The 123,940-nt window shown below is 36.1% G+C and overlaps 3 protein-coding genes across 8 annotated transcripts; 2 read left to right on the forward strand and 1 right to left on the reverse strand.

Annotated features, from left to right (window-relative positions):
- Positions 1–7,153: 7,153 nt before the first annotated feature.
- On the forward strand, positions 7,154–16,560 carry LOC128236484 (uncharacterized). 4 transcript variants are annotated; one of them, XM_052951362.1, is made up of 2 exons: positions 7,154–7,189; positions 13,520–16,560. In XM_052951362.1, exon 2 carries the CDS (start codon positions 13,532–13,534, stop codon positions 15,737–15,739), a length of 2,208 nt encoding a protein of 735 aa, XP_052807322.1. In that variant the 5' UTR covers positions 7,154–7,189; positions 13,520–13,531; the 3' UTR covers positions 15,740–16,560. The 4 variants fall into 4 exon arrangements, with proteins under 4 accessions (XP_052807322.1, XP_052807320.1, XP_052807321.1 ...); XM_052951360.1 differs by having other exon boundaries at positions 7,159–7,479; XM_052951361.1 differs by having other exon boundaries at positions 7,159–7,372.
- A 1,006-nt stretch (positions 16,561–17,566) lies between these two features.
- LOC128238564 (origin recognition complex subunit 3-like) lies at positions 17,567–70,729 on the reverse strand. 3 transcript variants are annotated; one of them, XM_052954614.1, is made up of 20 exons: positions 70,678–70,729; positions 63,052–63,094; positions 61,771–61,862; positions 58,537–58,672; positions 53,758–53,918; positions 52,903–52,998; positions 52,524–52,666; positions 51,465–51,624; positions 50,483–50,596; positions 50,151–50,284; positions 47,518–47,581; positions 46,990–47,106; positions 42,174–42,253; positions 38,541–38,668; positions 35,483–35,568; positions 30,212–30,303; positions 29,640–29,781; positions 23,410–23,526; positions 22,687–22,754; positions 17,567–18,869 (listed from the first exon to the last, which is right to left on the reverse strand). In XM_052954614.1, exons 1-20 carry the CDS (start codon positions 70,702–70,704, stop codon positions 18,764–18,766), a joined length of 2,106 nt encoding a protein of 701 aa, XP_052810574.1. In that variant the 5' UTR covers positions 70,705–70,729; the 3' UTR covers positions 17,567–18,763. The 3 variants fall into 3 exon arrangements, with proteins under 3 accessions (XP_052810574.1, XP_052810573.1, XP_052810575.1); XM_052954613.1 differs by having other exon boundaries at positions 29,631–29,781; XM_052954615.1 differs by lacking the exon at positions 70,678–70,729 and having other exon boundaries at positions 29,631–29,781; positions 63,056–63,094.
- Positions 70,730–81,619: 10,890 nt separating this feature from the next.
- Positions 81,620–99,986, forward strand: LOC128238567 (zinc finger protein 2-like). Its single transcript, XM_052954620.1, has 3 exons — positions 81,620–81,663; positions 95,671–95,771; positions 96,483–99,986. The coding sequence occupies exons 2-3, from the start codon at positions 95,685–95,687 to the stop codon at positions 98,019–98,021; spliced, it is 1,626 nt and encodes a 541-aa protein (XP_052810580.1). The 5' UTR covers positions 81,620–81,663; positions 95,671–95,684; the 3' UTR covers positions 98,022–99,986.
- Positions 99,987–123,940: the final 23,954 nt, after the last annotated feature.

Genomic DNA, 123,940 nt, shown 5'->3' on the forward strand with positions numbered 1-123,940 from the left:
CCGTACGAACACTTCGTACGTGATTAAAGGACGAGCAAACAGACAAATACGAAATATAACATAACGTAGATGTGAGTACGGTTGGTGGAATTACCAGACAACAGAATAACCGAAAGACCGGAAAACACATTAATTTGCATAAGCATATAGAGTGTACGAGGCGGGGTGGTGTGGCTGGTTGAGTATTTGTTGGTTGATATGCTTTGCTATTCGAAAAATCAAAGGTCATATTTACTATTTATTAAAATTGATATAGAGACGGCACGGTTTGATCATTTAAACAGCTGTTCCTGTGTCACGTTGCACTTAAATGTTATGTTTCATTTTGACAGTGTTCAGCTATTCTTTGTAATAAGACTTGTACTGCGTTTACAGATTAAATAATCACACCCAAAAAGATAAACATACATGTCAGTACGTTTTTAATACGTTCGTTAATACTTCGATATCTTTGACTGAAAAACCCAGTAAGTAAAAGTAACAGTTTAGAGAGCGCATATTTTTGTATAATTGTGATATGACAAATTATGTATTTCATTTCAGGCAATGTTTTGAAAGAAAAGCCCATTCTTCCATACCGGATGTGTACGTGTTTCCAGTAATGTGTCCAGTGCTAGAAAAACCCGTCTTACACCCACCATGGAAGATGAGTCACGCAAAACAACGCGCCAGTTCTTATTTCGTTTATTGTATGGTTTATGAAAAATGTATTATGTCATTTGGATAAAGCACATTCAATTTTATAAGTATATGCAAAACTTTTAACTAAAATTGAAAATTAATAATCGTAAAAACGAGATTTTTAGAGGAACTATATTGACGTTAATAATGATATAAAACTATTTGCTCAAACTTTTTGGTTGTTCATGGCTTGGAATTACATTACCACAATTTCGCGAAAAAACTCCTATTCAAACACTGGTACAGAACTAACCATGGGCAGGGCCATACACATGTGCAATGCACACAATATTGAGTATAGACATACAAAACTGAAGTCATTGTCTGCGATTCCACCGGAAGTCTCAGTGCACGGTGTCATACAGAAGGGATCCAAGCGGAGGGAGTCCAAGGGAGCAAATCCGTAAGAAAACTGATTCAAGTGTAAAGGCCCTAGTTCGACCAAATCCGGAAGCCAATTTAGAAAGTGTACGAAGAGTAGTGATATTAACATTCTCGTAGTGAGTCATGTCCAACAAAAGACAGAAAAACATAATTTATATTTCAAAGGAACTATACATTTATTTGTATTGCGCACTAGTATATTTTGATATCGGTCATGGACAGGCTGAGAGGCAAAGCAGCGTTTGGTTCTGTACACACATTGCCAATTGAGAAATCCACTGTAGCGAAAGTGCATATAGAGTTATATAGGGAAATAGGGTTAAACAGTTGTCCCGAATTATAGTCTTTCAACATATCAACTTACTTCCTACATATATATGCTAGGTTAATTCTTGCCCTTTAAGATGATGTTTTGTTTTAATTTTATGATTTTTACGTCGAAGTTAGATTGAATAACAAAGGAGATAAAATTTGTGTTGCTGTTTAAAGTTATTTATAAACATCCGATCCCTTAGCTCCCAGCGGTTTACGATGCAGATTGTTTTCTCTTTCAACTGCACTTTTCAAAAAAAATGAATTTAAAAATATAATTATTTTGGTCCTATTGAAGATTTATTTAAAAATTATAGAAAATCGATGCGCATGAACTGTGTTCAACTGTACGATAAAGGTTTTATTGCCCCTCCCATGGTGTAATCTCATTCGGGTAGAAATAATCCATCGGCAAGGCTATGGCACTTTGGATATGGTAGGTGCAACGAAGTTTCTCATTTATAGTAATAAAATTATTTCATAACTATTCCGCTCCTTTTTCGATCTGAAAATAATTTGTGATTTATGCTTAACTGCATTTTTTCTTAATATCATTATTATTTACTTCAAATAATGATACAGTCGATGTTAGACTGTTAAAATGATTTTTACAGGTGTTATTGCTTATTAGATGTTCATAAGTTGAATAGTACCGAAGTATAGCGTTCATATAAAGTTTTGAATTGAAATTTGTATTATAAATTGTTAATGTTTCAAGTTTAATCGGCAGTATTGGCAATAAATATGGGCCAGGAAACGTAATAAATAAGGGATGGAACGATTATCATTTGCATATCTGCATCTAGTCAACATGCTCATTATATAGTAATGCATAAGTTCTTATTTTTAATGTTATACACTTTTGTCTAACATTTTTGCACCCAACCCATCATCGATTGTTTTCGGTTTGTCATATGGAAGAAATCCTCCTTCATGCATTCTTTTGTAAATAATGTTCTTACGTTGTATCAACATTCATGACATTTTATAACTTGTTGTCGTAAAAGACCGGTACTAAATGATAGCAACAGCAGATTATACTTCGTTTTATCTGTCCCTTTCCGAAATTTCTCACCCAATTTTGTTTCACACTGTTATGAGAAAAGGTGTATGTACAGGTACAAGATACAAGATACAAGAATCTTTATTTAAAGTCGAGTATGTGTTAACAAGAAACATTAACTCAATGAGCAATTTTCCGACATGAATAACGGACATACATAACATATCAAATAAAAATAAAAATGAGCTTGTGACCTGGAAATAAAAGTATACTAGTATATATATGTTAAAATAAACACATATTGGAGCATAAATACAAATAGGAACACTGGATTAGAGCATTGAGAATAGTGATAACATCAACAAGTTTTCCCGGCTGTACGGCCAGTCCACACGCGCACGGTTCCACTAGTTGATATACCACTGTAAAATGGTTAGTTGTTTCAAAAGTATAACATTAAGGGTAATCATATACATTGAAATAGCATAATTGTAAGTAGCAAAATATACAAGGGAATAAGAGCTTTGTACATCGATGTGTAGTTCGTAATTTTTTTTTATAATTAATCTAGCATGATAGGAAAAATCTTTAGAAAGTATTGCTTAGAGGAGGTATGATATGTATCATGTTATTTTGATATTACACCTATCACTGTAAAAGAATGTTTATTGAAAAATAAAGTCGTAACACCTAAACAAAATACTTGCCGAAAGAAAAACACAAGCAATTGTATGTGTTCGACAGATATGTTAAATGAATTTGAAACAATCATAATTAGATACTAGCCCATGCAATTTGATTTAATAAGTTTTTATTTTAGTCAAAAAAGTCCTCTGAAATCTTTTCTGGTACACATGTATTCGAATGCCATATTTTGTCCAGTGGATGTAAGCAATCCCACTGAAAACAAAACTCCTTTTCCGTTAAGACAAAGGATAAAATATATTCAGTGAAACATCTTATAGTTCTCAATTTCTCCTATTTTTTTAAAGCAAAAGGTATCATTTACACATTGAACATTTACAAAAGGGGCCTGTCCAGGTGCGGGTCAGCCTTCTAAATTCCAGGTAGTTTTGGGAGCACTTTATTTCCTTTGGGAGGCTGTTCCATACATACCTGACTGGTCTCAAAGCGGAAAGAGTTTTTACCATATTTAGTTTTTCTTACTGATGGAACTTCTCAGTTTTCGTATCTCAGATTAAAATTGTCTTAAAAGTTACAAGGTTTTGAACATATTCTGGTGAGATACAATACAGACATTTGTAAGTTTCAATAGCAATGTATCTTACCCTGCTCAAATGTAATGTTGGCAATTGAACTCTATGAAGAGTTTCGTAGGTTGAGGTGTAATCATTAAAAACAATTTTTAAAGCTCTGTATTGAGTCTTTTCCAATTTTTCTGTGTTGGTCTTGCTACAAAAATGCCCAACGACAGGACAGTAGTTGAAATTGGATCTTATAAAAGATTTTGTAATAAGCTTAGTAACTTGTATTAGCTTATGACTATTTGGAAATGATCCTTGGCTAATAATTTCATTGGCCATGTTTCGGATGGGAACCTGTAAAGTATCTTCCAGCAATGATGATTTTTGGAGGAATCAGATCTATACCAGTTTTTTTTTTTTGGGGGGGGGGGATTTAACAAGTCAATGCATTTTCCAATATCATTATCGGTGACCGGGATGAAGTGAAAGTCAGATGACAATTGGCAGCTTTTCTTTATTTTGTCAAGACTAGGGTGTTCATCTTTAACCTGAGTTCCAGATATTCCAATATTTTCGTCTATATAAATGTAAAATGAGTTCATTTTTTTGGCAACCAGATTTTGATCAGAAACCAAATTCCCTATGTTATTTTATAGTAGTTTTGGGTAATCTGATTTATTTTTAGGTTTCTGTGAGAGAAAATGTTTAATTGTCGGCCAGAAGTCCTTAGATTTGGGTCCTCCACTACACCGTTATTGGAACTAAACAGCTATAGATTCTCTTTTCACCTTGGTTTGGAGATTTCTGAACTTAGTGTTGATTAACCAGTTGGCCATGTTCTGATTTATGTTACTGTATAGGTGTTTCTTGCTTGACGAGCCTTGTAAATTAGTTTACGGTACCTAGAGATCATATAAGGTGGTGGATTCCTTTTTGGGGGTTTTCTGTTTTACTGGGGCATGCTCGTCAATAACTTGTTTCAATAGGTGTTCGTGAGCCCAATAAATATCGTCCATGTCATACCGATATGGAACGGTACATGAGAAAAATGTTCATTAAATGATGTGTTGTCAAAGTTCTTGTATGATCTGAAAGTGACCTTCTTTTTCATAAATGGCTCACATTGTTTTCTTAAACTGGTAGCTATATGAGGTTGTGACAGTCGCTTAGGCCGCAATTAAAGTTTACAGTTTTACACATGAAAGACTTTGCATTGGTGAGGATGACATCAATAAGTGTGGGCCTGCAAGTTTTAATAAAACATGTAGTTTCAGAGATAATATTTTCCAGACTGAAGTTATATTACAAAGGTTATGGAGAGGTTTACATTTTTCTCTTTTCAGTAAGTCATAATTCAAATCCCCTATGCAGATAATATGTTCAAAAGTTATTAACATCTTGTCCTCGATACAAGCAAAGAATATCCCATTTCCGCCTCTGGAGTTACAGCTCGTAGCACAGGCACTCAAGTTGATCATTTTCCAGGTCTCTGTGGCGTTTGAAGGGGAGATCAGCACGGGTGAACGCCATCAGTCCTCCACCATAGCAGTTGCGATCGATCTTGTCTTTCTAACTTATATCTGGTGCAGTGAAGAGGTTATTGTTGAAACTCTCATCCAGTTTATTTATTTATTTATTTTAGTTTTAGTTTATTACAGGTGTAATAAATGGCTTTAATCAAGTCAAAATCAAGTCAACCAACATTTCCCCTGCAAAACAGCTCTACTCAAAAAGAAAAACGTGTCAATTTTATGACCCTCATAAATTCTGTATTTCTTATATTCTCTTTTATTCCACTTTTCAGTGATTTAACATATAATATAAGTGACATGGCATACAATGTAGTTAATAATATAAATAATACATGTTCAAAAAGTACATTACTTATACATATTATATAGTTGTATGATTATTTACAAATGATTGGTTATAATGATTGAACCAACCTTTCAAATTTTGCATTCAATATGTACACGCATGCATACTGTATATTTACCCGTCATATAACTAAGAGCTTACCGAAAACGAAAAATAAGCATTCAGTGGCAGGTTTAAGATGTGTATGTTAGGGTACTTATGCAACAAAATGCAAGCAATATTTTATCACACTTATACACTATTATTTTTATTGTACAGACTGATAGTGTCGTGAACAAATTTGCATGCTTTTTTAAGAAACATCTTAAGTTTTCTCCGGGAGACTGAAAGCAGTGATGAAGTTTGGCTGGAAGAGTGAGCGCATTAGATATTCATTATCCGAATTTACGAGCAATGTATATATGTGCTGACCGCATAATGTTTTAGTTTCGTGTAGAAAAGTTTTTCTGAGGCTGCCAGTTTTTGAGCAGATGATAATGGTATGCATTATAATATCACTTGTTTCAGTTTTGCAGAGTTTACACGTGTATTCGAGTTGAAATTGTCTGTAAACTAAGGCCTTGTTTGCACTTATGGCGCGAATGATTTCCGTGCGTGACTGTGCATTCAACCAAAGAATGGATGGGGCAATAGACTCATGGACGCTTTGGAATCTCCTTTAACGCTACTATTGCAATGAGAGGAGAAATCGATAGAGATCGCAGTTAGCCTGATAATTCCCGGTTCATGACTTATGGCCTCGGGCTTCCTTTGATATGTGACAAAATGGAATAAAATTTATAAACATTACGTCTTAGTTTATGCAATTTGTTATAGGTTTAACTATCCATGCAATTTGTTAAAGGTGTAGAGTAAGATGCGATTCCAATAAAAATGCTCATGTTTTTTAAATAAAATATTGAGGACGGATATAGTATGAAATAACTTAAAATTGCACCTTTTAAATTATTTCATGTTTAGAGTTATGCCTGTTGTTCTTCCTATTATAACACAACTTTAACAGAATATATTTTATTTGTCAACTGGAACTTTGCAATGAATCTCTTAACTGTTTAAGAAATATGATGCTGATTATATTATTTATTTATTTTTATATTTGGTTATATGTTACTATCGTGTTATTTCTAAGCTTTATTAGAGCCTTTGCACAACAATTATTTATTCTATAACATTGCCTTAATAATAAACTACAATATTTTCATGCTGGATATGAATTTGAGAAAAGGTTTATGTACATAACTTAACGTTTGAACCGAACAGTAGCCGTGCACGTGTAATAAAACTGGCTAATCCGTGTAACAAACAGGCGCTAATCTCTGATCTTGGATTTTGCCAATTTTCCCTTCTTCCTGTGTGTACGTTACTATTTGTTTGCCACACACTGTGGTAACATGCAGTATTCCAATTTATGGATCCTGTGACACACCAAGGGCAAATAAACATAGTTGAAGAGGACAAGGTCATTTAGTGGACATATTGGTATATTTTGATAAACCCTCCCTCTCCAGCACCTATTTTAAAGTCCAGGCGTATAAATTCCATTGGTCCCAACCTAAGATCTATAGTAATAGTCCCGGCTTTTCCGAAAATAATGCCCGGGTCCAACTGCCCCAAAAATAGTGGAAGATGACCTCATTTAAATTATCAAAACTGTTGTCTGTTTCTTTTCTGCATTCGGAGCTCCTTGGCCTTCTGCGTAGATCTTTTGGAGGATCCACTAGCTTTAGTTAGTTATTATTTACATCCTTTGAAAATTATCAAAGGTGTTGTCGGAGTTCATTTAAACACTCTCACACTTGCACGGCTCTAAATAATGCGCCAAATAATTGTGAACAACTTAATGCCATAGACACGCTTTCCTTTCAAAAGTAGGCCGAAAAGGACTAGGCCGATTTGGACCAGGCCCAAGGTAATTGGGCCGATTTGACCCAACACCCATTGGCCATCAAAATGGCCGAGGAGTTACGGATGCAATGAAATGTGTTTCGATATTTAATTTCGTAAGAATTCAAACAGGTAATAGACGGTATTACCTTAAAATACATTTAGGGTACCAAAATAAACATTTTATGGCGGATAACCTAGGCCAAATAATTGTATGTTGACGGATTTTTTTTAGATTTTTGATATATGGAAAATCCTTCACGTACAAATTGTTTTGTATCAAAAGTGGGTAGTTGTTCCGATCAGGATTCCGGGTTAAAGCATATAGCGTCTATAAAATATCATAAAAACAAGAAATAGTACCAGATAATGTTATTTTATATTAGTTCCGTACACAAAACATAAATATCCAACTTATAATTATGAGTTTGACGGCTTTTCTTCATTTCATTCTGTCAAAACATAACGATATACACATGAAGGGCACCTGCAAGGCTTCAGGGCACAGTTTTAAATCGCTTGGAACATTTCGGCCATGGCCGAGTTGTTACGATTGTATAACGAGGTCTATCTCGAAGCTTTGTCGGAGGAGGCCGAGTTATTACGATTGTATAGAGTTGTTCCCCTTCGCATAATTGTTTTCTGTGTCAAGTCAACTTTCGTTTCATTGGAAAGGTAAACAACTTGTTTTAATGCATTAAATGCTTGTTTAGTGCAAAATAGCATTTCTCTTACATGGTAAAATACGAATATAACTCTTTATGATCAATTTCAACCATAAAATACTTCACTTAAAACAATTTCAATATTTTTAAAACACCCCTGTTTTTTGCACATTCCTGTTTAGACGTTAGGGATTGGAAGAATCCCGTATAACTCGTCTAATATTTTAGACTAGCGGATAACCATGGGTTGATATTAGTCATTCTAAAATGCCGTGCAGGCTTTTTTTTAATGATGGTTAGCCTGGATACCATAGACACGCTTTCCTTTCAAAACTAGGCCAAAAAGGACAGTAGGCCGATTTGGACCAGGCCGAAACGATAATTGGGCCGAGTTGACCCAACTACCCCATGGCCATAAAAATGGCCGAGGAGTTCCGATGCCAGGCTAACCATCATTAAAAAAAAAAGCCTGGACAGCATTTTAGAATGACTAGGGTTGATATCAATTATGTAAACATGTTATCCGAAAGTCTGGTTTTATTGCAAGATGTAAGGTCAAAGACCACTAAATATAACCTGTTGCCCAATATTAGTCAAAATAATTGTACGTTGACAGATTTTATTACGATTTTTGATATGGCAAAAGAATCCCGTATAACACAGTCATCGTCCTAACTGGGTTGCCCAAAGCCTGGGACAAGTAAATACTGTTTCAGGCAATTCAAAGTTCCCAGGTGGTTGCCCTAACGGGCAAGTGCACTTAGCCGAAATTTAGATCCCCGTTTTCATAATTTTTTCAGCAACAATTCACAAATCCTGATTGAATGTTATTATTATATTGAAAATTGGGTTTCGTACATTTACGCATTATTTGGTTATTTTTGGCAAGTAAAACTGTTTTTGGGCAAGTGGTTTTCCTCAATTACTTGCCCGAAAGGACAAGTGCTGAATTTTTTTTAAGGCAAAGACTGATTACACATATATTATTTTAGACTACAAAAGTGGAAGTTATTCCAATCAGGATTCGGGGTTAAATCATACTGCATCAGTAAAAAAAAATTGACCAGATAAATGTTATTTTATAAATACAGTACATTCCACTCCACACTTTCTGTTTTCCTCGACGGATTTTGGTCATCGCGGACACGACATCCAATTGATCATAATCCTCTTTCCTCGGCGTTTTTACTCGTTCACCCACCGAGGCTAATCAGTGGACCGCATAATTACAATCGCCGCGTTACTCGGAGGAAAACCGATAAGAATCTCCCACTGTATCTTTTTGTTTAATTTTGTTTAATTTATTTGATAATTTTTGCTACACCCGTAATTGTTCATAAAAATAATTTATTTCGCATACCTAATTTTCGGACACCCAAAGGACAGAAAGCCGGGCGGGCAGGCGGACATTCACAATTCTGCCTTGAAGTTCTCATTTATGTAATAAAATCAAGAGTTTTTATCCAATGGTTATCAAACGTGGTAAGAATATTTGTCGGCATGTTATCTTGGATATATATTAATATGGGTCATCTCGGTCAAAAACTACGTCCCTAGGTCAAATCTTTAGAAGAAATATTTTGTGGTAATAAATTCAACATTTTTTATCAAATCTTGATGAAACATGGTCAGAATGCTTGTCTGTATTTAACTATTATATCTTGCATATTTTTAAAAATGGGTCAGTCTGGGTCAAAATCTAGGTCACTAGGTCAGATCTTAGGAAAAATATTTCCACGTCATAAATTCAACATTTTTTTTCATATCTTGATGAAACTTGGTCAGAATATTTGTCTGCATAATATCTTGCTTATTTTTTATATTGGTCATCCCGGGTCAAATTCTAGGTCACTAGGTCAAATCTTAGGAGAAAGAATTCCACGGCCATAATTTTTTATTATTTTTTTCAAATCTTTATAAAACTTGGTCAGAATATTTGTCTACATGTTGTCTTAAACATCTGTGAATATGGGTCACCTCAGATTAAAAACTAGGTCACTAGGTCAAATCTTAGAAAATATTTTCCCGATGTCATAAAAAATATTCTATATGCTTACCAAACCTATCAATATCAGTCAACAACTAAATTCAATTGCTATTTTATAAGCACACATTACAATCATGAATTTCATAAAATTATCTACCCATATTTTTCAAAATTTTTAATTTTAATTTACTGTAAAATATTTGTGTACATGAAATCTTAGATGAAATATTGTGTCATCTAGGGTCAAGTTTCTGTTGATCAGGTTATTTGTATGCACAATATCTCTAATAAGTATAAATATGGGTCTTTTTGGTTAAAAATACTAGGTCACTAGCTCAAATCCTAGGTTTGCAAAATTGCATCGTCAGATAAAAATTCCGGCTTTAATGCGGCGTTGCCGCATTGGCGTCTTGTTAATTTTAACATTAATATACATTGATTGATTGATTGATACACTATTAAAATATAAAACCATAGCATCACTGTGTTTGTTTATCATTGGTACCTCATACTCTTACTTGTTGAGAACTTAATTGGATTGGAGTAATGAAGGTGTTGAGAACGGTGTAAAAGTAAATATTTTTCCTTTTATTTCTGAAATTGTGATATATATCATTTGTATTATTTCTGCTTCAAGATAAAAGTTTAATTGCATTGTTAATTATAATGTTATACAAGTTTGAAGGTAACTCTTGTTCAGGGGTTTAAAAATCACCGATTTATCTGTGAAGAAATTGTGGTAATACCTTCCCTGTCTTAAAATGAATATGATTTAGCTTTCAATTAAAATATTTTATGAAAGTAACTGTGTACAAAATATTTAAACCATTATTTCTTAGTTAATAAATGGAGGAAATGGAAAACTGCATAAAACATCAATTTTTGAACTTAGATATAAAAATCTGAAATCTAATATTTTGTCAGCAGTCTTACCGGTATATAACTGGTTTACATGAATTTTGCATAAATTGCCTCGTTCCAAGACAAAAAAAGTGATAACTTGACAATGCCTGAACCCATGACCATCAAACTTGACATTTAGGTTTTTAGCTCTACTGGCCAAAGGCCAGAAGAGCTTATGCGATTCCAATGTGTACGTAGTATGTGCATCCGTGAGTCTGTAAACAATTACTTGTGAACACGATACAGTCTTCAGTTTTGACTGTATCTCGCTGAAACTTGTACAGTATCTAGATATCCATTAGAGCTCAGTTCCTTTCGAAAACCAGCCAGATCTGCCCATGCATGCCTAGATTATGGCCCTTGATAGTATAAAAAAATGCTATTGTGTAAACAATTGCTTGTGAACACGATACAGTCTTCAGTTTTGATTTTATCTCGATGAAACTTGTACAGTATCTAGATATCCATTAGAGCTAGGTTCCTTTCGAAAACCAGCCAGATCTGCCCATACATGCCTAGATTATGGCCCTTGATAGTATAAAAAAATTCTATTGTGTAAACACTAGCTTGTGAACAAGATACAGTCTTCAGTTTTGATTGTATCTCGATAAAACTTGTACAGTATTTAGATATCCGTTAGAGCTCGGTTCCTTTCGAAAACCAGCCAGATCTGCCCATGCATGCCTAGATTATGGCCCTTGATAGTATAAAAAAATGCTATTGTGTAAACACTAGCATGTGAACACGGTACAGTCTTCAGTTTGATTGTATCTCGATGAAACTTGTACAGTATTTAGATATCCATTAGAGCTCGGTTCCTTTCGTAAACCAGCCAGATCTGACTATGCATGCCTAGATTATGGCCCTTGATAGTATAAAAAAATGCAATTGTGTAAACAATTGGTTGTGAACATGATACAGTCTTCATTTTTGATTGTATCTCGATGAAACTTGTACAGTATTTAGATATCAAGTAGAGCTAGGTTCTTTTCGAAAACCAGCCAGATCTGCCCATGCATGCCTAGATTATGGCCCTTAATAGTATAAAAAAATGCTATTGTGTAAACACTAGCTTGTGAACACGATACAATCTTCATTTTTGATTTTATCTCGATGAAACTTGTACAGTATTTAGATATCCATTAGAGCTCGGTTCCTTTCGAAAACCAGCCAGATCCGACCATGCATGCCTAGATTACGGTCCTTGATAGTACAAAAAAAATGCTATTGTGTAAACACTAGCATGTGAACACGATACAGTCTTCAGTTTTGATTGTATCTCGATGAAACTTGTACAGTATTTAGATATCCATTAGAGATCGGTTCCCTTCGAAAACCAGCCAGATCCGCCCATGCATGCCTAGATTATGGCCCTTGATAGTATTAAAAAAATGCTATGGTGTAAACACTAGCTTGTGAACACGATACAGTCTTCAGTTTTGATTGTATCTCGATGAAACTCGTACTTGGTTACTTTTGAAAACCAGCCAGATCTGCCCATGCATGCCTAGATTATGGGCCTTGAAAGTATTAAAAAATAAGTTCGTCTGTAAACAATTGCTTGTGAACATGATACAGTCTTCAATTTTGATTGGATCTCGATGAAACTTGTACAGTATTTAGATATCCATTAGAACTTGGTTACTTTTGAAAACCAGCCAGATCTGCCCATGCATGCCTGGATTATGGGTCTTGAAAGTATAAAAATGCTATTTTAAGCTAAGTCTATTTAATATCATTGTTTAGTTAATAAGTGAATAAAATGTGAACAAAAGTGAGTGAAATGACTATATATATTTGTTCGCTCTTCGCTCGCTCCTCTTTTTTGCCAAATGCAAAACAAATATTTTTATTATTATTTCGCTCGCTCGCCACATTATTATTTGGAAAAAATCTGGTGAACAAGTTATCAATTTGGCGGGCCTAACCATAAATTTATAAAACAATTTTATTGTACCATATTTTGACACATACTTTTAAACATATTGTATGTTATTGATCATGTCTCCTTTAGAATAATGTACACAAACGAGTTGTTTATAAATAAATACAAACAATACGATATTTACTTTGAAAATGCCTTCAAATTGCACCCCCTGTTTTACTGTATGCTACATTTGAATAATCCGACACAAATCCCCCCCTAAAATTGGCCAAGTTTACTTTTTATTTCAATAAAGGGGAAAAAAGTAATGAAATACGCTCAAAATGCACCATTTTGGACCATAAATTGATAACATATTCATGGGGGAGTTCCCATTGATTTGTATGATTTGACTGATATATATGCATTAGATACCTAAATAATTATTATTTTGCATGCCGGAAATGTTTCATTTTCTATGTTTTTGTTTAAATTATGTATAACTCATGGACTGTAACCTTATAGTGTATAAGAAAATATTTGTGTATCTATCTATTTTTTATATGTGTGTAATGATAAACAAACATTTTATTTAACTATCATTATACTTGACAAAATGAGAACAGAATAGGGTATGGCATACTGGTTTTAATACTAGTAATAGCCATGAATGGCCATTACAAGATTATGGTAGAAGTTGATGTATTTTCATGGCATTTAAGCATCCTACTATCAATGTTTATTTATTTTCAGAATGAGGCAAGCATGGCTGGACTTCTCAACACTGTATTCGCATTTCTGCACTATTACTTTGACTACTCCAAAGGGATTTGGCCCCTGTCATGGTTGGGAAGGTTGAGAGTTCTGCCTATCACAGATGAAGGCATGTCAAATGTGGTTGACATTATTCATCGCATGTATCCACATGGTGGTGAGCCTGCCTTTCCAACAGAACAGTTGTGTGCTGAAATTAGCAAACTTAACTTCCGAGGGAACATTCTTAGTATCAAAGATGACATGTATGGTTTAAACCTACTTCAGCATTCTATTATTGTCAATAATATCAACCTTGTAGAACTTGTTGCAAGCAAAACTTCTAGCTTCTTTGAAATAGGATGCAATGCCCCAATTCATATGGCAGCCGCACTAGGACATAGGGACATTATACAGTGTTTAGTTAAGAAAAGACCATTTGATTTGTACAAGAAAGCTGGCATATGTTACCCTGACCTGCATGAACCAGTCTCCAACTACAGGAAAATGGGGTTCATGTTCAAAGATGTATATCGGTGTGAAGAAGAGAAGATGCTGCCAATAGAATGGGCCATTGTTGGAGACTATCTTGAATGTGTTAAATGGATTTTCGAGCGAATGGAAATCATGGGAGGTAGAAGGTTTAGTCTTTCCAAATGTTTACACTTCTCTGCTCAAAGGGGTGCAGCTTTATGTCTGGAATTTTTCATTAAGCAAAGTCCCAAGGATGTAGATCATGTTAGCAAGAGTGGCGATGTTCCATTACTTGAAGCAGTGGTTTGGGGAAGGAAATGTGCAAGAGTATTGATTGAAAATGGTGCTGATGTCAACAAAGTAGCTAGAAATGGAGATACCGCTCTTCACCGTCTGTATAGAAACGATATTGATGGCATATTTGCAATTTACGATACCACAAAATATCTACTAACTACCGGTATTGAACAGCTTGTCAACACCATTAACCATCGTGGCGAAACAGCTTTACATCTTTTGGTAACCCATGTGTCATATATTGGCGGAAACTATTATCACCCTGAAAAGCGCAGTTTGCCCCGCTGGCAGATACAACCTGACTATCAGGAGCAGGTTATCCAAACCCTGAAGCTACTGCTTAGTTTTAATGCAGACCCACACATATACGACGCCTTGCATCTCCAACCACTCAACAAGTTGCTGCATGTAACAAGAAAGGCAAGTTCACGCAATGATACTTTTGAATGTGTTCAGGGGTGCATCAATTCCAAATACATTTACCGAAATGACTTCGGCACTCTTGCCAAAGCAATAAGTGTTCTCATTGAAAATGGTGCTGGGGTCAATACTCAGTGTTCTGTTGGACATACTCCTTTGATTTTACTGGTTCAGACACTTATCAACACGGATGTTGTTTACCTTGTTCAAGCTAGTGATGATATCATAGAAGCTGTGGTATTACTGCTGAAAAATGAGGCTAGGTGCAATTTCATTTCTGAAGATCAGAAAACATGTTGCTCGCTATTGGCCGAGTTAGCAAAAAAAATATTGCTGAACGGATCTGAATGGAGACACTTTGTTCAGCCAGACTCAAATCTAGGAAAGCTTTATCAACACCAATATGCTGAGCTAGTCAATAAAATGCTGATTACATTTCTAGAGCATGGACTCAATCCAAACTACACAACAACCAAGAAAAGCCCCCATCTCTGTGGTGGAAGTGGAAATGGTTTGATTGAATTTGTTCGTATCACAATCCTCGCCCGAAACAGCGACGATTTTGAGATGGTATTTATGTGGCTTCGAACACTGCTACAGTGGGGGGCAGACCCAGATATTGAGCCATATCCGTCAGATCCAATCATCTGCCATTCGCAAAGCTCCATCTTCCTGAAGAAACAAGGTACACAGGCTGTCAGCCAATACATCCATGAGAGCAGAGAACTACACACAATTTTCGAGAATGGCTATGCAGAAAAGCTGTTGCTCCTGTTCTATAATTCAATGGACCACAAAGTGTTATATGAAAGTCTAATGACTGCATGTTTTATGGCTCGTGTTCATCCACCAGGTGCCACCGGTCAGAAATTTATTGCAATTCTAAATGAGATGGCAGAGCAGCCACGAACCCTCCAACAGATGGCACGAGTTGCCATCTACAAGGCTGTGGGCCGCAGGTTGCAACCTAGTGTGCCCCAGTTGCCTTTGCCCAATGTGATGAAGAAATATCTGCTCGATATAGAATAAGTTCTTCCTTTGATAAGAAATAATTGTATCATGGCAAGAGTAAAATTTGTTGTTGTTTTTTAATTTTGGTAACATGGTGCATTTCTGTTTTACTCCAGTTAAATCTGACTTTGACATGAATTAAATGAAAAAAGCAAATTATTTTATTTCTTTGCCCTGACTTTAGAATCAAAAGTATTTAGAATATACAAAATATTAAACAGCATGTTTTTTCTAAAACAGTCATGTTCAAGTTCATTTCAGAGGCATTTCTAGGAAATTTAATTTGAATATGTCTGTGTGAAAATGATTCATTTTCAAAAAGTTCATTGTTTCGTCTTGAAAATAGCATGCATATTACGCCTTGTGTGAGATTTAAATTGCTAAAAATTATCAGTAAAAAACAACAAGAAGAACAGAAAAACAGGGACAATGAGAAATGGCCTCTTTCAGTATTATTACATGTATGCCTGTTTCAACTTGCCATTTTTATTAGAACACCGAAATTTACAAATCTCATATGTTCAAAAGGTTTTGTCAATAAAAGATAACGCTATTTACTTAAGATATTTTCAAATTTTCTTTAATGAAATTATTGACAAAGTGTTTAGAAAGATCACACTTAATTATAGAGAATGCTGCTTATTTTTACAGAGTTTAGTTAGTTGTGTCTGGGCTGCAACTATGTCATGCAAGGGTGGATTTTAAAATTACTTTGCACATGTGTTCGGTACATGAAGACGTTGTGAAGCGTGCACTTTAACATACCTCAAAGTTGAACTTTGTCATGCGAGGGGGGGATTTTAAGGTCCATTGGCACATGTATAATTGGTACATCAAGGTAATGTGTCACGTGCAAGACCCTATTAAATTTCAAGTCACACTTCGAGATTCTTGTTTATGCATTTAGATTAATACGCAGAGTATCCCTGACCGGGCTTAAATGTTTGTCATGCACATTGGGACTTTAATCTATATTGGCACATGTGATCGGCACATACAGGTGGTATGTGGCGTGCAAGACCCACAACCATACCTCAAAGTTAAGGACCCACTTATAATTTAATATATATATTGGTATACTGCATTTAAGCAATTAGAAAGAGTAAAGATGGTTGTGTTTGGGCTGTAATTTTGGAATCATGAATGGAGGCATTATAAAATGAATTGGCACATGTTTGCTGCAGAAGAGTTCAAGACACGAAGTTTAAATTTATATTAAATCAAAATGGATTGCTGAATATTAGCACGTAGAGTATCTGTGTACGGCCTTACAAATAAATGTCATGCTCGGGAAAGATTTCATAATTAATTGGCACACATGTTCGGTACAAAAAGGTGAAAAACTACATGCCTACAAAATTAAAGGTCAACCTAGTTGAATCATTATGGAAAACTGTGTGCATGTTGGTCGTGTCGGGCTGAAACTTGGTAATGCACAGATACTTTAATTTATTTTGCATATGTTGGATACATAAAGACAACTTGTAAAGTGGCAAGATACATGTCCGTACCTCTTACTGAATCGCTCCATACCACATGCCATGGGGACCTGCAATTGCTTTAAGTTAATAGTAGCTCTTTCTGAATGTAATAATTAAAGTGTATTCAGTGAAATGGATAGCACTTCGGGGGAATTCATCCTTTACTCCCACAGCTCTTGTTTTATAGAAATGTAAGAACTTTTTTTAAACTTATTTCTATTTCTTCCCATACCATCCTCATTTCATGCTACGACACTGGAGATATTGCTTGAGCTATGCCTGACATATACCAGTACTTTCAAGTGCATATGGCGCCTCCACTTTGTAGGACAAACAACACTTCAACAGACTAGTGTAAAAAAAATATAGTTTCACATGTTTATTCAATATACTTATATTTGCAATTAAGGTCATCATCAGCAAAGTCTTCATCATTCACAAACTATTTTTTACACCATTTCAAAAAATCACAATAAATGCCATTTCACTTAAAAATGAATGATGAACACAGACATGTCCCAATGATTTCTGCAACACAATGTTTCAATATTGTACACTCATGATCACAGAAACCTTTTTTATACCTCATATAAGTGACATATTAAAGCTGCACAGATTGAACGTTTTGACAACTTTTTTTTATTTTTTGTCTGGGAACTAGCCAATTTTTGCAAAAATCCATGGTAAACCAGTTAGTAAAGTCTGCTGACAAAAAAATAGATCACAGATTTTTATATTTAAGTACAAAAATAGATATTTTTTGCATTCTTCTTAAACCGTTAGTAACGGTTTAAGCCATAAAACATAAATTTTCGAATGGAAATATGAAAATCTGCAATCTGATCTTTTGTCAGCAATCTTATAACATTGGTTTGCAAATATTTATGGAAAAATTTGCTCTTTCCAAGACAAAAAATAAAAAAGTTTTAAAAATGGTAAATCTGTGAGAGTGCAGCTTTGAGACACAAATTCCCCTGAATACACAATTCATTTTCGTTGATTAAACAGTAAACATGTGTTTATTATTATTATGTGTTGAATATATCTTTAACCATATTAATGTAATTATTTTGTGTATTAATTTTAACAATAATTGCAACAAGAAAGCATTGATGAAGTAGGTAACACTGTAATTTGATCCTATTTGTAACTTTATAGGTATTTCTGTTCATACAAAGTTTCAACTTAAAAGCAAATATTCTCTTCAATAATTGTAAATGCTCTCTGCGCTTTATGACATGTACATTGATTTTACCAAACTTACTCAGGTGAAAGGTGAAAACCAATGGCAAACAAACAGTTAATTTACCAAACAAAGTGCGTTGTTTTCCACATAGGTCGAAATCATTCAAAAACAAAGTCAATCTCAACTGATTGTTGAAGGCCATTTCACATCAAGGTTGAAGATCATTCACAACAAAGATTGAAGGATATTCTACATAAAGAACAATCTATCCAATACAATGAATCTTAGTAGAGAGTGGCCATTTACTTTGGTGACTCAACCACAGTCAAGAGATACACTACTCTCTGGTCGAAGGTCAACCACGAACGTTGCAGGTCAACATCCTCCCCAAGTAAGCCGGGCCACGTGGTCAGTTTTCCGCTTCGTTGGCTTGATGAATCCAAGAAACTGGAGCTGTGACACGGCCTGGATAAACCGAGCTCTAAAAACTTGTCAAGGTTTTCAACAAATAGAACAGAAAATAAACTATGAAGATTATAAAATAGCTAAAATATAAGGGAATAATGTTTCAATAACAAAATGATTCACCAAGCAAGCCAGAAAAGAGAAGCCTGTTGTTCGTAAGAAAATGTCTTGAAATTGTACACTGATTTTTTTTTTAAGTGTTGTTGTTTTCTTATATATGCTTTAAATTACAAGAGATGTTTTTCATGCCCCCTGAGTGCTGCTTTGTCCAAAAAGGTTCAATAAAGGTGTTTTCAAAAAGTTTGCATTATTAAAAAGCTGTTGAGCTCAAAAACATAAATAGTTGTCTTCTGGTTAAAGGCAACTTACAACTGAAATTTTGTAGAAAATGGATAACTTTTCTCAAGTTATTGTGCTGACAAACTTTTCATAAGGCTGTGAACTTTGACCTACATGTAATGACCTTCAAACCAATTAATATGGATTATATACTGGTCAAAAGCAAGTTAACCAGTGTGGGAAAGGTGGCCATAAAAGTAGAACCCTGAGACCTGCGTGGTATAAATTCTGTAGTTTATGGAAATGGTGGCATAAATTGCCAATGAGTGGTGTGGACTGAGAATTCCAAGATGGTGTTCAAGATGGCCACAATAAATGGTCAGTTAAGTAAAAGTGCTGTTTAAATATTAAGAGTGATAATTCACATAAATAATACTTTTCTCATAACTATCTCTTATAGCTGCAAATGGGTTTGTTTGACTCAGTAGTTTCAGAGTAGAAGATTTTGAAAGTTTTCCATATAGTAAAAACAAGCCCCACCCCGTTGGCAATTTTTTTTTACCAACCAACATGGCTAATAAGTATTTGATAAAATGGCCACCTTAGGAACTTTCAGGGAAATCATTTTGAAAATGGCCAGCGGTTTCTGAGGATATGATTTAAGATGTTTTCCATATACATGTAGTCATATAGTGGAAACTAGAAATATCACTAAATGTAATGTAATACCGTTTATATCATTTTATGAAGTTTAATTTAATTCCATCCAGTGGTTATTCTCAGGAGAAGGAAAATTGCAACAGAGTGAACAGACAGGCAACAAAAAATGAAACAAAGGCAATTACTAATGTACTCTAAAATTCGCTAAAAAAGATTTATGGTTTTTGTACCCTGCAATTCCTCTCACTGTGCTTTAGCATTGTATGAAGTTTAAATACATGTAGATTCCATCATTTAGTTTTTAAGTTATGATGCCGACTAGAAAAAGTTAGCAAGAGGGCCATGGTGGCCCTAAATCGCTCACCTTAGTAAAAGTTTTTGACCTTTGTAACCACTATACAATGTTACACAACAAATATCCTAGTGTGTTTTTTTATGCTGTAAACTCTTGAACACATGGGTTCTTCTGCCATCACATCAACATTCAGAGTTTGAAAGATGAATGTTCTATAACATGATATTGCTGAAGACCCTTTTGAACTCTTGAAAATATTGAAAATTACCAAACTGCTTAAGTCCCTTATAATAGGATTAAGCTTAGCTCTCTATTTTTGTTTTCTCAATAATTTGCATAATATTTACTTCTTCAAGAGTTTTTATACTTAAGATAAGAATTATTTTTATGAAAATCACAAAAACAATTTATTTATATATATTTATCAAAATTCCATTTAAGCATGTATTTTGGCTCATTGAAATAAGCTACTTAAATATTTTAAGCTTAAGAAGTTTGGAGAAATTGGGGCCTGATCATGAAAATAATCTGAAACCACAGATTTCAAGCTTAAGATCACCATAATCTTGACCTTTGACTCACTGACCTCAAAATCAATAGGGTTTACCTGCTGGTCATGACCAACCTGCCTACCAAGGTTGAGGTCCCAGAAATTGAGTATTCTTCTGCCATTTATCAGATTTTCGGCTTAAGGTCACCGGGACCTTGACATTTGACCCAATGACCTCAAAATCAATAGGATTTATCTGCTGGTCATGACCAACCTGCCTACCAAGTTTGAGGTCCTTATCCCTAAGCGTTCTTTAGTTATTGATCGTGAACAAATGTTCAGCTTGATGTCATCATGAACTTGACCTTTGACCCACTGACCTCAAAATCAAAACAATTCATCTGCTGTTCATTACCAACCTGTCCACCAAGTTTGAGGTCCCTGGGCCTAAGAGTTCTTAAGGTACTGACCGGAAACAAACTTTCAGCTTAAGGTCATGAACTGAGAGTCCCATTACTGTATGCTTTCCATAAGGAGCATAAAAATGACTTATGTGAAGACTTAAAATATATAATTCCTTCATCTGTCCCAATGTTTTTTTAAGACTTTCGACCATCACTTCGACCAGTGATCTACTGACCCCCAAAAAATTAAGGTCATCTTCTAGTCAAAGGCAATATACCTCAAAAGATTTATGGACCTAGGTCAAACTATGGACCAGACATACTTTACTGACCAACCGACATACAGACCATCTGACCTACCGACATGTGCAAATCTATACGCCCAATATATTAATACTTTCAAAAGAAATATTTCTTTTAAATAGCTGAATGACGATGCTTTTTGCCAATGAGTACAGTATTTCCCTGACTATAAGGCGATCCGCTTATAAGATGACCCCCCTAACTTTGCCCATGAAATCTGGTGTTTTTGTCTAGACTCGTTTATAAGACTGGGTCATTCTTTAAAGCAAATCCAGCTATTGAATTTCTCCAAGTCTGTGGTAATGTTCAAGCTAAACAGTCAATTATCAACTAATAGGTAAATTTGCTTGGAAGAAAATCGCCGATTTAAAATCAACTGTGATCTGTGATCTCCCTTCTAATGTGGAGGTACTTTAATTATAGAACAACGTTACGCGGTTAAGGATTTATTATATTTTTTCGTACAACCAAAGGTTCATTCATATTTGTAGTAAACTCAAATATATTAGCCATGATTTCGTCACCTTAGTGCAATAACTCAATATCTGCTTCTATTTCTATATGCAGTTATTGAGTTATTGCACTAAGGTGACGATTTGAAGGTTCTCAGACGAGGATTATTGATTATTACTTTTCAGATCTTATAGTATATTCTAACCAGCCTAGACGCAATTTTGGGAGTAAATAGGGTTAAACGGCTGGCCTAATTAAATACAAACCATTGCCATGCACCTTTTATGTTTCCACAGCTCGTGCTGTGACGTCACAAATTGTACCGTTTGATCTGCAGCCGACAAACACAACACATTCCATTACATGTGTTAAAAAGTTAAATTTTCGCAGGTGTTTGTTTGGATTGCAGTTGATTGGACTTGAATAAGGAGAAATAAATTAAATAACCATTGATGATTGCGAATAAATTATTGTATATTGAGCGATTAATGAAATGTGTATTGAAGCATGCCAGTAAGTCTGCATGATATAAGCATAGCCTAATAGTAAGGAAAAGGTAAGTATTATATCTGACATGGAAAAAATAACACAATGATTTTATTTCTAAATATTTTAATTATAAAGTCAGTAAAATGTGTCTCCTGTGATAAACAATGTGTTTGGACCGATAACAAGCGTTTGTCAATAAGAAGACATCGAGTGTTCATCGTAGCGAAACAAAGCAGATGGTCGTCTTAATCCGATGGGTGTGATCTTGTCACTTTTATTGGGGTGTCATCAGCAGACAATAAATCAGTCGGTAAAATACCATATGTTGAATAACACTGATTTTGACTCTATTCTTTCTGAATTTTTATAGACTCGCCTATAAGACTTTGAGGTTAAAAATCGGGACCCAATTTCCCCGTCTTATAGTCGAGAAATACGGTATATTAGTATGGAAGGATACTGTAGTTTATGGTCTGCTTGTTTGAGGCTGTCATTCTCATCTTCCTGCTGAACCACAGTCACAAACGCCTGAACACACAACGTATCATATATTAGAGAAGCATTAACGCGATGTTATCAATTGCATGAAACAATGTTTTTATACAGTCGTATCATTTTGCCAGCAGTCCTTTCTAAAAGCCACCAATAGCTACTAAGAAAGTAGTTCTTAGTAACCCTTAGACCATGAAACCTTAGTGGATTTGAGAACTAAAGGAGCTACTAAGAGATACTAAGAACTATAGGAGATACTAGTAAAAGCACTATGAGCTTCCTAGTAGAAATTATGTTTTATTGAGACTTCAATACTTCTCTTTATTAACGAAACAATATTAAATTACAAGAATACATTTTAATACAAAAGTCAATTATTTAATATAAAATTTTTGCTCTTAAACATTTTGCCTCATAAAAACTGGATCATCTGAGGTGTTACAATTCTGATTAAACATTCTGCAGTAAATTTCAAGATTAAAGTAAAATTTTATTTTACAAAATCTTTTTCCTGAATTTCTTTATATTTATTGATTATCTATTATGCTTTAAAATAAAAAATCTTATTAGCTTTGATCGGCTTTTGGCATGACCGCTTGGCGAATTACTGCATTTACACAATGCTTTAAAAATAAAATAAAATTGTACATGGCTTGTCATGAAGTATACATGCAGCAAGCGGGTTACATACTTGCATCCAGTCATAAAGGTTAATAAGTTGTCCACACTCGAGATGTAGTTTGTACACCACACACGTGTCTGGCATTCTGCTGCCTATGTGGTTACCCTCCACGTCGCAACACACACACTGAAAGAGAATAAAGGTTGATATTAACTTTTAAAACATGTTAATACCTTGTTTCCGGTTTAATATAAATATCATGGATTTTTCTGTGTTACACACGTGTAAAAAAATAATATCAGTGTAAAAATGTATATATCTGTTAAAATTTTAATAGGAAACAATGATTGATGAATTGGTTATATTCCAGCAAGACAGACAAAAAATTCAAACTTTGTTTTCATTAAAAAGATTATTTAAAGAAAAAAGTTCATTTTTCATTTAAATAATTGGCTGAAACGTATTATTTCATCTTAAATTAATGAAAAAACAATCATAAAACGTTATCCATTTTTTTTTTTTTATATCTAAATCAGATATCAAGTCAACATGTCATATTGTGATGTCATCATCTATAACAAAGCAAATTTTGTTTTAAAAGTCTAGAGGTCATGTTGTGATTCTTACTAGATGACATCTATTCATTTTACTTATAAACAGAATTGACATGATTGATAAATATATATTTATATATATATATATTGTTTGAAATAACTTCATTTCTGCAATGCATGTAGCACAGGAATTGGCATTGTTTTGTCAGTTAGTGGAATTCATCATCACTGAGAGTGAAACAGGTAGGTTTAAAAATTTTCTTTGTTTTTTTTTGTTTTTACCGGAAAAAGCATGATAAGATGAGTCTCACACTCATCATCATATGATAGGCAATTCAACTCATCCAAGAAATATTTGGAAGGCTCGCTTATTTAGTCATTTCCTGACCTTTGTGGAAAAAATTTAGTATAATATGATGACTGGTGACAGATCTTATATGTAAGTTATTGCACAATAGCATGATTGTGTCTAAGGTTGATACCTGTGTATCCTTTGAGTGTTTTTGTGAATACTGGCATATCCACATATCAATTAATGGAATTCATGTCTAGATCCTTTAGCCAAAACAGCAAGGCCAATATGCACTATACACAAAGGATGTGTAAAGCCTGAACAGCAAGGCCCAAATGCACATTACACAAAGGATTTGTAATGCTAGAACAGCAAGGCCCAAATTCACATTACACAAAGGATGTGTAAAGCCAGAACAGCAAGGCCCAAATGCACATTACACAAAGGTTGTGTAAAGCCAGAACATCAAGGCCCAAATGCACATTACACAAAGGATGTGTAAAGCCAGCACAGCAAGGCCCAATTGCACATTACACAAAGGATTTGTAAAGCCATAACCGCAAGGCCCAAATGCACATTACACAAAGGATGTGTAAAGCCAGAACAGCAAGGCCCAAATGCACATTACACAAAGGTTGTGTGAAGCCAGAACATCAAGGCCCAAATGCACATTAGTAATTACATAAAGGTTGTGTAAAGCCAGAACATCAAGGCCCAATTGCACATTACACAAAGGATGTGTAAAGCCAGAACATCAAGGCCCAAATGCACATTACACAAAGGATGTGTAAAGCCAGAACAGCAAGGCCCAATTGCACATTACACAAAGGATGTGTAAAGCCAGAACAGCAAGGCCAAAATGCACATTACACAAAGGTTGTGTAAAGCCAGAACAGCAAGGCCCAAATGCACATTACACAAAGGATGTGTAAAGCCAGCACAGCAAGGCCCAATTGCACATTAAAAAAAGGATTTGTAAAGCCATAACAGCAAGGCCCAAATGCACATTACACAAAGGATGTGTAAAGCCAGAACAGCAAGGCCCAAATGCACATTACACAAAGGTTGTGTGAAACCAGAACATCAAGGCCCAAATGCACATTAGTAATTACATAAAGGTTGTGTAAAGCCAGAACATCAAGGCCCAATTGCACATTACACAAAGGATTTGTAAAGCGTGAACATCAAGGCTCAATTGCACATTACACAAAGGTTGTGTTAAGCCAGAACAGCAAGGCCCAAATGCACATTACACAAAGGTTGTTTTAAGCCAGAACAGCAAGGCCCAAATGCACACTACACAAAGGTTGTATTAAGCCAGAACAGCAAGGCCCAAATGCACATTACACAAAGGTTGTGTAAAGCCAGAACATCAAGGCCCAAATGCACATTACATAAGGGTTGTGTAAAGCCTGAACAGCAAGGCCCATATGCACATTAGTAATTACATAAAGGTTGTGTAAAGCCAGAACATCAAGGCCCAAATGCACATTACACAAAGGTTGTGTAAAGCCAGAACATCAAGGCCCAAATGCACACTACACAAAGGTTGTATTAAGCCAGAACAGCAATGCCCAAATGCACATTACACAAAGGTTGTGTAAAGCCAGAACATCAGGGCCCAAATGCACATTACATAAGGGTTGTGTAAATCCAGAACAGCAAGGCCCAAATGCACATTAGTAATTACATAAAGGTTGTGTAAAGCCAGAACATCAAGGCCCAAATGCACATTACACAAAGGATGTGAAATGCTAGAACAGCAAGGCCCAAATGCACATTACACAAAGGATGTGTAAAGCCAGAACAGCAAGGCCCGAATTCACATTACACAAAGGATGTGCAAAGCCAAAACAGCAAGGCCCAAATTCACATTACACAAAGGATGTGTAATGCTAGAACAGCAAGGCCCAATTGCACATTACACAAAGGATGTGTAAAGCCAGAATAGCAAGGCCCAAATGCACATTACACAAAGGATGTGTAAAGCCAAAACAGCAAGGCCCAAATGCACATTACACAAAGGTTGTGTAAAGACAGAACAGCAAGGCCCAAATGCACATTACACAAAGGTTGTGTAAAGCCAGAACATCAAGGCCCAATTGCACATTAAATAAAGGATTTGTAAAGCCAGAATAGCAAGGCCCAAATGCACATTACACAAAGGATGTGTAAAGCCAGAACAGCAAGGCCCAAATGCACATTACACAAAGGTTGTGTGAAGCAAGAACATCAAGGCCCAAATGCACATTAGTAATTACATAAAGGTTGTGTAAAGCCAGAACATCAAGGCCCAAATGCACATTACACAAAGGATGTGTAAAGCCAGAACAGCAAGGCCCAATTGCACATTACACAAAGGATGTGTAAAGCCAGAACAGCAAGGCCCAAATGCACATTACATAAAGGTTGTGTAAAGCCAGAACATCAAGGCCCAAATGCACATTACACAAAGGATGTGTAAAGCCAGCACAGCAAGGCCCAATTGCACATTACACAAAGGATTTGTAAAGCGTAACAGCAAGGCCCAAACGCACATTACACAAAGGATGTGTAAAGCCAGAACAGCAAGGCCCAAATGCACATTACACAAAGGTTGTGTGAAGCCAGAACATCAAGGCCCAAATGCACATTAGTAATTACATAAAGGTTGTGTAAAGCCAGAACATCAAGGCCCAATTGCACATTACAAAGGATTTGTAAAGCGTGAACATCAAGGCCCAATTGCACATTACACAAAGGTTGTGTAAAGCCAGAACAGCAAGGCCCAAATGCACATTACACAAAGGTTGTATTAAGCCAGAACATCAAGGCCCAAATGCACACTACACAAAGGTTGTATTAAGCCAGAACAGCAAGGCCCAAATGCACATTACACAAAGGTTGTGTGAAGCCAGAACATCAAGGCCCAAATGCACATTAGTAATTACATAAAGGTTGTGTAAAGCCAGAACATCAAGGCCCAATTGCACATTACAAAGGATTTGTAAAGCGTGAACATCAAGGCCCAATTGCACATTACACAAAGGTTGTGTAAAGCCAGAACAGCAAGGCCCAAATGCACATTACACAAAGGTTGTATTAAGCCAGAACATCAAGGCCCAAATGCACACTACACAAAGGTTGTATTAAGCCAGAACAGCAAGGCCCAAATGCACATTACACAAAGGTTGTGTAAAGTCAGAACAGCAATGCCCAAATGCACATTACATAAGGGTTGTGTAAATCCAGAACAGCAAGGCCCAAATGCACATTAGTAATTACATAAAGGTCGTGTAAAGCCAGAACATCAAGGCCCAAATGCACATTACATAAATGTTGTGTAAAGCCAGAACAGCAAGGCCCAAATGCACATTACACAAAGGTTGTATTAAGCCCGAACAGCAATGCCCAAATGCACATTACACAAAGGTTGTGTAAAGCCAGAACATCAGGGCCCAAATGCACATTACATAAGGGTTGTGTAAATCCAGAACAGCAAGGCCCAAATGCACATTAGTAATTACATAAAGGTTGTGTAAAGCCAGAACATCAAGGCCCAAATGCACATTACACAAAGGATGTGAAATGCTAGAACAGCAAGGCCCAAATGCACATTACACAAAGGATGTGTAAAGCCAGAACAGCAAGGCCCAAATTCACATTACACAAAGGATGTGCAAAGCTTAAACAGCAAGGCCCAAATTCACATTACACAAAGGATGTGTAATGCTAGAACAGCAAGGCCCAATTGCACATTACACAAAGGATGTGTAAAGCCAGAATAGCAAGGCCCAAATGCGCATTACACAAATGATGTGTAAAGCCAAAACAGCAAGGCCCAAATGCACATTACACAAAGGTTGTGTAAAGCCAGAACAGCAAGGCCCAAATGCACATTACACAAAGGTTGTGTAAAGCCAGAACATCAAGGCCCAATTGCACATTACATAAAGGATGTGTAAAGCCAGAACAGCAAGGCCCAAATGCACATTACACAAAGGATGTGTAAAGCCAGAACAGCAAGGCCCAAATGCACATTACACAAAGGTTGTGTGAAGCCAGAACATCGAGGCCCAAATGCACATTAGTAATTACATAAAGGTTGTGTAAAGCCAGAACATCAAGGCCCAAATGCACATTACACAAAGGTTGTGTAAAGCCAGAACAGCAAGGCCCAAATGCACATTACACAAAGGATGTGTAAAGCCAGAACATCAAGGCCCAAATGCACATTACATAAAGGTTGTGTAAAGCCAGAACATCAAGGCCCAAATGCACATTACACAAAGGTTGTGTAAAGCCAGAACATCAAGGCCCAAATGCACATTACATAAGGGTTGTGTAAATCCAGAACAGCAAGGCCCAAATGCACATTAGTAATTACATAAAGGATGTGTAAAGCCAGAACATCAAGGCCCAAATGCACATTACATAAAGGATGTGTAAAGCCAGAACATCAAGGCCCAAATGCACATTACACAAAGGTTGTATTAAGCCAGAACAGCAATGCCCAAATGCACATTACACAAAGGTTGTGTAAAGCCAGAACATCAAGGCCCAAATGCACATTACATAAGGGTTGTGTAAATCCAGAACAGCAAGGCCCAAATGCACATTAGTAATTACATAAAGGTTGTGTAAAGCCAGAACATCAAGGCCCAAATGCACATTACACAAAGGATGTGTAAAGCCAGAACAGCAAGGCCCAAATGCACATTACACAAAGGATGTGTAAAGCCAGAACAGCAAGGCCCAAATTCACATTACACAAAGGATGTGCAAAGCCAAAACTTGCAGCAAGGCCCAAATTCACATTACACAAAGGATGTGTAATGCTAAAACAGCAAGGCCCAAATGACATTACACAAAGGTTGTGTAAAGCCAGAACAGCAATGCCCAAATGCACATTACATAAAGGGTTGTGTAAAGCCAGAACATCAAGGCCCAAATGCACATTAGTAATTACATAAAGGTTGTGTAAAGCCAGAACATCAAGGCCCAAATGCACATTACATAAGGATGTGTAAAGCATAATTGAGGACATTTCAGGTTTCATCTGTTGAAGGCAAGGACAAAGAAAATGCATCTATGTCAAAGGACAGTCTTCAACATAACTGGGTTGCCTGAAGCCTGGGACAAGTAAATACTGTTTCGGGCAAGTCAAAATTCCCAGGTGGTTGCCTAAGTGCATTTTTTAGAAATTTAGATCTCTCTGTTTTCATAATTCCTTCAGCAACAATTCACAAATCCTGATAAAACATTACTATTATATTAAAATATTTGCTTTATATTTACGCATGAATTGGTTATTTTGGGCAAGTAAAACTGTTTTGGGGCAAGTGGTTTTTTTTTTCAATTACTTACCCAAAAAGACAAGTGCTAAAAAAAAATTATTTCAAAGACTGAAAGGATATAAAGTAATTTTTTATTATAACTGACCATGAGTACATGACAACATTTACTATTGTGACCTGAAGGTAGTAGCCTGGGTTGCTAAGCGCCTTCTGTAATGCAGATCTGGGGGAGGCATTCAGGCGCTGCTTGATCACTCTTGTTGAAGTGTAGTAGAAAATCTCGTATAGTGGTAGGCTACTTGGCGCAATCAAATACTTCCTGAAATCATCCGACAAATTGCATGTTCAAACTGTTTCTAATGTTTTTGTTTAAAGTGTTTCATTTTTCCAGCTTATGATAAAAAATACACAATTGACTATTTGAGATTATTAACAAAATTGGGAAATATATTAAACCAGGTAGACACAAACTTGTCTCCTAAGAACAATAGTTACAATAATAATATCATATCCATTTGTGCTTAACAATGCAATAAAATAAAGTAATTAACAAGCTTATGTTTTTCTAACATTTTAAGTATTCTTATTTAGCAAAAAAATGGATATAAGTTAGACTGGTGTGTGTTCATCAGAATATCTGATCAGACAGCAACTAAGCAATTTAATACCACCAATACAGGAAACTGGATACAGTTCAGGTATTGGAGATACCAACTAGTCATCAATGTATTGTCTGTGTTAAAGCAAACCTGAATAAGGCATGACAATAATCCACAATCTCCTCTCGTAGTTTCTCAAACGGGCTCTGCTTTTTCTGTTTCTTACTGATATCCTGTAGTCTCTGAAATGAACACACTACTTTCATAATGGTCTTCTTCCTAATGTGATTCCCAAGGGAGCTCCAGTTAAGCCCTACCAGGGACACTCAACATGACCAAACAACAGTCCAGCAGGACTAAACAACAGTCCAGTAGGACTAAACAACAGTCCAGTAGCAGACGTTTAGAACCTTACATGGTGGTGTATAGAGAATGCTTTTGCATACTTTGATAGCCTAGAACCTTACATGGTGGTGTAAAGAGAATGCTTTTGCATACTTTGATAGCCTAGAACCTTACATGGTGGTGTATAGAGAATGCTTTTGCATACTTTGGTAACCTAGAACCTTACATGGTGGTGTATAGAGAATGCTTTTGCATACTTTGATAGCCTAGAAACTTACATGGTGGTGTATAGAGAATGATTTTGCATACTTTGATAGCCTAGAAACTTACATGGTGGTGTATAGAGAATGCTTTTGCATACTTTGGTAGCCTAGAACCTTACATGGTGGTGTATAGAGAATGCTTTTGCATACTTTGATAGCCTAGAACCTTACATGGTGGTGTATAGAGAATGCTTTTGCATACTTTGATAGCCTAGAACCTTACATGGTGGTGTATAGAGAATGCTTTTGCATACTTTGGTAGCCTAGAACCTTGCATGGTGGTGTATAAAGAATGCTTTTGCATACTTTGGTAGCCTAGAACCTTACATGGTGGTGTATAGAGAATGCTTTGCATACTTTGGTAACCTAGAACCTTACATGGTGGTGTATAGTGAATGCTTTTGCACACTTTGGTAGCCTTAGAACCTTTTAAACATGAATCTGATTGACTTTTTGAGTTATCAAGGTTGAGCCAATATGGCTGCCAGAATAAAGCAATTTGATAATATATGAATAAATATGCATCTTAAAGGGACTGTACTACAGATTGGCACCAAAAAATTGTTTTTTTTCTGTAACGAATCTCAGGACAATTATTTAATAATATGATTTACTCTTTGATATCATAATTGTAAAAAAAATACCACAATGTAAAAATAAAAAATCGAGTCAGAGACCGGGTTCGAACTGGTGTCGCCAAAATTGCAGCCCAGTGTTGTATCCACTGTGCTACGAAAGCTTATTCTGAGCAGTTGGAATATTTAAGCTATATACCTAACTTGGTAATATCACGTGATAACATTGACTAGCCAATCACACATAAGGAATGAATTCTACTAGGTAGACATACCTAGAAATCTTTTTTAATGGAAAAATACAAAAAAAAACTGCGAAAAATAAATTAATTGTAAACTATGTGGTACTTCAGAAAGTAAGTTTCAATGCATTGTACACATCGATACCAAGTTTTTGTCAGTTTTTGACAATTTTCTTTCTTTTTTTCGCTTTTTCATCATACGCAGTACAGCCCCTTTAAGGCATAATTGTAATATATCATTAATGCTATAAATATAATTTATCATATATGAAAAGGTTAAGAAAAAGAATATTGAGCAAATCGTAGTCCAATGTATTGTAAAATGTTTCTAAAATAATTGACAATTTGTTTTGTTTATAGACAGAAGTCCATTTATTCAAAATACTAGGATTGACTGATGTTTCCTAATAGACTTAACTGATTTAAATTACTTTCATACCGATGTAGCAAACATCGTCAGACAGCAATCTATAACAGACACCGAATGGTGATTTGTTGAGCCTGTTGAGTGAGTCTTTGACACAGACAAAGTTCTTCAGTGGAATTGCAAAAGAGAATAACATGGAGTTGAACAAAAAGTGGAACCTGCAACACTGCCTCATCATGGTGAACCTCTACGCCATTTATTTTTTTAAATCCTATAATGCACTTTCTACAAGAGGCAATGTGAAATGCCACATTATAGCTTGATTTTTCATTTTGAAAATGGTGTTGTTTTTTCTCAATAGGATATATATAGGCGATATTGTTAGTGGGCAGTAATTAAAAAGTTTTTTTTTACTACCATTTATTGTATAGTTTGGAGTAGTTTTTTACGTGAGGTGACCCATATTTATAAATAATCAAGACAGCATCCAGACAAGTATTTAGACCAAGTTTCATAACAATTGGATAAAAACCATTGAATTTATGACAGGGATTGTTTCTCTCTAAGAGTTTACCAGTTTACGACCTGAGGTGACCCATATCAGTTATTGTTCAAGACAATGATCATGCAAAAAAGTATTCTGACCAACTTTAATAACAAGTGAAAAAAAAAAAATTGCATCTAAATAACCCAAATTAAGTTTGATGACATGTGACATTTTGAGTCCTGATCTGGATTTTCTGAATATATTTGACAATTGCCAAATCAACCCATAGATTAAATGTTGAATTTTATTGTGGAACGAATACAACTTTAACCACAAACAAAGTAAACTAGTAATTGCAAATAATACGATGTCATATCCTAACCCACCACTATTCAATCCATAAGTAAAATAGAGAATATGTATTCGAAAAGGGAACAAAACATCATACAAATAATATTACCTAACAAGAGTGACACTCACAAAATACACCCATCAATAATTTCTTGGATTCTAAGACAACTTACTGTCACATTGGCCCTTTGAGAAGCAAGCTTTTCAAGAAGAAAATGATTTGGCACAATATGGCATTAACAGTAGAAAAAAATTATTTTAATTCCAGGGTTTCGAGTCAAAAGGTGCTAAAATGTCTATAATTTTCATAGGCACTTAGAACCTTTGGGGACCAAGCCCTTGATATTTACTGAGGGTTTCATGCAAAATTGTATTTACCAAGTACTTCTGTATTTCAGGGAACTACTTGACCGATTTATTTTACCAACAAATATTTTCAGCAAGTTTTGTGAAGATCAGATGATAACTGTTCAAATTAGACAATGGACAAAGCAAAAATGGCAAATTTTGACCAATTCAAGGGCCATAATCCTGAAGAGCCTGGCTGGTTATAGAACTTTGCCAAGAATATATACCAACAAACATTTATAGTAGCAAGTTTGGTGAAATTCGGATAAAAACTGTTCAAGTTTAAGAGTAGACAAAGCTAAAATGGCCAATTTTGATAAATTCAGGGGGCCATAACTCTGGAGTGCCTAAAGCGATTAGGCTGGTTATCGAACTTGATCTAGATATTTCACCAACAAACACTTTCATGAAGTTTGGTGGAAATTGGATGAGAAATGTTCAAGTTAGAGAGCGGACAAAGCTAAAATGGACAATTTTGACAAATTCAGGGGTCCATAACTCTGGAGTGCCTAAAGCGATTTGGCTGGTTATTGAACTTGACCGAGATATTTCACCAACAAACACTTTCATGACGTTTGGTGGAAATTGGATGAGAAATGATCAAGTTAGAGAGGGGACAAAGCTAAAATGGCCAATTTTGACAAATTCAGGGGGCCATAACTCTGGAGTGCCTAAAGCGATTTGGCTGGTTATCGAACTTGACCTAGATATTTCACCAACAAACACTTTCATGAAGTTTGGTGGAAATTGGATGAGAAATGTTCAAGTTAGAGAGCGGACAACATTGTGGAGCCGCCCGCCCGCCATGGGTGTTCCCATAATACGGCCATCGTAAGATGGGCGTATAAAAAGTCACTAAAAAATTCATTTCAAATCTTAATGGTTATTCAGCTCGATTTTCATTAATTATGAGTGTGGAAAACCTTAAAAGGAATTATGGTGTGAAACATTGATCTCAGACTAGTGAAGGGCTCACATTTTTGAAAGATGCAATCTCATTGGTTAGTGTTGGGGTTTGTTTGGCCAACCAGCAATTTGCTTCCAGTCAGGGGATGCAACTCAAGAAGACTGAAGACACATATTAAAGTTTGGTAACAAATCAAAGGGGCCAAAATGGTCTTTTGCATCACATTATTTTTTTTTAAGTAATACATCATAGGAAAAATATATTACTTAAAATGTACAAATGACAGTGGTATAGGTAAACTGCAATAAACTTTGGTTTCTTTTTATGAATTTTATCCAAATTTCATAGAATGGATGTTCTTGCAATAGGCTCTAAAACTGTACCTCAAATTTTCTTTAAAACACTCGGTAAGAAAAATATTCAGTTTTCCCCATGGTATTCACTATTCTGGTCAATCAAACACCTTGTTTCAACCTATCTAAGTCATTTTTTATTTGACATGATAAATGAAATTTTATGCAAACATAAAATTAATTATGGAATTGTTCAAGCATTAATTTAGTGGTATTTAACCATGTCAGCATCCTGCATAAATTATTGCCTCAGCCAATCACCTTTGAGTTTTATCTCATGTGGCTCTGAACAGCCAACCGTGATACGTTGTAGCCATTACTGATATATTTTTAGTGTGGGCGTAAGTTTCAGTATTTTATTTTAGTTTTCATATAATACATGCCCGGCAGTTTTTCCACCCAGATATGTATTTCGGGAAATGTTATTATACACATGCTATTGACACTTATGTTTTATTTTATGATATTTCGTAAAAACACTTTTATGGCATTAATAAATGCCCTATTTTCATTCAAAGCTTGTGTTACGCTTTCCCTTCATCCATACGAGTTCGACCCGGCCTGTCACTTAGTACCTTGACGTTGAACAACAAATAAATGAGATACTGTTTTCAAAAACAGGTATCAAAGAGTCCATGACAAATTTGATTAAATTTGGTCCAAAAATAAATAAGTTGAATGGCTATAAATCTTTTCAAAAACTGAAATGCTACTACCTAGAAAATGAGCTTTTGATTAATTTTTTCTTTTTAACACGCATTTCACTTTGGACCAAGCTCAATTTCAATATTTGCTATTGAAATAAAACTTTTGTATCCAAAAGTTAAAGATTGAATGGAATTGAACTTCAACTCAATTAACCATTTAGTTACTGACTAACAGTATCTGATTTGTGACGGGCCATAAAAAACATTTATTGCTGGAGAACTACAGATGTGTCATTATCAATCATAGCAATGGCCATAGTAAATAATTGAAAGGTCATGACCACAGAATTTTCCTTTCAACCATCTTAGTGGTGAGAGAAGCCCTCTGACCATCAATAATAATCAGGGCTTCTGAAAGTTTGAAACCTCAATCGGTCTTCGAGGGCGTCAAACTTCCAATCTTGAAATAATGTATCAGAACTTGTTTATGATTTTTTGCAAGACTATGCCCTTTATGTGGGTATGTGTCATCTCACCTGTCGTAGCTGATGTAGGGATGTGCGGGATGGCAGGCTAGTGTCAACCATTTCCATATCACCAGCTGGCTCCTCCTCTGCCTCCTCTGGTAAATGATCAAATAAAATGGAAATAAAGTGTAAAAAGACTAATGTATCACAATAGTTTGTAGGGCAAAGAGATTTATCTGTATATAAAGTTTGAAGTCAATACCTCAAAAATTTCCCGGTGGAGAGAAGTGAAACAAACGAGAGATGTTTGTCAAACAATATGCCGAGGCATTGTTGAGTTATCACTCGGAAAAGCTTTGTCAAACATTTTTCGTGTTAAAAGTTACCGTGACCTTTAACCCATTGACCCCTAAATCAGGGGTTATCTACCGGTCAGGCCCAACCTCCAATTCAAGTATGAGGGCCATAGGTGCAGGCATTGTTCAGTTATCAGCCTCAATTTCAAGTTTGATGACCATAGGTCCAAGCATTGTTGAGTTATCACTCGACCAAGCTATGACAACCGTTTCCCGTTAAAGGTTTTTGTGACCTTGACCCCCAAAATCAAAAAGGGTCATCTCCTGGTCAGGCCCAACCTTCATGTCAAGTTTGATGACAATAAGTCCAGGTATAAACAAGAGCGCCAACTGTCACAAAATATGTCCATCCTAATATAAGGACACCAAGTTTGGTGGTTAGTGGTAGTACGTTAAGCCAAATTCAGAAGATTGACATTGAAAATACAGTTTTTGCCAATTCAAGAGTCATAACTCTGGAGTGACTATGGCAACATGGCAGGTAATCAAGCCTGACCAAGATATTTTGCATATCCTAACCAAATTGTGATGATTTAAAAAGGCATTTTAGTAATAAATAGAACAAGACTGATTTTAGGTAAATTATATAATTAAAGGATGATTTCTCTTGAGTGACTCAAGCCATATGGGTGGTTTAAAAACTTGTCCAAAATATTTACCCATACACATTCTGACCAAATTTGATGGTGATTGGACAGAACCGTCTTCAGTTATTGATCAGACAACACCAATTGTAGGTAATTTCTATTGAAGGGCAATAACTCTAAAATGACTCAAGCAATATGGCTGGTTATCAATCTTATACGAGATATTATGCCCATAGACATTTTGACCAAATTTGGTGATGATTGGACAAAGGCTTCTAAAATTATTGATCAGACAAGACCTAAAGCGATAATGCCGTTTATCAAACTTGTCCAAGAGAATGTGCCTAAACATCCTAACAAATATGCTTATGACTGGACAAAGGCCTTATAAGTTATTGATTGGACAAGACTGATTTGAGGTAATTTGTATGATTAAAGGGTGACCGTAAACAAAGTAATGATTTTTTTGCAAAGCAATTCTCCTTAACACAGTTAATATGTGTATGAAGTATGGAGCTTAGAGTAATGGAGAAACGTAAACTTGTCCCCATGTCCCAAACCAGATGGACAAACAGACGGACAGACAGACGGGACGAGGTGATTCCTACATAGCCCACAACACTTCATGATTCCGGTATAATAATCAACAATGATCAAAATTATATTTAAATCAGTTATGAGCGTATTGCACCAAAACATTGGGTAACTAATATATGAAGGGCAATTTGAAATCAGAAAAATTATTTGCTGCTGTTTTTCTAAAAGTGAGCTATGTTCATAACTACTTAGTGTATTAAATTATGAAGCATCATTTAAATAGTATAAACGCAATATAAACCATACTTAAATAAAATGTCATTTAGAACAGTTTCGTAGTGAAAAAAGATTTTAGTTTTAGTCAATTTTGACTGCGAAACTGTTCTAAGTAACATATTGTAATAAATACATATTTTAAAATGGTGTTGGATAAAGTTTGAGTCATACCTTTATTTCTGACATCATTTTGAACTTTATTTCTGAATTTAGTAACAAGAAAAGCCTAAATAAGCAAAATAAACAGTTTTTAGCTTCTACGGAACAATTTACAAAAACGCAGATGGAACAGTTTCGCGCTCAGCCCTCGATGTGTACCAAGTTCCATTTCAATATCTTGAGTTACCTACACTAAAAGTCTACACTAAATGTGGGTTCTGCATGTTGTCTCAGTGGAATAAAATTGACTACAGTTACATGATAATCCTTCCAGGGGTTTAGGGTTACAGTCCTGACACGAAATCTATGACTCAAACCTTTGACCTTGAGCTGGTGCCCTGCATAGTGGGTTCTGCATGTTGTCTTAATGTGGAATTGCGCTTCCTTGCCCAAAAGTTCTTCATTTATTAATCAGAAATTATAGCAACATCCTTCAGGGCATAAAATATACCCAGCCCTTGCCAATTTTTAAAGCAAATTTTTGTCAATTAGGACAAAGATAAGAATTAAAACACAGAAAATCATGTGAAAAAATCTGTCATGGTGTTTTCCATTGTAGCTAAATATATATTGTATAGAAATCTGTTATTTAAGTCGTATAAGTCTTACATGTGCCAGATTATATGCATATTCCAAAAAAGTATATCCAGGGAAGTATGCAAAGGCAATTAAACTATTCACAGATGGAAAAATATGGTTGTAAAATAATAGGGTGAAATCATCTTGTGCTCTACCTGGTGTGAGTGTTGATTAAAATGTATAGCGCTGTGGAAGATTTTTTAATTGTTCAATGAAAAACAACAGATATCATGTTAGAAACTAAGAAATAAGTGAAATAATTAGACCTTGGAGAGAACATTCAATTTTATGCAATTAGTGTTAGGTACCATAAAAATTGGAAATGCAATATGATTTAGGATTTGCAATGAAAATAAATAAGCCACAATTTTGCTTAATACTCGGCTGAATTAAAAAACAAATGGGTTAATTTTTTTCAAAGAGTTGCTCCATTTTTCATAGATAATGCAACTAAGCAAACAGGACAAAATCAATTCATTTTTAAAATTTGTTCACCATGTAAATTACAGTGTTCAAATGACAAAAGGGTCTATATTTCCAGGTAATATTACACTCTTAATTATGCTCTATCTAATTGTTGTTTTCTTTAATCAGAGCTGCATAAAATACTGCAACTTCAAATAGCACCTTTACCATCAATATGGTCCATCCTGTATCCAAACCTCTCTAGGTCAGCTTTAACACTGGCAAGTTGAGCTTCAGTGGCCAACTTGTTCACACACTGGGTGACTAGGGTCTTAAGCTCATCTTTCGCCAACATCCTACAATACAAAACAACTAGTAAAAAACTCATTATTCTCTATGAAAGTCTATTGAAACAAAATGAAGCAAGAGTTGTCGTAAGACAGCGAGCTCGGCTACGCCGCTTTGACTTAGAAGTGAATACAATAACGATGTAATATGTGCCTGTCTATGGAACTTTTGCTTGCCTAAAACTTTAACCTAAGTCAATCAGGGGCTATAACTTGTATTAAGGATATGGAGTTATGTAACCTCATTTGGTGATGGTCCTGAACACTTGTGTTAAGTATTAAGTCAATTGAATGAAGGGTATAGAAGTTATTAAACAATATCCCAACCTGCCCTAAAACTTTAACCTAAGTTCCATAGTCAATCAGGGGCCATAACCTGTGTAAAGAATGATATGGAGTTATCTAACCTCATTATGTGATGGCTCTGAACATCTGTGTGAAGTATTTAGTCAATTGAATGAAGGGTATTGGACTTATAAGTGAAAATCCCAACTTGCCCTAAAACTTAAACCGGATGCCGACGCTGACACTGGGGCGAGTAGTATAGCCATCCTTATTCTTCGAATAGTCGAGCTAAAAATGACTAACAGTAAATCTGTGTGAACTCCAGGACTTTATTTTTTCCATTTTCATATAAAATATACTGAGGATAACTCAAAACCTTAATAAGTTGAGCACAATTGCTAGATTCAGACATAAAAATCTTACTTAAAAGCTTTTGAATAACTGGAGGTCATTATTTTACACATTTTCATGAAAGCTTGTTCCGAAATTAACAAAAAAATGATGGATGTTTGATAGAATTTTTGCAAGTTTGAAAAACTGAAATGACAGACGAAAGTAAAGTAAATGAGAAGTGAAAACCAATAATCCCTGTATACGTATCACCAGTATTAATTGATATTAGGGATGGCAACGAGTACTCGATCGAACGTCTGAGTACTCGAGTACCAAATCACTACTCGAGTACTCGGATTTTTTTTTTAAATCTATAAAAAACACCAAATACACGATTTTCAGACAAAATATCAGATCTGGTTAGTTGCCAAGAGGACAATTTACGGTCCCACTAATCCCCGCTGTGTACACAATTGACCTTAATCAATTAGTTGACAGTTGTTGTAATAGTTGCAATCGGTCAACAAAGGACCCCTATTTCAAATTAGCACTGATATCAATTAGCGAAGTTTTGATAGCGGTACTTTCACCTACACATTCTATTGTATATTAATTAGAAACCTTTCACCAAACAATGGACGCTAACGAGCAAAAGAGTATCGACCGACGAGAATTGATTTCTTAATGGGCGTATTTTTGCAATGATTATCACAATTGATTGGTTGATATTTTAAATCAAGAATTATGAATATTAATGAGGTAAACAACAGTTACACAGTACGAAAAACTACCATTTAAAAAAAAAAATGTAGAGTAAACAACTTAACTTCGTATTGAATTTCGTTCACTATTTTTATGTATGCTATTAATTTTCGTTCATTGTAATTTTGATTGTTGTTCATTTCTGCAGTGCATACTTGTATAAGATGAAACGAATAAGACAAATTAAAAGCCTGAAACAACATTTGTTTTCTTTTTATATTATTTTTTGTTAAAATACGCAATGAAAGTTTACTTTTAAGGTGAAAATGACCAATAATACGACCAACGCACAATATACGTCATTAACGATACATGTATACACAATCTTGTCTTCATGAACACATTCAATTTTTCCGAGTAATCGAGTCCCCGAGTACTCGATCGAAAGATCGTCTGAGTACTCGAGAATTAATGTTACTACTCGTTGCCATCCCTAATTGATATGGATGGTTCAGAAGATAATTATGAGAATTTAATTGTGAGAAGCATAAAAGAGTAATTAACATATGAACAAGGCAGTCCAAAGGACAGCTATATCCCCCGCCGTTGTTTTTTAGTATATTTCGTTTTTCTCGCAACCTGACTGGTACGTCGAATCTGACTAAAATTGTACACAATCACTGGTCAAGAGTGGGAATATAGGAAATACAAGTTGTTTAGTCAGTAACCTAAATATTCTTGGATATTTGAACATATTATAAAAGGATATTTGTTAAAGTTATTCATGTTGTGTGTAGTGTAGGTAAGATCAATGTCAAGGTTATATTTGCTAATAAAAAGAAGGCAAATGAGTCCTTGATTTATAACATCGATGAAAAAGCAAGCCTTAAGTACTTTCTATAAAGTGATACATATATATTGTGGTAACATCATAACATTGTTTTACTGCTTTTGAAGAGAAAACAAATGTTATAAACATATTATCACATTTGTGTCCATTGTTTTTTTAAATATTAAACTTGTTGCACATAATGATAATGCTTGGTAGAGTGTGCTAAATATCAATCTGTGCAACTTGTTTAACACTTTCATTTAACATCTATATCTTATCTTCTTTTTAGCATTGTCATAATATGGACCTGAAACTTCATGATGGATTACTGGCACAAATTGCAATTGGTTCGAGTTCTTGGATTAAATTAAGTTATTGTTGCTAAAAGTACATAAAATGTATAAGGTCAATAAATCCAGTAAGAATTGACATGTCTACACTGCTAAATGTAAAAAATCCGGACACAAGCATGTGTATTATGATCTTTAAATAACTTGTGTGACCTTGACCTTTGAGGTATGGACCCGGGTCAAGGTCAGTGCACATTGTCTTAATAAGGACAACATTTATACCAAATAATATGGTAATCCATTAATGCATAAGTAAGTTTAAGCGCGGACACGAGCATTTGTACTCTGACCTTTAAATGTCTCATGTGACCTTGACCTTTGAGGTATGGACCCAGGTCAAGGTCACTGCACATCGTCTCAATAAGGACAACATTTGTACCAAGTAATATGGTAATCCATCAATGCATAAGTAAGCTATAGCCCGGACACGAAATGTTACAGCTGTATGGACGGACGGATGGTGGAACAGACAAAGTGCATTCCTATAATCCTCTCCCCACTCTGTGGCGGGGAATTAATAAAACCGTACCATAATGGTCCAACATCGGAATCTCTGAAAGTAATTCCTTTTTGTCTCTGCTTTGCAATATGGCAAATAAGAAAGAACTTACAAATTGTCAAACACCTAAGCAATGTTATATAGGACTCATTATGTGGGGATAGCTAAAATGGGTGCATTTCTATCAAATTGACTTAAAACTTTAAAAATAAGGCATTTTATAAAGGACTAAAACTGAAACTCATGCAAACTCGAAACATGTGATAACTTTAGGATTTAGGTTGGTGCCCCGCTTCCTCAACTTATCGCAGTTTTACTGTACATGATAGCAGTTCCCCATGATGGCATTTGAACTGGAAAGGGAGCAAGGTAAAGCCATATTAAGTGGGAACAATTAAGCAAAAAGCTGCAGGCACTTTATATCAATTTATTTTCAAATTAAGCATAATAGACCTGGTTTTGTTTCCAGTACCATTTTAAGTATTAGTTGACTTCTGTCAGTGTGTAACTTACCTCAAGAGGTCTGTTGCATGTTTATAGTCCTCTCTCTCCCACACACTCTCCTCCAGACATGCTGAGTACACCTCACGAACCTACACCAGCAGAAAAATGGACATGCTTGGGTGTATGGAGGCTATTCGTTGCCAAAAGTCCAGACGTGTATGTGTGTATTTCAGGTTTGTAACATTGATGATTTTTACATTCGCCAACTCATTGGTTGTATGTTTACATTTTACACTGCACATTTTCATTTTTCATTGTACCAATTGGAGTTTTATTCTCGTTGCATCTATTCAACAGAAGATTCAGTCGTGTTTATAAAGTCATTCCGTGAAAGTCACATGCCGAGATTTACATTGCGGTGTGTAGAAGACAGATTTTAATTCGTAGTTCTACAAAGTACATTGTATGGTGGTGACTTTACATTCGCAACGAGATGAATTTAATTTTATTTATAGATAGCTCCGCCTTAACCATGTCTTAACTCCGCCTTAACCATGTCTTAACTCCTCCTTACCTCTTTCTATTTAAACCAATTATGGATACTTTGGACCATGGACATTGCAAACGTTATTATGGACATTACGAATCATCTATATTATGACATTTTGGACTATGATTTGGAAACAGGATGGATTATAAATTATTTCATGTCGAATAAAATAATATATGATATTACAACATGTTTTTGTCTATATAATAGTAACAGGCGCATAGTAGCTGGGGCCGCAGGGGCCGCGGTCACAGCCCCAATATTCTGGCTAGTAACGGCAATGGGGCCCCAAATATTTAATACCGATTTTCTTAATAATCGCAATTTAAACAAGAGCTGTCACAGTATGTGACGAATGCCCCCGAATGTGACATTGACCTACGAACAAGGTCAGTACATGAAAAGTTGATCTTGCCTTTACGTGTCAAATACATATGGCAATGTATTTTAAATTGCCTCTGAACATAAAAAAATACCACCCATACTTTACAACCTACACTGTTATGTCCTTATATTCAGAATTCCCTTGTGAATAAACACTGTATCTTTCACCTTAGAGGAAGGGACATGGGTCTTGCACAAGACACGTCGTTTTCGTATGTGGAACACATGTAGCAAGTGATTTTAAAATCTGTCCATACAAGGGAAAGTTACAGCCCGGACACGACAACCTATACTCTATGTCCTGATATGCAGCACTCCATTGTGAATAAACACTAAGTGTGACCTTGACCTTTGAGGTAGGGACACGGGTATTGCACGTGACACGTCGTCTTGGTATGTGGAACACATGTGGCAAGTTATTTTAAAATCTGTCCATACAAGGGAAAGTTACAGCCCGGACACGACAACCTATACTCTATGTCCTTATATGCAGCACTCCATTGTGAATAAACACTAAGTGTGACCTTGACTTTTGAGGTAGGGACACGGGTCTTGCACGTGACACGTCGTCTTGGTATGTGGTACACATGTGGCAAGTTATTTTAAAATCTGTCCATACAAGAGAAAGTTACAGCCCGGACACGACAACCTATACTCTATATCCTTATATGCAGCACTTCATTGTGAATAAACACTAAGTGTGACCTTGACCTTTGAGGTAGGGACATGAGTCTTGCACGCCACAAGTCGTCTTGGTATGTGGAACACATGTGGCAAGTTATTTTAAAATCTGTCCATACAAGGGAAAGTTACAGAGCCGGACGGACGGACGGACGGAAGGACGGACGGTGCGATTTTAATATGCCCACCTTCGGGGGCATAATAAAGCTACGCGCATATAGATCAATACCAGTCTGACACGATATTGAATAAACAGGTCATCATGTCATAATTAAACATGTCACCATCTAGCTAATTGGCGTGTGAATGGCGTGAAAACATTCCGGGCGGATTATTAAAGTGGAAGAAGAGGCAATAAGACAATACCGGTAATTATTTGTATCGTTTTTGGTCTTTCAAAAACTGTAGTTTATTGTGATAATTGCAATTACTCGTTAAAAATGAATTGTCATTAAATAGCCAGCAATATGTATTATTTCAAACTGGTCACATAAAAGTTTGACATTAAAATGAACGTTCCAAATCAGCCTATAAGTTTTAAATTTCTGAAGAGATGTTTGGCACTAAGAAAACTGAACACATGGCACTCAACTCGCAATGGTTCCGAAGTCACTGGTGGCTTTACTATGAAGAAGACTGCGCTAATTTGTTATTAAACATACATTGTGAGACTGCGCAAATAGGAATACATGCTACTAAACGATAATAGTTTTATATCTTTCAACTATTTTAACCGAAAAAGGTTTAGATAAAAACATGAAAATAAAACCTGAACTCACTGGAAATTGAGTCTTTCAATGCCTAAAATTGAAAAAAAAATATCGACGGTAGGGGACACCCCTCCCGTGCCCACCCGTTCCGCGGTCCCAATGTCAATTTCTTTCCTACGCATCTGAGTAATTAATACGCACATATGACATGAAATGAGATGTACGCAAAATGATACTTGACTCAAACACAACAAAATGTTAGTCATTAGCATTAAATTATACTTCAAGAATGAAAAGTCCCATTGTCTTATTTTTCTTTTAAAGCTGCACTCTCACAGATTGACCGTGTTGACAACTATTTTTATTTTTTGTTTTGGAATTAGCCCATTTTTGCGTAAATGCCTGGATACCAGTGGTATAAGACTGCTGACAGATCAGATACAGTTTTTCAGTTTTACATTTTGATGTTTTATGGCTAAAAGTGATACTACAGTAACGTTTTAAGAAAAATGAAAAATATCGGCAGTTTTCCAAACAATTTAGATCTGTTTTAGTGTGAGTAATCTTATAATTTGTATAGAAAGCATTGCTGCCAAAATCAGCCGAGTCTGGGACAAAAAAAAGGTTGTCAAAACTGTCAATCTGTGAGAGTGCAGCTTTAAATTACTCGAAACACTATTTTAAATTCTACCATTAGAGGACACTTTCTTGCCTTTTTCCAACAGTCAGGGCTTTTTTTCACATTTAGGTGAAGCAGACCTAGCCCTTTTGGAGGGGAAAAATCGAGCGTTTGTTTTTCTAATCTAAGACTCACGATATCTATTTTTTCATGTTCTTGAAATCCCCCACTTGATTGTTATGGTTCACAGTGGCAGATCCCGTAATTCATAACTGGGGGACACAAGTAGGTTGGAGGGCTGTTCTTCCATCCACATGTATATTTTGTTTCAATGATGTATTGAAATTACACGTTTACACCATACATGCTTATTAAGATAGTAAATGTATAACATCAGAAAAAACTAGGTGGATGTCATTATGATGTCCATCAAAAGTTTCGTGGGTTTGCTGGAGCAGGTTTTGAACAGGGACTTGCGTTAGAGGGGCGTTACTTAGGGGCAAAACTTTTTGGACATGATCCCTCGAGTGGGCATGACATTAATATGTTTAAAATATGGGAAGTGGGGTTTACGGGTACTCCCCCTAGAATATTTTTAGTCTGAATTGGTGCATTATGGCGTAATTAAGTATTTTTTTCTGAGAAATATTGACAAAAAAATTAACCTTTAAGTTCACTTGCGGGCCAACTGGGGGGACACAGGCCCTACAGCTCCCCCCCCCCCCCCACACACACACTGAACGATCCGCCCATGGTTCACTTGTAAATAAAATAAATGAACAATTTTTGCTTGCTTGGGTATATAAGTAAAAAAACAACTGACAGTGGCAGTATAAATCTGGGTCCGTGAGCCCAGCTCAGATACACCCAACTGCAATTGACTAAATAATATGGTGATTTATAACCCATTTAGGAACATTGATCGTCAAAATAAAATAAAAGATGAAGTTAATTTTAGTTTTTATTGTGAAATAAAGAGAGAGTACTCGGACTTACAACCGGGAATTTACAGGAGGTAGGCGAAGATGTTATCTCCCTTGCTTGATTCGACGGAAATAAACGAAAGAAAATCTGATTCGTTAGCTCCGCCCATTCACCTTCGTTTCTTCCGGTGACATTTACCATATAAAGTATAGGCGAAATCGTCTATCCCTGTAATTCTGAACTTGTCAATTGACTTTTGTAAACCTGGACTTGTTGGACTGCAAATGCGAGTGTCGACGGTAGGATTGCAGTTTTACATATGCATGATTCGGCTTTCTAAATTACATCATCATATTGTTAAAGGCAAGTTATACAATCTATGTTTTAGTGAGTTTATACAGGGTCGATCTGACAAATATACATTTTGACTACTATAATGACAAATGACAAATCAATACGGAAAAACTGACGAATAGAAACAACAAATAGCACGTCTACATTGACAAATGTAAGAGATATTTAGTACGATTAAGAAGCACATTGTGGGAATTACACGTCTGGACTTTTGGCAATGAATAGCCTCCATATGGGTGAAGGGAAGGGAGAAATAAGTTAAGATTCTGGACTTTATGAAATAAAGCTGCTCAAGTTCTGGAGCAAAGTCATATTAAACTTAGCAAAATGTCACTGCATCCATTTATCACAATATTAGCTAAGTATGTCTTTGTCTTTACTAGGTAATTCATGTTAACCAAATGCTTTTAGGATAGAAGCCTACGTAACATTACCTCCCGCACATCATGAAAACAACCTAATTTTGCACATGTATTTGTTAATAAGATGTTCGAATTAAATGTCTTAGACACCATTCCAGTGAATAGTTGTCCCTAAAAGATTACACAGCATTGTCAACATGTCACACACCTGTTATCAAATGAGCCAGATGAGGCTTAAAAGTATGGGCCTAAAAATAAACTGTCCAAAGAAAATTGAGGTTTTGATCTCTCAATCTTGTACCTGTTTTCCGAGTGGATAGCCGGGTAGTTTTGACACGAGTGTGTGTAGACAGTTGAGTATGGGGAAGAAGTTGATATGGTATTCAAACATCTCATTTATCAGCTGGACCACTCTTCTCTGGAAAAAAAGATCATACATCACTCTCCTGTCACCAGTGTCAAACAAGAAATGTCACAAGGTGACAAAACCAGGGTTTTCTGCAAATGGCCAGAAAAAGGGGTGATATGCAATCCTCTTCTATCTTTAATAAATGCAACTTTGACCATGGCCCTGGAAACATGATTATACTCATTTAATTTTCTCTCTACATAATATTTTAAAATGTACATGTGTATATTCAGGCTAAATATAAACAGAGTAGAATATAGTATACACTACACCAAGCATGGCAAAATTAACTGAAGCATTCACTCAGAAACAAAATAACTACAGTAAAAAAATCTAATTTCTCAAAAAATCTGACACCATTTCAAAGAATTATATCATGCTTGTACCATTTTAAGAAAATGATTTTAGTAATACTGATACCTTGGTGAACTTCTCGTCTAGAAGAAGGCTTGGTTGTTCTGTGGTTGAACATTCCTCCACATAGCTGAAATGGTTTACATATACGATTTCTGGACAGCTTCCAACCTAGGATATTATCTTCATTGTTGTTAACATACCAGTACCACCAGTAGTAACAACTACATGTTTGTTGGAAAATGCCAACAGTAAACGTTGTTAGAAAAGTTGTTGTTTGACCTTTAATGTAACAAGAGATGTTTGTCAAACATTATGGCCCCATCGCCATGTTATCAGGAATATTTGGATTGAATGAAATATGCATGGACTGAAATGACAGCTGATTGGTCATTGACATTGGATGCCTTTGAGGCAGTTTTAAGATTATGACCATTCAAAGTGTGAAGATAGTAGGTACAGTTTTTAATCATGTTCAGATGACGACTGATATTTGCAGATAAACATGTTTCCTCTTAGCAGCAGGGAGTAAGTAAATATGACGAAAACTATGAATATGAGTTGTGACTGTGACCTTTGACCTCAAAATCAATAGGGGTCATCTACTGGTCATGCCCCAACCTAAATGTTAAGTCTGAGGGCCATGGGTGCAGACATTGTCTAGTTATCACAGACAAGCTTTTTGTGTTCAAGGTCACTGTGACCTTGACCTGATGACCCAAAAAATCAATAGGGGTCATCAACTGGTCAGGCCCTATCTTCATGACAATTTTGATGACAATAGGTCCTGGCAATGTTTAGTTATCACTTGGACAAGCTTTAGTCTACCGACCAACAGACAGACCGACTGACATGTGCAAAGCAATATCCCCCATCTTCTTTTAAGAGAGGCATAATTATTGGCAAGTTGATGGTTCTTACTGCAGGACAGTGATGTCAATCAAGTAAAATATAGAAGAAACTGACCTTGATCTGTAACTCGTCTATATGGTTCTTACATGTGACATTTCCTCCTCTAATGGTGATTTGTAAAGATATTGTAAACTCACTCAATGAATAAATAAGTTACAGCCCAAACTAGCTAAAATACTTGCACAACAAGAATGCCGCGCAGTGAGCGCCAAGTGTCCCCGACCGGTTTAAAGCCTTGTGAAAAGGATGAGCTTGTCTCAAGAGAATCCCCATGAAAACTTAAACAAATCCTACCAATAATTCAAAGTTGTTTAAGTCACCCCAGCCCATGTGATAGTGAACTTATGGCATTTACAGTATACTTTATCCATATAAAATGCTACAGTTTTAGCCATAATACCTACCAGATTACCCATGTCTACTTTTGATGTATTGCCACATACTGAGATTCATGAACCTAGCTTTGATACTTTTGTTATCACAGGACCAAATTGGCTATATTTTTAGTGTCAAGCGCAATAACTCTGCATTACCTTGTCTGACGAAAAAAATAACGTGCATAATCTCCAAATTACCCTCTTTCCACATAATAAGTTTCATTAACCTAGCTTAGATACTTTTTTAGTTATCCCAGGACCAAGATTTTTTTTCCGTCAACAGCTATATTTTTAATAAGTCAAGGGCCATAACTCTGCATAACTTTTTGCCTGACGAAAAAAAAAAGTGCAATATCTCCATTTTACCCTCTATTCACATACTTAGTTTCATGAATCTAGCTTTGATACTTTTGGAGTTATTAAAGGACCAAATTAGCTATATTTTTCATAAGTCAAGGGCCATAACTCTGCCTGACGAAAAAAATAAACTAATGTGCATAATCTCCATATTACCCTCTTGCCACATACTTTGTTTCATTAACCTAGCTTTGATACTTTTTTAGTTATCGCAGGAATGAGATTTTTGTGGACGGACGGACAAACAAATGGAGGATAAACCTCAAATCCCCTCCGGTAAATCATTTACCAATGACTTTCAAGTTTGACCTTGACCTACAGACATTCATGCAGGAGACATCTTCTCATGGTGAAAATCTAGGTTGTTTTAAAATTCACCAATGCATTGCTAAGTTACAGCTTAACAATTAATTAGAAGGGCAAACACCCCTTTTGAAAATGTTCCCAAAGTCATGTGTATTCATTTCAAGGTTCTTCCTACCATTTTTGATGCAAATATCTGAGCAAAAATCCATGTTCACAACAGTACAACAGTACAATATTCTAGAATCAAAAGCTCTCAATCCAAATTTTTGCATAAGCCCTGATCTTTAAAACCCTTGTCTCATGGGCAAGTTTTGTTCCAATTTCATTTAAAGTCCCAAAATGTGCTCAGTTACAGCCCGGACAAGACAAAATAAAGCAACCTTGACCTTTAAAATACGGACAATGCCATTGCACGTGATGGGTATTCTTCTTATGGTAAACATCTGTGCATTTTTTAAATTCCCCAAAGCATTGCCAAAGTTACAGCCAGGACGGGCAAAAATGCATTTTGACAAATGACACGAGTGTAACCTTTCGACAATCATGCATGGACTGTGCACGCAACAAGCAATCTTCTCATGGTGAACAAATATTTAAAAATCCTCAAATGCATAGCCTGTTTATGAATAAGAAATACACTATCAGGTGCTTTAGGTCTCTCTTTCACTTCTTATTAACCTTCTGACTTCTAACAAAATATGTCACAAAAGATGCATATTTTAGTTAGGTTAAACTAAGAATACACACCTCATAAAGGAACTGAGTTGACGCAGCCTGTCAAGAGCCTGTCCATCCATCTGATTGACTGTAACCTCCGTGTCATCATGATTACAGCACAAATAACTCAATGGCTGACTAGTGTAGTGATCAAGCATTGCAAACTGGATATCAATTAAGAGATTAATATTTTCAACAAAGAAGTACAAGCAGTAAAAGAAAGAACAGGTTTCTTAACATTCGTTAAGTTTTAAAAGGTCTACCACCTAACAGAGCTTATTAAGTTGTATATTTTACTTCAAAATCAAACTCAAAACCTAACTGTAGCAAGGACAATGGAGAGAAACAAAAAATAGCCATACCCGTAATGCCTGGTTAAAGTTGAGCACAGAAAAGTCATAGTAGAGGAAGATATCAAGGAGCAGCTGGAATACTCCCTTTCCAAGCTTAAACGGGCATCTTGATGTCATCAGCATCTGAATGAAAGCAGAGGCAATATCAAATATTAATGTATACATAACTAAAACTTATAACTTATATATTTTTTTGAAATATATTATTCAAACCACTTTTCACAAGTTTCAATTTGAGGGAAAAAAAGAAAGAAAAAAAAAAGCCAAGTACAAGGAAGAAGGTAAGTTTTATTTTGAAATTCTGTCAAGGATTCAAAATGTGTGTGGTATTAATTTTTTTTCAAATTAACATATATGTACCAAACAGAATAAGCAATGATATTTAACATGATTTTCATAGGCATCTTTCTTTCCAAGAGGCCAAAATAACAAGGGTGGCGTTTACCTGGGTGATGATTAAGGACAAGGTTGAGGTCTACCTGGTTAATGGCAAGGCTGAGGTCTACTTGGCTGATGATGAGGGTGAGGTATACCTGGCTGATGACAAGGTTGAGGTATTCCGACTGATGATGAAGGTTTGGTGTAGCTAGCTGATGATGAGGTAGAGGTATACCTAGCTGATGATGAGGGAGAAGTATACCTGGCTGCTGACGAGGGTGAGGTATACCTAAATGTCAATGAAGAAGAGGTCTATCTAGCCGATGACAAGAGTGAGGTTTACCTGACTGTTGATGAGGTTGAGGTTTACTTGGCTGATGGCAAAGGCAAGGTTTAACTGACTGATAACGAGAATGAGGTTTACCTGGCTGATTGCGAGGGTGAGGTTTACCTGGCTGATGGCGAGGGTGAGGTTTACCTGGCTGATGGCGAGGGTGTGGTTTACCTGGCTGATGGTGAGGGCGAGGTTGACCTGGCTGATGGCGAGGGTGAGGTTTACCTGGCTGATAACGAGAATGAGGTTTACCTGGCTGATGGCGAGGGTGAGGTTTACCTGGCTGATGGCGAGGGCGAGGTACTCAGTTGAAGGTGGAGCCTGGAACTTTTCCATACACAGTAGCGACGACACCTCGTTAGGCAGCAGGCGGTGAATAGCAGACACTGATGTCGCTATCCCGAAAATAAACACTACTGGTAGCAGGCTGATATAGTTACTGAAAATCCAAACTGATGCAAATGTATAATATTGAATAAACTTGATCTATCACTGAAAATGATAAATACCATATAAAAGGCCTAAATACAAAAATCATACAATGTTATCCCATGAAGATATTTTAGCCCTGATTAATGTGACAATGCCAGTTGTTCAATATGTGTTATATAAGTAAATTAATACAAAAGTTATGATATGATATGATGACAAGTCAGCAATCAACTGTTTCCCACACTATTAAAATTCAAACAAGAGCTGCCACAGTAAGTGACTAATGCCCTCAAAGTGCCATCAAGTTCAATGGATTATGGAATTACTATCATGCTTTCATTCAGGAATAGCTATCATATAGGGACATGGGCCTTGAATCGGACAGTTATTTATTTTAAAATCCCTCTCTGCCTGACTATTACTGCTATTACTTTAATAGCAACGACACGACCCACTATACTGTATATGCATATATGCAGCATGGCTTAACTGAAAGTGTGACCTTGAAATTAGAGGTAGGGTCATGACACTTTGTCTTTAAGTACCAAACACATTTGCCAATTTATTTTAAAATCCCTAAGTGCATGACAAAGTTTCAGCCCTGACACAACAAACTATAATGTATATATATACATTACATATATGCAGAGTTCCATTATGATAAACATGTAAGTGTGGCCTTGACTTTTGAGGTAGGGACATAGGTCTTGCATGCGACATATCATCTTTATTTTTGAGTTAACAGTGCTTGATTGAGATCTCTAACAAAACTTGATTAAGATAAAAATGTTCGTTTAAGATATTAAAATACAATTCTTTGCAAGTTTCTTCTCTAATTTAATTGCGGGGCATAACTCTAAAATATTAATAAGCAACTTAACATAAGGGACAGGGAGGAATGCTGACCTTGTAATAATGATGAAGTCCTGCACTACACGTGGCGGGAAGTTTTCAAAGTCTTCCATCACAATGACGACTGGTGGGAGACCGCCCCTCTCTACACCTACACCAGCACTAGACTTACGCTTTTTAGGAGAGGAGGGTTTACTCTGGGAAAAGCAGAGGTAAGAGATGGTTCAACTTTCACATTGAACTCTTACATGTAACTACAAATTGTTGTAACCTATTGAAAAATCTTTCTTTTAACTTGATGTTTGCCTTGGTCATAGGAATATAAGAAAACCAACTGAAATTAAAGATCATTTACACAATAGTCCTATTACTGAATATATAGGGATCTTCAGCCAGTGAATGTTGTTAAGGAGACAACTGTTTTGACACTTACAACATATTTGTTATGGTACCACTTGGCAAGTGTGGACAGGGTGAGAGGCAGGGGTCGACTGTTGACTGCTTCACTGTCTTCATCATCATCATAATCCTGGGTCAAAGAGAAGTATATCAAATATAATAAAATACAAACTCAGCTAAAAAATCAGCCACATTCCCCATTCTCAAAGCCATCTTTTCTATACTTTCCCAATTAACAAGAAAAAATTAAACCACCAAAAAGTGGGAGTGTACATGTAACTTGGTATTTTAACAGCATAAATACGAACATGATTGTAATTTTCCAAAATGTTAACATATTGAATCACTAGGGTTTTATATGCACATGACTTGGCGTGGAAATCCAAATATTGTGGCGAAATCACCAAATAATTTTACACCATAATTTTGAGAAGGGCTATATTCCCAAATAGCTGGATTCCCACTGTATTTACCTAACTTTCTGTACACTACTACATGTAACAAAATGCATCTTATTTTACACAAGTATTAATGAATACATTTTAATAAAAAACTAAGTATTAACAGTGTTAACATGTTCAATGATACTGTTATGCAAAGTTCTTAAACTTATTTTTTTAAAGGGCACGCTAACAGCATTTGGGCTATTTATTGATGTCTTTCCCTCTTCATAGATTTACCCAATTTTGAAGTGACTTCTAAAATTATCCTCCAACTAATTTTGGGGAATTATCTACCCAACCCCCACATTTGATTGTTTTATTCAGAAGGCTAGGACTTTTTGCATCAAGTGACTACCAACCCACAGACTCCCTTCATTTTTGCTGAACATTTTATCACAAAAATCAAGTAGAAAATAACTGATATTCGAGTGTACAAAGTTGCATACCAGGTGTGTGTTATCCAGGAGCTGGGACATAGTTCTGGTGAGAATGTTCCTCACACTTTGACAGTCCTTAGACTTGAGAATGGTGACAAGGGGCGTAACTCTGTCCCGCAGCATTGAGACAAGGTTACCGAACATTGTGCCATGGTCTGGTGTGTTCACACCTAAAATGTTTCATACAAGGTTATTGTTGTTCCTGAATGTTTTTCCATACATCATGACAATCAAGTTTTCCTGTATACCTGTTACATGTAACTATAATATGCACATGAGAAAATCAATTTAATGTGGCTGTGTTTATTGTGTTGCAGCAATTTGCTAGGGATTGAATTTGCTTGGATGATTAACACCACACTAGAATTCCAAACATTGACTTTAAAAATGTTAACTACAATACATGTCAATGAGTATGTTTATGATTATTTGATTTCTATCCCATGATCTGTGACCTTATGGACGATGATACCACTGCAACTTGAACATATTACAGTCCATCGATCCACTCAGTGTACTGCATATTAACCACCCTGTAACGAACACCTTCCATCCACACTCCATCTACCCACCAAGTATACTGAACATTTACCACCCTGTAACAAACACCTTCCATCCACACTCCATCTACCCACCCAGTATACTGAACATTTACCACCCTGAAACAGACACCTTCCATCCACACTCCATCTACCCACCCAGTATACTGAACATTTACCACCCTGTAACAAACACCTTCCATCCACACTCCATCTACCCACCCAGTATACTGAACATTGACCACTCTTAAACAGACACCTTCCATCCACACTCAATCTACCCACCCAGTATACTGAACATTTACCACCCTGTAACAAACACCTTCCATCCACACTCCATCTACCCACCCAGTATACTGAACATTTACCACCCTGTAACAAACACCTTCCATCCACACTCCATCTACCCACCCAGTATACTGATCATTGACCACCCTGAAACAGACACCTTCCATACACACTCCATCTACCCACCCAGTATACTGAACATTGACCACTCTTAAACAGACACCTTCCATCCACACTCCATCTACCCACCCAGTATACTGACCATTTACCACCCTGTAACAAACACCTTCCATCCACACTCCATCTACCCACCCAGTATACTGAACATTAACCACCCTGTAGCAATCACCTTCCATCCACACTCAATCTTCCCACCCAGTGTACTGAACATTAACCACCCTGTAACAAACACCTTCCATGCACACTCCATCTACCCACCCAGTATACTGAACATTAACCACCCTGTAACAAACACCTTCCATCCACACTCCATCTACCCACCCAGTATACTGAACATTAACCACCCTGTAACAAACACCTTCCATCCACACTCCATCTACCCACCCAGTGTACTGAACATTAACCACCCTGTAACAAACACCTTCCATGCACACTCCATCTACCCACCCAGTATACTGAACATTTACCACCCTGTAACAAACACCTTCCATACACACTCCATCTACCCACCCAGTGTACTGAACATTAACCACCCTGTAACAAACACCTTCCACCCACACTCAATCTACCCACCCAGTGTACTGAACATTAACCACCCTGTAACAAACACCTTCCATCCACACTCAATCTACCCACCCAGTGTACTGAACATTAACCACCCTGTAACAAACACCTTCCACCCACACTCCATCTACCCACCCAGTATACTGAACATTTACCACCCTGTAACAAACACCTTCCATACACACTCCATCTACCCACCCAGTATACTGAACATTGACCACCCTGTAACAGACACCTTCCATCCACACTCTATCTACCCACCCAGTATACTGAACATTTACCACCCTGTAACAAACACCTTCCATACACACTCCATCTACCCACCCAGTATACTGAACATTTACCACCCTGTAACAAACACCTTCCATACACACTCCATCTACCCACCCAGTATACTGAACATTGACCACCCTGTAACAGACACCTTCCATCCACACTCTATCTACCCACCCAGTATACTGAACATTTACCACCCTGTAACAAACACCTTCCATCCACACTCCATCTACCCACCCAGTATACTGAACATTGACCACCCTGTAACAAACACCTTCCATACACACTCCATCTACCCACCCAGTATACTGAACATTGACCACCCTGTAACAAACACCTTCCATCCACACTCCATCTACCCACCCAGTGTACTGAACATTTACCACCCTGTAACAATCACCTTCCATCCACACTCAATCTACCCACCCAGTATACTGAACATTGACCACCCTGCAACAAACACCTTCCATCCACACTCCATCTACCCATCCAGTATACTGAACATTTACCACCCTGTAACAAACACCTTCCATCCACATCCATCTTTCTACCCAGTATACTGAACATTGACCACCCTGTAACAAACACCTTCCATCCACACTCCATCTACCCACCCAGTATACTGAACATTTACCACCCTGTAACAAACACCTTCCATCCACAATCCATCTACCCATCCAGTATACTGAACATTTACCACCCTGTAACAAACACCTTCCATCCACACTCCATCTACCCACCCAGTGTACTGAACATTGACCACCCTGTAGCAAACATCTTCCATCCACACTCCATCTACCCACCCAGTGTACTGAACATTAACAACCCTGTAACAAACACCTTCCTCCCACACTCCATCTACCCACCCAGTGTACTGAACATTTACCGCCCTGTAACAAACACCTTTCATACACACTCCATCTACCCACCCAGTATACTGAACATTGACCACCCTGTAACAAACACCTTCCATCCACACTCCATCTACCCACCCAGTGTACTGAACATTAACCACCCTGTAACAAACACCTTCCATCCACCACCCTGTAACAAACACCTTCCATCCACCACCCTGTAACAAACACCTTCCATCCACACTCCATCTACCCACCCAGTATACAGGACATTTACCACCCTGTAACAAACACCTTCCATCCACACTCCATCTACCCACCCAGTGTACTGAACATTGACCACCCTGTAACAAACACCTTCCATCCACACTCCATCTACCCACCCAGTATACTGAACATTGACCACCCTGTAACAAACACCTTCCACCAACACTCCATCTACCCACCCAATATACTGAACATTAACCACCCTGTAACAAACACCTTCCATCCACACTCCATCTACCCACCCAGTACACTGAACATTGACCACCCTGTAACAAACACCTTCCATCCACACTCCATCTACCCACCCAGTATACTGAACATTGACCACCCTGTAACAAACACCTTCCATCCACACTCCATCTACCCACCCAGTATACTGAACATTGACCACCCTGTAACAAACACCTTCCATCCACACTCCATCTACCCATCCAGTATACTGAACATTGACCACCCTGTAACAAACACCTTCCATCCACACTCCATCTACCCACCAGGTATACTGAACATTTACCACCCTGTAACAAACACCTTCCATCCACACTCTATTTACCCACCCAGTATACTGAACATTGACCACCCTGTAACAAACACCTTCCATCCACACTCCATCTACCCACCCAGTATACTGAACATTGACCACCCTGTAACAAACACCTTCCATCCACACTCCATCTACCCACCCAGTGTACTGAACATTAACCACCCTGTAACAAACACCTTCCATCCACACTCCATCTACCCACCCAGTATACTGAACATTGACCACCCTGTTACAAACACCTTCCACCAACACTCCATCTACCCACCCAGTATACTGAACATTTACCACCCTGTAACAAACACCTTCCACCCACATTTATCTACCCACCCAGTATACTGAACATTTACCACCCTGTAACAAACACCTTTCACCCACATCCATCTACCCACCCAGTATACTGAACATTGACCACCCTGTAGCAATCACCTTCCATCCACACTCAATCTTCCCACCCAGTGTACCGAACATTTACCACCCTGCAACAAACACCTTCCATCCACACTCCATCTACCCACCCAGTATACTGAACATTGACCACCCTGTTACAAACACCTTCCATGCACACTCCATCTACACACCCAGTATACTGAACATTTACCACCTTGTAACAAACACCTTCCATCCACACTCCATCTACCCACCTAGTGTACTGAACATTGACCACCCTGTAACAAACACCTTCCATCCACACTCCATCTACCCACCCAGTATACTGAACATTTACCACCCTGTAACAAACACCTTCCATCCACACTCCATCTACCCACCCAGTATACTGAACATTGACCACCCTGTAACAAACACCTTCCATCCACACTCCATCTACCCACCCAGTGTACTGAACATTGACCACCCTGTAACAAACACCTTCCATCCACACTCCATCTACCCACCCAGTGTACTGAACATTGACCACCCTGTAACAAACACCTTCCATCCACACTCCATCTACCCACCCAGTATACTGAACATTGACCACCCTGTTACAAACACCTTTCACCCACACTCCATCTACCCACCCAGTATACTGAACATTGACCACCCTGTAACAAACACCTTCCATCCACACTCCATCTACCCACCCAGTATACTGAACATTGACCACCCTGTAACAAACACCTTCCATGCACACTCCATCTACCCACCCAGTATACTGAACATTTACCACCTTGTAACTGGAACTTCAAATGGCAGCAAAAATAACTAGATCGAAAACTGAAACACCCTCATTTAATATTTCTTAACTTAAATATTGCTTTTGGTTTTAGCATCCCACCTGTGACCAATGCAGCTGCAGGTATCTCTCTGAGTGAGGCACTTGCACACGTTTCCAGTGAAAAGCTAGCATGTGCACACTGAGTATATGTCAGTAGCTCCTCAAATATGCTGCTGTTAAAATCAGACTGCAGTATCTAAAATACACAATGTTTTGAATAATAAACAAACAACATCTCATTAAAGGAATACTTTTATTTATATAATTAAATGCAGAAATTCAAATTTTTCCTTGAATATTTTTAGATACTGTCTAACAGTGTAAAAGGCAGGCTGAAATATGGTAAATGCTACAAAACTCTTGCAGAGTCCCATTTCAATAATGATGTAAGGCATAAAATGAATTTACCCTAGGGGCATCTTTCATTCTTTTGATATTTATCTGTATTATAAAACTAACTAAAGCCAATAATAAATTTGGAAACACAGTTCAAAAAAAAAAATTGTTGGCAACTGAAATGTTTCCACATATTTTATATTTTTGAATTTACAAAATATCCTTGACAGTAACAAAGCTTGTTGTAAGAGAAGTATAATTGTTACAATCAAATGAACATGTGTTCAAAGTACTCTGAAGCATCTAACTTTGGTTACCAGAGAAACCAATTTTCCAAACTCTTGCACCGTAAAATATATGAGTAAACCTTATATAATCTGTCTAAAATTTATAAAAAGATCCGTAGAAATATAACTAGCTGTCAGAGGAATGATAAAATAACCCACATGGTCCCCCCTTGACACAGGAATATTAAATTTATTCTTTGAAAAGGGTCCATAACTCCTTCAAAAATTGTTAAATTGTAACCAAGATCGAACAGATTTGATGGGGTTTAACAATTATCATGTATATCAATTTCTTTATTTAATCTGTTGACCCTTTCATGAATTTTTTGTCTTGACATAGATTTCGTTTGAAAATTGTAAGTATAACAAGGCGCCAATGCCGAAATACAGCATTACAGCACCTAGTTTTTTACCAAGAAGACCCATATTTAAACTTATCAAAGATATAATTCATACAAATATCCTGATAACAATTCATGAAGATGAACAGAAACTATCCCAATTGTGTGACGAAAAAAAGAACATTTTATAAATACATTAGCTTTTCCAAAAAGATAAGTCCCAGTGACCTAGTTTTTGACCCCATGTGACACACCAAAGAAGTAAAATATAAAGATCCTGAAAATACAATCACTACAGTGGTGCTGACAGGTCAACAGAGTGTGTGCCAGTGAGAAAGCATGTGTGCATGTGTGTATGTGTGTGTTTGTATGTAAACTAACCAAATGTCATGAAAATTGGAGAACTGTTTTTTAAATTTAGTGCAGAAAAAATCTGTTGTTTGATTTTTGCTAAAATTCTATTATACTTTAATGTGACCAAGTTATCCTGCAGAAAACAAGAGCCGTCGTAAGACAGCACGCTCGACTACGCCACTTTGACTAAGAATACAATAACGATGTAATAATACCAAGTTTGACCTCTTATTGTCAAACCTATCTAAAATTTTCGATACATAAGGTGACCTTTATGCTGCTCTCCCACCAGCCAACCCAAACAATGATGCAAGTCATTCAAATAACTTGATTTCCCATTATGAAAATGTGGTTAAGAATATACAAATATGCCTTTCAAAGGAAATTTAAAAAAATCAAAAAATCAAGGGCCATAATTTGTATTAACGCTTAAAACGGAGTTATGTTTCTTGTTGAAAGATGATCATAAATAATTTTGAATTTTATTAAGTGCATTTAATGAATGGTACAGTTTTTTTTTATTAAAATCCCAACTTGCCCTTAACTTTTACTTGCCTTAAACTTTAACCTAAGTCAATCAGGGGCCATAACTTGTATTTAGGATATGGAGTTATGTAACCTCATTGGGTGATGGTCCTGAACAATTGTGTGAAGTATTAAGTCAATTGAATGAAGGGTATAGAAGTTATTAATAAATATCCCAACCTGCCCTAAAACTTTAACCTAAGTTCCATAGTTAATCAGGGGCCATAATTTGTATAAAAGATAATATGAAGTTATCTAACCTCATTTTGTGATGGCTCTGAACATCTGTGTGAAGTATTAAATCAATTGAATGGTATTGGAGTTTTAAGTGAAAATCCCAACTTGCCCTAAAACTTCAACCTGCCCTAAAACTTTTAACCTAAGTCAATCAGGGGCCATAACTTGTATTTACGATAATATGGAGTTATGTAACCTCATTGTGTGATGGTCCTTAACAACTGTGTGAAGTATTAAGTCAATTGAACAAAGGATATAGAAGTTATTAATAAATATTCCAACTTGCCCTTAAACTTTAACCTAAGTTCCATAGTCAATCAGGGGCCATAATCTGTGTAAAGAATAATATGGAGTTATCTAACCTCATCATGTGATGACCCTGAACAACTGTGTGAAGTGTTAAGTCAATTGAATGAATGGTTTTGGACTTATAAGTGAAAATCCCAACTTGCCCTAAAACTTTAATAGGAAACCGACGCCGGGGCGAGTAGTATAGCCCACCTATTCTTCGAATAGTCGAGCTAAAAATGGACAAATATTTTCTTAGATTTTACCTAGTGACCTAGTTTTTGACCTGATGTGAACCATATTCACAAATATCCAAGACAAATTTTCATTTATATAACAATTGGATATAAAAATTCATTTATGACATAGGAAGAATGTTTCCCTTAACCAAGGGACCTTGTTTTTACCCTGAGGTGACATAGTTGTATTCACAAATGTTTAAGACAACATGTAGAAAAGTAATCTGACAAAATTTCATAACAATTGGATAAAAAGAATTGACTCTATGACATGGAATAAAAACTTAAAGGCAGAATTGTTAATGCCTACATGAGTTTAGCCATTCTATTTCCAATGAAAAATCAGGCTAAAAAGGATCCATAACTTTGTCCAAATTTGGTGGTTTGACACCAAAGTTGAACTTGATCTGTATTTTATGTTAGACATGTGTTTCAAAAATTATATACAAATCTCAACGCTTTCGCAAGTTATTATCCATAAAGCACATTTCTGGGAAATTTAAGTTAAAAAGGAATCATAAGTTTATAAAAAATTAGTGGAGAGCCAAACTTGGCCTGTATTTTATGATGTTAAACATGCTAACCTAAATAGGGTACACACCAGACCGGTATTTAAGAGTCTCAGAATCTGATTATTAGTGTCAAACCCTGTTAATTATGACAATGCATAAATTTTATGACGTGCACCTGCATTTGTGTGTCCATCTCCTCCCACAGTTCATGAAACCTTGCTTGGCACGACTCTATGTCCTTGTTCTGTGCCCTTGGTAGGTAATCTTCTGAAGTTTCACATAGCCAAAAACATATTTTTCAACTTCACATTTTCATAAGCAACTACAGTGGAAACTCACTAAACCGAACAAGGTCCGGACTGGGCAAAATTTCCGGTTTAGTGAGGATTCCGGTTTAGTGAGGATTTGATGTACGGAGTAAGTTTACTCAAAATATTAACTGAGTTAACCTAAAGGGAAGTTGACGTTTAGACGGAGGTTGAGACATGATTAAAGCAAATACAAAAGTGATAAACATAATTAAACATTTCTGCAATTTTATAATCATCTTTTTTTTCCAAGTCTTAAAATAAAACAACTCGCGTAATTTAATGCTTGTTAAGTATGTTTGATAGTTTAATTAACGCACCGCTCGTATTTGATTCAATCATAGAAGTCTTTAGATAAAACAACCCTCCAAAATGATCACTTAATAACCGTTTCTAGTTCTTTATTTTTTGCAACACACAAATTAATGTTTCAATCAATTTTCTTTTCACAAGTTTGATCATCGCGCGGCAGTCAATCCACAGCGCAATCATCATTATCGATTATTGAGTTAACAGAACATCATAGGTGCAATATTTAACGACGCACCGGCTGTCAAAACAAAGTGACCAAGTGACACGTGATTTCCTAATGCACAACATCATTTTGACATGTTTGAACAAATATACGTCCGGTTTTGTGAGGTAAAATTACGTTGACAAGTAACAAATTTTCTCGATTTTTTGTCCGGTATCCGGAATTCCGAGGTTCCGGTTTTGTAGGGATTACATTCAAAATAGAAGGGGAAAACCGGGACTCTGAAAAAAGTCCGGTATCCCGAGGATTCCGGTTTTGTGGAGATCCGGTTTAGTGAGTTTCCACTGTAGTTTTCTGGGTATGCCAAATAAATCTTCTAGCACTATCTGGCATTGACACTAGAAATGTGTCCAAGCTCAAACAGACACAGACAAGGGTTCTCATATACACTCAATTGTTTCTTTCCTTTATGATGCACATATATTTTTATTTATTAAGTGCTGTGTTGATAACTCAATAAAGAATTCATGCTTAATTAAAACACAAGTAAATCAACCAGCATATTTCTAAAATACACACAAATGTTTTCCTCTTGAATTCCCAAAGTATTATTTCTGTAACATAAAACATTTACTTAGGGTAACATTTTATGTTTAAATAAAGTTAAACTCACCCACATTGACTCTTCTCTTTTTTCCTTTGAATGTAAAACACCCCTGAAATGAGAAAATATATAGAAATATGTGCCAAGCCAAAATCTATTGAAAGGAAATAATTGAAACAAGTAGGTTTCACAACACAATATATTTTCTGGCCCATTTTACAGTGAAATCTTTGTGTGGCAGTCTGTATGCCGGACCTCGGCTCCCGCCCGTAATAAAAAGCGAAGCCCGACATTCGCATGTATACACTTAACAACTTTTCTAACGCTACTAGTAGCATTTTCGCAATAACTTTAAAACTACCGAAAGGAACTGATTAATATTTTCAGGAAATTATTACAGAGGACATTGTTTGATATAAAATTTACAATAAAATAAGTCTAAAAGATAACAGATTTTATTAATTATCCAACGAAACCCCTTTTTTCGAAGTCGCAAATTTAGTAACTATTCAGTACTCCACATTATTAACTGTATTCTTGCAAATTTATAATAAATTAAATTTCGATTTTATAATCTCTGTTATTATTATATCTTAATGTGATTTTATATTTATTTTCCCCCCAAAAAACCTGATAAATAACTGTTTAATTGCTCATGTAAAACTTGTGAATACTGGTAAGTAATACATATACTTTCTAAGTAGTCTAAAAATAAACGGTTAAATTCATGGACATTACCATTTGCATCAGTTATTAGGAAAGACTTTTGAAATGCCGTAACTGTCAAACCAAGAAAGAGCAGGAGCGATTGGTCTAATTGAAGGTGGTGCAAGTTACAATGTTGTAAGTGTTCGTTTACTTATTTTTTGCCAGTCATTATAATTTCGTTTTCAATCAGACTTTTTAAAAAAAGATATTAAATATAACTTAGGCCATTTTCAGAAACCTGCAAATTTCGTTCATTTTTAGGTTGCAAGAATGCTGAATGTGCACCGCACATCAGTAATACGTTTGTTTCGTAAATACAGAACGACAGGCTTTGTCCGACACCTGCCACGCCAGCCAAGAGGACGAGCTACTACAAGAAATCAGGACAGAAACATTCTCAATACACACCTTCAAGACAGGCGACGTCGAGCTACTGATACATCGAGGGTAACAGTTGGAATGATTGGTCGCCCTATCAGCGCCCAGACTGTGCGTAAAAGTTTGAGGGAAAATGGTGTACGCTGCAGACGCCCATTTCATTTCATGGGATTATCTTAACTGATCAGCTCAAACTAACCCGTTTACGCTGGGCTCATCATCACTTACGGATGACCAGAGCGGACTGGGTGGCTGTATTATTTAATGATGAATCACGCTTTAATTTATACGATAAAGATGGTCATGTACGAATTTACCGAATGAGAAATGAACGATTCAGAGATAGCTGTATAGTCGGAAAGACACCATTTGGCGGGGGGTTCTGTAATGATTTGGGGAGGGATGTCAATGAACACAAAAACTGTTGCCGTCAGAATTCACGGTAATTTAAATGCTGACAGGTACATTAATGAGATTATTGCTTTCCGTTTGCATTCCTCATATACGGAATAATAGAGGCATGCGATTGTTACAGGATGGGGCACCTTGCCACACAGTGCGTCGCACAGTGGCTGTTCTAGCTGCTCACAGGATAAATGTTCTGCCAACGCCATCCCGCTCACCGGACCTCAATCCGATTGAGCGTATCTGGGATGTAGTCGGTAAGGCTGTCAGAAGAAGAGCTCCACAGAATCTGAGGCAACTGAGACATTTTGTCATGGAGGAGTGGAACCGTATTTCTCAGGCCACTTGTCGAAATTACGTCTTGTCCATGCGCAGCCGATGCAGGGCGGTCATCCGAGCAAATGGTGGTCACACCAAGTATTAAATAATGCAGAGAGTACATGACTTAAACACTGGATACTCAATGTAATCGAGCTTGAAAAAAGCTTTAAAGATGGTAATTTAAGTACAAATACACAATTTAGTTTAGTGTTTCATACACGGTGGACAGCGTGTTGTTACGTTTCTTTCAATGTGTCAGAATGACACGCGTCATGTGATATATATTTTTACATTTACGTTATACAAAGATGGTGATAACAAGTACATGTTTATTAAATCTACTGATAATTTTGTTCTTAGCATTCCAAGGACTTTTTCAAGATTGGGGGACCTTGACTTTCATTTTATTAGTAATTGTATTTATCCGATAAATTTTGCAACTTTGTAAAGTGGGGGTTGCATCGAATAAAATACAAAATCTTCAAAATACGGAAATGTCTGTTGTTTGTATATCAGTGCAAGAGTCGGCATCATTTGAAAGGAGCCACAGCACAAGCTCTAAAGAATTGTTAAATCAATTAAAGTCAAAAGCAATTAACTGCAAAAGTGACAAGTGATTATCGATCTTGAATCTGACCGGTTACCAACTCAAACTCAATGATGTGATAACTCCGCCCATTATGCAAATTAATGGATATCCTCGGCTTTTTACGAGGGTTTGAAAAACAACACAGCTAAGATAAATTTGTTTTCTCTTTTTTTATATCTTGTCTTATTTGAAATTCAAAAATATATTTGTATTAGTTATTAATGTGTAACAAAAAAAATAACATTCTTTGAAGCACATGGTCTAAAAAGTGCGGGGAACAGGTGCACATTTACTTCCTGTCAATTTTAATGAAAGCGAAAGAAGAACTGCCAAAATCGTCAGTGTAGAGTAAAGTTCTATAACAAAATAGTTTTATTGTTATGCCATTGATGAAAACTAAAAACAAATATGTAGCAATATTGACAATAGGAACGTTGAATGTTTTTGTTTACTATTAATCAATTCCGGAAAAAAATGAAAAACTTCAAAGTGAAACTGAAAGTACAAGTGAGAAAAACGTCGTTGCAATAAAACACTTGCTGGTGCATATAGGATTCTGACAAGGATGCATAGGATTACATAACGAATAGTACAAGCATTATTCTTTTTTCACTCAACATGCATTAATAAATAATACCTTCATAGGAGTCAGAACATATTTTTCCAAGTTTTGACGGTTGGAATTTGTATACCACCCAATGAAGAGACTGAGAAGGAAATAAGAAAACAAGGTATTCTATAAAGTTTTATTGATCAATTTTCTTATTCCATAATTTTTTTCTAATTTGAAAGAAATAATACAACTGATCTTAATAAAAAAAATGGAAATTGTAATTTTTTTTTATTCAGGTTTCCGAAACGGAAAATATAAAACAAAGTATAGATAATAATGTACCTTGCAATGCCATCATATTACAGATATGAACAATTATTTATGAAGAACGACACAGAATTTAGTAATAAAACTGACAATGAATCTTAAACATCTGATTTTGACTCTTGAAAATCAGACCTCAAGAGTCACTGACTCTTGGGTTTTAGACCTGATGAAAGCCCTGACTTTCATTTAAATCAATCTCATTCATTAGAGATTTGATAGCACCATCACTCTGGTTTACGAGAATGACTGAAATGTACATAAAATTTCCCGACCTGCAAAAACTGGTCTGGTCCTGCAATGTAGACTGTATTGCAGGACCTCGTGTCCTACAATGTGATAACGACTTCCGTACAGACTGGTGTGGACAGACTTTTGCTGATTAATGTATCAATAGTGAATTTAGAGAGTGTTGAAACAGGCCGAACATCAAAAGAAATTTCTAAGAAGGATCTACATACTATAACCTGCTGACTCTGAAATTAATAAGGATCATCTACAATTAATGCCATACCCTCCTACCAAGTTTAAGACTGTACGCCCAAAGATACTTTAGTCATCAAACAGACAAACTTTTTGTGTTCAAAGTCAAGGGCATCCTAGGACAACATTGATCAATTTGAACAAACATTCACAATCAATTGTGCTGAAATGGATGCACGAACACACAAAAAGATTTTCAAACCTTTCCAGATTTATGTTTACCAAACCTGTGAACCCTGGGTGTGGCCAGAAATGACACCAGGTGCATAACTAAACATTCGCAACCAATTTTGTTAAGATGAATGCGCAAACTACAGAACTTAAAGCTAAAAAAAGGCCTTTGGGCTTTCAACAAGAACAAGGCAGAGTAATTCACAAAATCAACTGCAGAAGCAAAAAGCAAATTGTCTCTCAAAATCTTAGACTTGCAAATTGTCTCCCTTAACTTGAATTTACATGTACATGTAAACTTGGCTAAAAATAGAATTCACTCATGCAGATCTGGCTAAAAATAGAAAGCATTTCTTTAAAACTTTCATGGCCCATAATCTAGGCATTCATGGGCGGATCTGGCTGGTTTTTGAAAGGAACCGAGCTCTAATGGATATCTAGATACTGTACAAGTTTCATCGAGATACAATCAAAACTGAAGACTGTATCGTGTTCACAACCAATTGTTTATACAATAGCATTTTTTTATACTATCAAGGGCCATAATCTAGGCATGCATGGGCGGATCTGGCTGGTTTTCGAAAGGAACCCTGCTCTAATGGATATCTAGATACTGTACAAGTTTCATCGAGATACAATCAAAACTGAATACTGTATCGTGTTCACAAGCAATTGTTTACAGATGCACGGACGCACGAACGCACGGATGCACATACTACGTACACGTTACCATCGCATAAGCTCTTCTGGCCTTTGGCCAGTAGAGCTAAAAAACAGTAACATACTTGTTTTAAATTTCACCAAATGCATGATATGCAGACAACATATGATGTAACAATACTGGAGCATGACCAACAAAACACACTGTACAGACCCTCTCATCCCCGCTACATTATTGACCCTTTCAAATTTATTGACATATGTCTGCAGTTGTGAGATTACATCAACTGTCAAGTAAGGGCCACAATTTGCTCTGATATCAATTAGCGAAGTTTGGATAGCGGTACAACTCCCACTTGATTCTATTGTTAACCAAATAATACATGTTGACACGCAAATTATAACATTGATTGGTTAATGGACATATTTTTGCAATGATCATCACTATATGGATATCTCTATTGGAGAATTATCCACATAAATGAGGTTAATAAAAATATTCCAATATGAAAAAGTATTTCATAGCGTTATTATTTTTTGTTTTTGGCAGCCCGGCAAATAAATGAACGCTGTGCAGTGTAGAGTTAACAGAAAATGATGGCACTGAAAGCATGCTCATCTGCAACTGATTAAAACATGAATCTGAAACAACTTCAACAAAGCAGCCAGAGGAGCCCCAGAAGATGACCAAGTTTTTTAAAGACGTGGAGCTTCTGCCTAGCATGTTTTTTTCTCAGTTTATCATCTGCTGACTTCATGACATGATACTTATCTGTATTATTTTTTTATTTCAAATGCACTATATTTCAGGGCCTCTAAATGCCAGCTCCACCACTTCACCCGATTTTCGAAATGTGTCTGTGAAATAAAATTATCAAATAAAATACAAACCATACTCCTGTGTGTTCATGTAAACATAGGGCACAGCTCCACCACGGAAGTGTCGACAGCTCATTTTTTGCACCGTTAAGTGGCGTAGCTGGCGTTTAGAGGCCGTGTATTTGTAGTAATTTGTGGTAAGTTTATATGTAAAATGAAATAAAAAGGACAAGCCAAAAATTAAATGAATAAAATAACATTTTGTTTCACTTTTTATCAATCTTTCTGATGTTGTACAGACATGGACACTTATTTTAGGATTAAAAACATAGATGGAAATGACCAGTATTACCATGACTACTTGATTGGAAGATTACCCGAGTATTACTCGAGTACCTAATTTACTACTCATTGCCATCCCTAATTTATATATATTTATCATGCCTCCAACATTAATGACAATTGTGATGAATAAATTAAACCCAATAACACTACAACATAATTATAATATAAGAAATAAAAAGCCATTTTTTTCCATAGTTGATTTTGTTATGCCTGGTCCCAAGCATTTGGGGGACCTTGTGATTTCATTAAATATCATTTATGAATGTATTTGATTGGCTGTTGTTGTAATTTGATCAAAGAATAAATTCCCTTTAAATATTTGCAAAGTGAGTACATACAGTGTGTGGGTATACCACGTGATAAATTACTTCATAAATGCCACGTCAGATTGCAATATTTTGCTTCAAATGAAGACTTTAAACAGAGATATCTTTACTACTGTGAAATCATTTATATTCGTGGGCTTAAAATTTCCTGCTTTTTTGACAAAGGACAACTTTGTGGGTTCTTAAATTTATGGTTTTTCAAAAAAAAAAAAAAAAAAGCGAAAATGGGATCCAAATTCACCATGCGCCGATATTGTGTTATGTTCATCTACGTCATGCAGTTTATGACACTACAATGGGACACTATGTCAATTAGGGCAGATACGCATGTCAATTAATTTCAGGGTCATAAATAAAGATGCACTCACATAAAGGATATTAAATAGTGGAGTTATTTAATGTGTTTTTGCAAACTGTGAAAACATAGTAGGGTTGTTTGATTAAAAAAGCGATTAAATATTTGATCAAAGAAACAAAATCAAGTGGCAACACTCAAACACACACGGTTAATTATTAGTCCACCTAAATGGCCGTTAACAAGTCTTTTGTGGATTTTTCTTTACTATGGCATACTCGTGACGTCCACCATCCCAGCAAAAAGTAGCAAACGATCCCTGCACAGAGAATCCTCGTGGCCACAATTTTGAAATTATCTCCATTATAAATTCAAATTTCTACGAAAATATTAAAGCCTATGTAAACACATATTTATTTATGTCATTATGCCAAAAAACGTATTCAGATATCATAAAACACTTATATTGTTTCCATTGTTTATCAAGTATTCCGATATCTGTAAATCTGGGACAAATCTGACAGGTTGTGTATAAAAGGGTATTCGTGACCCAGAATATATTCATTTGAAAATAACGACTCTAATGACAAATTCAATCCAGTTTAGATCACTGTCGGGTATATATTGAACAATTTTGCCGTTATTATTTAACATCAATGCATAATATTACTATACATTATTTCGCCTGATGTTAAATGGAAGAGAGTTGTAGCAATACAGGGATACATGTATAAGAAATGTCAAAATATTTTTAAAAAAATGATCCCTGATCGCTCATTATTGTAGCTAGGTTAATAATCAACACATTTTACATGTGCCGCACAGGAGGTTGATAATTAGCTTGTTTTAATGTTCCGGTACCGTCATACAATAAACTGAATAAAACTACAAATAATTGACTTTATTTATTATCATTGAGGTTGAATAATATAGTACTAGTGTGTGGGTATAAACAACCAGCCATCCGATTAGTTCAGTGGGTTTAAACTTAAGAGCGCCACACCATGCACAATTTGTCTCCCAGATTAAATTTAATGGTGGCACTGAGACAGCAATAAACGGCATGAGTTTAACAAGTTTAATCGGGCTAAGGAGTGAAGGTCAACCCCAGACCGCCCCCCCCCCCGGATTTTTTAAGAACCGATTTCCTGCATTCTGGAGTAACTTTGGTCGATGGTTTGTGTACATTGAGGCAAATGAAATAAATCGAAAAAAAATATTTTAGAGCTGTAGAAATTGTTATACGCCAAAACAAATCAACGAGGCAGGTGCCTCGGTGTGCCTCAGTGTAGCTACGGCACTGCAATTAGTATTATACCTTTGATACCGATCCTGTGGTGCTCATTTTCCCGCAATAATTTCAAGTTTACACTGAAGAGTATCTACAGTTTTAGTTAAAACGTACCGCAACGAATAGTGGGCTGCCCGGTAAGCTCCACGCATTGTAACCTCCCCTTTCTGTTCACATCATCTGCCTCAACAAACACTAGACTGAAAATACTCCTTCAGGCCTAAACTTGCACAAGCACATGGCTGTGTAAGGTTTATTGTATCTGGTACATTGTAACGGGTCGTTATTAAACGCATACAACATAGGTAAAGAAGGGTTTTCAACTTTGTATACAACATCAAATTGTTGAACTCGAAGTGATTAATGAAGTTTTGAACGATAATAAAATAATGAGCTTGTATAATGGCCAAAACACATCAGAAGTCCGTCAGAAAATTATGAATTTGGAGTGAGCCAGAAAAAGGTTAATGCTTTAATAAAAACATTTATGCAAAGTTTGACAGGGAAGACTCGGTTAGTAAACTTCCTAGTACTGGTGTCCTATCACGTCTCAGAATTGAAGCAAAATGGATGGCACAGTTTCAGGTTACAGAGGCTATGGTGAATGCGGGTGGTGATGCTTCAACAGTCATGGGAAATTGCTTACATCAAGATGTTACAACAAATATCCATCGTCATTTCCAATCATTCCAGATTACAACATCATATAAAATAACATACAGCCAAGGTTTGTCAGAAGTTGCTGGAGGAGACTCAAAAACATTGTTTGAAACATTTCACGATAACCTGTCTGAACTACCAAATGCAAACAAACATAACCAAAGTGACAATTAGTTGCAATACAATTGTTGCAACAATGTCTGACCAAGGTGGCGTCAATCTGCAATAAACAACTACAGGAATTGAGAGAGTTTTTGATACAAGACATTGTTGAAAATTAAGACACATTCTCACATGATACGAAAGCAAAATTGTGCAAATTGTCGAATTATTTTTGTAAAATGCCTGTGTTCGTAAATATGGACAACGAGGTTGACAAATGTTTGAGTGTCTTTGAAAAAAATGTGTGCTTGGGATGGTCTGAAAGTGGAGAGGCCAGGCTTGTTAGAACAATAAGCAAAGCACTGACTATGCATGGCTGTGAAAAATCGGTGACAGGAAAACATTTCCAAGCATACCCCAGGAATAAAGACAAAATAATTCAATTGGTCACCTTCGAGGATATAGGTACAATCACTTGTTTTGTGCTGCCGGAAGGATATACCATCATAAAAATGATAAAAATGTTGTTTTGGATAGTCTCTCGGATCCGAATGACCTGCTGAAGAGTGACATTCAGGGACAAGTCTTTTGAGCAGTGTTGGAGCACTAGGAATTATAGACAAACTGATAACATGGCCCTTATAGAGAGAAATTGATCGCAAAAGTAACATCTTAGACCTCAATCCTTTATTAGAGATCATTCAACTGAAGTTAGAAGAATATTCAAAAGACTCATCTGCACTGCTTGAAGGAGAAACATTGTTCCCAGATGAAATGCTGGCAAAAGGTGAAGTGTACCATTCACTCTTTGAATTCAAAAATGCAACGATTGAGACATACACTCAAATGATACTAGAGCTAGCCACAGGGCGCATGCTCCTTATTCTTGAACGACAAGTGAAATACCAACTAAAATGTGGCAACTATTACAGCCCAGGCAATAATGAACGACATAGAGCGGCAGCTGTCACAATAACAAATCCTCATGCTATTGCTGCATCAATTGTATGCATTAAAAGCATAATCATGTGGACCAACAATGAAACTTCAGCATGGATTGCAGATAAAACAAAGGCAGAACGGGGAGAAATAATTGAACAAGCCAGAAAAGACACTGCACAGATGCAGTTAAAGATCAAAGAGAGAAGAAACAAACTGTTGTCTGAGAAGCTGAAAGAAATAAAAGGAAAACAAGATAGAAAGATAAAGAAGCAAGGAAAAGAGTATACACAAAATATCGAGCTTTTCCAAAAACAGTTTAAAGGAACTAAACTTTCAGTTGACCAGCTGGAAGAAAATTTGAAAACTATTCTTACTATAAATGCAACCCTTGAAAATCAAGAACCCAAAGAAAACCAAACTGTAACATACACAGCTATAGACTGTGCGATGGAAAATGTAAGAGAAGAAAATAATTTGCTTGAGACAAAAATAAAATCATCTAGACATAAACTGAAACTGCCACAACAGAAATATCTACTTCCAAAGTTCATAGATGGACCTCATTTGTTCTTTAGAAAGACCATATGAAACAAAAAATCATGATTCCTGATTCAAATGAGATTGAATGGTTTAATGGTGAAATCCTAAAACTTGCAAACGCAAATGGATAAAATTCTTCATATCAGCCTAAATATGAATATGACGAGCTTAGTTCTTAGAACTATTCTGCTATGGACATTTAAACATGTCATCTAAATTGTTATTTAGTTTTTTACTGAAGATGTTACATTTTGTGCGCATGTGTTCTGCTACTGTTCATTAATCCTGAAATGCTTAACATGCAATCAGTTGATGTGAATTAACATTTACACACTTGTATATATCATGTATTTGACCTATGTCTTTAGTTAGTTATCAAATATTACCAGTTTAACTTCATTAATTGGTACATATTTTAAAATGGAAATACTTTTTAAACATTAAGGGGACTACATGATTAGTTTACTTCTTATAAAGGCTCTTAAAACATACATAAAACATAAATGAAACTTGAAAATAATAAAACAATGAACACCATTCATTTTCAACTCCTGCCTGATAAATGCACCCATATTTGCTACAAAAATGTATTTTCTTTCACTACTATTCACACACACACGCACGCACGCACGCATGCACGCACGCACATACGCACACACGCACACACACACACACACACACACACACATACACCATATCTAACTATGAAATAAATACTCATTGATCAATTTTCAATGTTTTGAACTTCATAGTGTACAAAAGTGTATGTGTAAATATGTTATGTATTTTCTAATGTAGCGGCAGCCATTTTGTCCACCATATTGGATTTTTGCATGTATTTATTTTTCAAATGTATTCTGTGTGTCATAACCAATCAGTACATATATACTTTCTTATACTTATTTAGTCGTCAGAGTTATTTATTTTACATGAAATTCCAATGTATGTTGCTATTATCTTATCAGCGGCGGCCATTTTGTCCGCCATTTTTCCGCAATATTAGATTTTATGCATTTTATTAATTTTCTAAAATATTAAATATATCATAAGTGGCCTCAAAGCGGAAAGAGTTTTTTCCATAATTAGTTGTTCTTACTGATGGAATATCTGCACAGTTTTCTTATCTCAGATTAAAATAACATGTCTTAAAAGAGGCCAGGTTTCGAACATATTCTGGTGAGATACCATACAGTACAGACCTTTGTAAGTTTCAATAGCAATCTATCTTACCCTGCTCAAATGTAATTTTGGCAATTGAACTATATGAAAAAGATTTTCGTAAGTTGAGGTGTAATCATTAAAAACATTTTTAAAGCTCTGTAATGAATCTTTTCCAATTATTCTGTGTTGGTCTTGCTACAAAAATGCCAAACGTCAGGACTGTAGTTGAAATTGGATCTGATAAAAGTTTAAAAAAATGACAAATAATCTGCCAAAGTGAAAAACATAAACAATATATAATTATTAAAATATTTAGAATAAAACTATGTGCAATAACCGTCTCAGTGGCCTAGTGGTTAAGCGTAGGCCTACGTAGCGGGAGGTCGTGGGTTCGATCCCTTGCCGCGTCATACCGAAAGACGTTAAAAGTAGCTCCATTGCCTGGCGTTCGGCATTTGAAGGGCAGGGCAAGTCAAGTCAAGTCAAGTCAAGTCAATATTTATTTATTTGACCGACATAATAAAAAAGCATAATTTATGTAACTAATATATCACACACATCAGTGCATGCAAATAATAATATTCAGTACAGCATGTACACTTGAAACAAATAAATAATTCTTATAATAAAATCACAAAAACATATTTGGCAGTTGATAGACATTAGGCTATATATAAAATGTAGGTAAATTAGCATAATTTAAAGCATAAGTTAATCGAAAATACTAATCACAAGGTAAAACGACAATGCATTTAGCATGGAAATAAAACAAAAGAAGTCACAATTAATTAACATTATTTAAATCAAAGACACATTGAAAGAGACCAGCTGCCTAGGCAGTCTAAGCTCGCTAGGTCCCATCCAACATATCTTTGATTAAGACATTTTACAGCATGATATATGACAGCATTCTTATATGCAAAATGAGCATTTGCAGTTATCTCCGCTCCATGCCCGGACTAAACTCTTGAAATGATTAAAATTAGTTTCTTCCCTGAAATGTTGCGGAAGGGAGTTCCAGAGTTTAGGGGCACCGGAGCTGAAAGAATTGCATCCATATGTTGTAGTTCTTACAGTTGGGATAGCAGCCATCATCTTATATCTAAAGTTAAAGGAATGTTCTTTTATAACCACTAAGTCATGTAGATACATTGGACCCTGCTTGTGGATAATTTTATGGGTTTCTATACCTTCTAAGCTTAAGAGTTGGCAACATTGATTTAGATAAAAGTGTTGGGTAATCAGATGTGTAATCATTGTATATAAATCTGAGGGCTCGTTCTTGTACTTTTTCAAGCTTCTTAGTATGCACCTCGCCACAAAAATGCCAAGTAATTGGACAGAAATTGAAACTTGATAGGATAAATGAGTAATATATGTTTAACTTTCCTAGTTTACAAAGGTTATGACCTAATCGCTTTAAAACATTAAGCTGTCTTGAGGCTTTCTTGCATATGCTTGAAATATGGACATCAAATTTAAGTTTGAAGTCTATTGTGACACCCAAGAGTTTGACACTGTCTTTACATTTTATAGTTGTCTCATTCAAGTTAAAGGTTATATTTTGGTCCTTAGTTTTTTGTCCTATTGCAATGGCTTGAAATTTTTCGGGGTTGGCTTTCATATGATTATCTGAGAACCATTGTATTAATATATTACTATCAGACTCCAAAGTTTGGACAACGTTGTCTATGTTTTTGTCGCTATATGATAGAGTATTATCATCAGCATAATTATACAGATTGCTTCTATGTATAAAGTTGAAAATATCGTTGATAAATATATTAAAAAGCACAGGACCTAAAATAGATCCTTGCGGTACTCCTTTAAAGATATGTTTCAGTGGGCTTATTTCTGTACCAAGTTTTACACATTGTTTGCGATTGCTTAAGTAATCAGAAATGAGTTCTAGTGCACTATCAGTGACACCATAAATACCAAGTTTCATTAGTAATAAGTTATGAGGCAGACAATCGAAAGCCTTAGAAAGGTCCATCAGAATCGCTGCCACATAATTGTAAAAGTGGTGTACTCAGTACTGGTTTAACCAATGAAAGTTAATTGTACCCCGTGTATCGGTGCTTTACACCGAGCACGTAAGGGTATAGCACCCGAACTTCCTTGTATCCCACCACTGTCTCTTCAGCGTGCTGTCCCTTCAGAAAAAAACGACGGACCCCGTTGGAAATAAGTGCTTGCACTTATTAGAAATATAGAAATACATACACAATATTTTCAAAATGTGCAATTTATTCCGTATGAAATTGTACTTTCCGCGGAAAGTACGCTTTCCTCTATCTAATAATACCATCGTAGGGGAAAACATTATTAGCCAATCAAATCCGAGGGTTTATTTACATCGCGACAGCTTATCAAGTATCGACGATTTCATTCGAAAATAATAGTAAATATTGTTTTTTCTCTACGTAAGTAAGATTATTTCGCCATGGCATTTTTATGTTTAATTTTACTTCATTTCATTTTGATGTTCGTAAAATTGATTATTCATGATATTGGCCACGAACAATCCCAAAATAGTCAAAATTTGCAAACTCACCCCACCCGCCATCTTGATTTTTTGGTGGGTGGAGGGCGTAAACAAACATGTAGGATATGTAGAGCCTGTGTAACAAGAAGTTGCTATCTTTCGTGTTTGCATATTAACCGAATGTAGAAGTTAATTGTATTTCACAGAAATCATGATAATTCACCAACAGTAGCATGGATCAATGATTTTTTTAAATCAATCAACCCATTTGATGCATTTTCATATTATTCAAGACTTCAGAATACAAAAAACTTTTAATTTAGAAAGACCCGACTTAGAATACAAAAACTTTTTTCTGTCAAAAAAGGTTAAATCAATAGAATTGGTTCACCACACTAAGAACAGTAATCGTAACAACTCGGCCATCTTCGGCAAGCTTCGAGATAGATCTTGTAAATATCCCGGAACAACCTATTTTCGACCACAACCTATTTTCGACCGCCTCCTGAAAATGTGTAAAACACTTCTATTTTGCGTCACTTCCGGTAAAAATAAGCTCCAATTGTTAACCATAACAGTAGAACTTTCAGAAAACTTCATTTGAAAAAGAATGGGAATGGAAGTGTTAAAAAAACTTCAGTTATACTTGAAACAACACCAATTTGTCATTTTTAATTAATGCCAAATTAGACCCTTCGTTTAAAATGATTTCACATGTAAAATACTTCTTTAAAATCGTGTTGTTTTGGTTTGCCAGATCTTACATATCTACCAAAGCCTAAAACCTATGCCCTATCGTTTTCTTAGTATAGTGCACAACATTAAAAGCGCATCAAAATATGGTATGTTGCTTATTTTAAAATTAATGAAATTTATCTACAGGTTACTATATTGAATTGCATTTGGGCGCTCAGTTACCATAAACTTATACATATTGCAGCCTAGGCAGGTCATATGAGGCTCATTCAGAGCTGGACCAGTGATAACAGGGTTCATGATGGGTGAATTTATCATTTTGTACCCATGTGAAAGCCATTAGAAGGGATTATGCATTCCTTTGCCTCTCTTGTGGTGATAGGTAACTAAAAAGTGTCTGTATGGCAAATATGTAAATATTTAATTACTATTTCTTAAAATAAAATACATTAAACAGTCTAAACATGTTATACAAATTAAAATAAAAAAATATTGTGCACAAACTTTTGTTGCGAAGTATAGTTAAAGGTCATGGTCGAAAGCATGTTGTATCTAGGTCAAATACAACATGTGACAGCCGCCATTTTGGATCCAAAATGTAAACAACAGACGATTGAAACAGATTTTATTTTTTTGTTTTTTGAAAGATGAATGATTGCTTTAAATGGTACACACAAACATTTATTTTTTATTATCACTTATTTATGATTAAACTGTAAATAATCCTTAGGCGGTCGAAAACCCGTTGTTCCGGGATACTAGTAAAGATATACAAAAGTACAATGCGACCGCCGGCGATTAACACCGTTTTCAATCCGTGTAAAGAAGGCCCAATGTAACAACAAGGAAATGGATTGTGTTAAATCAAATGTGCTTGCTTAACCCTTTCCCGCATGATTGTGCCAAATTGCCTCTTTATCTATTCCCGCATGATTGTTCCAAATTGTCCCTTTATCGATTACCACATGATTGTTCCAAAATGTCCCTCTATTGATTCCCGCATGATTGTTCCAAAATGTGCCATGCTTATTTACGGTCATTTATTAACATATCTGTTGCTTATTTTTTCGCAACAAATGCATTTTTGTGTAATATAAACATCGATAATTATATAAATAATGAAAAAAGATGATGTTACTATTCAAGATTTTCGGAAAATCGCGACTAAAAGAGACAGAGGTCAAACACGCCTTAAAAGTTCACAGCGCATGCTTGACGCGTGCTTGTCTCGTTTTTTAATGGAAAATCCCCATACACGTCACTAGCTATTTAAAACTACCAATAATTAATATCATATAAATATATCCTATTGATCACGCGTTAATGATGTCACCTGTCAAGGTTTAGAAATGTGTCAAAATGGCTGATTTACGATGTAGTAAACCAGAGTCTGGCTTGAATAAACACATGTCATTTGTCACTTCTGTTTCCAAAAATGGAATGTTAATCCGGTAATAAAAATGTCCCCTTACGTCTGTTAATCAAAGTTAGTATTTCGTTGTAAATACACGGATTATAATAAAATTATATGTGATATGACCCAGTTTGACAGCTGTTAAAACACGTGTTCTCTCGATCTCGATAAATACACAAGAATGTTGTCATAATTGTCCATGCATTTCAGACCTTGATTTATTGCCTTGTGTTGACAGATTTTAATTATAATATTATTACGGAATCACTAAATTTAATTTAAATAGCGATTCTGACTATTAAAAAAATCGAGTTGTTCGGCTTGTTGAGGGCAATATCTAGTACGTTCCCAAAGTTTTTAAAACTGTGCCAGTAGCATCCCAGCCTTTTATTTTGATATTTACTATTATTTTATTCAATTCATTTCAAAACAACCGGACATGCACATTTTATTTATGAGAATAATGAATCTGAAATAACATTTGTTGTTTACCCAATTAAATTGTGTTTATTTTTTAACAATGCATGATTTCTGTGATTTGAATATTTGTTTATTGTCAAAGCTTTTTAGATTAAACTATGATCATTAGATTCGAAATTTAATACACTACAAATACTATATTCACAGTCTGCGAAATAACTTTTCAGATGAACTTGCCCTTTCGGGCATCTCCCTGGCAATTTTAACTTGCCCGGACCAATTTTCACTTGCCCGAATAAATTTCAAATAAAATATAAAGCAAAGATCACATCAGAGTTGTTTTATTCATTCTCTAAATGACAAAAGAAGAGAGAAAACAGTATCTTCAGTCATCTCGACATCATCATCATCATCATCATCATCATCATCATCGTCGTCTTTTTCGTCTTTTTCACCAAAGAAGTCTTTCATGACACTCGTTTCCTGGTTTAGCACCAGGAACATATCTCAAAAATGACATTTTCTGATCTATGACCTTCGTCTTTGAAACGCTTGCATCGGACTGGTTTAAATCAAGCGTCCAATCGGCTTTCAATTTTATACGCATAGTTATAAGCGTCTATTGATTCGGACTGCGGAGTAAGTGTACCAGTCGATACAGACCGCGTAAAACGTCATCAAATTTAGCGATTTTTACAAAGTCGAGTAATACGTCATCAAATTTAGCGTATTTACTTTGTTTGTTGATTTTCGGATAAACGATTTCGTTCTCTTTTTTCACTTGCCCAATCGGGCAAGCAAATACGATTTTTTACTTGCCCGGCGGGATTTTTACTTGCCCCAGGCATCGGGCACATGGGTTATTTCGCAGACTGTATTCATTATTTGAATTTCTAACATTATTTTAATCAAAAGAAATACTACAAAATATTAAAGTTGTTATGCATAGGTGTCAAAGGAAATATAGTACAATATGAAATTATTTGAAACATCTTCAATTTTCGCAGGAGTTGTGTTTCTCTATAAATATTCAACCAAATAATTTAGACAACAGAATAAAAATTATACCACTGGATTGGAAATTCATTTACCTACAAACTTTATATTGAACTATAATTGATTAAACCAAAAGATATACTAGAAAAATAAGTTAGAAATGCATAGGGGGGCAATTTTTCAATATTCTCCAATAATCTCCTATGCAGTAGGGGTACTTATAGGGGCTTATTATCTATTGGCTACTGGTTATCAATGTACTGATAAGCCATGCAGTAGCAGGCCTAATATGGCTGATTTGACATGAGGGAAAGGGTTAAGAGAAAATATTTTTGTAACATTAAGGAATGCTAATTTTTTGAATATTTAGATGTTTTCTTATACCTGAAACACTCTGTTACCTCTAGAAAAATCGTAAACACACAGAAAATGTACTTGACAGTAATTGAAATGATCATCAGGGTTCTCAAAATGTTTGAGTTGAACAGGCCAAATTGAATTTGTAACAGGCTTTCTAGGCGGGCCCGATGGCATCCGCCCCCCCCCCCCCCCCCCCCGACTTTTTTTAAAACAAGAATGCAATTTCCTGCATTCTGAGCCATTAAGGGTACTGTTTTTCTAGGAGTTCTGAAGTGAAAAAATAAATTAAAAAAAACACTTATAATTCGGTCATACATACATATTTTGCAAATCCTATAAGTTCATTCATATTTGCAGTGGATTCAAACATTTCGGCCGTGATTAGAAGTTTCTCACACGATGATTATTGACTATAATTTTTCCGATAATCTTACAATCTAGACGCAGACGCGGTAAACAAGGTAGATGGTTAAGTAGCCTAGAGAAAAATGGGATCATACGGTATTCGACTGAGCGATTTAAATACAATACATTGCCACGCGACTTTAATCTCAAGTTTAACTTACCGGTATTAAAACATGTATTGGAATGTGTCGTACATGTCGGCTGCATATCAAATAGAAAAATGTGGTGTGCTCGTGCTCTGACGTCAGAAAGTGTATCGTTTGATCTGCAGCCGACATACACGACACATTTCAATACTTGTGTTAATTAGTTATCCTTTCGCAGGTGTTTGTGATGGGATGGGACTTACATTAGGCGAAATAAATAACAATTGATTATTGCGGATTTATTATTGTAACGATTAATGAAATGTGTCTTAAACCCTGCCATCTAGCCTGTGTATACGCTAAGCCTTATCATAAGTAAAATGTAAGTTTTATTTCGGACGTGGAAAAAATTGACACGGCGAACAATATCCCAAATATTTGCATTATGCAGTCAGCAAAATGTGTCTCCTGTGATCTACCAAGAGTTTGGACCGATTACACCCATCTGCAATCACGGCCAATTAGAAGATATCGAGTGTTCATCTTAGCGAAACATCTATTTTTAGCAGATGGTCACGTAAATCTGATGGTTGTAATTTTGCCACTTTTATTGGGGTGTCTATGTTCTTTTTTTTACATCGACAATGTTTTCTTCTAACAGGTAACCATAACAGCCCATGCGCGAATTACGGAGAATTCTTACCAATACGATTTCGAATCTGAAGACTCTTACATACGCCGAAGTAAGAATAGATAATCTGTATTAAAATAGGTCAGAAAAGAATGTGACCTTATGGTTTCTACAACAATTCTAACCGGCCGATTTCTGGTTTTAAGCGGTCAAATAGGCCGGCGGCCGGTTCGTTTTGAGAACCCTGATCATACAGTTCATGGCATGCATGAATCATTACATCAGATTAAATGCATGCATGGACTAAATGTCAGCATTTTCTCAACAGTTGTACGATTACCCTATGAAATGTAAGTTTCAAGTCATACTTTGCTGGTGTTATTATTCACTGTAAAATCATTGACTGCATTGTGCTGTTTTGTGGGTTGTGGTAGGGTGGGTGTTAGCTTGGCACCCAATCAGCTTTCTCAGCTGATAGCCATGCATGCCTTTATTTCTGCATTATTGGGTTTGGGCTGCAAAATCAATGTTATTTTGTGTAAACAGTTCTGTGGGGTAGGGGTGAGGTGGTGACAGGCCACCCAGTTAGCTCAATTGGTAGAGTACCAGTACAACGTTCATGGGATTACGGCCAAAACGTTGAGTTAGCTAAGTTGGCAGAACTTGTCTTCAAATAGTATTTGTTCACGGCAGATCATGCTTCACTTTTCCTCCTAGACTGTGGATAAACCCCCTCATTAAAAGTTTCCTGACACATTAGATTTGTCTTAATCAATAATTATTAATCTTGATGAGTATTTTTTTTTTGTAATTAAAAGCCTAAAACAAAATATTTAGCCAGGCTACTCAGCTTTTAAGCAATGTATACCAGACCTTTTTTCATTAATTCTTAATATACTTTGAATAATTAGCCTTAAGGTAACTTTTCATGCTATGACTCTTTTTAATGTCCAACTCCATAAAAGTACAACTACAGTAACTTTCAGTTTTGATCAACATGTCCCTTAAATTTATTTTCAATATTAGTCAAGCAATAACAGAGCTATCTGTATGCAATCCAATGTAAAATTAATGATAATTTAGGTTTTGCTTCCATTTTTACTTTCATTTCTGTGCAAAGCCCTTTAAATTGCATTGAGTATTTTGGGAGACTTCACAATCTTTCTGGCGTTTAACCCCCATTCATGGCTTTAAGTAGCCATACAAATTTAAGTCTTTATTATAAAAAAAATACTGTATGTCTCAGTCTTACCATAAACACACAATAAGAGGACTAAAGCATTACCATGTGCCAGAGTTATAACTTTTATTACATCATTTTAGAAAATAAACCCATACAATCAATGAAATAAAAACATGCATCTGTAAAATCATACGTCATGTGATTTGTTCGATAAATTCAACTTAATACTGTTTGCAAGTCAGCTAGTATCTTATTTTATGCCTAATCAGATTGATATGCAAGCTGGAAGCTTACAGAATCACTGTCTGTTGCCTAAGTAGAAACAAGTGCGGTCATGAGAAAGTATCTTGGAGGGGCTTTAACCCACAACCTTGGATTCGAGGCTAATCCTCTAGACCACTTTCACCTTTCCACATTTTAAAGAGCCCGGTTTACAATATGGCATTTGCCAGGATGTGCCCTATTAAAGGATTTTCTGAAGTCTGAAAATTGAACTGAACAGAATAGTTCTCCTGTATTTGGTCTGCCGATGCCATCTGTTTCTGTTTTTGTAGTTATCTTCCCTCCTTCATATAGGAAAACAGCTTTAAGTGTAGATAAATCCTTTACCACACAGTTGAATAAATATATATATTATGCCAGGGCTTCTAAAACTTTGGAACCTCAATCGGTCCGGACCCCCCCCCCCCCCCCCCCCCCCCCCCCCTCAAAAAAGAAAGACCTGTTCAATAGTCAGATTTTGTAGAAATGTCATACATTTTCGCGACGTCTTTTCTGTCAATATTTTTTGCGATCTGGCAATTCGTAAGAGGGCTCTAGAGCCAGCATAGCCGATTCGGATAGTCATTGATACAAGTTTAATTCAAATGAGATTCTCATCGAGTTCTGCGGCGTTTCTAACAAGAAAGACTGATCATAATTAACTGTGGCTGTCGGGAGGCGGTCAGACGACAAAAAATGAAACAGTATGATGATTTATTTGCTTAATGCTTCTTTAGTGGGTCATCATTCAACTGATAATCTTGAATAATAGTGTGTATATATATATATATATATATATATATATATATATATATAATATATATATATATATATATATATATATATATATATATATATATATATATATATATTATATATTTATATATATATATATATCTAGATTTATAATCGGGGCAACAAGCTTAAAGTGGGATATCAACAACAATTTTTTCATTACTGTGAATAAATATGACATAAGCGGCGGACTCAGCTTTCAGACTATGTAGTTAATCAAGCGTAACGCTGTTGATATCCTATATATTATTACGTTAATTAGTTCGGTATTTTAATGCTTTCACGGATTAACAATGACATGCATTTATCTTTAAAGCCGTTTTTAACCAGCAATGGTTCTTTATAACAATTTAAATTTAACCGTTTTGTAATCAACAAACGGATATCATGTGATGATCGACGACGACATAGCATATTGCCATGTGAAAATATGGACCGATTTTAACACTTAATCAGGAAAGCTGCAAGCAGATAATTAACACATAGAGCTAGTTTGTTTAATTGTGTCTTCTGCTTATACCAAAACACGTGATTGGACCGACTGCAAGCGTCTGCTAATTAACAGATAGGCTATAGAGTGATCAGCGTAGCGGAAAAAGCAGCTGGTCGCATCGGTCTCAAAGTAACCAAGACACTTTTATGACCTATTGGATGTAGTTATGAATGTGTGAATGACCTATGAATGTTTGTGTATTACAATTTCTACATCTTTTACTGACTTAGTCGTTTTGGACCTATTTTTTTTACACTTTTTGAAACTGAAATCGGTCTGGCTTGCTCAAAATCGGTCCAGACCGGCAAATTGCCGGTTTTTAGAAGCCCTGTATTATGCGCTTTCCATGTTAAAAAAAGGTTCCACAGTGATAAAAAAATATGTCCGGATTAAAAACAAAGTTCATTCAAATACATTGAGAAATATATTTTAAAAAGTTGACTGCAAGAGGGTTACCACTGAGTAGCACTTCAAGCATTAGTAGTCTGGCTCTATCTACACATAGGTTGTAAAGTAAACCTCCAGCTTCAGATTCAAACATGTGTTATTGCTCCAGGCATGGAAGGTTTAATGTATCTAATAATCACGGGCCAACAGATGACTTTTATCTGCAAATTTACATCAGTATGTAAGTAATCAAATATTTGAGATGACAAGATGTTCCACTGAACACATTGTTTTCATCTTGCACTTATTTTCCCAAGGTAGGCTTTGCAGTAGTGTTATATGATTTCCATGCATTGCTGGTCAATCCTCAGTACAATGGCATTTTTGATAACATTCGGATTCCTGTGCCTGAAATGGAAAACATAAAATACAAAAGGAATAATAGGAATTATATTTTCAGATCAAAGCCTGTACAACAGAAAGGTATTCACAAAATATTTAGTGCCACACCAATTTAATGCTGCATCCCCATAGAGTTACTGTTCTGACACCGCAGGGCTTCCGTTTAAGGAAGTTTGGGAGTATATTACTCCCTAGAAATTGGTTAAAACTTCCAAAATTGATTTGAAGAAAAGCTTGGAAGTTAAATATCAGAACCATTAAATTGATTTGAAGAAAAGCTTGGAAGTTAAATATCAGAACCATTTGTCAATATTACTTTTACAATTCCAATCAGTTTAACTGTTTTTAAATAAAATGAATTATTATAATTACCTGTGAGTCTGTGAATTTGGCAAGTTGAAGTTGCAAATTATTTGAATTTTAGCTTGACTATTCGAAGAATAGGTGGGCTATACTACTTACCCCGGCGTCGGTGTCTGGTTAAAGTTTTAGGGCAAGTTGGGATTTTCACTTATAAGTCCAATACCTTCCATTCAATTGAGTTAATACTTCACACAGTTGTTCAGGGCCATCACATGATGAGGTTAGATAACTCCATAGTATTCTTTACACAGATTATGGCCCCTGATTGACTATGAAACTTCGGTTAAAGTTTAAGGGCAGGTTGGGATATTTATAAATAACTTCTATACCCTTTGTTCAATTGACGTTAATTACTTAACACAGTTGTTCAGGACCATCACACAATGAGGTTAAATAACTCCATATTATCCTTAATACAAGTTATGGCCCCTGATTGACTTAGGTTAAAGTTTTAGGGCATGTTAAAGTTTTAGGGCAAGTTGGGATTTTCACTTAAAACTCCAATACCCTTCATTCAATTGACTTAATACTTCACACAGTTCAGAGCCATCACATAATGAGGTTAGATAACTCCATATTATCTTTTATACAAATAATGGCCCCTGATTGACTATGGAACTTAGGTTAAAGTTTTAGGGCAGGTTGGGATATTTATTAATAACTTCTATACCCTTCATTCAATTGACTTAATACTTAATTGTTCAGGACCATCACCCAATGAGGTTTTATAACTCCATATCCTTAATACAAGTTATGGCCCCTGATTGACTTAGGTTAAAGTTTTAGGCAAGTAAAAGTTAAGGGCAAGTTGAGATTTTAATAAAAAAAACAACTTCTATACCTTTCATTAAATGCACTTTATAAAATTCAAAATTATTTACGACCATTCAAAATTATTTACGACCATCTTACAACAAGAAACATAACTCCATTTTAACCCTAAATACAAATTATGTCCCTTGAATATATATATATTTTTTTAAATTTCTTTCGACAGGCACATTTTTACATTCTTAACCAGTTTTTTACCAAGGGAAAACAAGGAGGGCTATACTATATATGGCCCTTGATTTTTTTTTTTCTTCTTTTGAAAGGCATGTTTGTATATTCTTTACCACATTTTCATAATGGGAAATCAAGTTATTTGAATGACTTGCGTCATTTTATATAAAGTCACCTTATGTATTGAATAATTTTAGTTAGGTTTGACATAAATAAACCAAACTTGGTAATTAATAGTACATTGTTATTGTATTCACTTCTCAGTCAAAGCGGCGAAGTCGAGTGCGCTGTCCTACAGCAGCTCTTGTTAATATACTTCTTGAAAAAGATATTCTATTCAGGAGACTTAAACTTCCACATTTCAGTGAAAAACTTCCAAAATTGATTGACAGGAAGTTCATACTGCCAGTTTCAAATTCTTAATGGAAGCCCAGGGTCACACCTTTTTTAATTTTGTCTTTTAATGAGCCAATTGGCAATTATTGTGCAAATGTATAGAAACCAGTGAACAGATTGCAATTGTTTGGAAAATAATTTTTCGCTATTGCTTTAAGTTTTTACATTTGTGTACATTTAATTTAACTACTCCTTTGATATCAATTGAGGGCTTTTGGGGAATGACTAAGAAGAACTGTCAATCTGTGAGAGAGCAGCTTTTAGCTCTGGACTAAATTTAAGAATTTATGTAAAATGAAATTGTTATGTTGAAATTCCACTACAATGTTGATATTTTAATACTGTCATTCCTTGTTGATTAATTGTACAAGCATGCAGGTACATTTGGGCTTAAACCAGTAGGGTACTTGATTGTTAAATTATTGTCCAAATTTCGACAACCATTACCTCATCTGCCATTTTTCATTAGAACAAGCCAGGAATTCAGAGTCGGCCCGCACCACTGGTACCATACTGCTCTTAGCAAATGACAATATTATAATATTAAAATTTAAAGGTCTGCAATTCACAGGCACAGAGAAAATGTCAGCATTTTTCAATGTTTCTGCATCCCCACCACCGGTTGATATCATAGAATTTAACCTTGAAAGAAACGTGTGCTGGTTTATGTGTTCAAACTCATTTTGCTAGACCATTAGAATGAAGATCTAATTTATTTAGAGAGCTATATTAGTGAACAGGCATTCAATTGTGCCATAACATTAAGCTGTTTGATACCAACACTCACGGACATATAAACCATACATCCTTGGTTAAAAGAACGTAAATTTTAATTATAAAAAAAATCAAGTTAATGAAATGAAATGTAAATACACACTGGAGATAAGAAAGTCTAACCTATTATCTGTAATCAATCTAAGTAAAAACAGATTCAGACTTATTTGTTATTCCAAAAGAATCAAATAAAGTATTTGTGTTCTTAATTTTTGCCACTGATCAGTGGAGCTCCAAAATTATTATTTACTATCTAAGAATCTGTCAGATGGAAGCAGACTTAACCCCACCTACTAAAAATAAATGACATTTCCATTTAGTTTCTCATTAGGGCTCTTAAAACCATTTTTATTTTTTAATAAAATATATTAAATGTAAAAATAACACTAACACACAAATAAGTGGTAATAGTTCGCTCCTCATTCTGTCTTTGGTCTAACATATCTCTTGGTTGTTTGAACATCTTCTTGGTCGGCCATGATGGACTATTTTCTTACGACCCATATTATTTCCGAGGCCATATCTTGATACTAGCCGAGGAGTTCTGATTGTAAGAACAGTACCAAAGTGTACCTAGTGTACTTCCTAAATAATGATTGAATCTAACCATTTCAAATATGAAGATATATTATCAAGAATCATTTTATTTTATTTTTTGAATTGCTCAGAGCTTTACGGAGATAAACTAGAATATGCCTGAATCTGTAGTAAGTTACACGGAGCTCAACCTATCTTTAGATTTCTTGGAAGTCAAAAAGAAAGTTTAGCTTGAATAATTAATTTTGATTAACAATACAATGGAATTAGTGTATTCGTATTTTATTGAATAGAATATACACACGTCATATAAATTATTTCAACAAACAATACAATAATAAATTATACAATTGGGTTGGCCACAAGTTGATTAGTTATAACGTTAGAAAATGGCCCTCCCCGCTACAATGGAATTACAGACCATAGACATAGCATCAGACATAACGGACCATATTTTGGGACATTACAGACCATATCTGGTGACATTAAGGACCATCTTATTACCCGTGATAAATTACCAATGTAATGGAACTTAATTCCTTGGTAACAGAATTCACTGACAATTTCAATAACATCAACCTAAATAGACCAATTGAATGTAAAATTCCTTTTTTTCCTCAAAAACACATACTTTAGTTTAATTTACATTTATTGTAGGGATGGAAACCGGATACCAAATCGGTATCCGGATATTCGTATCAAGTATTCGAATACTATCCGGATACTCGTATCAAATTGTTTTCATAATAAGTAAATTTCCTATTATATGTCACCCACCTTCTGTTATTTGACTCAAGTGTCCACTTAATTTATTATTCGTCATATGGCAATTTCACTTTTTCATTCATTCTTTCTCAGTCTTAATAATTTATAATGTATTAATCAAAGCTAAACAACTCATTTTACGTCATAAAACTCATGATGAATACCACATAAACACTTCGCGAATTTGATAGTCACTTCGGCCGAGGTGGTTGCTTGGTTACTGCCACGTGCTTTCTAGTTTGTTATTGATCAGCAGGTTTCATGTTAAATGACGCTTTGATTAGTCGATTGTAATTTTATTTAATTATATTGTTTGATTAAATGCAATACCTACAATTTCTGCGGTGTTTTTTGATGAAATAATTGATAATTGCGGAAAAGATAAGAAGACAAAAAGACGATCTGATTTTTCTTTATTCACATGCGTGTACTTTTTTTATTTATCAATAAACTAAACATGTTTACATATCGTATAAAAAAAAAATAGTGGACATGGTGACGTCAAGAGTTGTCTGCCTCATGATGGACTTTGAAGGCGTAGTCGGTGGACTGCATACAGGGTGTTTTTTCATGTGATTTCTAAGATTTGAAGTTCCACCACAATATACCAGTTTAACATTACACAGTTGACACACAACACTTTTACCATCCTCGGATTTTGTGAAATACTTCCAAAAACTTGAAGTCAATGTTGGAGACATATTTCCGTTGTCATGATACAGGAATAACGATTAATAATTCAAAACACAATTACAAGATGCAAAATGATAAAAATTTGATTGAAAAGTGAAAAGATAAACAAATTTGTTTTTATATTTATTGTTCAGATAGCAATAATTTCTTCATGCATATTCATCAAAAATACGATTGGTCATTAATAGCTTTGATTGCACAACCCTTATCTTGTGATTGGACGATCAATTCCTGCGGATTAATGATCAATCCGTTTAATATCAACTAGTGCCAATTAGTGTCAATTAAGCATATCTGATATCATAAAACAACACTTGTCATTGTAAACAAGGTCATAGAACTTCACAGGGTGCTGCACAACTTCTTTATTATTTGTCTTGAAACGAGCCGATTTCTGCAAAAATCCATGGATACCAGTTAAATAAGACTGCTGACAAAAAAGACAAAAAATTAGATCGCAAATTCTTCTATTTTAGTTCAAAAATATATGTTTTATGCATTTTTCTTAAACCAATCTGTTTTTTTGTCAGCAATCTTAGATCATTGGTTTGCAGATATTTACGCAAAAAAATTCTCTTTCCAAGACAAAAAATAAAAAAGTTGTAAAAATGGTAAATCTGTGAGAGTGCAGCTTTAAACCCCATTTGCATGAATATTGATGTATAGTGTCTAGCTGTAATTGTAAACTTTCTGCACTGGTAGTGAATAACACAATTTAGTCTGCAATCTGTACTTTTGTCAGCAGTCTTCTATCAATGGTTTGCAGATATTTACCAAAAAATTGCTCTTTCCAAAACAAAAAAGTTGTTAAAATGGTTAATCTGTGAGAGTGCAGCTTTAAGTACATAAAACATTATTTAGTAATATGAATATGATTATCGAATAATTATACCTGTAATAAATATAATAAGCATTGTATACTAAAACATTAAACATGTATGAATATCAATAAAAGCGTTAAAAAAACAATAGTCCAACTAAGAAAAGAGGTCCAACAAATACTTGCAATGGGAATCCAACCAATATGAGCTGTCCAACCAACAGTAGCTGTTGAACCATTGCTTGCGGTCAGTCACAACCAAAGGTCCATCCATTAATCGCAGTCCAACCAGCACTCATGGTCAAACCAACACTTAAGTTCAACCAACAGTTACACTTATAGCACAACCTATATAGCAGTCCAATAAACAATAGCTGTCCAATCAACAGTAGCGGTTCAAACAGCACTAGCTGTCCATCACACTTCCTGTCCAACAGCAGTCCAAACATCACCAGTAGTCAAACCAACACTTTCAGTTCATTAATTAAAAGACGTTCAACCAACACTTATGGTCTATCCAATTTAGCGATCCAATAAGCAAAAGCTGCCAAACCAACAGTAGCATGCCAAACAGCACTAGCTGTTTATCACTGTTTATGACTTATACAACCTTGACCCGGCTTTAATTGACCTTACGACAGCGGCTACTAAACCACGCCCCCTGATATCAAGGGAGCGAACTCTGTCTATGTCCGTCAAACAAACAAGGAAGCAATGGCGTCTCGCGTCGTTTCGCGTACCGATATTCCTGAAGGTTTTGGGCCAAATTATCATAAATGTGACTTTTCACTGCGAAAAAAAAACAGTAGGCAAAGGAATTTGTAACTGGCTTCTACATCAGAAAGCCCGATGTATCTTTAGAGGACGACGATATCTAACATTTACGGGGTGAAATCTATCCAAGTCAGATAAATCGGATAGCCGCCATGTTGTCAACATTGACATTGATACAGAGGAAAAGCGTGTGTGTGACGCATACTGTAAATGCAAACAAGGGTAAGTTTAACTTTTAATAACACCGGTCATTCTTACAGGATTGTTGAAACAAAAACTAAATCATCAAACAATATGAGTATATCATGAATGGCCCAAATGGGGAACCCGGAAGTGACATAAAACGACCAGTTACATCCCAGCTATATATAACCTAATATTTTATAGTATGAGCAGATATGGTTTATTAAGTTAATGCATAACAAGTTTCAGTTCTCAGAGACTGAACACTCACCCTTATAAATAATAGTGTAATAGTTGACAAGTGACAATTGTGGGTGAGACCAATCTGTAACTTTTGCATTGCTTACACATTCACATGTTTTTATTCTTGTTCATACAGAAATTGTGGAACCTGTGAGGAAAAGTGCCCCCGGTGTGGGGCTTAAACTCAGGACCACTAGAATACTAGCACGGCGCTCTAACCAACTAAGCTGACCGGGCAGCTGGTTCTAACCCACACACACTACCCTCCCCCATTGACCTGTTAAGGCTGACGGAGGGTCACCTGCTGTTTACCGCTGCCACCATTACAGAATTCTATTCCCGTTGTAATTGTCTTCAACAAGCCTTCCGCCACAGGGGACCTAGAGTAAGACCAGAACCCCCCCCCCCCCCACACACACACACACACACACATGATATTTGCCAGTCCAGGCAATGTCAACGCTAGAGAAAACCAGTGATGGCAAGTTTTACAAATAATCGGTAGGACCTGTTTTAAAGCTTTTTATAACATTTAGTTTTACTTTGCTGTACAAAAGTTATGGACTATTTGTCCAGAAAAAGACAACAACAAAATATACAGTTACCTGTTTTCTTGTCAATATTTCATTATTATATACATGTAGAAAGCAAACATCAAATGCAGTAGCATTTACAGCCAGAATTAAAATATTTAACAAGACCTGTATCTGGTTTATTTTAATAGTGGCATCTTTTATTTATTTCAGGAAAGTGTGGTCTTTTGGAGAGAGTCATTGAAGTTGTTCAGCATGTTGTGTTTCTTGATTCTTGGAAGAATGTACCTCTATGGTGTTAGCTTCAGTCCTGGAATATAACACCAGTTGTTGCATATTTAATATCAGTTCATACATTGTTGTGTTGCAAACTAAAACTTTGATATTTCGTTGGTGCTTATGTAGGATATTGTAGGTGTTCATCTCTTTATTGCAATGGCAGATATGTATTAAAATATATAACATAAGCAGAAGTTTTTTTTCACTGTTAAAGCTGCACTTTCACAGATTGGTCGCTTTGACAACTTACAAAAGATCCGATTGCATTTATCATAGTTTGGCTCAAAGAGGTTTGGTTATATATAATTTTTAATTTAATTTTAATTTAAAAAAATGACAAAATAAGCCCATTCTCAAACAAAAAAGTGTCAAAACAGAAATCTGTGAGTTTGCAACTTTAAGAAATATCATAAAAGATTACTGTATAGATTTACGTAATTTGCACTAAATATAAGAATAACATTGAAATCATGTACAAGTTTGACTTGTTCATTATTCATAATAAAAGACTACTACAGTAAGTCTTTACAGCACATGATTGGCAGAATCAAGTGAACTCAATAATTGATTTAAATATACAGTGAAATAAATTGATTTATACAGCAAATAAAACCATAACGTTTCAGACCGTTCTGTTCTTGTTTTTGTTGGGGTGGCTCAGATATTAAATCTGATTTTTGGAAGAGGTCTAGATGATGTGAGCCGGTCCCGGTGTAATACAGTACAGTAGCTGCTGGAGGATCAGGGTTTACTTGACTGGGTTTCCCGTCGACTAAGTGCTGATATGAAAATAAGAAATCTATGAAATTGTGTCGAAATGACAGCTACAATAGCCATTGTTTACATAGTAACCATACGAGTAGATGAGATTCGGAAGCATGCGCTGGTTCGGACAAAAATTTAGTTGTACAATATTTCCTGATTTACTTTCAAAGCAAGCAGTTTATATGCATATATAACGGTATTTACTAAAATACCTCTATCTTGAATGAAATCAATCGTGTCCATGTTGAACCTGATATTAAATGGCCATTAATGCCGATTTGACAACACAAGCGAAAGCATAGATGTACCGATGTTATAAAGTTTAAAAGTAGTAACACTAATTTTGGTCACGGACGGACAACTTCAGTATTAAATAAATTTAAAGCGGATTGATTTGCCCCCCTTATAAGCAAATAAGTAGTTTTGTTCAGAAACATACTTTTGTACAGACGTATAGATGTTTCGCCTTTGAACGATCTTTTAAAATTTCCAAGTTCAACTGCTGGTGATGTCTTCCACAGAGTCTGATCCAGCGATCGCATTTTTATGCCCCCGAAGGTGGGCATATTAAAATCGCACCGTCCGTCCGGCTCTATAACTTTCCCTTGTATGGACAGATTTTAAAATAACTTGCCACATGTGTTCCAAATACCAAGACGACGTGTGGCGTGCAAGACTCGTGTCCCTACCTCAAAGGTCAAGGTCACACTTAGTGTTTATTCACAATGGAGTGCTGCATATAAGGACATAGAGTATAGGTTGTCGTGTCCGGGCTGTAACTTTCCCTTGTATGGACAGATTTTAAAATAACTTGCCACATGTGTTCCACATACCAAGACGACGTGTCGTGTGCAAGACCCGTGTCCCTACCTCAAAGGTCAAGGTCACACTTGGTGTTTATTCACAATGGAGTGCTGCATATAAGGACATAGAGTATAGGTTGTCGTGTCCGGGCTGTAACTTTCTCTTGTATGGACAGATTTTAAAATAACTTGCCACATGAGTTCCACATACCAAGACGACGTGTCGCGTGCAAGACCCGTGTCCCTGCCTCAAAGGTCAAGGTCACACATAGTGTTTATTCACAATGGAGTGCTGCATATAAGGACATAGAGTATAGGTTGTCGTGTCCGGGCTGAAATTTTCCCTTGTATGGACAGATTTTAAAATAACTTGCCACATGTGTTCCACATACCAAGACGACGTGTCACGTGCAAGACCCGTGTCCCTACCTCAAATGTCAAGGTCACACTTAGTGTTTATTCACAATGGAGTGCTGCATATAAGGACATAGAGTTTAGGTTGTCGTGTCCGGGCTGTTACTTTCCCTTGTATGGACAGATTTTACAATCACTTGCTACATGTGTTCCACATACCAAGACGACGTGTCGTGTGCAAGACCCATGTCCCTACCTCTAAGGTGAAAGATACACTAAGTGTTTATTCACAAGGGAATTCTGAATATAAGGACATAACAGTGTAGGTTGTCAAGTATGGGTGGTATTTTTTTATGTTCAGAGGCAATTTAAAATAACTTGCCATATGTATTTGACACGTAAAGGCAAGATCAACTTTTCATGTACTGACCTTGTTCGTAGGTCAATGTCACATTCGGGGGCATTCGTCACATACTGTGACAGCTCTTGTTCTAAATGACTCGCTGGTTTCGAAAACGGAACGAATTACACGCCGGTCTTGCTACCTTGTATCCGAATTACAAGTGTCATAACAACACCTTTTTACCATAATACTAAAAAGGCGAGGAAATGTCAATGCATGTATATGACGGACTCTGGTCAGTTTGACGGACAAAATGGCAGATAACAACACGGCTTATCAGCGCTGTATTCTGATTGGCTGATAGGACCTGTCAATCAAATCCTGTCGTAAGGTCAATTCCAGGCCTGGGTGTATGCGACTTGTCCGGTACATAACAAACAAATCATTTAGTAAACTACACCTATGCAGTGGTCGAATTTAACAAAAGCCCACAAGCCCTGCAAATGTTTTCCGGGCTTGCTCAAATTATGAATTTTATATATCAGGGCTTCTTCAAAAATGTAATGCCAAGCAATAGTAGAAGAATTCGGGCTTGTTTATTTAAAAGTCTTTCAATAAATGCCTACATGTATATGACAGCATGACATAATAACTCTTATACATGTTTATTATATTGTATAAAAGTACACACAGCAGTATAAATATCATAATTTAAATTGATTCAATAATATATATAAGTTTATTTATAATTATTTGACTATTTAGATAAAATGTACATACATGTACATATTTCTCATTAAATTGTGACAGTCAGACAGGCAAACTGAATAATGTATTAGTCTTCAAAACTAATGTTTCAGAATTAGACCAAAACTACTAAGCTTTTTGGAAATGCCTATACGTCAGACACTAAACTGATGACACTTGTTTTTTTTGTCTTTTTTTTTTAATGATGTTTCTTTCTGTTTTAGAGAGGAACGTATACATGGAAGTAGACACAGAAGAAGAGGTTGGTGGCCAGGCAGTGCCCATGCAATTGGTTGCTGGACAATTGTATGGAAACAGCATACAGGTGCTTACTTACATTTAGTGGTTGAAGTCTTGACATAGGCAGCTGACAAAAAATAAATAAAAGTCTTTTAAATATATCTAAACTATATATATCTAAACTATCATTGAGTCGGAATGAATCCTTCACAAAACCATAAATGAAGAATCTTAGATTTAACGAAAATGATTGACCATGGTCAAATAAATTCAGATACATTTCATAAGAGGTTTACTTTAAGACCAACTTTTGACTTCAATTAGCGTCTGTGAGAATGAGGGACTATAAACATATACCAGTAGCTTGAGTGTCAAAATTGTTCTTAGGGAAATCTTGATTTGACTAGGAATTGCAGTCACTTCAAATTTGTGTCCTTTACTATAGCACTTAGTTACTCTATGAAAGTTGAACATTGAGAGATTAAGCCATATTGCTGCCAATGGGCTTGGCAGATCTGGGGTTTTTACTGTAAAAAAACAACTGGCTTAAGCCATGAATTTGATACTTATCATGATGCAGTTGAATGGATCATTTTAGATTCAGTTTATTGATTAATAGTTATACTTAATTTGGTAAATATATGAACTGACCATTTCATGTTATCAAAACTTGATTTGCTAACAAGTTTGAGTTCGCAAATAAGCTAATAACATAATCTTTTAGAAATTTTTTATATCATATATTGATTTTATTGAACTTTAATTGCTATAAAAATCCATTTGCATTATTATTCAGGTGTCAAATGGCTCGGGCATGTCCATTTCCCTTGACCCAACGCAACACAACTACAGCACTGTTCCTCTGGTATTTCTACCGAAAAACACCATAATCATTAGCCAAAACCAAAGCACAGATGAGACACAGAATACAATTGACTCAGATACTGACGTGAATGATAAAGTCATGGCAAGTCCTATGTATTTATATGCAGACATAAAAAATGAAGAGTCAGCAGATGAAGATCTGATTCCTGATAGACTTAATCAAAGTATTTCTCACCATGACTACACAGGAACTGTCCCTGTAATTCAGCGGCCTGAGGTACCTTGTGTTAACAACCAGAACAGTTCTAATGTAATGTATGGCGTAAAAAGTGAGTTCTCTAATGCAACATTCTCTAACTCTGATGTTGATAATGACAGTTGTTTGGTGATACAGGAAGCTGTGGAGCAGGAGGTGTCTACTACATCTACCAGTCTGGAAGATGAAGAGATAGTCAGAAGTAAGCCCCTTACTGCAATGTACTTGCAAAGAAAAGAACTCCCTGTCACAGACTCTTTATACACCCCAAAGAGTAACAGGGAAAGAAAGTTAAGTACACCCAATAAGTCTCCTGGTAGTTCACGATTTACACTAAAACCATCTAGAACAGTTGGCTTGGATTATGATGATTTAAGAATATGTCCTGTGGAAGATATGTACAAAATGCGGAACAGTTATAATGATCCTGTAAGTGTGTATCACCCGAACACTGGGGAAATTCATTTTAAGGTGAATGATAATGATTTTGATCTTGATAAAAAGTCTCCAACTTCTAAACGATCTGTGGAAGCAATCTTAGCTGCGTCTGAGACTATAAAAAACCAAGACATTGCATCAGAAGTGGAAATTGGAACTTGTGAAGTTGAAGTCAGTCAGTCTGGGAAAAGAATACGAAAGTCAAAAAATAAGTTTGAAGGCATTGAAGAGGATATTGAACAGATCAGAAAAGCATCAAAAGATGTTGGTCCCTCTCATAAAGGTAAAGGACTTGGAAGAAGAAAAGATGGTAAAAAGAGAAAAAAGCCAAGAATAAGGTTAACCTTGACAAAGGCCAAGCATAGAACACTGGCAAGTAGGGTCTATCTTGATGAAAGTGAAGAAAATGATTATGAAGCTTCCCCTCCAAAAGCAAAACGGGGACGAAAACCAAAGGACTACTTTTTACATGAACCAAATATTATATATCAATGTGAATATTGTGAAAAACAGTTTAAAACTAGAGACAAGGTCCGAGCACATACTAAGATACACACAGAAGAACGAGCGTTTGGATGCGATATTTGTGGGCAGCGCTACAGACGGCGGGAACATCTGGTTCGTCACTATAGGGGCCATACAAATGACCGCCCGTATGAGTGTTTAGAGTGTGGAAAAACGTACATGAGGGCAGAACATTTGAAGCGCCATAGTTACGACCACACTGGTGAAAAACCCTTTGAATGTCCTATATGTCAAAAGGCTTTTAATCGCCATGATCGTTTACTTAAACATTCCTTAGTACATGATAAATAATATATATATTATTATATCTACAAAATTTATAGTTGCTTGTCATGAATCATGTCTGGTTGTTAACCAGGTTTTCACATAGTGAATTTCATTAAGGGTTGACATATCCTGACCAAACTTGGTCTATAGGAAGAGTTTATGGATACCTTTCATGGGATTGCGTTTGGGGTCCCTAGAGTCAAGGTCACTGTTACTAAAAAGTAGAAAAACGGTTGAAACTGAATAACTTTAGTTCAGGTTGACATATCTTGACCCAACTTGGTATAAAGGAAGAGTTTATGGATACCTTTCATGGGATTGCATTTGGGGTCCCTAGGGTCAAGGTTAAGGTCACTGTTGCGAAAAATAGAAGAATGGATGAGTTAGCTAAATAACACACATGCATCATGTACTCGGCACATGCATCATGTACACGACACATATATCATGCATCATGTACACGAACTGAATAACTTTAGTCAGGGTTCACATATCTTGACCTAACTTGGTATAAAGGAAGAGTTTATAGAATCCTTTCATGGGATTGTGTTTGGGGTCCCTAGAGTCAAGGTCAAGGTCACTGTTACTAAAAATAGAAAAACTATTGAAACTAACTACATTGTACTTGAGTTAAGGTTGACATATCTTGACCCAACTTGGAATGAAGGAAGAGTTTATGGATACCTTTCATGGAATTGCGTTTGGGGTCCCTTGGGTCAATGTCACTGTTATTAAAAAAAGATAACCGTTTGGTACTGAACAACTTTAGAGTTGACATATTGTGACCAAATTGGTATGTAGGAAGAGTTTATGGAGACCTTTCATAGGATTGCTTTGAGGCCCCAAGGGTCAAGGTCACTGTTACTAAAATAGATAACAGTTTGTTACTGAACAACTTTAGTTAGGGTTGACATATTGTGACCAACTTGGTATGTAGGAAGAGTTTATGGAGGACTACCATTGAATTGCTTTTGGAGCCCCTTACAAGGTAAAGGTCAAGGTCACTGTTACTAAAGTTAGAAAAACAGTTAAAACTGAATCAAGCAACGAAGGCTGAAGTTCCTCTGTCAGTCATTGAAAACCTGGTTTATTCGCATTGCAGCGTTTCTCGTGTTTTTTTAGAGACCATGAAGCAACACATGTATCATGTACGCGACACATGTATCGTGTACACGACACATGTATCATGTACGCGACACATGTATCGTGTACACGACACATGTATCATGTACGCGACACATGTATCGTGTACACGACACATGTATCATGTACGCGACACATGCATCGTGTACACGACACATGTATCATGTACGCGACACATGCATCATGTACACGACACATGCATCATGTACTCGGCACATGCATCATGTACACGACACATGCATCATGTACTCGGCACATGCATCATGTACACGACACATGCATCATGTACTCGGCGAGTACAAAAAGTGAGGTAGGGATGCTTGAGTAAACTATGTTTTGATTACGTTTATGTTTCTAAGAATATATATTTATTTATTTTTAAATATTGATGTGATCCTTGGCACAATTTGAGTGCTAAGTATAATATCGAATGACTTTTGTGAGTAGGTAGTATTTCACTTCTATTTAACTTGCTACAAGTAAGACCTACAAAAACAGACCAATGCAACTTCATGGGTTTCTTATATAATGAAAAAATAATCTCCCCTATTTTACAGCAGCCGATTGCAACCAATGTCCAATTTCTCCAGTGAATAATCTTATTTGCTAAGTTTGAAATGCTTATTGCATGCTTAACTTCTAGATATAACTATACTGGACCGAATACCTTTTTTTAATGATTTCTTGCATATTTTCCACACACTAGTACATTACGACAGACCCCAGTAATAGTACAGGTTTGTTTCTTATAAAAAGGATATATATGTTGTTCCTGTTTTTGTTTTCAAAAGCTGCAGTTGTAAAAGTAGTCTGGTTTTTTAATGAAATAAATTCATCTCAGATGTCTGTTAATTTGTTTATTTTCCCCGAATTAACCTCAACCATCATTAGAAGTGGATTGTTCGTTATTAATTTAGTAGTTTGGGACTTATTGGACAGACGCAAAATTTCAACAGCTTTAGATATCTTGCCTTAATTAATACTTTATCCCTTGTCCCAGACATTTTATTGAGTCTCTGTCCAATCATTTTATGCTCTATGCTCTACTGGCCAAAGAGATGTGATTGCGCGATGTAATTTGTACGTCCGTGCGTCTGTAAACAATTGCCCGTGAACGCGATAAAGTCTTCAGGTTTGATTGTTTCTCAATAAAACTTGGAACAGAAGTTAGATGGGTGAGAGCTTGGTTCCTTTCAAACAAACTAGATCTGGTCATGCATGACTGGATAATGCTTTTTTAACCAAGTCTAGAACTACAGAGCCTGTCTCTGATGAGCTGCTTTAGCTATTGTAATTGGTCTGCGCCCTGCGTTAATAATTGCTTATTAACATCATCTCTTCGGAAACGGGTTGGACAATTTTGAATAAACTTCAAAGGGATGTTCCTTGGTCGGTGCCTTTTCAATTCAAAATTGCTCAAAGAAATGAATTTCACGCAGAACTTTGGTTGTCACAGAAAAAAACTTCTTTTTGACAAATACCATGAGGTTAGATCTTAGAATTGGTGTGTTAACTTACATTGTCCAGAAGTCGTCTTCCATGTTTGATCAATTTATGCCCCTGGGGTCAAAACTGGCCCCGCTCCGGGGATCACAAGTTTCATACATACTTAATGTATAGCTAAGTCTTTAAAAATCTTTTAGCCTGAAACCATTTGGTGTAGACCCTTGATATTTTGTGTGTATCATGACATAGTGGTCTTCTTATCAAATTTGTTTATAGCATGGCATAGTGTCATGGGGTTACAGGTATGACTTTATTCTAGAAGGAAGGGCAGCAAATCTTGTGACATTGGTTCTGGGTGAAAACTGGCCTCACTTGGGGGATCACAAGTATATAAGAAAAACAAATCTGATAGGGTATATATAATTGTGTGAAGTTTACCCTTGCAGCAAGGACAGCAAATCTAGCTATATTATCGCCCTTGTTCTTGTAGCTTACTTTTGGAATAATTGTCCATTTTTAGAATCAAGAGAATATATCTTAATACTTTTAACCATTCTCAAACGAGTCACTTCTAGGAAATTTTTAAATGATTAGAGTAACTATTATATTTCTTTTGTACAAGTATTATTTTTTATCTTAATAAAAAGAAGTTTCTATAATTGCATATAATACAATATGAATTGGTGACGCCACGATAGGCTTCAATTTTCAAAAGCGCTGTGAAAGTTATGGATTACAGAAAGAGATTCGATTACAGTTGAGGAAAATCAGGCACGAAAATATCTTTAACACGGAAACTTACGAAGTTTTCCGGAATGCCTCCGAGTAGTTTTATTTTGCAGAAGATCGGAACATACCTGTACAAGAATTCCTTTAGTTGACTAGAAAGACATACTTCAGTAAAGTGGAGGTAAAGTTTAAATATATACAGGGAAAATCGCCAGTGTATAGGTTGAATATGTAAAATACAACGTGTATATGCTTGATAATTGGAAAACATTCGGAACTATTTTTGATGATCATATTCAAGGTATATAGAAATTGATAGAGGGTGAGATGGTTATCTGTCTGAAAAGAAAACATCTCTAGATGCGGTCAAAGTAACAATTGCGGGAATGCTAGACTGCGCGTTCGCAGACCTTTGTGCATAACCGGCTCCTCCGGAGTCCCGCGCCGAATACCACTAGGGTATATTTTTTTTAATTATATTATTAATTAAATCTAGTGTTTTAGCTTGTATTTGTATATCTAAGTTTAAATTGATTGCCAGTGAAGTGTATTATTATTGGATACGCGATCGACTTGCAGCGTAGATAATTTGTAACGATTTCTGACACGACAGACAGACAGACAGATAGATAGATATAATATAAGTATCTCCCATGGCCGAGAGTGTAAGATAGGTTTATCCCGACCCGAGCGTAGGGTGTTATGCGGAAACGAGGTTTAACGAGTTTCCGCTAAACACCCTGCGCGAGGGTTGGGATGAATCTTTCTCGCATACCGGACGTGTGTTTCCGGTCATGTGACCAGTGCTGGAAAACCCCATCTTACAGACCCCATGTGAGATGAGTCACGCGCAACAGCGGGCCACTTCTTATTTCATTTATTGTATGGTTTATGAAAAATATATTATGCCATTTCAATAAAGCGCAATCAAATATATTTGTTTGCAAGACTTAATTAAAATTGAACATAAATAATCGTTAAAAAACGTTATTTTTAGTAATTCAAATAACTGCGCTTTAAGACGACGGTAAGCAACGTCGCATGCGCTTTTTGGTGTAATTGTACAAAATTTCGTTTTCAACTTCATTTTTTCCACAAATTGGTAAATTTAGATGTGCAAGAAAAAGTATCAATCATGTTTTTCCGATCCTGATCGAAAAAGCCTTGTTTCCGGCTTACGCACGTGCTGGAACTCTTGCGTAGTGAAAATAGATGCGTATGAATATGTGATAATTCGTGGTTGTCATGGATATACGCGTAGTGATTCAGATTATGATAATAGTCAAATCGGTCTTCAAATTGTTTTGAGGAGAGTGAAGCATTATTTCTTGAAAGGTGCGTGAACACTTTTTAATGGTGACATTTGAAGCGAGAAATAATTAATAAGCCTCCTAAATATTGCCATAAGACGAGGTTTCTATGATGCTACAGACGACAGTAATAACAAGGTAATAACAATGTGATGACCATTAAAAAGAAGTTCCATACGGGTACTTGTTTCATCTTTGCCCGTGGGCAAGATTAGAATTTCTAGCATGGTTAAATTTTTGGATCTACTTATCTGTGGCGGGAAAAATATTTATTCGTGCAGTAACAAACAAAATATCACATATTGTTATATCACACACTGTTTAACAAAAAATAGGGATGATATCTATACGAAATCACAACATCAAAAGATATTTTGTACACATACATTACGAAAGAGCTCAAATTTGTGAGACATATAGTATATATATTACACAGGATAACCCTTTAAAATCATTCAACAAAAATTGTTTCCAATGGGGTCCTCATGAACAAATTTAAATTTAAGATATATGCCATAATTATCTCAGATGTTTAAGTTAGGTTTTCTTTTACAAATAAATAACATACTAGTTAAAGAATGATAAAGTGTATGAGATTGAAATTTTTCTTTACAGTTATAATAGCACGGACTGGAAAAAACGTATGACATCATACGTGTTTGCCAGTCCGTGGTATTATAACCAGTGTGGACATACCACGTGGTTTGTGACGTCAGATTTTGTTAAAACGTGAAGCAAACTACCGATGCATTCCGATACTTCCGTGTTAAGGCAAACATGGTGAATATATATATATATATATATATATATATATATATATATATATATATATATATATATATATATATATATATATATATATATATATATATATATATATATATATATATATTAGGGATGCAAACGAATGGCAAAATCGATATTCGAATATTCGGTAATTCTTTCGATCGAATATTCGAATATTCGATAAAAATTGAATCTTTAAAAAGTTATAGTTATCAATTAATTTTAGTTATAAACCACGATACCCTTTTCTTTATCTGTCGAATGTTTCTAGTGTTATCGTAATACAATACAATACATAGCAGCGTGTCGAATATTATTACATCGACATATGAAATACATATCTAGCACATAACAAGCACATAACAAACACATACAATTCAATGAAATCACTCATCAATAAAATCATCACATATGATGGCCTTGTTCTTATTCAGAAATATTATCTTATCAACAAGATCACATGACAGTCTGTTTCTAAGTTTGTTAACCCGGCGCAGGAGAAAATTCTTTCTGATGGCACAGAAGTCGCAGGTATCCCAAGCAGTTGGCGAGCAACATGTGCAACGCGAGGAAAGCGTCCCTCGTTCTTTTTCCATCATGCAAGTGGAGTGGCCTCCTCGTCGGAAGGTTCGTGCCGGTACCGACGCAGCTCGTCGTTAGCCGTCTTGGTCGTCTTTGGAACCATGAAGCTAAGACGGGGTCGTTTGGAGAGTGTTGACGCACTCTCGTCGGGGTTGGCAACCGAAATGGAACATCGTCCAATCTACTCTCGAGCGCGTCTTCCGTGTAGCGCCGCTGTTCCGTTGACAGGAAGTCCAGGTCTTTGTAGCGGGGGTCCAATAGAGTGGCAAGGACTAGGGTGGATGTGGCGGTGGCATCGTTCGAAGGTCGGAAGCGGCGACGAAGCTCAGCAGCAATAACACCCTTCACTTCCTTGACGACATGGGAATCAGCCTCGCATGCACGGAGTGTGTTGTCCAAAAGACTTGTCACGATGAGATAAACTACACTGCATGACACGTTCTTCTCCGTTGACATATACGAAGTCGTCTCAGTCAAATGACTGAGTACGTCACTCAGCTCGGAGACGACGGTCCACTCGCCGTCCTTCAACGACAGGTGCTGGTCGGCCTTCCGGGTAACCCGAGTGTCCAGCATGAGGTCGGACAGGACGCGGCGTTGCTCGTTCAGCCGGGCCAGTATAGCATGCGTGATGTTCCATCGGGTTGTAACATCCTGCACCAGCTCGTGTTTGGGCACCTTTAGAGTAGCTTGGCGCTTGCGCATTTCGGCCGTCAATGTAGTCGAGTGTTTGATGTGCCCGACCAGCTTACGACATCTGGAGACGACCCTGTTGACATCCGGGAGAGTAAATGCCGGCTTGATGGCCAGCTGCAGTGTATGCCCAAAGCACCCAGAACACAAATCATGTTTAAGACCAGAAACGCTAAACTTTTTCATTGATTGCTGTTTACTGCTTTCACTTTGAGAACTCGGATGCTTAGCCTTCACGTGATTCCAGAGATTAGTCGTCGTGCCCATGTACGACAACCTCACACTGCATAGTTTGCACGTGACAGATTTCTTGTCAACAGAGCGCGTGAAATAAGTCCATACTTCAGATGTGGCTGGCATCTTTTACGTTGTTAAGAAATACAAATCTAATATATAATAATAATAAGTTTAACTTATAATGTTTTGCGAACATATATTCTGAAGGAATGAAGTGGTATCTACTTTCAGCGTATAATATCAATCACCGATTTGAGCAATATTGCTCAGCTTAATTGGCAGGCAAACTGACAAGAGGGTGTGAAGGCCGCTTCCTTAAATTCTTAATTGGCATGGTCATTTAAAAGAACTGAAAATCAATTAAACTTGTTTGATGTCACTTCCTAATAGCCAGTTATTTTACAATTATGGACACTGTTTATAGTACCCTACGATCGATCCCTAATTGACACATGACGCACACTCGATTGTCATCTCGTTAACGCCTCAGGCACAAGATGCGTATTGTTGTAAAAACAAGACAATATAATTTTAAACACAACAACTGCCCTAAAGACTCAAGGTTTATATCATTATTTTTTGAAAAAAATAATCGAATATTCGAATACCGATTTTAACATTCGAATACTAAACGTTCGATCGAATATTCGTTTGCATCCCTAATATATATATATATATATATAAACAATGTTTTGGACCAGAAACGTTATTTGCTTCTCGCTATAACAAACAATGTTTTGTACATTATCAGCATTTGACCATGATTTTTGAAAAAAAATGCGCAACATATCGCTCAGTAACCGAGCATAGTGAACATTTTTCCGCTTAGCCTCCGCTAAGTTTTATAAAAATTGATATGAAAATAACAAACTTACAGCGATAATCATTACCGAATCGAGTGGTATTTTGCTTCACGTTAGAACAAAATGTGACGTCACAAACCACGTGGTATGTCTACACTGATAACTGTAAAGAAGAATTTCAACTTCAGTTTTTCTCTAGCCTTATCCACACATTCCTAAAACAGTAGACATAGTGCTGGCGTTTTTAAGGCGCCACTGGCTGACAGTTTAATTTTAAATACTTTCTTTTATCACGCAATTCGGGACTTCAACAGTCTTCCAATGTAGTTAAAAAAATAAGAATACTTTAAAAAAAAGAAGTGAAATCACATTTCATTGGTAGTATGAAGTGTACATAGTTTGCAGATTTATATTTCATTAATTGTGATTCATTTTGATTTTGATCTTAGTTCTCATGCTGATTTTGTCATATATAGTGTACTGCGGCACCTTAAAATCGCCAGCACTATGTTTACTGTTTTAGGAATATGTGGATGAGACTAGAGTAAAATGTCCATGTTAATATGATGGGCATTTATTGTTAAAGATTTTATGTTCATGATTAAGTTTTAGTTGCATTATCCTATTTTCTTTATTAAGCCATCCAAGATAACTGAAATCCGACATTTTCAGGGAACTTCTAAAATCATAGCCATATTATGGAATGTCGTTAGGGCCATCGCCTGTGAATGTGTGTGTGTGTATGTATTTCTTCAGACCATGCGGTCAAGGATAACCCGTGAAAGTGCAAGCACTTATTTCCAACGGGGTCCTTTGTTTTTTTTTGAAGAGACAGCACGCGCAAGAGACTGGTGGGATACAAGGAAGTCCGGGTGCGATACCCTAGCTCTTTTTCGAAGATACCCTTGGTTCTTTTACGTGATCGGTGTAAAGGATATAAACATATCATGTGATTTTCTTGAAAATGTTAAAGACAGTGAAAAGGATTTCCTTAATAAAAAAGTTAAAGATGAAAATATGCAGCCATGTTTCTGTACAACATTGATAAAAAGTGTGATCATACTTCACAGGGTGAAATAACATGCACTGATGATGAACAAACGATAGTTTTCAACAGTGTTAACATTCAGTGTTCAAATTAATGAATTGTTTGATGCAGGACTCAACATACTTTAAATCCACAAATCAACCATGTGTACTAGACCAGCCAGCTAATTGTGTTAAAATCCGAGGTGATGGAAACTGTTTTTTCATATTTTGTGTGTGGTGTTGAGTCGTGTTTTAACCACATGAGACAAGCACCTGCTGCATATGTGTAGTTATTCACAACTTTTGAGTACACTTCTGCCTTTATACCTACTCCAAATATGGAGTTAGAATCTGATGGCTGAAGCATTCAGCTCGTCTTGTAGACATCAGAATTCAACCAAGTCAGAAAAGTATATATTTAGATCATCACACAGGAGACCACTTTAATGCAATTCTTACTGTTGGACATTGTTCATCACAGAGCACAGTCGAAAAATCGTTGTTGTGGAGTGAAATGTTGAAACAAGCCAATTTACGAAACAGGAATATAATAAAGTCTATAAACAAAAGCATAGGACCAATCCTGATGTAAAACTTGCTGCAAATGAAAATCGTCGCATTAAACGTAGAGTTCAGAGAGACAGAAAATGCAAAGAGAAACAAAGCTCGAGCTCCCAAAAGAAGTAATCCTGACCTAAAAAGTGCTGAAAATAAAAAGAATAACAAATTGAGAGCTGAAAAAAGAAGTAATCCTGACCTGAAAAATGCTGAAAATAAAAAGAGGAATACATCTAGGGCTGCAGTAAGAAGTAATCCTGACTTGAGAAATGCTGAAAAAGAATAACAAATTGAGGGCTGAAAAAAGAAGTAATCTTGACCTGAAAAATGCTGAAAATAAAAAGAGAAATAAATCTAGGGCTGCAGTAAGAAGTAATCCTGACTTGAGAAATGCTGAAAATAAAAATAAAACAAAATGAGGGCTGAAAAAAGAAGTAATACTGACCTGAAAAATGCTGAAAATTAAAAGAAATACATCTAGGGCTGCAGTAAGAATTCAGTAATCCTGACCTGAAAAATGCTGAAAATAAAAAAGGAACACATCAAAATGTTGTAAACGTAGTATTCCCAATCTTAAATTATCAGAAAACGAGAATAGGAATAGGACACAAAAAAATGAAAAGAAAAAATCCTGACTTCAAAACCATGAAAATGAATTAACTGTTAGCCTTAGAAAAAAACTACGTTCTAACCCAGTTCACAAAGTAAAAGAAACAAACCGAAGAAAGAAATGGAGGTTTTCGATAAAAAGGAAATTAAGAGAAAAAGTTTTGCAGAAACAGGCGTGTTAAAACAGAGGCACTTGAAACAAAGATTAATATTTTCAATGAGCTATTGAAAAGGGGAGATGATTATGTGTGTACATGTCGTAATCAAACATTTTATAAGCACATTGTTTATACCATCTGTCGGCAATATCTTCTTCAGAAAGGTATATCAGAAAAATTCTTAAACAGTGTTCTTACCAATTACAAGAGTGTTGCTGATGCCGAATGGATTTGTAAAACTTGCTACAAGTATATCACATTAGATCAGATACCACCTATGTCAGTAGCTAATAGATTTGCTTGACCTGAACTACCAGCACATCTATCTTCATTGAAACCTATAGAAACTGAAGAGAGATGCAGTGCACTTAGGATTCCATTCATGCAACTGAAACAACTTGGGTGTTGGCAAACAAATAGGAATATATGGTAACACAGTTAATGTCCCAGTGGATCCATCTCAAGTTGTATTCAGCCTTCCAAGAAGATTTGAAAATACCGAAACTATACATATACAGTTCAAAAGAAGAACTCAATCAGTACAAATCAGCAATACATCATGAAACAGTGAGACCAAAAGTAATATATGACCTTACAAAATATTTTGTTAACAATGAGTTGTATAAAGAAGGCGTGCAACTGAGTGAAGAATGGTGTCAGTACAAAGAAAACCCTGAGGTTTGTTTTGCCACAAATGAAGACTTAAAAGATCTCAAAAACACACATAAGGATGATGACCAGAAAGCCGATCAGCATGACACATGGACTGAACTCAATGACCAAGAACAGGCTGGAGCTGGAAATAAGGACACTCTTTTGCAAAACACAGACTTCACAGATGATGGAGTCCATGCTCTGCAGATTGCTCCCAGTGAAAATAGACATCCAATAGGCTTGTTTATGGACACTTGTGCTGAAAAAAGTCTTTCCTAGTTTTATTTGCTGCTCAGAAAAGATGTACAAATGATAATAGACTAGTTCCTGTAAAATATAGTTCCATCTGTAAGGCAGAGATGAGAAATGTGGATGAAAGATTTGCATGCTCAGTAGCAAACATTTTCTTCATACTCAAACAGTTACAGGCACTTAAAGACATGGCAACAACAGCTCTCCGAAAGTCAAAAAATGTCTCATTTACTGCCGGACAACTTAAATCATCGATTCAGATAGAGAATATTCTAAAACATGATGAAGGTTTCCGATTCTTGAAAACACTGCGTTCATCTCCATCATATTACCAGACTTAGCAAAAGGAGCTGTTTGCTATGATATATCAACTTGGGCTTCTAACTTTCTTCGCAACATTCTCAGCAGCAGAGACAAGATGGACTGATCTCCTGCACCTGTTGTGTAAAAAGGCAAGATAAATTATCACTGAAGAGGAAGTTGCAGACCTCACTTGGATTGACAAATGTGAACTCATTCAAAAAAATCCCACAACATGTGCTCGACATTTTCACTAAAGAACACAGCTTTTCCTTAATTACATATTAAGATCTAGTGTATCTCCAAAAGGGAAATTAGAAGACTTTCATTTTTGTGGAATTCCAACAGAGAGGATCTCCACATTTGCATTGCCTTTTCTGGGTTAAAGATGCACCTGTATATGGTGATGCTACAGACAAGGAAGTCACATAATTTATTGAGTCTAACATAAGCTCTAACTCAGATGTGAGTGAAGAGAATACCCAATTTATTCAACTGCAGATTCATCGCCACTCGAAGTCATGCAAGAAAAAAGGCAAGGAAATATGCCGGTTTGTGTTTCCTCTGCCCCCTATGAAAGAGACTATGATCTTAGAACATTTTGACTCGAATGTAGCCGATCGGAGATGCAGTCAAGACCAGTAAGCAAAGTTATAAGAAAGTATTAGAAGTAATGAAGTCACTAGCAAAAGATGAAACTTCGCAAATGTAACTTGACATGTGTAACTTGACTCTTGGGCCGTGTGTGTTTATATTGCTAGCTTTATAATGAAATCACAGTGAGGAATGAGCCAACTCTTGCAAGCAGCAGCAGAAGCCAGAACAGGAAACCTAAAACTCCTTGATAAATTCAGACAAATAGCCAACAAATTCCTGAACCACTGTTAAGTTTCTGCACGGAAACCTATATATATCCTACGCCTACTCCCTTTAACACCATGCTCGCGGGACAATGTTTTAATTAACACTTCATCAACACGAGTTGAAATCCTCAAACCCATTTCACAGATAGAACTTCTTCTGATATCTCAAATGCTGTCACATGTTAAGGAATGATTGACAAATAATCTCAGAGGCCAGATATGTTAGAGCATGTATATCTTGCAGAGTTTGTCGCTTATTTTTAAAGAAGACCTCCAAGGAAAACATAAACAACTAAGGAAACTGAAATAGACATAGATGAAATTGATAATAATGTTGAACATTTAACTCCGGGAACAGAATATAAACTTCCAGATGGATACCGTCTTGTGCGACGTACAACCCTGAAAATTATTCGCTATGTTAAATTCAATATAAAGAAAGACCCGGAACTACACTACTAGGGAACTGTTGATGCTTTTCAGGCCATTCAGAGATGGGCTGGAATTATTTGGAACATTGAGTACTTCTGTACAAGAGTACAAAGCCTGCTGTAAACAAATAACACACGTACGACAACAATTTCAGACAGTGACAGATGGAATTGAGGAGGCCATGAAGGCTGTAAATGAGGAAAGGATTGAAGAACAACTTGATGAAATTGCTCCATTTGCAAGACAGTCTGAGGAAGATGCCTGCATGGCTAAGGATGATGAAATTTCATTGCTGCAACCACCCAATAAAAGAGCTTCTTTCTATGATATTGGTCTAGACTTAGGTGGAAGCGTAGACACACAGCAGGTGACAATTCCAAACAGAATAATTGATGAAGAATATCAGAAGGTGGCCTCATCTTTGAATAATGAACAACGCAAATTTTTCTATGAAATATCGTTCAGAACAAAGTGTGACTACTCCATATTATGCATTTTTTGTCTTGGGGAGCCGGGGTAGGAAAGAGTCATGTATTGAAACTGCTTTACCAGTCATTATCAAGTTACTTTGACAAAACACCTGGGGAAGATCCTGACAACATGAAAGTTGTTATAGCTGCTCCTACTGCATATAATGTTAGAGGGAACACACTCCATAATTTGTTCATTATACCTCCCATTGCAAATCTAGCAACATACATACCCTGCGATAATAGTTCGTTGAACACACTACGATGTCACTTCCAGAAAATAAAAGTGCTGATCATTGATGACTATCTATGGTTGGTGTAAATCTCTTCAACTTCGTCAGCAGTAGACTTAAGCAAATATTTGACTCAAGCCAACCATTCGGTGGAATTTCATTTATCCATGTAGGAGATATATTCCAGCTTAGACCAGTTTGAGACATATGGATATTAAAGAACAAGGATGATCTGTATGGTCCACTAATGTATGGCAAGGTGTAGTAAAGATGTATGAGTTGACAACTGTTATGCGTCAGAAATATGATGCTGAATTTGCTCACCGTCTGAATCGTATAAGGTAACTACACACAGTCAGATATAGATCGCATACGCTCAAATCTAGCTAAAAATCATGAAGACCTGAGTGAACATCTCCATTTGTTTAGTCGAAATAGTGATGTTAATGAATATAACGCCCATGCCTTAACAAAGAAAGCAGGACAAACCTTCACGTCAGTAGCTTCAGATTATACACAGGGAAAAGTGTCAGCTAGTGGTGAAAAAAACATTAATAGAACAGGCTTAAACACTTATGCAGAAGAAGACACAGAACATAGCATATCATTTGCTGTTAAATGAAAATGGGAACTATATGATGACTCATAACATTAATTCACAAGATGGTCTCACAAATTGTGCCACTTGCAAAATTATTATGGTTCACTGTGTTGACAATAACCCTTTAGTTGTATGGGTTTTGTTTCCCGAACATGATATCGGAACAGTTACAAGAAATGAAAACAGACACCTATACTTGGCAAGTTCTTCAACTGACAAATTATGGACTCCCATTCTGCGAGTCAAAAAAGAATTCCAGGTGGGCAAAAACAACAAAGGTCGAATTGTACAGTACTATGTTGCTGCATGGCCCCTTGATTGCATAGTTATCGCGGCCTTTATTGTTGGTGATTTAAACATTGACCATCTACAGCCATCAAAATGTTTACAACTGGCAGAAATCATGCAAAAACAGTTCATGGCTTAATTTGTCATCCATGAAGAAACAACCGATTACCACTCTTCGCTTCACCAAATTTATAGCACTGAACCAAGGACAAGAGCTGGCAGTCTTCAGACATACTGGAGTGATCACAAAATGGTCTGGGCGGCCATCTCATAGCCAGGTAGTAACATGACTTACTAACATAAATTTATTTCAGCTAGATAGTTAACAAAACTGATATCAAACTTCAAAATCTTCAAACTTAAATTTCTTAAAGGGACTCATTCACCTTTTATGGGGTCGGACATAAACAATTTTATGTTCAAGTGAAAAGTGACCAATATGCTTGTTTCAATGAAAAGCATCACAAAATGTGAACTTTTCCACTTAAAATGTCCTCATTATTAATAAGCTTTCACATGCAGCTTTAAATTTTTCATAATGATATTAGGTAGAATGAATTATTTTAAAAATCTATCGAAATCCAAATATTTGTGAACAAGTTCCTTTAAGATTATTTTCATTTTCCAGCACATGATTTGATGATTTACTAAAAACACCGATGATAACAATATCCATGACAAAGTACATAATCGTCTTTATTAATTGATTAACCTTTCCTTTAATAATTATTTCTACTCTTATGCATGCTTCCTGTCTTCTGTGTATATCCTCTAACCAATTTGGCATGTTCTTATACATGTATACACACAACAAATCAACTTAATTATAATTCTCACAACACAGGCTGACGTTCTTCTGTCAATCATTGAGAACCTGGTTTCGTCGCATTGCGGCGTTTCTTGTAATTGAAATAAGAAGCATCTCTTTGACTGATAAGTTCCAGAATGTTGGAATCTGACCATGGTTCACCTTTTTGTTTTAGTCTGACCTCCTTAACAGGAGCAACAGTGCTCAAAACTGACAAAAATGATTCTTTACAAAATAGCTATGAATCCTCTTCATTTTTTGCGATAAACATAAACAAATATTTGACCAAACGCAAAGTTTAAGTATTTACCTTGTAGTGTTTCAAAGATCTTATAAAAACATTCTTATGTCTATTATAATTTTATGCCCCTTGCTGTGTTTTACGTGTACACAGTACTTCATAAATGATACACAATATCATGTCAGTGTTAAAACCAAATCATAACGTTATTGACGGCGAACAGGTAGGCCATATCCATACCGGAAATGGACATCGAAGAGCAACAGAGACATTCATTACTAACGTGTTCTGCTCAATATGTCGTAGAAATAATCACACTACCAGAGATTGCCGCCGACAATATCTCCGTTGGGTACTCAGCATATCCTATTGGAATCTCAAGACAGACATACTGCATCCGATAAATGTAACTAGTGCAAATAAATTTTATTACTTAGGAACGTAATGCAGTAAGTACAATGAGAACAAATGCATTTGTGAAATCGATTCTGAAAATCAATATGACAAGGATAATAAATAACAAGAGCTGTCACAGAATGTGTAGAATGCCCCCGAATGTGACATTGACCTGTGAACAAGATCAGTACATGAAAAGTTGATCTTGCCTACGTGTCAAATACATATGGCAAGTTATTTTAAATTGTTTCTAAACATACAAAATACCACCCATACTTGACAGCCTACACTGTTATGTTCTTATAAGCAGCATTCAGTTGTGAATAAACACTAAGTGTGACCTTGAACTTAGAGATAGGGACATGGGTCTTGCACGTGACATGTCGTCTTGGAATGTCGGACACATGTGGCAAGTCATTTTAAAATCTGTCCAAACAAGAGAAAGCTACAGCCCGGACACGACAACCTATACTCTATGTCCTTATATATGCAACATTCCATTGTGAATAAACACTAAGTGTGACCTTGACCTAAGAGGTAGGGACACGGGTCTTGCACGCGACACGTCGCCTTGGTATGTGGAACACATGTGGCAAGTTATTTAAAAATCTGTCCATACAAGGGAAAGTTACAGCCCGGTCACGACAACCTATACTCTATGTCCTATATGCAGCACTCCATTGTGAATAAACACTAAGTGTGGCCTTGACCTAAGTGGTAGGGACACGGGTCTTGTACACGACACGTCATCTTGGTATGTGGAACACATCTGGCAAGTTATTTTAAAATCTGTCCATACAAGGGAAAGTTACAGCCCGGACACGACAACCTATACTCTATGTCCTTATATGTAGCACTCCATTGTGAATAAACACTAAGTATGACCTTGACCTAAGTGGTAGGGACAGGGGTCTTGCACGCGACACGTCGCCTTGGTATGTGGAACACATGTGGCAAGTTATTTTAAAATCTGTCCATACAAGGGAGAGTTACAGCCCGGACACGACAACCTATACTCTATGTCCTTATATGTAGCACTCCATTGTGAATAAACACTAAGTATGACCTTGACCTAAGTGGTAGGGACACGGGTCTTGCACGCGACACGTCGCCTTGGTATGTAGAACACATGTGGCAAGTTATTTTAAAATCTGTCCATACAAGGGAAAGTTACAGCCCGGACAAGACAACCTATACTCTATGTCCTTATATGCAGCACTCCAGCGTGAATAAACACTAAGTGTGACCTTGACCTTAGAGGTAGGGACACGGGTATTGCACGCGACACGTCGTCTTGTTATGTGGAACACATGTGGCAAGTTATTTTAAAATCTGTCCATACAAAGGAAAGTTACAGCCCGGACACGACAACCTATACTCTATGTCCTTATATGCAGCACTCCATTGTGCATAAACACTAAGTGTGACCTTGACCTTAGAGGTAGGGACACGGGTCTTGCACGCGACACGTTGTCTTGGTATGTGGAACATATGTGGCAAGTTATTTTAAAATATGTTCATACAAGGGAAAGTTACAGCCCGGACACGACAACCTACAGTCTACGGCCTATATGCAGCACTCCATTGTGAATAAACACTAAGTGTGACCTTGACCTTAGAGGTAGGGACACGGGTCTTGCACGCGACACGTCGTCTTGGTATGTGGAACACATGTGGCAAGTTATTTTAAAATATGTTCATACAAGGGAAAGCTACAGCCCGGACACGACCACCTATACTCTATGTCCAATATGCAGAATTCCATTGTGAATAAAAACTAAGTGTGACCTTGACCTTAGAGGTAGGGACACGGGTCTTGCACGCGACACGTCGCCTTGGTATTTGGAACAAATGTGGCAAGTTATTTTAAAATATGTCCATACAAGGGAAAGTTACAGCCCGGACACGAGTTATTGAGCCGGACACACGGACGGACAGACAGACGGACGGACGGTGCGATTTTAATATGCCCACCTTCCGGGGCATAAAAATGTTTAAATAACTCGCATGAGTCAATAGTAACTACTGATACGCAGGGCTCCTACATAACCTTCAATCAGGTTTTCGACAGTATCATTCATGTCAGTCAACACTAATACGATTAGTTGAATCTTGGTTGAAAGATATTGACGCTGGTAAACTTGTTGGAACGATTTTTCTAGATCTCCGTAAAGCCTTTGACCTTGTTAATCACGATATTCTTCTGCAAAATTGCGAATGTATCACTTTTCTGATTCAAGGCATCTGCTCATGAATTCATATTTACGTGGTTGGAAGTATTGACTGTTGTAAACTTGTTTAAACAGTTTTTCTAGATCTCCGTTAAGCTTTTGACGTTGTTGATCACGATATTCTTCTACAAAATTGCAAATGTATCACTTTTCTGATCAAAACCTTCTGCTTCATATTGAGTTCATTGAAGACAATGCGTACAAGTTGATGGTAGGATATCTACATTTCAAAATGTAAATAGTAGTGTTCCGCAAGGATCCATTCTCGGTCCTCTTCTCAAATTCAACAATATTTGCAGAATTACTCGGACGCAAATGCTTCTGGGTGCTCTAACAACAATATGTTAATCCATCCTTGCTAATCTAAATGCATGGTGATTTTAAGTTGCTACAAATCTAAACAAATCACTACATTATAGATAGTAATGAATAATACAGCGCTTGAACAAGTCTATAGCCATATGGTTCTCGGTGTTATAATAATAACACCGAGAACCATATGACCATTTAGACTGGAAAGATCAAATTCACAAAGAATGTCATAACATTAACTCTAAAATGGCACTTCTCAAAAGAAATAGTTATTTTAAACAATGACATGAAAAAGTTTGTTTACAACGCTTACATTTCATCTTCGATGGACTATTGGTGTACAATATGTAGCAGGGGTATTAAATTACGCAGCATTAAAATATCCATAAATCAGAAAAAATCTTAAAAAAACCTTCTTACTCCGCCTGGTCCTTTATTCAAAGAATTCGTTTGGCTATATTTTAATAACAGATGTATATTTCATGTTGGTGTTGTAAAAAAATAGCATGGGCTCATACCAACAGATCTAAGTGAAGTAATTTTACTTACAAACAATACAAAATACTCTTAAAGTCCACTACCCACAACAAAACAGCTCACTTTGCTACAAAACCAATTATGGTAAGAACTCATTTTCTTACTTATCCACATACGTATGGAACACTATTCTAGTCCTTATTCGATAAGCCTCTACATTAAACACTTTTAAAGCTTTGTATGAAACATACTTTATTAAATATAAATAATGAATACTCGTAGTTCTGTTATAAATGTCTGTTGCATTATAAGAATTGCTGATTGATGTTTGCATAATTAAGTTGTGTGTGTGATTATTGTTGATTATTTTCATATAAATGTTAAATCATGTATTTGTATGTTTTCTGTTTTGTCATAGTTGAAGACCACATTGTAAACAAGATACGTACATATGCGCCATAATGAGTTATCTCAATAAAATTTATTATCATTGTTATCATTGTTATCATTATTATTATAATCATCATCATCATCATCATCATCATCATCATCATCATCATCAACAATGTAATGTTCGTCCGGCTCTAAATCAACTGTTAACATTTATACATAATACATTCTTTGAATCCCTAAAAATACCCATATTAAAATCTCATTTGTTACTCAAAATGAAATCTGGGTATTTCTGCGGCATTTCTCGAACTCTCGATGGTCGCGAGTAGGATTCTGCTACTGTTTTTGTTGGTGACTTCACGTCCTCCGTTTCTACAGGATTCTCTATCTGTTCTATTTCTGTCATCTCTGCTTCCTGATTATTCTCTAGATTGGAATTTGATCCCGACTCCACTCTATTTTCATTAAGAACATTTTCTCAGATTGAACATTTTTATTTTCACTGAAATTATTTTTCACACTTTGATGATTTTTCACGTTATCTAACACATTTTCTACTTCTTTTGATTTTTCAGATTCTCTGCTCTGATCATTAGAATAGAACTTTTTCACATGTGACACATTTCTAGAATATCGCACACCTTCTTTTGACTCTACAATTACACTTCCTTGCTTATCTACTACTGACATTGGATTTGAATTAAACACTGTGGATAACTTAGCTTGCATCTTTTGCTTTACTAACACTAGATCACCTTCTTTTATATCACTTTCTCTAGCATTTCTTCTGTTATCACCATAAATCTTCCCTTTTCCTTTTCTTTCGCTGTCGCGGTCTCTAATTTCATGATCGGAAACTCTGTGGTCCGAAATATCTGGTATTTTCGTGCGAATGTTCCTTTTGAACAGCATTTTGGCGGGTGACATCCCTGTTGTGGAGTGTAGTGTAGATCTATACATCATGAGGTATGTCTGAAGTTCTGTTCTCATGTTTTTCTTCTCCACATGCGAAATGCGAAGCCTTTTCATAATTTACTTATTTTGGATTTCCACTTCTCCATTTGCTTGCGGCCAATATGGAGTTGTATTGCGATGTTCAATGTTCATATCCGTTAGATAGTCGTTCAGCTCTTTGCTGTTGAAATTTTGTCTCTAAAGACACTGGAATTCCATGAACACAGAAAAACTATCTAGACAGTTTATAATCTTCTCCGACGTAGTAGTTTTCATGATGAAAACCTCAATTCATCTGGAATAGTAGTCGACAATAACTAGTAGATTTTCTCCCGACGGCAGTGGTCCCAGAAAATCAGCACTCATGCAGATGCTCCCATGGCTGGCTTGGTAATTCTCTTCGGCTCATAGGTTCAGGTTTCGTAGTAACTTGACTAGCTACTTGGCACCCATAACATGTTTTGCAAAAGTTCTCTATCTCTTTATCTATCCGTGGCCACCATACTTTGGATCTTAATCTTTGTTTCATTAAAACAATGCCCGGATGACCTTCGTGTCCCAAAGATAAAATGTCCTCTCGTAATGTCTTGGGTACAAGGATTCTAGTACCTCGAAGTACTAAATAGCCTAAAGACGCTAATTCATGCTTTATCGGCAAATAGCTCTTGTTTGACAGTTCATGCCATCGACCTGTTCTTAACAGATTTTGAATCTCTTTCAGTTCTTTATCATCCTTTGATTCTTGTTCAATTGTCTTTGTTGACATGGCAATTGGTGTCGCCTCGGTTGCTACAAATTTAACGTAATTCTCCGTGTTAAGAAAATCACATTTTCCTTTTGGAACGCTTGTTTCAGACACTAGACGCGATAGTGCATCTGCAATGTTTGTATGCCCTGGAATATGTCTGACTTTATATGTGTATGGTTGTTATCGCAACATCCGCCTTTCTACTCTAGCACATGGTTTGGAATTTGGAGAAAATATGAACTGCAACGGCTTGTGATCTGTCAGCAGTTCAAATTCGATTCCGATCCAATACATATGTAGTCTCTCACACGCCCAAACAATGGATAGTACTTCTTTCTCGGTTTGTGAATACTTCCGTTCTATACTCGTCAAAGTTCTGCTCACATATAAAATCACTCTGGATTCACCTTGCCCATTTTCTTGCACCAGAACACAACCTATTCCGACTGGCCCTGCATCACAAATTACTTGAGTCTTATCTTTCTTGTCGAAATACCCAAGGTTCTTCGCATTTGACAACTGTTTTTTTAGTTCTTTGAAATTTTCCTCTTGTTCAGCATCCCATGTGAATGGAAGTCCTTTTCTGGTCAACTTACGCAAAGGTTCAGCAATAGATGCGAGATTTGGAATAAACCGTCCACAAAAATTGACGAGACCTAGGAAACTCTTCACTTCTGATACAGTTTTTGGTTGCCTAAATTCTAGAACAGCTTTCACCTTACTTTTGTGAAGACCTACTCCATGGTCTGACAAAACCATGCCCATAAAATCTACATGAGTCATATTGAATTGGCATTTCTCCAGATTGAACGTAAGTCCTTTCTGTTCAAGACGTTCTAACAATACTTCAAGTCTTGCATTATGCTCATCATCACTTCGTCCATGTAATATAATGTCGTCGAATATACTGTTCACACCTTCTAGACCACTCAATGTTTGTGCAATCACTTACTTGTACATCTCAGGAGCACAGCTGACCCCAAACGTAAGTCGTTTGTACCGATACATTCCATTCCTGAGTCATGAATGTAGTAATTTCTCGAGATTCTTGGTCCAATTCAATTTGATGGTAGGCCATTTTGATTTCTAGCTTTGAAAATACAGTCGAGTTGTTCAGATCTTGCAAAACTTCTTCTGTTGTTGGAATAGGGTATCTCTCCCTTTTAACTGCTTCGTTGGCTCTTCTCATATCAATACAAAGTCTTATATCATCTTTCTTTGGCACGACAACAATTGGATGTACCCACTTACTTGTTGTGTTTACTTTTTCAATAATGTCCAACTCTTCTAACTCATCTATTTTCTTCTCAAGCTTCTCTCGTAACCCATACGGTACTCTTCTCAATGGCTGTACAACTGGTTCAATGTCATTATCAACTGGAATGTGAAGCTGATAATCTTTTAACTTGCCAATACCATCAAAACACTTGGGAAATTTCTTGCACAGGTCTTGTTTCCTTTCAGCATCAGTCATAACGTTGTTCACCATACTCGGCATATCAATGTGTAAAATGCCTAGCTTTTACCTAACAATGCCTGTCCATTTTCTTCTACCACAATTAATTCAGCATTTATAGTTTTATTTGACACTGTTACATCAGCAGTGAAACTCCCAGCTACAGTTAAAGGTTCATCATTACCATATGCATACACTTTTTTATTTGTCAGTTTACTGTTACATTTCACTTTTCTTTCTTTCATGTATTCCCACATGTTTCTGTCAATGATATTCACGGTTGCACCCGAATCTATAATCACGGGAATGGTTGTTCCCCCTATGTCAACATGTATGTCTCCTTTCATGTACTGGCTTGATACAGTGAATACGTAGTCATCAGATGAATCATTTTCATCAACATCAACTGCTCTGATCTTTTCTCTACGGCTCTGATTTGGTTTATCAAAAGGCTTAGATTTGCAACATTTCTCAAAATGATTTTCTTTTTTACATTTTCTGCACTTCTTTCCTCTAGCTGGACACTTAGGATCTGTTTTTATATGCCCCTCGTATCCACATGCATAGCATTTCTGACCTTTCCCATATTCTGTCCCATTTCTGTTTTTGTATGCACCATGTGCCTGTGGTCTGTATGCACCAGATGCCTGTGGTTTTGGCATAAATTTGTGTCGTATTTTGTTTACACTTTCTTTTGATTCCATTGTGGAAGCCTGCGATTCTGATGCTTCAAGTGACCTTGCTATTCCTCGTAAATCATCTAAAGAAACATCGCTTTTTTCCAACAATTTTCTTCTCAGTCTTTGCGAATAACATTTCTCGATGACCTGGTCCCTAATATTTCTTCTACATTTGTAAAATTACAGTACACGGTTTTTTGTCTCAAACGAGTGATATACTGATCCACGGATTCATTGGATTGTTGTGCAATACTTCTAAATTGCGATCTTTCAAATGCAACATTTGCTTTCGGTTTGAAATAAGTGTCCAACAAACCTTTTGCGATCACGTACTCAGTTTCTCCATCACCTGGATCCGGAACCGTTAACGTGTAGAAAATGTCTTGCACATCGATACCAGCACTGTGCAAAAGCAATGCTTTTTTCTGTTTGTCGTCTTTTACCCCTTTTCCATCAGAAAATAGCTCGAAGCTGCGAAGCCATCTTGTCCACCTGATTCCTAGCGTTGTTCGTTCGCCGATTTCAAATGGCGAAATACCTCCGATGTCTTGGAAAATCGGGGTTGTCATCTTGATCAAAACTCAGATAAATGTTTAAAGTTTATCCTCGTCGCCAAATTATGTAATGTTCGTTCGGCTCTAGGCCGATGTTAATGGATAACTTGCAGCAGTAAACCAAAACATGCACCATGTAAGGTTACCATTTTAATTCCCAGAATTCCTCATCCCATGCAAGGGACGTAACTCATATTGCTTGTCTAACTAAATATAGGATAACATAAGTAGTCCCCCTTACTATGTTAATACACTACAAACAACATTATTATTATTATTATTATTTATTATTATTATTATTATTATTATTATTATTATTATTATTATTATTATTATTATATTATTATTATTATTATTATTATTATTATTATTATTATTACTATTATTATTATTATTATTATTCAGACTTTTCCATTTGTACACATAATTGAACACAATACTATAATTTGTTTGGATAGTTTATGCAAAAAACATGAATTTAATGTATTTATTGCCAAGGAAAACTATGTCTGTATGTTGGAGGTGAAGATATGTAATGATTTTTGTATCTTGGTTCTTATTTGTTTTCCAAAAGCTAGAAGGCTTTTAAATTATTTAAAGATGATGATTATAGATTTTTTTTGATTTTTTTTTATATTTGAATCAATTTATAATTAGTTTAGAAAGGGTAAATTTTCAAAAATCTTCTTGTCTGATCGTGAGAGTCCATGACCGTAGATATCATTACTGTTTGGACCATTTGTATAACTTTTGAAATAAAAATCATCCTGGTTGTTAGATCATATTTTTCTGAGTTTCCAATAGGCTTCTATATGGAAAACTTTCTTGTTAAAGCTCCCCATTAATGAAAGTCAAACTCTGCGATGGCATCTTTAGCAACCTCATGCTTCCAAGTTATGTCAGTGTGCAGGCAACTGTATCAACTCAGTGTGCAGATATCTGTATCAAATTTGTCGGTGTGCAGGCAACTGAACAAGGTCTTGTCAGTGTACAGGCAATTGAACAAGGTGCAGGCAACTGAAGTCCTGTTAGTGTAAAGGTGACTGAACAAAGTACTGTCAGTAAGCAGGCATCTGTATCAAATGCTGTCAGTGTGCAGGTAACTTATCAAGTCCTGTCAGTGTTCAGTCAACTGTATCAAGTCCTGCCAGTGTCTATGCAGGCATGACATCTGATCTAGTATGCGTACAAGAAGTTTTGCACCAGTGTGCAAGCAAGACTTCATGCCAATGTGCAGGCCCCATGAATTAGTTTGGAAAGTTAACAAGTATAATAATTGTTGAATTGATATCCCCACCAGACAAGAAGTAAAGTAGACGACATGGAAATCACGTGTTGACGAACTATAACAACCGAAAGATGAACTACGGCTGCAGAGTGATGGACTCTATTAGCATCGAGTATGAGATATGAGTCTGTTTGCAACTGTTTGACATAAAGGAATATTGCATAAAGTGAAACATATAGAGTTGATGTAGTAACTTTGTTTTTGACCCCACCTTACCCAGTTTCAAACCAATACAATATTTCATAAAGACAATCATTCTGATTAGTTTTCATGAAGATTTAACCAGAAAGATTGCAAAAATATATATAAGATTGGAGGGGATATATAACCTCTTTTATTTCTAAGATTTCTCTTAAGATTTGACATAATGATCTAGTTTTTGACCCCATGTGACCCACTTTTAAAGTCTACATCAAGAGTTTTTGACCTCAGTTTGAACACAATTTGGGCAAATAAATCCAATATTTGGTTCCGGACATGATTTTTTTCAAAAAAACGACCCGTGACCATTTAACCCAGTTTCAAAATAGTCATTGAGTTCATCAAGGAAACCATTCTGATTAAGTTTGATAACGAATGTACCAGATGCATGTTTTTTTTTCTCTCAGATTTGACATACATGTAGTGACATATCTTTTGACTTCATGTGACCCTTATTTAAAATGCAGTGAGATTTCATCACGGTAAAAATCTGTCCAAGTTTGAACATAATCAGACCGATCATTACCATAATATCATTCCAGACAAAATATCTAAGATTTGACCTAGTTCTAAATTTGTCAAAGAGTTCAACAGAAAACAGTCTGATGAGATTTAACGATAAGCCAAAACGTTTTTTACTGAACGGCAAAACAGTAATTACCGCAGTTATTCATGGTTCCATGCAACTATTATTTACAGTAAAAGTAGGAACGTACCTAGAACGGAATGATAATGCAACTATAAAATATTTAAATCTGTTGATGATCGAATCAAGTTCTTGCTTGTAATCAACCATATTGTTATAACGATACGGCAGAAAGCAGAACAGTTTGTCTCGTAGGCTATTTGTACTGTTAATGCAGTCATGTTCGAAAGACAAATTCACAACCACCCCAGCCAGCAAAAAATATGGGACCCATATGGGTCCAACATGGGTTACCATATGGGTCCCATGTGGGCTACCCATCTGGGCCCCACATGGGTTTTGCAACAGGGCTCCATGTGGGTCCCATATGGGCAACCCATAT

Source organism: Mya arenaria, chromosome 6 (assembly GCF_026914265.1).
Source record: "Mya arenaria isolate MELC-2E11 chromosome 6, ASM2691426v1".
Classification (NCBI taxonomy): domain Eukaryota; kingdom Metazoa; phylum Mollusca; class Bivalvia; order Myida; family Myidae; genus Mya; species Mya arenaria.

Excerpts from the sequence above, each read along its gene's own strand:
- LOC128236484 (XM_052951362.1), top strand. The coding sequence starts at position 13,532 with ATGGCTGGACTTCTCAACACTGTATTCGCATTTCTGCACTATTACTTT.
- LOC128238564 (XM_052954613.1), bottom strand. The coding sequence starts at position 70,704 with ATGAGCACCACAGGATCGGTATCAAAG. Across the intron at positions 50,597-51,464 it reads TCGCCCTCGCCATCAGCCAG|ATGCTGATGACATCAAGATG; the intron begins GTAAACCTCACC and ends GCTTTCATTCAG. Across the intron at positions 38,669-42,173 it reads CATGCAACAGACCTCTTGAG|GATGTTGGCGAAAGATGAGC; the intron begins GTAAGTTACACA and ends TTTGTATTGTAG.
- LOC128238567 (XM_052954620.1), top strand. The coding sequence starts at position 95,685 with ATGGAAGTAGACACAGAAGAAGAGGTTGGTGGCCAGGCAGTGCCCATG. Across the intron at positions 95,772-96,482 it reads TGTATGGAAACAGCATACAG|GTGTCAAATGGCTCGGGCAT; the intron begins GTGCTTACTTAC and ends ATTATTATTCAG.